Raw genomic sequence first — 141,261 nt, 5'->3', positions numbered from 1 at the left:
GAGATGCATAAATAAATGCATGTTGGTACATTAATTTAAAGAATGTTTGATGATGGCATCTTATGATTCGCCATTTCCAGTTGATCAACTCTGTATCTCAATTGCTCAGGCAGGTCTCTGATGTTACCCCATTTTAGAGATGAGAAGTTGAAAGAGAGGTGGACACATTTAGGAGGTGGTGGCCCAGGAATCAAGTCCGGGTGCGTCTGCCCACGGCTCAAGCCTTTGACCACAATGTGATGTCAACAACCTTCCCCTTTCCCAAAGCTGCTCTTGACTGCATTAAAATTAAGGATTTCTGTTCAAGCAGGGACGTCATGGACAGCATGAGACTGAGTTCAAAGAACTGAGTGATGGTTTAACACTAAAATCTTCCATTGCCCCCTACTTATTGTGTGAGCATGGCTTCTCCAAGCTTACTTCTACACAAATAAAGAACATAATTGATGCTAAACCCATTCTCATTCTAGCATTAAGTAACAGTCATCCACAGGTACATGAACTAATTTTTTTTAAGGTCCCATTCATCTTATTAAGAGATTGATTTCTGCCCGGCAGGTGTGGCTCAGCGGTTCAGCATCAACCTAGGATCCAGGAGATCGAGGTTCGATTCCCAGTCAGGGCACATGCCCAGGTTTCAGGCTCCATCCCCAGCAGGGGACGTGCGGGAGGCAGCTGATCAATGACTCATCACTGGTGTTTCTCTCTCTCTCTCTCCCCCCTCTGCCTTCCTCTCTGAAATCAATTAAAAAAAAAAAAGATTGATTTCCAATGCAATTTTGATTTTGTTTAGTAAGTCTTAATAAAAATTTGTAATACATATATATTGTTTTAATAAATTGCAAATTAATAACTACACTGATAGTTAAATCTAGAGGGAGGTCATTAATTTTCAGAGCAAGATACACAAAAGATACACAAAAGGGAATCAACAGAAGCCTTCCAGGCACGAGGAGCAGTAGGTTGGGACGAAACCCTTCAGAAGGAAATGGGAATGTGGGTTCAACAAGAAAAGGGGATCACAAAATTTTCTCTTGTTCAACAACACGTTCACTTTTTAAAGAATGGTAGGTGCATCAAACTGCTATGGTATTTAGATCTACTGCATATATTTTGAAGTGTTATGTGATGGTCCTTATTTATTTTAGTTGTTTTTTAATCTTCACCCCAGGATATTTTTTCCATTGCTTTTTCAGAGAGAATGGGAGGGAGGGAGGAACATCGATGTGAAAGGGACATTGACTGGTTGCCTCCCACGAGCCCGACTGGGGCCAGGGATAGAACCTGCAACTCAGGTACCTGCCCTTGACTGGGAATCGAGACCCAGACCCTTCGGTGCTCGAGCGGATGCTCTAACCACCAGCCACAATGGACAGGGCTGCTGGCTTTCTTTTAAAATGACCATCGTGCCTGACCACCAAAATGGCCAGCAGTTGAGCATCAACCTAGGATCCAGGAGATCGAGGTTCGATCCCCGGTCAGGGCACATGCCTGGGTTGCGGGCTCCTCGATCCCCAGTCCAGGCGTGCAGGAGGCAGCTGATCAATGGCTCTGTCATCATTCATGTTTCTTTCCCTCACTCTCCCTTCCTCTCTCTGAAATCAAGATTTTTAAAAAAAAAATTCTAAAATGACCATCATAACAATATGTTGGAAAGCATATCCTTTGCATCTATTTAAACTTATATGAAAAAATTAGATGTCAACTTGGACATGCAGAAAGGCTCAGATCTTCAAAATCCTTTTGAGAATATCCCTGACATTTAAAGCCGCTGAGTGTAAGAGGGAAGCGGGCGGCCCGGCAGCGCTGGGCTGGTCTGACGCCTCCGCCTCCTCGTGGATCAGGGTCCTTCCCTGCAGTGAGCTGAGGCTCCTTCCCTTCCTTAGGCCCCGCGCAGGTCATCTCCCCTCGTGAAGTTCCGCCGGGCAGAGCTGCCGCGAATCAGCTTTCCCGGGGTCGCCGTTCACGCCAACGGCAGCGCTTGAGTTTCACAGGGAAGCGGTGCGTCCGGAGGCGCAGGAGGCGCGAGGCGCCCGGAGCTGGACGCTTGGCCTGGTCTTCCCCGGAGCCACGGGGAAGCTCCGGTTGGCATGACTTACTCAATGCGTTTATTTAGCTCACGTTGTGATCAAAAGTTTTAAAATTAGTTGACAAATTTTAAAAAGCAGGAGAATTCACATAAAAATTCAGCCTTCCAGCTGCTCGGGGAAAATAAGAACATCTGGCGGCAGCGGGCCGGCGAGGCAGGAGGACGAGCGGGGCGCCCAGGGCCCGGCGTCCCCACCCGGCGGGGCGCGCTGCCTCCCCGCGGCCGCCCACCGCGTCCGCTCCGCCCGAGGGCCACGGGCCGGGCCGGGCTCCGGGCGTCTGTGCTCCACGGGGGCGGGCGGACCGTGCAGACTGCAGCGCATCCCCGGGCCCCGCGCCCTGCGGATGACCCCGGCTGAGACGCCTGCGGGGGCAGAGGCCCCTCCCGCCCCGCACGCGGCGCTCGCCCCCACCAGCCCCGGGATGCGGGCGAGAGCGGAGGCCACGGCCACGCGGCGGGCTTCCCGGTGCAGCCACGGGGACGTGCCTAGCTCAGGGCGGGGGGGGGGGGCGCTCCACTCGCCTCCCCACGAGCCCCTTCAATGCCCGGACGCGGGCCCCACGGCTGCGCTGCGACGGGCGAACGGACACAGGCCGGGTTCCGGGTTCCGGGCTCGGGCTCCAGGTCCGGCCTTTCTCAAACGGGGCGGCGCGGAACCCCAGGCCAGTTCACAGGCCGCACGCGCCCCGCGCCCTGTTCCCTGCGGGGCCCCGGGCCGGGCGGCGAGCTCGGGGCTGCTTCACGGCCTCGCCCGCCCTCGGGCCGGTTCTCTCGCGAACCCCCGCCCACGGAGGAGGCGCAGCAGGGCCCAGCCCCACGGGACGGGGGAGAGCCCGCGGGGGGACGGACCCCCCGGCCTCCCGGACGTTCGCAGGCGGCTCCAGGAATCGCCCCTAAAGTTCCCACGAACAAACGCCTTCCCGCGGGGGCTGACTTCCACTTGAGGCGCCTTCGCGGAGGCGTGGAGGGAGGACGCAAGGTCAGCCGGGGTCGGAGCCCGCGCCTGGCGCCCTCCCGGACCCGCCTCGAGACACGCAGCCCCGAGACACGCCGCCCGCTGCCGCCTGGACCCCGCGGGACCCCGCGGGACGCCGCCCTGGCGGGCCCTTCCCAGAGCCGCTCCGCACGGCGCGGGCGGCCGGGCGCGGGACTCGGGGCTCCGAGGGGCGGGCGCTCGGGCAGGGTCTCCGCCTAAGCCCCGCCTCGGCCCCGCTCCCCTTCGAGCGTCAACAGACGCCCGGCCTCCGGGGGCGCGTCCGAGACTCCGGCGTCGAGGCGCCCCCGCCCCGCCCCCGCCCCCCGCGGCGCCGGCCGAGTCCCGCCCAGTCCCCCGACCGCACGGCCCGGGACCGTCGTGGTTTCTGCCCCGCGCCCGACCTGCAGCCACGCGACCCCCGAGCCCTGCGAGTCCGCCCGGCCGCGCGGGGCCCCGGGCCCGCCGGGAGGCGCCCAGGTGCCGGGTGGCGGCGCCGTCGCCCCGGGCCGAGCCCGCCGCCCGCCCGTCTACTCGCGACGCCCTCGCCTACGGGGTCTGCGCCGCTGTGCCCGCGCCGGTCCCCCGCGGTGTCGGTGGGTCTCGGGCCGCGACCCGCTGGACGTGGGTCCGTCCGGCGCCCGTGCGTCCGTGCGCCCCGCTCGCCGCCGATTGGGCAGGAACTTTGCTGCAGCGGGGGCGGGGGCGAGCCGGACGGCGGGCGGGGGGCGCGGGCGGGGGGCGGTGGGCGGGGCGGGGCCGGGGCGGGGCGGGGCGCGGCGGGGGCGGGGCCTCGGGCGGGGGCGCGGGCGGCGGCGGCGGCGATTGGCTGGGGCGCCATCCGGGGCCTGCTCGGCGCCGCTCGCTCGCTCGCCCTGAAGGCAGCAACATGGCGGAGGTGAGCGGGCCCGGCGGGAGCGGCGGGCGGCCGGCGTCCCGTCCCCGTCCCCGCCGGCTGGGCGGCCCGGCCTCCCCGCGTCCCCGGGCGGCGGCGGCGGGCGGGGCGGCGCGGGCTCCGGCGGGACTAGGCCGCGGCGGGCGGGCGGGCGGGCGGGCGGCGGCGGCGGGCAGCGAGCCCCGGGCCGGGACGGCGCCGAGTCGGGGCCGCGGCGGACGCGGAGCCCGGGCGCTGCCTCCGGGCGGGCTGCGGGCGGGGCGGGGGCGCGACACCGCGGGCGGCGGGAGCGGGGTCCGGCGGCGGGGTCCCGGCCGCGGGGCGCGGAGGGCGGGATGCGGCGCCGGCGGCGCGGGGTCGGGGGCGCCCTGCGCGCTGCGCCCCGGCCCTCGGCGGCCTGTCCCCGCGCCGGGGCCGCGTCCCCCGGGGCCGGCGGGCGCGAGGCGGGGCGTGCGGCGCGGAGGCCGGGGTCTGGGCGCCTCGGGGCACCGGCGCCCCCGCGCCCGGGACGGAGGCTGTTCGCTCCGGTTTGGGAGACGGCCCGCTGCGCCCGGCCTCGCTCGGCCCGGACGGCGCCCCGGGCGCGGGGCGCAGGTGCCAGGGCCGGACGGGGCGCGGGGCAGCTCGCCGGGCGCCCGGGGCTCGGTGGGCCCCGGGCCGGGCGGGCGCGGCGGGCGGGTCCGCGGCGGCGGCCCCTGACCGCGCGCTTTCTTGTCTCCCCAGGCCGCGTTCGGGAGTTCCAGCCCAGGTGGGTCCCGGGACGGCGCCCCCGCGGAGTCGGTCTGTCGTTTGCCCGGGCGTCCGGGCGCGGCCGGGGCCGTGACCCCCGGGGGCCGCCGCGCAGCAGCCCCGCCGCGCCCGGACCCCCGCCGGGCTCCTGCCTCTGGTTCTGGTCTCGCTTGTTGAGAAAGCGCCGCGTTGCACAGCGGACGGCAGACCCCTGTTCCTTAACCCTCGCGCGTGTTTTTTCCTCCAAGCCAGAAACAGTTAACCCGAAGTCATCTTTCCACAACTTCGGGAATCTCGGGGAGCTGTTAATTTTGGTTTCTTCGCGAAACCGGCTCTGATGTGTCAGGAGGCCGGGCAGCCCGGGCTCCGAGCCCACGGTCTCCGTAGCTGGGAGCCGCCTGCCGTGTCAGGAACGAACTTGGAGAGTTAGGTGAAGCTGCCTTAAAAAAAAAAAGACAGTTTCCAAGTTTGGCACGGAGAAGTGGCAGAGTTTTTGAGGTGAGACAGCCTGAGCGTGTCTTAGCCCTCGGGGCAGGAAGCCCGCGAGGCACCGGTGGCTGCAAGGTGAGGGCCTGCCCACGTGCCGAGCGCGAGGCAGCTTTGTTTCCGCCCGCACCCCCGCCGCTCCTGGCCGCCAGTCCGTCCCCTGGCTGCGGGAGAGGTCCCTCTGAGCCGCTCCCGCCCCGTGCTTCACACCGGAGGACGCTTCGGAGTAGCCGCCGGGTCAGCTAGTCCACAGCAGAGCCTGGATGAGCTCCCAGGGCCCACGTCGCCCCTGCCTCAGAGCGAGGGCCCTTCCTTGCAGATTACTTCTCGTTTTCAGCCCACTTTCGAGGTCTCACTCAGTTACCACTTAGGGTATTGTAAAGTGGCTAGCACCAAGCGCAAGAAATTTGCGGCTCTTTTAAAAATAGCTGTCTACGTCTTTACATTTAAAAGTTGTTTTAAAACCTTTCTCTAATTTTGAGACAAACATTTCTTTGTTATAACTGATTTCAGGAAAAGAATATTTATGTGCATGTTGCCAAACATCTGGATGATAATGGAATTTTTCCATTTTGTATCACTGTCTGCTTTTAAGAAGTTGCAATCTAAATAAAAAGCAAGAAGACACTGTGGTTTTGGTGTTTAAGCAAATTTATAACCTGTTTTCAATCGATTAGTCAATTTTAAAGAGAATTTTAGAGCTAGAAGAGACTCTTGAGGTCATTTGAGCCAACCCTGTGTGTTTTACAAACGAAAAACTGGACGTAGGCCCAGAAGTTTAAATGACTTGCCTCAGGTCCCAGAAAGCCAGGGATAAAGCCAAGAGTAGACCCCGAGGCCCCTCATTTCTGGCTATTATCGAATACCTTCCACTTTAACAGGGAGCCTGCTGCGCCAGCCAAGTGATGTGGGGACCACAGAAGAGGGCAGAACTCTGCCCTCAGAGGTAGAAAGTTACCATCCGTGTCACCCCGACACTTGGCATACTGCAGAGGTTTCCAGGAATTCCTCAGAAAAAGAAAATCTGTAGTGGTGGATGCTCTGCTTTTGAGCTATTTAATAAATATTTTTTTCTTTAAAAATAAAGTTAACTTACATACTTTAATAGGTTTTTAAATGAGCAGGTAATATTTTTCAGCATTAAAAAGGGAATATCATAATGTCAGCCTCCTAAAGAATTAAGTCCAATAGAAGTTATATATATTTTTTGGTGCAAATGATCAGAGTTCTCTGAACTCAGAATCAAAAACATTGAATTATGTCTGTGGTTTTTTCCATAGTGAAAAATCTTAGGTCTAGTTCAGTATTTTGTTAATGATCTCACACTGTCCTTAAGTGTTTGAAATTTCAAAATATTGAGGAGCTTGACTAACGAGAGCAAACTTTTTATGTTGAATATGTATCTTTCCACTTCTCCCTCCATTCATCCCAAGGTTCTGATACTTCGTTCTCTGCTCTGAGAGTCACTGGTCTAATCGAATTAAATTCTGCAGTAAAACAAATGGAGAAATTCCCGTTTTTCATCATTTGATTTTATTCTCTTGGGATTATGGATCTTATTTATTTTTCCACTTGGTTTTCAGAGTATCCTGTTAACTTCATATTTGCCATTAAAATGCATCACAATTATATAAGCAAGTATGAACTGACCAAAGCAACTTGCAATGGGACAAATCTTCCAAAACCTATAGATGTGATTTTCCATATTCCCCTCACATACTGCTAAGAACTTTTTTAGTAATTCAAGAAGAGCATGCACTTCCAGTTTAATGCCTGTCTGATCAATGCTGGGGAGCCTGACATACCATTACCAATGTGAAAAGCGAAAGGCCTTTCAAGACTGAATTGCTGTATGGCTGCTTGCTTCACAGAAACTTGTATTTGTTCAAAAACCAGATTTCTGTTGCATATTCCACCTTTATTTGAGGTTTAGAATTTGGGTAACATTTGTGTTCTCTCCTCCCAAAGTTTTTAGCCTTAGTGTGTAACAGATTTTTTAAAAAAAATATGCTTTTATTGATTTCATAAAGAGGAAGGGGGGGAGAGAGAGAGAGAGAGAAACATCAATGATGAGAGAGTCATTCATTGATTGGCTTCCCCCAAGTGGGGACCGAGCCTGAAACCCGGGCATGTGCTCTGACTGGGAATCGAACCTCGATCCCCTGGATCCTAGATCGATGCTCAACCCCTGACCCACACCGGCCGGACTGTATAACAGATTTTTGTGGGATTTTTCATTCATAATCCCTCCGACATTTTTCTGCTGCTTTTAGGCAGATGTATCACACTAACCTCATAAGCAAGTTGGACTTTCCTATTAGGACATTTTTTGGGACCACTCCACTTAAAAATAACTTTCCTGCTATCGTATGTCTTATTCTCAGGGGCTGCACCCCTGTGAAGGTTGTTGAATTGCGCTGCCTGCTGCTTGTGCTGGTTTAGATATCTTCTCAGGATTCTATGGTCTGACTTCATAAGTTGTAAAGTGTATAGTAAATGCTCTCAATAAAGCTCACATATAAACTTTAAAGGGAACTGGCAGAGGAACACAAATTATTTTCTTTTGTAAATAGCCTTTGAACTTGTAAAGTGACTGGGTCTGTTTCATTGCAGTTGGGTCTCTGTCTTCTGAGGACCATGACTTCGACCCCACCGCGGAGATGCTGGTGCATGACTATGACGACGAGAGAACCCTCGAGGAGGAGGAGGTGATGGGTGAGGGCAAACACTTCAGCTCTGAAATCGAGGACTTGGAAAAGGTAAAGGTGCTGCTTTAGTACCGTAATGCAGACCCTCAGCAGAGGTTTTGAAATTCTTTTGTAAGTTGTTTTGCAACCTGCTGTTTTGATCTACTTTTTACAGAGTGTCATTGGTTTTCTCTTTATTTTGGAGGATAGCCTAATAAGTACATTTTTATTTAATTTTCAGACTTATTTTAAATCTGTTAACCTAATTTTCAAGTTTGCACCAGCGCAGTGAAGGAGGCACCCGATGGTCTCACAGATGGACGGCTGAGCGTAGTCCAGTGTGGCCTAGACTAGTTCTGTCCAGGCCTCACTGTCTCCTGAGGGCAGGCTTGAGTTCAGCTGCAATAGATACAGGGAGAGGTCTTTTCCTTGAAATTACTTATCATCTGGTAGAATAACGAAATTAAAACAGAGAAAGTTTTACTCTATTTTAAAATGTAAGTTAGTAATGTCTCATTTTCTACCCCCCCAGTCATCTTTTAAAAAGTTGGCAGGAGTAAATATAGTTTATATAACTTTTTAAATCCAAAATCAGTATAAATTCAAATGAGCTGGATTTTAAACACATATTTATACCAGCACTACAAAGAGAGGCCTGCCTAGGGGTCATCTTGAAGAAAATGTAGGGCTATACTTGTCTATAAATTAACCTTATTTGCAGATTTCTAATCAGCACAGAATAACAAAACCTTTCAGGAATACTATTAAATATAATAATCTTTTGAGTTTTCATACTCTTTTTTCTTGAGGACGACAAAGCACATTCTTACATAATCTCTCTCTCCTGCTGACTCTGAGGCAGGGGTGGGCTCTTACTCATGTTACTACACAGGGAGACAAGGCAGATAGGTCCTCAGGCTTGGACCCTGGCTCACTCTGCTAGACCTGGAATTTTCTAAATGCATTCATTCATTTGGCACATTAATCCAAAACAGTTGCGGTTAGATTTAGTCATTTAAAAACATGTATATCTCCTATAAAGGGCACACATATTTGGGAATATGGAGATAAGATTGTTAGGAAATACTCAAGAAGAAAAGTCTTACTTATTGCTTCTTTAAGGGGTGATGATAAAATAACTGTTGTTGAGAAAAGATGCCCAAGAGTCTTGAGCTCTGCCTGGCGTTGTTCAGGCAGCTCCCTCGTATCTCTTGAGTGGGTGACCTAGAAAAACTGAGAACGATAATCCAGTGAACATTAGCACTAAGCCAAGGACTGTGGTAGGTCCTGGGATTGCAAAACGAGCAAGTTGACAATGTCCCTGAAATCTGGGAGCTTACAGCGTAGTGTGGGGACAAGTGGGAACCAAGATTGTAACGTGGATGCTAAGCAGTGTGAGCGCCGTAAGCAGCGAGAGCTGGGGAGAGGGAAGGTGTGTGTAGTAGATGTTTAGCCTGGTGTGGAGGGTCATGGAGGCTTCTCAGAACAGACACTTCTCCCGGTAGCTGTTAGGGGCAGGACACTGCTTGCTGTTGGCATGGGGAGAAGTCCCAGGTGTTCCCATAGTTCACCTCCCCTGGCCACGTGCTTGCTATTGAGGGTAGGGAGACCGCAGTCTAGTTGCCACGTGACATAAGGGCGATGTACACGTGCGTGTTATTTGTTCGGTGTCTGTTCTGTCAGTGAGACGGTCAGAATTGAGGTGGCTCAGTGGCTGCCGAGTGTGGAAAGTGTGGAGATGTCTGATCGGGGGAAGCCCTGTTTTTGGATACGTAGGCTCTGTTCTTTCAGTGGTGGTCGTGGCAGCTGCTGTGCTGTTAGTGAGTTTAAAGGAAATTGGGGGAGATACTGAGAAATAATCAAGAGCCAAGAGTTACACACTTGTCTTGTCACATAAGTACCTGGGTCCTACTCTTGTGATTTTCATCTTGTTTCATAAACACTGGTAATTAAATCTTTGCTTTGTAACATCACCTATTACTGAATTTGTAGATTCAGAAAAATTGTGGGCCTTTAAAGACTTCAACTTTCCTGTACTTGGACAGCTTTGCTTTTTGGCATTTTATCACATTCTTGGAAATCAGGATAAAATAATACAGGTCGTCTTTAAGTAAATTCCAGTGAAGGTCTAAGAGCTACATCCCCCTGGATAGACTAACCCTGTCTCACTGGGCAGGGACGGGGCTGTTCCTGAGAGTGGCTGCTTGCCCACCTCCCTTAACTCCTGTCCTTAGTGCAGCATAGCTGTAGATGTGGTCTCTGTTCTTTAATGAAACATGAAAATGAATAAAAAAGAGTGGGAAGAGATACAAATATAAGGAGTAAGGATCACTTCCGGTCCCGGGCGTGTCCTGAGTGTGGTGTGTGCCTGGCTCGCAGGAGGGAAGCATGCCTCTGGAGGACCTGCTGGCCTTCTACGGCTATGAACCTGCGCTTCCAGCCGTGGCGGATTCCAGTGTAAACAGTTCCCCAAGCGAACTCGCAGATGAACTGCCGGACATGACGCTGGACAAGGTAAGTACGATCATCTAAAAGAACAACTCTAGGTCCCTAGCCACTGACTGCTTATCGGCGTTTCCTTACCGTAAAGGTTTTCCTAATTATGAAATGGAAGCTTCTACCACCCACTGCTCACCACTTTGGTGGCTGATGGAAATGCCGTCTGGCTTGATCACACTACTTTAAAGGTCGTGGCTTCATAGTGCTTGGCATGTTTGAGTTCCACAGTTTTCTGTCTTTTCTATGTAGGTGTATTTTGCCTAAACTTAGATTCTGCCCCAACCTCTTTGGATCCTGAGTACCCTTGAATGCATTGGTCAGTAAATCCCCCAGGAGCCTTCAGACCAAGTGGCTCACTCAGGGAGGGTTGGAGAGAAGTTCTATGTGTGGGGCCCCACGGGGAACAGTGGTATGGCAGCCCAGGCCTCGGGGACGCGTCTCTGGCAGGCTGGTTGTGGGGAGGCCTGGTCCCTGCTGAGGAAATTCACACGGCCACTGTCTCTGCTAACAGATCCCTGGGAAGCTTCCCTGGCCTTTCCGATCTCAGGCAGGGAGAGGAATCCACATCTTGGAACCTCTTCCTGTGAGTTATGTTCCCACTTTTCAGTGAAATGTGATATTAATGCACCACAGACCTGGTGACCACCGTCACTCACAACACGGAGTGCCCCTGTGCTCCAGCACAGGGGACTGCACACTGGCACAGAAGTAACCAGACCTGCTTCTCCGACATCATACCTCTAATCAGAGCTGTTCGTTAGTCGGGCTTTCCATGTTACTGGAAGGATGGACTTAATGACACTTTTTGGCTTTTATAGTCCCTCAGTATCTGTCAGGGGCAAAGGAGGTATTGGTTCTAGCCCCCTCCAATGAATACACATATCCAAGGGTCCTCCAGTCCCTTGTGTAAAATGACCTAGTGCATCCTTCCACTCACTGTGAGCCATCTCCAATTGCTTGTAATACCTGGCGCCCTGTCAGTACTGTGTGCATAGTCGTTACGCTGGGTTGTGCAGGGAATACTGACCTGAAGAAAGTCTGCATGCTCAGTACACACCCAGCCACTGGGGGCCTACCTCCTTAGTACACATATCTGCATTCGGTTGAATTGCGGATGCGAACCCTCAGATACTGAGGGCAGACTCCTTATTTTGGCAAAAAGCGAGTTTATTTTTGTTTTAAAGTCACTAAAAATTAGCCTGCAGCTTCAGATAAGCTCTCTGCAAATCCACAAATTAGGTAAATTGTTTGTTGTAAATCTATAAAGTTATTAAATACGATTAAGTTTTAAATGTTATTAAGTATTTACAGGATGTAAATTATAGAATTTCAGATTCTCTCAAAACTAAGGGAGCTTCAAGTAGTTTTTAATTATATTATAGTACCATAATAACGTTTATGAATAATGTTATAAGAAGACATTTTAAAAATTGATGAGATGGGATCATTCTAACTGGCCCTGCATTCCTGTTCTACAGGAGGAAATAGCAAAAGACCTGTTGTCAGGTGATGATGAGGAGACTCAGTCTTCCGCAGATGACCTGACGCCATCAGTGACCTCCCACGAGACTTCTGATTTCTTCCCAAGGCCTCTACGATGTAAGAAACCCAGTCGTTGCTGATCATAGCAGGGTTGCTGCTCTAGCTTGAGTACATTTTATTGCATTTGATAGTTTGTCAAAATAGTCTAAGTTTTTTACTTAGTGGAAATAAAATGCTGTTATAGTCTGAATAAGAATACGACCTTTTTTATTGTGAACAGAGGTCAACTTATATTTTATTTAAAAATTCAAACATTGCTCAGGTGTGCCAGGCTGTTTCTCCCCCAGGATTCGCCTGTTGCTATGATAATCCTAGTTCAGCCATGAAGTTCTGCAGACGTTTTTTGGACTTCTGTTAGAAAGCCCTTACTCTCTTGGTTTTGAAAACTCAGTTGCTCAAAAAGTATTTTTTATTTTTAGTGATTTATCTAATCCTTTCTTTTCAGTTCTTGGTGTTAACCCTTAATATATGTCAGGACTAGTTAGAAGGTCTTTGAACTGAGAAATTTCTTCGATGCAGCTTGCTTGCTTCTCAGGTACTTCTGGTAGAGCTGCTGAGTGGGCAGGTTGAAACCCAGGTGCACAGGTGTGCACAGCCTGACTGACGGCTGGGTTGCAGCTCCTTGTGCGTCCCAGTCTGGTCAGTGGAAGGGGACTCAGGCCTTTGTCTTTCCTGAGGCGACACAGTGGTGTGCCCTGTGCCTCCCCACTGCTGACCAAACACTGAGTGATCACAGGACACTGCACCCCCACCTGGGCTGCTACCTGGGCTTCTTTTGACATGTCAGAGACCTGAGAGCAATACAGGAGGTTTAGTATAGTTGTGCTGACCTCATTTATTCAGCAAATTTTAATAAGTTCCATGTGCCAGCCCCTCTTCCAGGTGCCACAAAAATAGGCAATAAAAACTTTTTTTAAAATTTATTTTTTTTCCTCTAAGCAAATACCACTTGTGATGGAGATAAAGAATCAGAGGTTGAAGATGTTGAGACAGACAGTGGTAACTCACCTGAAGATTTGAGGAAGGTAAGTTGAATTACCATCATAACTTAGTAGACCATTTGGACCAAAGTATTAAAGCAGCTTTTTAAAACATTTAAAAAATAATTTAAGAAATCCTGGCCCTGGCTGGGTGGCTCATTTGGTTGAGTGTCATCCATGCACCAGAAGGTCGAGGATTCGATTCCCGGTCAGGGTGAGTGCGGGAAGCAACCAGTCGATGTTGGTTTCTCACATCGATGTTTCTCTCTCTCCTCCCCTCCTTTCCCCTCTCTTAAATAAATAAAGAAATAAAGAAATAAAGAAGAAATTTTGTTACTACATGATGAAGTTTCTTTTGACCTGTGGTAACTGATTAATGAGTTGGAAATTTTTTCCAGTATTTATTTTTATAATAAGTTGTTTTTACTTCTGAATTTTCTTATAGGAAATAATGATCGGTTTACAGTACCAGGCAGAGATCCCCCCTTACCTCGGAGAGTATGACGACAGTGAGAACGGTAAGGAAGGCGTTTGGTTTTGATGATGAATACTCTCTCAGAATTAGCACAGGACTCGGACTCCGTACCCTTCTCTGGACGGTGCTTCTCGCCAGTGTGCCCCTGGGACACTTGGTTCTTAATAAAATTTTTAAAAATGTTTTTAAACCTTTGCTAATGAAACACACAACTTGGCAGATAATCCCATTGCTGGTGTCCCTCCAGTTGGTCACTTGAACGGGTGAACAGCTGGTCAAGGGAGAGGAAGCATTTGCTACATGCTCAGTGTGCTCACTGCTTCCACGTGCTAAGGGGGTTTTCCTTACAGTGTCTAAGAATGAAGACCATGAAGACCAGTTGCTTTGGCGTCCCGGTGTGGTTTCCGAGAGCAAAGTTAAGGAGTACCTTGTTGAGACTGCACTGAGAACTGGAAATGAGAAAATGGTGGACAGGGTTTCCGCGGGCACGCTCACGAGAGACAACGAACAGGTAGCCCCAGCTTCTGAGTGGCTTACGTCTCATGCAAGTATTTCTTAAATGTCAGCTGAGTATCTGCTTTGCTTTGCTTTGCTTTTTATTTATTTATTTGGACATCTCTTTCGGATAGGTTTTTAAAACTTAGAAAATACTGGTAAAAAAAAAATCTTGAAACCTAGTGATCATCACTCTGTGTTGTTTCATGTCTTTTCTGGTCTTTTTTCTATACATACACCCATATCTTTCTTTAGGTACTCGTCTACATTCTTAATCACTTAAATTTTTTTTTTTTTTAAATATATCTTTATTGATTTCAGAGAGAGGAAAGGAGAGGGGGGGAGAGAGAGATAGATAGAAACATCATGATGAGAGAGTCATTGATCAGCTGCTTCCTGCACGTCCCTGACTGGGGATCGAGCCCGTAACCCGGGCATGTGCCCCGACCGGGAATCGAACCCTGATCGCCTGGATCCTAGGTCGATGCTCAACTGCTGAGCCACGCCCAGCCGGGCTTAATCACTTAAATCTTATCTTAATTTGCCATTGAGGATTCTTTAATCCCTCATTTTTTTCTTTTTTTTTTCTTTTTACATAGTATGTATTTTATTAGTTTGTACTAATACATTCTCATATTACAAAGGCAATTTAGTACAAGAATCTTTCTTTTGATATTTGAACAATCTGAAATAACATACAACTGTACATCAAAAAAAATCCTCATTTGAATAACAAAAAAAGACAAGCTAGACAACAAAAAATGTTCCTTTCTTACAGGTGGACATTGAAGTGGATCTAATTCGTTTTTCTTTTTAAAAGTCTCCAAAGACAAACAGCTGAAAACCTAATTAAAATGAATAAAAAACTTGTTTACTAAATTACTGGTCTCCGGCACCATTTTCTGTTTTCTGCTGTTTTGATGCAGGTTCTTCTTTGTCTGTTTCTTCTCCTGCTCTTTTCACTGGTCCTGATGCCCCGTTTTCATCACGTTCATCATCACTATCAAATTTAGTGTTCTTGCCCTGGACTGTACTTTTCCTTTAGCAGACCCAGTCTGGGCAGCTTTATTTCCCTTTCCTTTTCCTTTAAATCTGCGACCTTTTGACTTCCATTTGTTTAAGGATTCTTGCTGATCTTCGATGATTTTTTTCAATGCTGCTTTTTCCACGTCTCCATCTAGTATTTCCCATGTCACTTCTTTGTTCCTTAATTGTAGGTTACCATTATTTGCATCTTTGGCTTTATCCAGTGCTTCCTTAGCTTTTTCTTTAAACAGAATTATTCCCTCTTTTGCTCCTCTGACAAGGTCTATCCATTTTATTTCACCATGATTTGAGAAAAGAATGTGCAAATCTTCTCTACAGGTCTGATCATCTAGGTCCCCCGAAAATTTCAACAAGCAGCCAATCTTTTCTTCTAGAGATTTCATTTCAGCATTTTCTGCTAGCTTTTGTTTTTCTTCTTGTTCTTTTTTAGCTCGTAATTTACCTTCCACTTTATTTTGCTTTCTTCATTTTTTTCATTTTTTTTTGCAAAGTAATCTTCCTTGAAAAGTATTAGCAGATCTGTATCTTTATACTTTTGTCCAGGGGTCTCCACAAACTTTTTAGCAGATTCAATGCTATCAAACACAGCAAATATGGATCCCTTAAATGCTTTGTGCAATGTTCTTCTCATCTGAATATTTAGTACTTGACCTTTATCTTCTAACCATTCTTTTATGTCATCAAGGGCTGCATCAGTAGGGAAACCTTTAATATAAACAGATCTGTTTTTTACCTCATTTTTATATTCGTCAGTCACTTCAGGTAGAGGTTTGTTTGGAGATCTTCTGATTTTGGTTTTATCTTCACTTACTTCCATGAGTTCTGCCTTTGATTTGCTCAGTGCTTCTACTATTACATTAAAGTCTGTTGTTAGACGATTTAACCTATTGAATTTGTCATTATTTCCAACGGTACCCAGCCTTCATCCAGTTTGATTTGTTCCTTTAAAAATTTGTCTCGTGGCAAATTGAAGTCACCAAAATAATACTCAATTTGATGACATATTTTGGCCTCCAGAGCAGCCAGTTTTTCATCACCATTTTCAGCCATTGTGGCTATCTTTAAGGTCCCGGTCCCACAGAGCCGGGCCACCTCCGCGTCGCCTCTTCTAACGCGCACGCCTAATCCCTCATTTTTTATTTATTTATTTTTAAATATGTCTTTATTGATTTCAGAGAGAGGAGAGGGAGAGAGAGAGAAACATCAATGATGAGAGTGTCATTGGTTGGCTGCCTCCTGCTCCCCCCCAACACTGGGGATCGAGCCCACAACCTGGGCATGTGCCCCAACTGAGAATCGAACCAGATCTCCTGGTTCCTAGGTCGATGCTCAACCTCTGAGCCATGCTGGTTGGGCTGATCCCTCATTCTTGATGGCCATTCCATTCTGTAGTTGCAGCATCACCTACTTAAACATGTCTGTGGGACTTTCAGTTTATTCTTGAACTTCACTCTCCTGGTTGGGTGGGGTGGGGTGGGGTGGCAGGAATATTGCCCATTAAGGGCTTTGTGAATACCCCTTGTTTTGCCCTCTGACATCATGTTGCCCCTCGCCCCCCCCTTTCACTCTGAATTGCCAGGTGGTCCTGACTAACGAGAACCCAGAGGTGGGTGAACTTAGACTTGTTCCCAGGTGACACAGAGACGTCACACTGGCTGAACTTCAGAGTAGTTTTATCAGCTGTCGGGGGGAGTCCCATTGGATTTTTATTCTGATATTCCATTAAAACTATAAATTAATTTTGGAAGAATCAGTACCTTCAAAATATTAACCCTTACACTTCAAGACCGTGATCTGTGACACTCTATTTTACCTTTTTATCATGGGAATGTTTTGTTTGTTTTAACATGACATGCACCTGATTCCTCAATATTTTTAAAATGTGTATGTGTACTCAGTGCTGTTGTAAATGGGCTCTCTGTTACATTTATAATTGTATGTTGATATAGAGGGATGTCAATTATTATTTAATTTTTTCTCAAGCTAGTGAAACTAATGATTTCCAGCTGTTTCTCTTAGGTTTTCTAGTCTTAAATTTGTTACTGAATAATTACACGTCTGTTCCTTCCTTACATCATTGTCTCTCTCACTCTTGTTCTGTCTTAACTGCATTGGCCGTGGCTCTCAGAGACACTGTAGTGGCAGTGACGGAGGCCTGCTTTTCATGGAAAGTAGTGCAGCTAAGGCTTTGCATTAGGAGTAATACCTGCCCTTGGTGTGACATGGGCTGTCTTTGTGACAGATGTAACTGTCTACTCACAGCTACTATAGTTTTTTTACTTATTGTTAGAAATCGGTACTAATTTACCAGTTGCTTTTTCAGCAGCTATTGAGATTGTTTTTTCATGATTGATTATTACTGTAGTGATTATTAACCTATTGATACAGTAATAGCTTTACCAGTATTGAACCATCTTTGCCTTCCTTGAAACTTACTTGGGAAGGTAGAGTATTACTTAACTTGTAATCGATTACTGTTTACTTCTATTTAGTATATTCATAATTTCCAACAGATTTAATAGGAAGAGATTCTAATTTTAAAAAAGAGATCCTTCATGGTGGATGACAGTGACTGAGACCATTATAAACCCTGTTTGCCAAAGTACCCCCACTTCTGGTCCAGACCTGCTGCTCTGCTCTTTCATTAACACTCTCAGAGGCAGGAGGTGGGTGATCAAGAGGACTCTAGTTCTAGCTTTTCCTGGCTAGAAAAAATAGTGTAGAATAGGGGGGGTCCCCCAGTTCAGAAGACGTGGCAGTAAAAGTCAAGAATGATACTGGCAGCTGACTTCTGAGAGGTGGAGTGAGGATGGGCCGGGAACGCGTGGGATACTGCAGTCAGTCTGCAGGTGGCCATGTGGACTCAACGTCTGTGCACACATGCCCCCGAATGTCCTGGAATTAAAAAGCATTTTAGCCAGTACTTGGCAGGACTTTGAAATACACCTGGGTTTTTATTTGCTCATTTTTAATGTTGTTAAGAATGAACTTCTGGTTGTTTTTATTGAGTAGTTTTTCCTCTCTCCAGGCATTGTATGAACTTCTCAAGTGTAACCATGACATGAAGGAGGCGATCGAGAGGTATTGCTGCAACGGAAAGGCATCTCAAGGTAAGAAGCTCTGGATCGGGGGAGCGACGGGCGGTCACGTGGGGTCAGAGTAAGCAAACCACCGTGAGGGACAGAACAGCCCTGTGACACTCTGTAAGGTCTTTGTTCATCTTCGTAGCAAATGTTTCCTTTCTCTTGTCCTCTATTTTTAGACATACCAGAGATTACAGATTAGTTCCTCGTCACCTCCACTTTCTTGAGGAAATAGTCACAGCACAGAGCAGACCCCAGAGATGACAGTACAGCCAGAGTCATTAAAAAGAACTGTTTTATCGCTTCACTGGGAAAACTGTTCTTTCTTTTTCTTTTTTTTGGGGGGGGAAAAAAAAGGAAATGAAAAGAGATAAAAGATTTAAGAGAGAAACATGTATGATGTGTTCCATTGACTTTATTGCAAGAAGTGTTTTTTAGTAATTATGCAATAACAGTCTTCCCAAGGAGGCTTCGGTGGTGTTTTGTGTGTGTCAAGGAAAAGGGTTCACTTTAATGTCAGTGTTTTTGTCACTGCACGAGTGGTTTCCTGCCCGTGGCTTTCATTCAGGATGTGTAGAGTGAAGCTCTGCTTCGTGATAGTATAGTGAGGGCTTGGGAAAGTATGAAAGCTGGGAACAGTACATTAAACTTGTAGGTTGAGGTAGTCTATTGAAATGTTTTCTTGTAAAAGCTGCTGCTGTAAGAATTATTTTAAGTTTCTTAGTTCAAAGTATTTTTCACCTTTCTTGTGGACTCCTGTTAATGGCTTTGGGGACCTGGCCCCCAGTGTCACTGAGGGAACACTTTAGTCCTGCCTGCCGGAGCATCAGGTAGATTGGAGTTCACCACTGTTGGCGTCTGCCGGGTGTTGAGTGGGGTCTAGCCTTCTGAAAGCATGGGCTGTTTCTTCCTTCACGTTTCCAGAGCCTAGCACTCTGAAAACCGACTTTAAGTAAATACATATTTATTGTTTATGGTTTCTAGCTAAAGAACTTATGGTTCTGATGTAAGACCAGAATAAAGCTGCTTTTTCCATAAAGTAAAACTTTATTCTAACTAAAAAAAAAGTAATAATATACATATGTATATGTATATGTTCATTGTTTTAAAAAAAATCAGACCAACAGTGAGTGTAAATTATATAAAAACATTAAATTCTTATCCCACCATGCAGGAAAACCCCCCACCAGTGTTTATATTTTGGTATTCTAGACTTTAGATAAGGTTTATAGTTTGCATACTTTTGGCAATCCTAACTGAAATCTCCAACATATAGAACGTGCGTGTGTGCATGTGTGCGAGAGAGTTGATGGCCTTTAATATGGAAAACATACTGAAAGTGAATTGTGATTCATATGAAAGGGCTTTAAGGCTAGTGCACTTTGTTTAAAATTTCTCCAGAGGGAATGGCCGCGTGGACAGAAGAGGAGTGCCGGAGCTTTGAACACGCGCTCATGCTGTTTGGAAAGGACTTTTATCTCATACAGAAGAACAAGGTAAGTCAGGCAAAGGAGTACAAAGAACTTGCTTAGTAATTACCATGACTATAAGCAACTAACCTTCAGGTCACTCGGGTAGAAACACAAGCCCAGCTTGTGAAGGCTTCCCCGCCGCCAGTTCCAGTCCTGCTCCCCGCGGTCCCCTTGACACGCACAGCCAGCGCCTCTACTCTGAAGGCGGGTTTACTGAAGTTCGGGAAATCCTACTCTTCTACCATTTCCCTGACTTTCATTTCTTTCTAAACTGTTTAGAGCTTCGTGGTCTTAAAAATGTTTCTTTTCAGCAAGAAGTGCAGGTGCTGGAGAGACATTGGTTCCTAAAAGCAACTAAAAATATTCTAAAACAACAGCGCCGGGGAGATGTGGAGCAACAGAAACTTTACTGCTGGTGAGCATGCAGAACGGTGCGGCCACTGTGCAGGACAGAACCAGCCATGGTCTCAACATACAGTCCGTCAGTGGTGTTCACCCCAGGGACGTGAAAACTGTCCGCACAGAGACTTGTGCCGGTTGTTTACAGCAGCTTTGTTCATAATTGCCAAAACCTGGAAGCGACTGAGATGACCGTCAGCAGGTGAAGGATAAGCGGGTGCACCCATACAGTGGACTGCTGCTCAGCCACAGGGAGACATGGAGGCCCGTAAATGCGCGCTGCCAAGTCAGAGCATTCAGTCTGAAAAGGCCGCACGCTGTAGGATTCCAACACTGTAGGAATGATTCTGTAAAAGGCAAAACTGTGGAGATGGTAAAAAGATGAGCGATTCCAGGCGTCAGTGACGCACAGGCAGAGCACGGGATGTCGGGGGCAGTGGGACTGCTCTGTGTGCACTGTAATGGTGCACACCCCGTTGTCCCTTTGTCCAAGCCCACAGACTGTCCCGCACCAGGAGTGACCCAGTGTAAACGATGGACCCTGGGTGTAGGTTCAGCGGTTGTCGTAAGTGCACCTTGGTGGAGGTGTGAGGTGGGGGGCTCTGTGTGTGGGAGCAGGTATGTGGCAGCTCTGCTTTTCAAGTCTGTTGTGAACCTAAAACTGCTCTAAAAAATATATATATTTTTTTCGAGAGAGTATTCTAGTGATTCAGAATAGTTAAGTCTCATTGAAGTTAGCTTTATTGTCATTTCTCTTCGTCATAAAGGGACAAAGGATTCTGAAGTATTTAGACGTGTAGGTCCATATTTTATGCTTTTTTCTTTTTACTAAGAGACTTCATAGCAGTTACTGGTTTACAGAAAAATTGATCAGAAAGTGCACAGCGCTCCCTTACCCCCCTGCCCTGCCCGGACATACACAGCTTCCACGAGCATTAATCTTATATTAATGTGATACGTCTATTACAGTTAATGAACCAGTATTGCTACATTTTGACTAACGGAAGTCCCCAGCTCACACGGGGGTTCACTCTTTGTGCTGTACATTCTAAGGGTTGGACAAAGGTGTAATGACATGTGCCCACCATTACAGTGTCATACGGAGTAGCTCCACTGCCCTGGAGGTCCTGGGCTCCGCCTGTGCGTCCCTCCCACTAACCCCTGGAACCACTCTTTTTACCCCTCTCCAGTCGCTTGCCTTGCCCAGGATGTCTCGTAGTTGGGGTCAGACCGCACGCAGTCTTCTCAGGTTGACGTATTTGACTTAGCTGTGTGCATTCTTGGTTTCTCCATGTCTTTTTGTGGCTTGATAGCTCATTTCTTTTGTTCCACCTGTGGAGGTACCAGCTTGATCTGTCCCCTATTAGAGGACATCTTGTTGCTTTCAGGTTTTGACAGGAGTAAAGGTGCCATAAACATCGGTGTGGAGGTTTTCCTGTGGACGGAAGTTTTCACCCCTTTTGGATAAATGCCGGTGGTTGTGATTACTGGATCATATGGCCGAGAGCTTGTTTGGTTTTGCAAGAACTGCCAAGCTGTCCTCACAGTGCTGCGCTGTTGTGCGTGCGCACTGGTGGGGAAGCAGAGTTGCTGCTCCCACGTTGTCCTCTGCACGTGGCCTTAAGTGTTTTAGATTCTGGCTGTTCTATTAAGTGGGCAGTGGCAGCCTGTGGCTATTACGCGCCACTTCCTGATGGCGTGGGACGTGGAGCCTCTTTCGTGTGCTGCTCTGCATCTGCGCATCGTCTGTGGTGTCTGTTTAGGTCTGAAGCCCATTCTTTAGTGAGGTGTTTTCGTGGTTTTCCCCTTACTGTTGAGTTTTACGGTTTCTTTGTATGTTTTGGATAACAGTGTATTATCAGGTGTGTTTTGGAAATATTTTCTCCCAGTCTGTGGCTTGTCTTTTCATTCCTTTAACAGTTTCTTTGCAGAGTAGACGTTAGTTTTAGTGACGTCCAATCTAATTTCCTTCCCCACATTTTGCTTCTGGTGTCACATCTGAAAAGCCATCGCGCCCGGCTGGGTGTGGCTCAGCGGTTGAGCGTTTACCTGGGATCCAGGCGATCGGGGTTCGATTCCCGGTCAGGGCACATGCCCGGGTTGCGGGCTAGGCAGCCCCATCAGTGACTCTCTCATCATTGATGTTTCTCTCTCTCTCTCCTCCTCCTTTCCTCTCTCTGAAATCAATAAAGATATATTTAAAAAAAATTAAAAAGCCATCACCATCCTGAGGTCATCTAGGTTGCTCCCTGTTGTCTCCTAAGAGGTTTATAGTTTTACATTTTACACTTAGGCCTCTAATCCATTTCAAGTTAATTTTGTGGCAAATGGAAGGCCTGTGTCTAGACTCCTCTTGCGTGTGGGTGTCAGTCCTTCTGGCACCATTTGTCGAAGGGCTGTCCTCCCTTCACCTATTCCCTCCTCTCCACTAACAGTGTCTGTATTCTTGTGGGTTTTACTTCTGGGCTGTCTGTTTTCTTCCATTAATCTGTTTTTTCACCAACACCACACTGTCTTGATCACTGTAGCTTTGTAGTCAGTTCTCCAACTTTGCTGTTCTTCAGTGTTGTGTTGGCTGTTACGTGCTTTTGTCTAAAATTATTTGCTAAATAATGTGCTGGGGCTTTGTTCAGGGTTGCACTAAATCTGCAGGTCACGTTTGGAAGAACTGACATTTTAACGATAATGAGTCTTCCTGTCCGTGAATGTACTTTCTCTCCATTTATTTAGATCTTTGATTTTTTTAATCATAGTTTTGCAGTTATTCTTATGTAGATCTTGAATGTATTTTGTTAAGTTTATACCTATGTATTTTATTTTGGGGGCTGCTAATATAAATGATATTGTGGTTTTAATTTCAAATATCAATTGTTCATTGTTGATATATAGTAAAACAGTTGACTGTTGCATATTAACCTTGTCTCCTGCCACCTTGCTATAATCCTTTATTAGTTCCAGGAGTATTTTAGGTGATTCTTTGGGATTTTCTATATAGACAATCATGTCATCTGTGAACAGAGAAAGTTTCATGTGTTTTTCTCAGTGTATTTTTAATTTATTTTTCTTGTTTTATTGCATTAGCTAGGCCTTCCAGTGTGAGTTGAATAGTTTCATGCTTTGTTGTATGTGTGAAAACTTAATGTTTTCTCAAAGATGAGCTGGTGTGTTTAGTTAATAGATTGATATTTTAAAGACGTCTGGGTTGCCCCCCAAACATTAGTTTTACAGTGACTTAGGAAATTCATTCATTTTATAAATACCTAAGTCCTATCATTTACTAGACATTCTTCTAAGTACTTAGAGATACATTAGTGACTAAGACAGGAAAGGTCCCTGCCCCGAGAAGACTGTTTCCTCTACAAAGTCAGTGATGTTTATTCAAAGGTGAACTTTTTCTTCTGGTTTAAGAAGCTTGTCTGTATGTTATTATCTTGTATTGTGCTCCCTAATCAGGGTAGAGTTACTAAGCTTCATTATTGGGTACCACAGTGGAGAAAGTGTGTATTGGTCATGATAGAGAATTTTGTCAGTATATATGAACTCTTACCTGTAGCCAAATGCAGTTAGAGGAGCCAAGAGCCAAGTGCTTGCTGGAGGGGAAACCATGCTTTAGGTAGAAAATTACCTTAAATCCCAGATGCAGTAGGAGGCTGCTCCGTTCTCCATGGGGACCCAAAACCTCTTTTGGATCATGGAGCCCTTTGACAGTGTGACAAAGCTTCAGTCCTTCCCAGGAAAGTGGATCTGCCTGTAGTTTTAGGGATTAACAGGCTCCAGTGAAGCCCATCACGGCCCGACCCCTCAGGGTTAAGGACCTGCTGCAGTCAGAGTCAGTGAGCATTCAGTGAAGAAAAGTCACGGATGTGGTATGTTAGGGTTTCTCGAAAAGGTGTAAGATAATTTCTAGATGCACATTTATTTTATAAACTAATGCATTCTGGTTTAAGTGAAAAACAAACCGTGGGCTTTTGAAGGTAGCCTCATTGTTAAATAATGTGAATGTAAAGACATTTCACTGAAAAAGTGTTCAGGATTTCATAATTGGGAGGGCAGAAGATGTCCCATGGGTTGAAAAAAAAATAGTTAAGCCCGGCCGGGCGTGGCTCAGCGGTTGAGCCTTGACCTGGGATCCAAGTGATTGGGGTTCGATTCTCGGTCGGGGCACATGCCCGGGTGTGGGCTCGATCAATGACTCTCTCATCATTGATGTTTCTGTCTCTCTCTCTCCCTCTCCTTTCCTCTCTCTGAAATCAATAAAGACATATTTAAAAAAAAAAAAAAAAGTTAATTAAAAATGTATTGGGTCTGCTTTAAAAATCCAACTATTTTGTTAGGTGAAGACTAGAACGGTGGCCGAGTGTGTAGCGTTCTACTACATGTGGAAGAAATCTGAGCGCTACGATTACTTTGCTCAGCAGACGAGATTTGGAAAGAAGCGGTACAACCACCACCCTGGAGTGACGTAAGTGCCGTGGTCCTGACCCGGGACCTCTGTCTTCCCCGGGACGGGCAGTCACAGTACTGGGTGTGTTTTTCAGGGACTATATGGATCGTTTGGTAGATGAAACAGAAGCTCTGGGTGGGACAGTCAGTTCTTCCGTCTTAACCTCCAGCCGACCTGAGCCTGTTCCTGATCCACAGCTGAACATCCTCAGCTCTTTCACTGCAAGCGACTTGACAGGTAAAACGGCCCCGGTGGGTTCTGAGCTCAGGGTGAAGTTGAGTCCTTATTTCCTGACATCGGACCACTTCCTGGAACCGTCTTCTCTTGCTCTTCTTTCAGCTTTGACCGGCAGTGTGGCGAGCGGCTGCAGCCCCGCGGACGTGACGTGCTTGGATGATGGCTTTCCTCCCCTGGGCAGCACACCCCGCGCACAAGTGAACCACGTGCCAGTGGTGACGGAGGAGCTGCTTGCCCTGCCCAGCAGTGGGGAGAGTGACTGTTTTAACTTATTCGAGACTGGGTTTTACCATTCGGAGCTCAACCCCGTGAACCTGTGCAGTGAGGAGTCAGAGAGACCAGCCAAGAGGTTGAAAATGGGCCTTGCTGTTCCCGAGTCCTTCATGAGTGAGGTGTCTGTGAATAACTTGGGTGTGGACTTTGAGAGCCATGCGCATCACATTGCCAGCGCCAAAATGGCTGTGTCTGTGTCTGACTTTGGCAGCCTGGCTGCCGGCGAGGCCAACGGCTTCATCAGCGCCCACGCTCTGCACCAGCATGCCGCCCTCCACTCCGAGTGACCTGGGCACATGGGGCCCATTGCGGCTGCAGTGCCAGTGAACAGGGACACATCAGGTTTGCTTAGTCTTTCACTGGAAGTTTGAACGTTTCACTATGACATCAGTGATGTCAGTATGTATAGAACTATGTCTTGATTTATCAAGAATATTCTCACTTTTCAATCCATAAATGTGGAAATGAACTAGGGTAGCAGAGTTGGGAATGAAGATCGAACTCTGTGGTGCAGCTTTAAGCTCTGCTCATCTCTTCCTCACCTCCCAGTACCTCTTCCCCACACCCTTCTTTTTCTAGTCTCTTCTGTTCTCATGTTCAAAACCTGTAGACAGAGGCCACCAGCTCAAAACCAGCAGATGTTCGGAACTGAATGGAGTGGTTTCTCCGTGTAAATTCCTTTTGCCGTAACGGATGCAGTGGAATAACCGTGTTTACAGGTACCGATCTGATCCCTGCTAAATGTAGCATTTTTTGGTTTTCTAAGTTAAGCAGGGGTAGGTTTCTTTAAACTGCACAAACATGCAAGGACTTTTTAAAAATGGAAACTTCTCTCATGTTATTCAACTAGAGCACTTCTGTTTACAAACAGCAAGTCCATCTTGTGGAGGCCGCACGAGGAGCTGTGCAGACGACGAGGGGATCCTGCTTCCCAATTCTCACTCACCAGGGCACTTTCCACAGAATCGGTCCTTTTACTGTTGGGAGATTTTTATGAAACTTCATTTGTTGGCTACAGATTGGGCGTTTGAAGATGTGGTATCCAGATGGAGTTTGTCTACCACTGTCAAGATCGTGATTGTAAAGCCATACCGGTCATTGGTGGTTTTGTTTATTGCCAGGCAGTGGACCAGCACAGCCCAGTCTGCAGAGCCCGGGGTGGGCATTGCCACTCATGGTTTACACTTGGGACGCCTCTGGTGGTGTTTGTAGCACAGGTCAAAGTGTTAATGTCAAGGAGGGACTTCAATATTTTACAACGGTGCAGGAGAGCCTTGAAGTGTGTTTACACGTTTTGTTTAGCTTGAACAGATGGCGAGGAAAATGTGAGTTACTATCTGAAGTAGAATGGTACGCTACCACTTGAAGTGTATACAGTGTAGACGCTCAGGTGCGTCTCAAGCTCAGTTTTATTTCTGTGGCTGACATCGTGGATGAGAAGCTGTTGTCACAAACCTTGGCCACTGTGCTCCGTAGACAGCGTCTGAGTTACAAGGTGAATTCAAACAACACGTAACAGTATTAGGATGTACTATGCTTTGCTTTTATATTTCAGTTAAGACAGAGTTTTACTTTTTTATTTGCACCGCTTTAATTAGAACGTTCAGTTTCTGTGAGTTGCCTTGCTTCGCAGACAGCTGAAACGTGTGGCTGCGTTGCTGAACCTTGCGAGTCTGCATCACCTCAAGGCAGTGCTGATGCGTAGGTAGATCGTAGTGACCTTAGCCAAGGTGGAGGGGCGGGTATTTATTATACAGACTGTGAACTGCAATGACATCCTTGCTTTGGATGAAGTGTATTCTTGTTTTTCTTTGCAGCATTTTAATGAAGATTGCTTTGAAGTGTTTACACAGTGTAGCACATTTACCATAAAGTTTAGTTTAGCACAGTGGACAGAGTAGGTAAGTTAGTAACTTAAATCTGTCTCTAACTTATGCACCTGAAGCCTGGCATCCTGTGTGCACACAGTGGCTGATGGGGAGCCTGGGCGAGTGCTGCGTCAGGTGCTTTACCTGAGGCGTGAGCTGCTGATCGCTGTGGTGTTGTGCTAAACTGGACCTGAGTTCTGTAAGATCAGTACAACTCCTGTGATTTAGTAAGATACCGGCCATAACCTTCCATTGTCCTAACTTTAATTTCCACTCTGGGCTTCCAGTGGCTGGTCCGTGTGAAGTGATTTGCAGAGGCGACAGCTCCGCCAGGAGCACTTAGTGAGCACGCCCGCTCTCGAGGGGAAGCAGTGATACGGTCAGTGCATCTGTGCATTGCTGGGGTCTTGATACAAGATGGAAACAGTGTTTCTTATCTAAAGTTCTGATTATCAGCAAGTGGAATGGACACTTTAGTTATTTGAATAAAGTTTTTGACCAAAATTCAGAAAATGATATGAGAGAAAATAAATTCCAGCTAGTTTCATAGATGTTTAAACGCCAGCCAGGTTCAGCCTCAGAGAGCGCTGATGGGCTGGCAGCGTTTACTTCTAATTCCTTGTTAAAATGAGGCAATAATTTGCAAGATTTTTGTATATATATGTAAATTTTTCCTACTTTTTAGATCTGATTCAGTATTTTCTGTCTGCCGTGTAGAATACCATTTTGTGCATGCGTGATGTGACACATAAACTGTACCCTATGACTCTCCATGTAAAATAGCTATTTATTGAATTTTCTTTTAAAAGCTGGATTGACTGTTTTCCCCCTCTCCATTTAAGCTTATTAACACAGAGTTTGTTACTGTTTGTTAGAAGAATTGTGCTTGAGAGCACGAGGATAGCTGATCTGCAGTCGAAGAGACAGTAATGCCTTTACTACCACGCATTAAGCACAATTCTTATAACAAACTGTGATAAATTCTCTTTGTTTTTTTCCTTTGCTGCATTATTTTTGTATGAACAAACCAAAAATCCATGGTGAACAGTTGCAGTGTTGGCTGGTGTGTCTGTATGTACAGAGAGTTGGAGAGGACAGCGGGGTGGGGTGTGACTGGTGCTGTGACCATAGCAATATTTACTTGTTAGCCACGGTCCGTCTTCTCACGCTGGCTTCTTAAACGTCCGGATTTCCTCTTGTCATGCTCAGCTGCTGAATTTACTTGAAGGATGTGGAATACTGTTTAAACAGTACTAAAGTGTGTACAATTAGGTCAAAGCATCGTGCAATTGTTTTCCGTTTCATTTGTACAATTGAGGGTCCTAAGTGTTTGAGGACATCAGCTCTAACAGAGCATAGTGACTTTAACTATTGAATTTAACCAAAGTCTCTAGTGCATCTTTCAACTCTGAATGTAAACTAAGGAAGAAACCTGACCACCAAGGAGACTGTTGCCCAGAGTTTCAAAGCACATTGTCTACAAATGGAAAATGAAATAATTTATAAGAATATTGACATTACTATGTTTTTTAAAAAGTTCTTAATTTTTCACGAAAAGGAGGAAACTATTAGTTTTATTGTTAAATGTGGTAGATATTAAAATTCCTCTTAGAAAACCAGTGATTCTAATGGTCCCAGTTTGAAACAAGTACCCTGTATGAGATGAATTAGTGACAATCAGAACAAGTTTTAGTACCAGATGTTCAAGAGGAAGTTGCTGTTGTTGCATTGATTTTAATATTTGTACATAAACACTGATTTTTTTGAGCATTATTTTGTATTTGTTGTACTTTAATACCTGTACAGTTCCAGAAATAAAAATCTGGAAATCTTTTTTTTCTTGGTTCGTGTGAATATTTGCCACAAAGATTTTTATTTAATGAATTTGGTTTTGGACATAGTAGATATTTGGTAGGTAAAAGATAAGTTTTCTGTAAATTCTCTATAATAAATTTCCATTTATAATAAAACTGTAGCCATTCCAAAGTGAGGATTATACTTTCAACTTAATTCAGGAAATATTTATTGAATGTGGTATGTTTTGAACACTGTCCTCAGTAACTGTCTTTTAAGAAGACGTGATCTATGAAGTTCGATCACATGCTATTATTTGACAATATGTTTATGGTAGTTTTCTTCACAGTTTAGTAGACTAGAGATATCTTCCCTAAGCTTTCATCTTTTCCAGCTGACGATCTTTCAGCCTAATTTCACAAGTGTGCCCCAGCCTTCACTTGCTCTGACCAGAGCTTGCTCCATTCTTGGCTTCGGTCGGATGGCACACAGTGTCCGGATCCTGTGTGAGGACAGGAGAGAGGAAATGAAAACAGAACCCTGACTCCGCAGCTCTGGTTACGTATCTAAAACTACATTCCTTCATTCACAGACACCAAAGAGCCCTGATGAAGGCAGCCAAGTGCCACGTGAGAGCTACATGGTGTTCCAGGCTTTTAGGGGAAGGAGCAGAGTAGTGACTTCTAGGTCTTGTCCATTTGGGCCGTAATTTCCATCAGTGGTACCTTTCTGAGCCTGCTGCGTCTGTAACTTATAGGCCTCATGGCTTTTATAAGTGGGACATTTTCATTATATACACTTCTATTTAAAATTTTTAAAAAAATGTTTTTAATGCCCTAGCCAGTTTGGCTCAGTGGTTAGAGTGTTGACCTGTGGATTGAAGGGTCCCGGGTTTGACTCTGGTCAAGGGCACCTACCTTGGTTGCAGGCTTGATCCCCGGCCCCGGTCAGGGCGAGTGCGGGAGGCAACTGATTGATGTTTCTCACATCAGTGTTTCTCTTTCTTCCCCCTTCCACTCTTTCTGAAAAGCAAGGGAAAAAATATCCTCTGTTGAGGATTTAAAAAAACACTTACTGATTTCAGAGAGAGGAAGGGGGGGAGAAACATCAATGAGGAGAGAATCACCCATCGGCCGCCTCCTGCATGTCCCCTGCTGGGGACCGAACCCGCCCAAAACCCAGGCATGTGCCTTGACCGGGAATCGAACAGTGACCAGGTTCATGGGTCGACGCTCAACCAGTGAGCCACGCCGGCCAGGCTATACCCACTCTTAATTTCAGCTAGTCCCTGGGACAGCACTGCTTACCATCTCCCATCCAGGTTGGTGACCCCCAACCCTCACCCTGTTTGTGTGTGTGTGGCGGGGGTGTTCTGATGAGACTGCCAGGGCACTGAATTCAGGTCCTAGACCAGGAACATGTACGTTTTTCTAGGTTTAAGACACTAGCTAGCACCCACTGTAGAGAAACGCTGTACTCTGCTGTGTTTATTGATTTGAGAGAGAGAAACCTTGATTTGCTGCTCCACTTATTTCTGCATTCGATGTTGATTCTGGCACGTGCCCTGACGGGGGAATCACACCGCAGCCTTGCAGCCTTGGGTATCAGGACAATGCTCTACCGCCTGAACCACCTGGCCAGGGTTGCACCTTGGTGTTAATGAGCCTGTTTTCAGAGGGAAAGCCAGTGCCGCCTCAAGTTGTTCACAGGTGTAGAATTCCTAACAGCACGTCATCAGCCTGTAGGAAGTGAAGTCAGCCATTTATAAATCTAAAAAATTATTTTAGTAAGAAAAAAAATGGTTCTACTTTAAAAAATGTTTTATTTAAAAAAATACCATGTACTTTCAACAATAAAGGTAAAAAATCACAGACCTTTACTCCATGTTCCCAGTGCAGACCAAGTCCTGGTCCTGGGCAAGTGTTTTGCACCCACCACGAGCATCATCTCAGCGGGAACCGTACTTTATTCTTTGAATCTCCCAGGACTTTTCACATAAGTAGATATTCACTAAATATTTGATGACATATATACTCTTAAGCTGATGGTGACTTTCCCCAACTTAAAAAGTTTAGCCCTGGCCACTGTGGCTCGGGCTGAGCATCGTCCTGTGAACCGGAGGTTGGGGGTTCGATTCCCGGGAGGGCACACGCCGGGTTGCAGCTCAATCCCCAGTCGGGGGTGTGCAGAGGCAGCCGATGGGTGTTGTGCCCTCCCATGGCTGTTTCTCTCTTCTCCCGTCCTCTCTCAAAATCAATAAACTATGTTTAAATAAGTGTAAAACTTTTAAGACAAAAGAACAAAGAATTAACATTTACCGTATTTGATCTCTGTAATGTGCACTTTTCTCAACTATTTTAAAGTCATTGGCATTTAACACTTTTCTCCCAAGCGCTCAGCCCTCTCAGTTTGTCCGCAGGGGGTTCTGTGTATTTTTAACCCTCACCCCAGGGCATTTTTCCATTGATTTTTGAGAGAGAGAAACATCGATGTGAGAGACCCATGGATGGGTTGCCTCCGACAGGCGCCCCAACCAGGGCTGGGGATGGAGCCTGCAACCGAGGTGCGTGCCCTTGGCTGGAATGGAGCCCGGACCCGTCAGTCTGCAGGCCAACGCTAACCCGAGCACACCTCCAGGGCAGCGTCCGTGTTTACGTACAGTTCTGGGTAACAGGTCTCCTTGATCAAGTCTGTCTGCTTTTTTACAAGATGAGTCCCCCCTGATGTAATAAGATCTCAGTGGCACAGAGACTGAGTGATGAGGAGCTCACGGCCGTGCTTGCGTGTGCGCGTGCACGTGTGTGCATGTGCGTGTGCGCGGGCCACAGCATTTATCCAGGATGGGAGGAGGAATCAGAATTTTGAGCAGAGCCAGGCCAAGACCTGAGTCCCTTCTGAAAGACTCGCTCCTAGATGAAGGGGGCAGGAGGCTATTAAAATTGCAATAAATTGCCCTGGCCGGTGTGGCTCAGTTGGCGGAGCATCATCTCATGCATCCAAAGGTGACGGTTTGATTCCCAGTCAGGGCACATGCCCCGGTTTTGGGCTTGATCCCCAGTAGGGGGTGTGCAGGAGGCAGGTGATCGATGTTTCTCTCCTTTCCTGTACAAAATCAATAAAAATATATTTTAAAAAATCAAAATAACATTGCAGTAAATTGAGAGAAGCTACTGGTGTAGCAGTGAAGGTGGTTAGCACCTGGCTCTACAGGTTCCCTGGAAGGGTTTGGGGGCCCAGTAAATAACACTGCTTCCTTACCTAAGTTTGGAGCTGAGAGTTGGATGCAGGAGTCAGGTCGATGGAGATCAAAGGAATTATTACTAATACAAGTCTGGAGGAGGTGGCTTCAGAGCTGTGGCCAGATTGGCTCACCCCCCATCAGCCGCTGGGCTGCCCCCAGGCTGCTCCTCGCGGGGGGGGGGGGGGGGGGGGGGGGGGGGGGGCGCGGCCCAGGAGGCCACAGAACGGGAGCTCCAGGGGCCGGGGGTCTAGTTCTCCAGAGATAACCGAGAAAGTCACCTTCCTCCAGTGGGAGGAGAGGGGCAGGAGCATTAGTGACGGGAGCCTTGCAGGTGGGGACACGAGGAATGCGGCCAGGTGCTGGCCCACCACCACCGTCTTTTAACATAGTCCCACACCAGACAACCTCACATGCTTTTTAAACTCCGTGTGTGTGTAAATTTCAAGTAAATAGTGTAATGACTCCCCCATTTCTCCGTTAGCCATATAACACAATCTATAAATCACACACACACACCAATTAATTCAAGGTCACACAAAAATATGTTTGGTTTATTCTATAAAAGTAAAGTTTTTACAGAAGTTCTTACACATCAACAGTAAAAGAAGTGCTGTTGACTTGGCTGAAATTTTATAAACCACCGCAGACACACATTAAACAAAAACACTGAAATTATAAGTTCAGGTGGCAGGTTTTAATTTAATAAGCTACTGTGCAGGGAAACGAAATAAAATTGGAATTGTATTGCAAATTTGAAACTGTAATGAAGCAAATAGTTTTTATCATGGAATTGAAACATAAAGTATCAATAGAAATAAAAAATCCCCACCCTGATTAGATCTCAAAGCCCGAGTTGTACAGGTGGGACTCAGAGAAATGGTGAACAGAAGCACTAACGTTAACAACAGTCGAGCAGAAAACCCAGTTCCTCGTTCAGTCAGCTGACAATTGTGTAGTAGTTTGAAAAAAGCTCCTCTCCTTGTTCAATGTCCCTGAGCGCGACGAGAACCACACATCGGAGTGGGCTGAAAGCAAGAAAAGCCGAGACAGACGCACGTCACAGGTCCTGACTCACAGCTGGGGTGTGAGTGTAGCCGACCCGGGCTGCGGGGCGTCACCTCACTCAGTCCCTGCCACCTGCTCAGCCAACTGTGACGAACACAAAATCTAAGCTATAATTTTTCACAAAAAACACCCCAAAACAAAAAACTTACCCCAAATCCTGTAGAGCTTTATGTTTTTTGACAACATACTGTTTTAAGCACAGCTCATATGAGACAAGCTGGGAAAGGCTCTATGGGAGGACTGACCTGTGCTGGTCGCAGCCGTAGGCAGTGTTTGGAAGGTACTGCTTCAGCTCCACAGGGAAGACTGCAGGCACGTCCCACTCCTGATAGCAGACGTTAGCTGGTCTGTCTAGGAGCGAGCACGTCGCTTTTAGAAACAGAGTCGTTTTACAAGGTCACGGGAAAGAGCGCTGAGTTATGAACTGGATGTATGGATTTCTAAATTACCAGAACATGCTCAAATTAATAATCACTGTTATGTTCCAGGCACTGCTCTCTCTCTCTATATATATATGTATGTAATATATACATATTATATATACATATGTTTTTTAATTTACTTTTTGAAGATCAGGAAACAGGCTCAGGAGGTTAAATGTTACGTAGAAGAGTCAGGCCTCAAGTTAATGTCTCCCCAACGCCAAAGCCTATGCTAAATGTAGCCAGATGGCCAAACTTAGACTTATGGGAAAGTCACACCCCAGAGAAGGTAAACGACTCACAAACTTAGCAGCAGAAAGGGGACACCAGCCTAGTGGTTAATCCACGAGGCTATACTCAGGGACAGACAAAATCATCTCTATATCAACTATCAAAAAATGATGATGATAATGATGAAAAGGGCAGCTTTCCAGTGCCTATGTTTACTGCCAAACCAAACCAAAACAGTACATGAAAGAACTCCAGTTAACATATATCACTGTTTCCCCCAGTTCTCTCTGATATCTGCCTCAAAGAGTTAGTCTGTGTGAGGGCTTCGAACAGCTGAGACGTTCAACTCCTCCCAGTCGCATGGCTCAGGAAGAGAACTGCCACTGCCGCTCGCTCGCTCTCAGCCCCATGGTGCCGACTCACCATTGGAACAATTGTTGACATACTGTCCTACAGCCAGCGGATTCTGCATCTCTGATGTCAGCCACGTGCTATCACTCATTTTTAAAGGGCCAAGCCGATCCCTTCCGCTGCAAGATCTGAAACGGGAGAAGCATTAGCCAAGGGATTGTTCCTCTGGATCTTAAAATTCAAAAACACAAAATCAACCCAACCCTACAACCCCAAAAGTGCAATTTTTCTTTAAAGAAGAAAACACCTTAGTCTAATCAACAAGGCAACTAAGGTTAGTGGTCACGGTCACTGTGGTGTGGCTTATCTCCTAGAATTCAATTTGAACATGGGCACCAACCTACCTGTACACGAGTTTCGAGATTCCCTTGTCATTTCCATCAATGAGTATGCCATCCAAGCATCTGAAAATAAACGGGTTTCCAATAGACTGGAAAAAGATTGGCTCATATTTCTGATACACTGTACCTATCATACGACAAGAAAGAGATATTACAGCCACATGTAAAAGTCACTAACATCATGATAAGGCCTTTTCTCCGGAGCATAAACATAACATGTAAGAATGTTTTAATTTCTCAACCTTTTCTCTAATATTTTACCTCCAAGTTAGACCATCACATTCTCTCTGGCCGTTTTCCCCTTTAAAGAGTGCCCAAGAGCAGACCGAGCAGAATCAACATGTCCACACAGCCAAAAAATAAAATAGGACTTGGTTAATAAAAATGTGAACACATTTCAGGCTCAGTTTTACCAAGTCGTGGGGTTTGTTGTTTTTTAATTGATTTGAGAGAGGCACATGGATTTGTTGTTTCACTTATTTGTGTATTCATCGGTTGAGTCCAGTACGTACCCTGACTGGGGGTCAAACCTGCAATGGTGGCTTATTGTGGTGATGTTCTCACCAACAGCTACCCTGTGAAGGCTGTTTTTTGGGTGTTTTTTTTTGTCTTTTACGTAAAGTGTGGTTTGACACCTATCACAGCATCTTTCAAGGAATGTATTTTGTTAATGACCAATTAAATAATGTAGACACGTGTGGCCATTCAGGTGGTTCCTCCTTTCACTGGCAGAGGAACGGAGAAAGTCATGCATACCAGGTGCTGCTTATGTCCCAGGCACGTCAATCTACTACATTTATTTTAGTGTTGATTTGTTTCTGGTTGGTTCTGTTTAATCCTTAGAGTTAATTGTGTAGGAAGACACCGAGACCCTCTTGTTTAGGGATGTGGCTTAGCAAGTCATCGGAGGACTTCAGGGAAAGATTAGGCCTATCTGATTTAAACTCCACTTTGTTTTCCACTTTGCCGAATAACGTAACGTCAGTTTAACTGATGACATATTCTACCGAGCATTTGAATTGATCTTTTGCAAAGAAGCTGCTTGCTTCCCAAGTGTAGAGACACCAGGAAGGTCTTTATTCAGTGATGTACGGGCCTATGCCCTACCTTTCACGCTTTAACCCAGATCTTGTTTACCTTTAGTTATCAATTATCTAGGCCAAACTGACTTATTCTCTAGTACTTTCTATTACTAAGTCTGATCAAAGCCGGCCATCCCATACCCTTAAATTTACACATCGACTAGAAAAATTTCCTTAAAAGAAAAATGCATTTATCCCAACAAATAACACGGATACTTTCTGACACATGAGATAATTTCCAACAGTTAATTTCCAAATCAGGATTTAAAAATCTGTGGAGATCTGAGTTTCCGATTCAGCTCCTTACTCTAAAGGTTATGGGGCTAGGCCTTTTTTTTTTGAACTTGTATTTATCAGTATGTAGGAATCTCCTGGCAGAGTGAACTGAGCCATTACCAGGATACATGGCCACGACCGCGCCTCTGGGCGCCCGTCCTTGGGTAATGAAGACGCCTCTCCCGGCGGAAACCAACGAGCTGGGCGCTCGGGCGACGCTGAAACCCAGAGTCTTACAGAGAATTTCTTCTGGTTTAAAGCTGCTTGGCCGCCGGCGTCTGTCCTGGAGGTGCGCCCGTGGGTGCTGAGCCGACAGGAGGTCCTGGTATTTCGCCTGCACAGCGTCTGTAAGCACAGTCAGGACACGCGCCTGCTTCCCGAGGTCGTTCATGAACAGCGCCCGGAAGGCGTCCAGCAGCGCCCCCCGGACGGCCTCGTCGGGGGCGACCTTGTCCCGCAGCGCCCCCGGGACGCGCCGGAGGGTCCTGGACACGGGAAAGGCCATCACCGCGCGCCGGGAGGGCCGTGCCCACGCGCCCGAGGGCGGGAGCCAAGCGCTTCCGAAACAGTAACTGGGGTACAGCCGCCTTCCAACAGCGCCCACCAGGGGTACGAGGCGCCCAATCCTGCCCAGGGCCGGGCCTCCCGCAAATCATCTCGCTTCTGCGCACCAGGGAACAGGCTGGGGCCCTGCCCGGGGCGCACCCACTGCCCCCCCCCCAGGCTCCTCCGGGCGGGTCCCCAGGCCGGGCGACCTCGGGCCCCCGCCCCGCCCGGGAGCGCCCCGCGTCCCGCTCCAGCGGCGCCTTCTGCGCGCCGGGCGACCGGCGGCCGGGACCCCCGCCCTCAGCTCCGCGCCTCCGGGGCCGCGCCGCCCCCCCGCGCCCCCTCCCCCGGGCACCCCCTCTTCTGGGCCGGCTCCGTCCTCTACGGCGCACACGCCCGTCTTCAGGTCCTTCTGCTCGTTCCCCGGCGTCAGCCGCTCCGAGCCCTCCCCGCGCCCCGCCCCGGAGACCAGCGGGGCGGTCCCGCGTTTCCAAGGGGTCCGAGCGCCTGGGGCGGAGGGGGGCGCCCCCGCGGGTGCGCGCGCCCCCTCTCAGGTTCTGCGCGGGCGGACACCGCGGCCCCCCGCGGCGCGCAAAAGGGGCACCTACGGACCCCAAAAGGGGCACCTACAAGGACCCCAAAAGGAGCACCTACACCGCCCGCAAAAGGGGCACCTACGGACCCCAAAAGGGGCACCTACAAGGGCCCCAAAAGGAGCACCTACACCGCCCGCAAAAGGGGCACCTACGGACCCCAAAAGGGGCACCTACACCGCCCGCAAAAGGGGCACCTACGGACCCCAAAAGGGGCGCCTACACCGCCCGCGGGCAAACCCACCCAGCCCGCGGGGCAGCGCGGGGAACGACGGGAAATAGGCCTCAGGCCCCGCCCACCTAGAGCTGCACAGCCGGTCAGGCCCTGGACCCTCGGACTCCGGCCGTCTCAGCCGCGGCCCCGCCCACCTCGGGCCCCGCCCGCCCCAGGCTCCGCCCACAACAAGTCTTGGGCAGCAACGCTCCGGCCGCCGGAAGCTCCGCCTCCTGAGCTCCGCCCACCTCGGGCCCCGCCCACCACCAGCCCCCGAGCCTCCGACCCCGGCCGCCGGAAGCTCCGCCTCCCCGGGGCTCCGCCCACCCGGCCCCAGTCTCAGGCCTCGCGCCCGCGGCGGCGCCTCCGCGCTGAGGGAAGACGCCCCGGTGCCGCGGGCCCGGCCCCTCACCTGGGGTTGTGGGTTAGGTTCAGCGCGACCCAAGGTACGAAGCGGTACCGGTACCGGCGCCACCACTGCCCCAGGCCCCGCAGCAGGCGGCCCGGCATGGCGGCCCCGCGGCGCCCGGACGAGGGCCCGCCCCGGCGGGGGAGGAGCGCGAGTCCCGCCCCCGGCCGCGCGCCCCGGCCGCGCGGGGTCCTGGTGCCCGGCGGCTGTGGCCGGCCGCCCGGCGGGGCGCGGAGCGGGGCCCGAGCCCCGTCCTCCCCGCTCGCTCGTGGCGCCCGCAGCACGGGGGCCGTCCAGCGCTCAGCCGTCGTCGGCCGCACGGCGCCGGGGGCCCCGCGCCTCGGCCCACGCGGGGCGGTCCCCCCTGGGCCCCGAGGCGGACGCGGGCGCCTCGGCCCGTCCCCGCGGCCCGGAGGGAGCGGAGGGGGAACGGCGCCGCGGTCCCGTCAGGGACGTCGCGCCCGGGGCCGCCGCGCGCTCGCCGGGGCCCTGCCGGGGTGGCCGCGGGCAGCGCCTCCTCCCGTGACGCGACCCTGAGGGGCTTGCCCTCGCTCGCGCCTTTCCGGGGCGCAGCGGCGCCACCCACGGCGGCCGCGAGGCGGGAGCGGGGCGCGGGGACGGCGGGGCGGGGGGTGCGAGTGTGCGGGGTCCCCGAGCGTTCCGGGAGGACGGGGCGCCGCCGGGGAGCTGGCGGGACCCGCGTGGACGGGAGCGGGGCGGCGTTTGCGCCGCTTGAGAGAAATGTCGACGAGCTGGTTCCCTGAGGGTCGGGGCGCGGACGGGAGCCCGGCTGGGGGGAGCGGGGAGCGCGGAGCGGCAGGGGCCGCCCGGGGCCGGCGGAGCGGCGACCTGAGAGGCGGCCGGGGCGGCGGCGCCTCGGCGTCCCGGGGGCGCGTGGGGAGGGAGCGGGGCGCCCGGGAGGCGCGGGCGAGCTGCGGGACGGCCCGGGAGGGAGAAGGTGGGGGCGGGGCGCCCGGGACGCGCGTCCCCGCGGAGCCGCTCGGAGCCCCCGCGGAGGGCCGTGCTCCGCAGCGGCCGGGCGAGTGGACCTGCCGGCAGGGAGGGCGGGCCCCGCGGCTCCGGCTGCGGAGACCTCCGGGGAGGATGCTCCCCGGGGCAGTTTCGGGGAGCGGTGGGGGCTGGAGAAGAGGAGGTCAGATGGACACGGCCGCTCGGGGAAAGCGGCGTTGTGGGGAAGGAACTGCTGACCCGGAGGGTGAGCGCGGGGGACCTGCCGGGCGAGCGGGGGCCCTTCCGCCGCCCGAGAGGGACGGGGCCACGGACAGTGTGTGGCCCGACGCGCGGCGTCCAGGGCGCGGCGGAACCCTGGCGTCGCTGGGCTCTGAGTTCCTCATAGGAACTCAGCGCTTTCACTTCGTCCGAGGAGAAGTGACTTTGCAGCTGTAACCTGGAGGGCAGGCTTCGTGTAAAGACGGTAGTTTCAGTCCCTCCCCCTCGTTCCTGCAGCGGGGGACTGTGCGCGCGCGCCTGTGTTCGCGCGTGTGTGCGTGCGTGCACATGTATGTGCATGCGCGCATGTGTGTGTACGCGTGTGTGTGGGTGCACATGTGTGTGCATGCGCGCGTGTGTGCGCGTGTGCGCCTGCGCAGGGGATGGCAGCTAGCGTGGGGCCGACCTTTGCACGGCTCTCTCTGGGTCTTGAAGAAGGGTGGGTACCCGGCAGGCCGTTTGGATGCCTACACTGTCTGATACGGGTAGGATAACCGGCAAGTAGTATTCACTGGTAACTGGGTACAGCTTCAAAAGATTACAGTTGAGTTGAAGAATTTAATATTCTCTAAACTTAATACAATTTAGAGAATTGAATATCAGTTCCCATAGTTTCAGTGTCAGTTACTGGAGTTGAGGAGAGAGGTGGGCGGGATAGACAGCAGGAGCCAGCGGTCCTGAGTGCAGCCTAGGACCCAGGGTCAGAACTGTTTACCTAACAGTACTAAGATGTTATCTATCTATTCCCATTCTCTTCCCAGGGTACAGTGAGGTTTTCTAGGGGTAACATGATGTGTGGTAAGACAGACTGAATACAGAAGCAGAGATGAGAATCTCGCTGTTTTTTATTAATCCTCAAATGAAACAGATTTGTAAAAAATAAAAATCCCATTTTTCTCACTGTTGGGATTTAGCTACTTTTTATAAAGACATGATATCCATATTAACATTAAAAGACTTTTAAATGGTTATTTTAATGAATCAATATTTAAAATTTTACCTGTTTTAATATGACACAGTAAATACCAGTAGATATACCTATAACCAGTGGGTGGGTGGGTGGTCACCCGGGAGCAGGGAGGTCTTAAGAGCAGGAGACAGAGAGTAGGTATCATGTACCTTGATTCAGCCTCTCCTGGGTTGTGACTGTGTCAGAAGATGGAGCAGGAATGTCCTGTTTGATGATGAGCATCAGGTCTGGCTTTGAGCTTGGAAAAGTGAGATTCTCAGTACTGCCCTGAGGATTTTCATTGCCTAAGAGGAGCACTGAGGTAACTGCTTTGTTCCTGAGGAGGGGTGGGGTCAAGTCTGATTCTCAGGTTCTTGGCAAAGTTAATTGATTAAGATCATTCTTTAAATAAAGAAGTTTTGCTCTGCTGCCCCCTCCTGGATCTGCCTGAGTAATTCTTCCCTGGTGGTCAGTTAGTGCTGGCGGAATCCCACTGAAATCCTGCAGCTCATCTGCAAGGGAAAACCCCCCAAATGAACAGAAAAGGAAATCAAGGTAAAATGCAGAAAGAAATTAAGCCAAACCAAAATATATGCAGAAATAATTTCCCAACTTTTTATTTTGAAAATTTCTAACCTAGAGAAAAATAGTGAACAACCATGTATCTTTTATGTGTGTGTGTATTTTTAACTTTCCATTTCTAAAAATGACACTTTTCTAATCCCAATACCATGATCACATCTTTGAAAATGGACATTAGTTAAATATAATGAATATACATGTATTTTTAATCCTCACCTGAGGATATTTTTTCAGAGAGAGTGGAAGGGGGAGAGGGAGAGAGAGAAACGATTTGAGAGACACATATGAACTGGTTGCCTCCCACACACGTCCTGACCTGGGGCAGGGATCAAATCTGCAACCCAGGTATGTGCCCTTGAGTGGAATCCAACCCATGACCCTCTGGTGCTCAGGCAGACACTAACCATTGAGCCACACTGGCCAGGGTATAACAGTCTCTTTTAAGTTGATGGCTCCTTAAGTTCAAACACATTCTAAAATCACTACAACTTTTACTCAACCTCTCCATGTTCATGTTTTTGTCCATATATATTTTACCTCGTTGGTGTGTGTCTCCCTTATTGTAATTACATATGATCTTTCCACTTTTTCCTTTTAACTGTCTTTATAGTTGTTGATCTAGTGCTTTTCTAAGTATTTGCCTTTGTCAGTGAAAATTTTTTCTTTCCTGTATTTTCTTACTCATGTTTTTTATCTTTTCTTCTTAAAGAAGTCCCTTTAACATTTCTTGTAATACTGCTTTAGTGGTGTTGAACTCCTTTAGCTTTTCTTGTCAGGGAAACTCCTTTGATTCCAAATGATAGCCCTGCTGGGTGCAGTAATTTTGGTGGTAGGTCTTTGCTTTTCATCACTTTGAATATATCAAGACAGTCCCTCCTGACCTGAAATGTTTCTGTTGAGAAATCAGCTGACAGTCTTAGGGAGCTCCTTTGTAGGTAACTAACTGCTTTTCTCTCACTACTTTTATGAGTCTCTTTGTCTTTATCACTTAGCATTTTAATTATGACGTGCCTTGGGTGGGCCTCTTTGGGTACATCTTGTTTGGGACTCTCTCTGCTTCCTGGACTTGTAAGTCTGTTTCCTTTGCCAGGTAGGGGAAGTTTTCAGTCATTATTTCTTCAAGTAAGTTTTCAGTCCCTTTTTCTCTCTCTTCTTCTGGTTCCCTTATGTTGTGGACGGAGTTCTTTAGTCACAGGCAGAACCTACTGTAAAATAAAACTCAGAGTCAACCATACCACTGTGACAGCTGTTAGAATGCTACAGGTACACAACTGGCTACGTGACCATTATATTTGAGTGGTGAGCAAATGTGCAAAATACTGCCGTCATTGGGAAAATAGTGACTAACAGAAACTCAGGAAAATTGCCACGTAGACACAAAATGGCTGTGAACCCAGTTATTCAGTGATGTTTCTCATCTCACAGGGTTGGACCAGCTCCTTTCTGATTTTGATCATGTGAGAAACTACTGCTGAGCAGAAATACTAGGATGAAGTGGAAACAGCAACCACAAGGTAGGATCTGAGACTGAAACTGCGCTACCGCAGCCGAGTGAGCCGTGAGCAGCAGAACTGCAGCTGGAGTGAAATTTGTTTGCTCGTCTACAGATGGAGTCTAGTCACTGTGCTCCAGTGTGTGCCTGACACATTGGTGAATACGTCTTCATTGTCCTTCCACAAGTTTAACTTAGGGGGACAGATTTTATGCTTTTTAAAAATGTCATATTACATCAAGAGTTATGTGAATAGAATCAACTGAATTTTACCTGCTGCCTGGGAACTATGGGATATTTATGTGGACGAATGTAACGCAGACGGTCAGGGAGAAAGAACTCAGGAATGAATGGTTGTGGACTGAACGAGACTGAAGGAACAGGGCAGCTAAAAGCAGCATGATCTTGGTTTGGCTCGTGTTGCTCTAAGGGACACACCTGGGCAGCTGGCACAACCCGAGTGGGGCCTCTGGGCAGAGGGGAGATAGTTCTTCATTGTGTCCTCACAACCCCTTCGTAAGTGTGAAATTATTTCAAAATAAGTGAAAGTAACAACCTTTGTTTAAAAACTTTTATTTACTATAAAGACAAAACACCAAAATAGGTACAAATACTATAAAATTGGTTCAATGGGGTAAAAATTTTAATTAAAATATCTTGATATATTTAAAATAACAAAGGATACATTTAAGCCAAATTTTCTTAACCCAGAGATTTTTTTGTAACATTTGCTTACACAGTAAGGTGCTAAGAGAAGTTAGCCCTTAAGCCCTGGAAGTCTTAGGGATCATAGTCACACAGCAAGTACAATTTCATTGTGAAAGTGAGCTTTGGTAGAAGAATCTATAGGACCCTGAGGTAGCAGAAACTGGAATAAACAGCAGTAGGCGTCATTCACAACTCGAGTACCGAACATTAGGGCACAAAACAAGCACACAATACAATCTTCAGTCCAGCTTTGACCCAAAGAAAATAAGAATATTACATCACATTTGCATTGAAAACAAAACAAAACAAAACACCACAATTACCAGCAAGCTGAGGGAACTGCAGACAAACTCAAACAGTGGGTCTCGACAAATAGCGGCTGTCTGAGTCTGCACTGTGTGGGCACGGTGATCTAGAGTAATACTGATTCGCTGAGGTTCCTCAGTGTACAGTTTACATGGCTGTCAGACGCGGACTAATCTGACCAGTGATCTTCCAGTAATTAAATGGCAAGAGTGCATCCTTTAAAGCCTGCACACGACTCGAAACAATCTCATTAGAACTGTGAAAATTCCAAGTAGTCAAAAAAAGAGAGGAAATAAAAAAGAAAGTCAAGTACAACACATTTAGAGCTACCAAACTTCACATTTCAGCACTATTTTTAACTCTTCAAATATTGCCAATCTTCCAAAACAAAGGAATGTAAAATTTCACGGAAACACGTTCACATTTAAAAACTGCCTTTTAAAAATTATATGCAATACATCCCTGTAAACTTGTAAGTTATTTTACTTCCAATTTGTGTTGTACATTTAAAATGTACTCTGTATAGCTTATTTAGTTTATCCTGAGTCTTTGAGAAGAACCAATTCTATTTCATCCTGCAACGGTTCAGCTGGCTTCTGAAGAGTTAAAACTTGACATCTCAAAAGTTGTGTAAAATACTCAGTCAGTACTTGATTTAGAGACTCACAAAAGAGGAGGAAAGAGCTGCCATTTTCCTTCCGGATTCCACATGTCCGAATTCAACTGAGACGAAAACCATTAGGTAATTGTGTAAAATCCAGTGAATTAGTGTGTAAATGAAATTCAGTTTCACTTTTCTATGAGCACATTTTCCAAGTTCCAGGGAAACTTATAGTTTAGAAACACCATTACTCATGGGTGGCTGAGTAAGGAGGTTAGTTTTCCCCTCGTTCCCACCAGGGCCTCTGTGGAGAGAAGGAAAACAGCAGCTCGGTGCTCGCGCCAGCATGACATCTGTCAGAGTGAGGCGCAAGCAGTGAGGCTTCCTACAGACACAACCAACACGCCACAGAAACGCAAATGGATCTCAAGGTAATGCTGATCTTGGCTGCGGCTGTCTCACAGAATAGTGGTTTTTCACTGAATTTACATTGATTTTGCCCAAGAAGAGCAGTGATGGGCTCCATGAAGGTAGTAGTAAAACCCATTTTTAAAAACAAACAGAATTCTGTATTAAAAAACTCTTGCCACAGCAAGATAGTCAATAAACACTAGTTCACATCTAGTTCTACTTTTTTCTGGTTTGAAAAGATCACCTTTCCCTGAATATTAAACAAAAATGAAGGTGAAATGAAAATACAGAACCATAATTTCCAAAACGAAATGAATGGGCCAACAGTAAAATGCACAGTGAACCACAACTGCCCAGCTTTTAAAAAATAAAGGTCAACTGTGGGTCATAAAGAAGTCATCAACTTTAAAAAACATTTATTTACTGCTACTCATAGCCTATTCTGACCTAAAGGAGGCAGATACTGATTTGTAGAGCCAGTGACGAAAAACTGAGTGGAATGCAGAACCCCTGCTGCGGTCAGGACATGAAATGGAAGAAGAGTTGAAACAGTGAAACAGATCCTGAGCCCCTCAGCTGCTAATGTTGCTGAAAAAGTGCTCCAAAGCAATAACAAGAAAACTTTGCTCCTGTTAACTAGTCATGCAAACTTCACTGCTCCTGCTCACCTCGGGCAGGTCCCTGAAAGGCACGGTGTGCAGTCCTGCACAGGTGTGGCTCTGCAGACTCAGCTTAGGTACAGACCATGATTTGTCAATCACATACTTAGGTAAGGTTCCCCACCGGGCTCGTTCATAGCTGTTCAGTGGCGGGAAGGCCAGTGGATTATCAACGTGGTTCCCACTACAGTTTTTCTCTTATTGAACATCCTGTCTCCGCTAGAGTTTGTCTGCATAGCTGGCTACCACGTCGTGCGGAAGACGGGATGCTTCAGTAGCTCTCTCGACGGAGGTCTGTCCTGAGGTTGAAGTTCTAAACAGCGAAGAGCCACGTCCCGTAACCCGGGAGACAGGTGGGAAGGGATCGATGGAGCAGTTGTTGCACTTGCGATCTGTGGAAGAAACACCAGGCTGAAGCTTTTCACACAGGACTCCTGACAACACAGGTGCCGTGTGCAGAGTTCTTGACCTCTGCACATGAGCTCTGTGCAGGTGGGACCGACACTAACAGGATGTGAGGCAGAAACTCGCCACTGGATGGGAGGATTCCTCTAAGAACCCTTCAAACTTCAGGCTTTTAGAATTTGATCAAATGCACCCTGATCACGTGGATCCACTCTGTCCCTTACTATCCAAATGAACTAGGCCCCAAGTGCATCCACCAATCAGAGAGGTGAAGTGCTCACGCAGTGAACTCGCATCCCTCACTCATACTCTAGGATGCTCTGTCCCCACTGCCTTTGCACAGTTTCTACTGTCTCAGCACAGAGAGCATTTACAGAGGAAGCTAAACCCTGTGGGTCACTTCAGAACATTGGAGGCACACCGCCCTGGTTTCATCAGGTAGCTGAGGAGGTTCTCTAGGTGCTGGGGGGCAGGAAGAGGCTGTGTGACGGGAGGGGGGTCAGTTTGTGCTGGGGCCTTTACTCAGGCCTAGAGCCCATTCTGCTTGTCCTTATGACAGTCCCGTGAAGTAGGTGCTGTTATTACACCCAGTTGATAACAGGGGCAGATAGATGAGTGATTTTCTAGTCTCGTGGCTGCTACAGGATGGAGCCAGGCTTGGAAACTGAGTCTATACGACTCCAAAGCCCAAGCTTTCACCAAGCTCATGTCTGTCTCAAAGCTAAACATCTGAACCGCTGTACTGATCTCTGGTGGAAATGAAGAGAGCGGATTCAAGTTGTCAGAAAGGTAGACAGGATTTGGAAACTGACTTGTGTGAGTTTTTAATCTTTTAAATTGATTTCAGAGAGCGGGGAAGGGAAGGAGGGCATCGATTTGTTGCTCCACTTATTTACGCATTCATTGCTTGCTTTTTTATGTGCTCTGACTGGGGATCGAACCTGCAACCTTGGAGCACTGGGACGATACTCTAACTGAGCTACCCGGCCAAGGCAAAGGTTTTTTTGTGTTTTTTTTTAAACATATCTTTATTGATTTCAGAGAGAGGAAAGGAGGGGGAGAGAGAGAGAGAAACATCAATGATGAGAGTCATTGATCGGCTGCCCAGCCTGCAACCTGGGCATGTGCCCTGACCAGGAATCGAACCCCGATCTCCTGGATCTTAGGTCGATGCTCAACCGCTGAGCCATGCCCGGCCGGGCAAGGTATTTTTAAAATATAGTAAACTGGAGTTTAAAAACAAAATGTGTGGACTGTGTACAATATATGAAAAGCTTCAAGTTTTTAAATGTGAAAGTTTGACAGGGATATTTATTGTACATATTTCAGCCAGGAGCAATGGTCCTAATAATTCAGTGTCCACAGCAATGTTAACAGGACATAACTGCAGGGAGGAGCGAGGCCTGACTGTCCATGTGCCAACACTGGCCATACCACAGAGTGCCCTGAAGATGTGACACAGTTACTTCAGTAAAGACACACCTTCTTGTGAGACTGAAAGCTGAGGAGAGCCCATGAATGAATGCTTCCTGCCAACTTTAGCAGAAAGAAACAGTTTCATCTCATCGTTACCTTAAATATCAGAGCGAGATGATTGGAGTGCTTCTCTGCATTCCAGGGTGGCTTAGCACAGGCCATCTCTATGATGGCACAGCCCACGCTCCACACGTCGCAGCTCCTCCCATACTGCTGGCCTCTCAGGACCTATGAGAAGACAGGTTTCATTAAAGAAAAAGAAAACCACTCCGTAGGTACAGAGTCTAGTTTCCTACTTCAGAGCAAAACAAAGGTAGAAGCAGCATCTTCGCGGACTTCCAATGTCTCATTCATTAACAAGCTCAACCTCCTATGTGGCACAACAACATTTGGGAGAATTGTGAGATTCTGAAGAATCCCATGGAGTCACAGTGCTTAGTAAACTGTGGGCAAGGGGGTGGCCAAGAATCACGTGCGTGAACGTGGGGAGTTCTGACCACAGTAGCAGAGCCGAGGTCAGAACCGCGCAGCTCCACCTGCTGTTTCCCTACGCTAACCTCCCTTTCCACAGAACAACGTGAAAACTTCCTAACGTGCGCACTTCAGGGTTACTACAAAACAACCGTTATAACTTGCCCAAGTCTTTGTTAGGAATAGCCTTTAAGCAACTCTATTAAAACCAATCACTTAAAGTTTTGTTAAGACAAAGATGGAAAGGTAGGGAGTAAGGGTCTGAAATCAAGCATGTCATTAAACCTGTTTTTAAGGCCATGGGCTTCTGACTGGTAAGCTCAAACTGGATAACACTGCATAGAGAACCCCCAAATATGTTCCTCCATCACCCTCACAGCCGCATCTCACCTCGGGTGCCATGAACGCAATGGTCCCCAGTAACTGTCCCTGAAACTCTCCAGCACCAGTTCCTTTTGATGCCAACCTGGCGGCAGCTCCAAAATCAGCAATTCTCAGCCTCTGACCTGTGCTGTCAATGAGCAGGTTGGCACCTGGGACAAAAACAGCAAGCAATCATGCAGGTTAACCACCAAAGAGCAGACTCCACACTCAGTAAAACACTACAAATGAGACAGGACAATGGCAGGAGAGAGAGATGGGCTTGGGGTCAGAGGTCCAGAGGTTACTGCCCCTCGATTTGCTTTGCTATTGCTGCAGGCACACAGGTCTCTACGGTGTAATATAAAAAAACTCTAAAGCCCCAGCTCAGAGGGAACGTCTGACAGAGCATCAGGCACAAGGAGACGAAGGCAGAGATGTAGTGAGACTCTAAAGTGTTGAACCTTTACTAGAATGATCCCAACAAAAATATTTCTTCAAAGTTCACATTTTAGTGTAATTTACATTTAAGACAAAGTTCTGTTGAAGCATTATAACCTGGACCAATTCAAACTACCATAATTACAGCTTAATAAAAAGTTAATGGAATTAAATTACTTGAATTCATGATGTCAAATACGAATCCATTATGTCAAATACTAGATACAGACATTCATGTCAGAAAAATCAAAGTTGCCATTAATCGAACTGCAAGAGATGGGAAAAGATTTTTCTTAAAAGTTTATAATATCGCAATTATTCTGAATAGAACCAGGAACAGGAACTTTCACGGAGGCAGTATAAAATCAGGACAGTGAACTGAAGACCTGGATCCTATACCTGGTCTACCGTCTTGGCAATAAGAGTGCAGAAAAGTCACAGCCCCTCTGAGGAGTAAGATCATGTGACCCCAAAGTCCCTTCACTTATAGTGACTGGAGTGACTCGGGAGAAACAACTTTCTAGTTGATTTCACATAGAAACTATCAGAAAAGGTTCAAGTTTTAAAATTACATTTGTTTTCTACTTATTGCTAATGAGTAATAATGAAGAATCCCCCACCTTTGACATCCCTGTGGATGATCTGGTTTTCATGGAGATACGAGAGGCCGCGGAGTAATTGCTCAGTGTAGTTGATAACCACGGACTCCTTGAAGGCTCCGTATTTACTGAGCAAATGTGCCACAGATCCCCCTATGAGACAAACATAAAACAATAGTTGCTAGAAACTTATGCCAGAATTAAAATTATTGATTACACTTGGTTTCATAAGGTTGCACACTATGAGCCACATTCACATCTGAAATGTCCATTTATGCTCTGCACCACAAGTGAAACTGACTTAAAGACATATGTTTAAATAATCTCGAACCTGTTATTTAGGAGACATTTTCATGGAACCCTCATGAACTCGTTTTCTGAAAGGTCAAGATTCCAGAAATCTTTAAAATTTAACCATTTTGGCTGGGACAGTTTCTGAAATGTGTAATTCACCTCTGTCTTTTTGACCAAGATATACAATGTGCCTTTCGTCATCACTTAAGTAAACAGTGCTAACAGGCTATTTAGCAGAAGGTAGAGAGAACAGGAGGAGCCAGAAGACCCTAAGTTAGGCTTGATATCCTACTACGTATTAGCTATGTTTTGGGGCAAGTCACAGACTCAGTGAGCCTCATTTGAAAGTATTTATAATCATCAACCTAAGTATAACAATTAACCCAACTATAACCAATGTCAGAGAAGGCACTAAAAGAACTGATCTGTAGAGGTGAAGGTGGAGACCCTGGGCTCACCTCCTCACATGGTGAAAACCACAACTACACACAGAGCTACTGCTGCTGAGAATGACCTGAAGACCAGGTGAACAGGATTTCTACACCCCAAGACATAAAAATGAAACACTGACACAAGTAGGAGGGGCAGAAACATGGTCCGATTAGGACCCAGACCCCAAGTTTGCTGATCCACAAGTGGGAGTGTTATCACAGCCCTTTTGGTAGTCCTGAGGGGAACTGCACCAGGAGGATGAGCCCCCCTCTACCCCCTATTATGGGAAACACAGCCAGTTAGCCTGAGGGTGTGCCCACAGCAGTCACGGCCCAACTACAACAGGAGGGTGCACTCAACCCACCCAGGGGATACCCTGACTGGTGACCAAAGGGGATTGTGTACCAGGCCCCACCAGACACCCTCTACATAGACCACTCTTATAAAACTGGGAGGTGCAGCTGATCTACCTAATACAGAGAAACACAGAGAGATAGGTAAAATGAGACAAAGGGATGTCTTCCAAATGAAAAAACAGCAAAACCCCAGAAAGAGAGCTAAATGAAACAGATAAGCAATCTACCAGATAATGAATTCAAAGCAGTGGTTATAAAGACGCTCAATGAACTCGGGAGAATGGATGAGCCAATCAGAACTGAAATGAAATGAAAAGTACACTGGAGGGAACCAGCAGATTAGATGATGCAGAAGAGTGAATCGGGTTATCTGGAGGATGAGGCAATGGAAATCACTCCATTGGAACAGCAAAAGGAAAAAATAAATTTTAATGAGGATAGTTAAGGGACTTTTGGGACAACATCAAATATTCTAGCATTCACATCTTAGCAGACCCAGAAAAAGAAAGGGACAGAAAATCTGTTTGAAGAAATAATAAAAACTTCCCCAACCTGATAAAGGAAAAAGACATCTAAGTCCAGGAAGCACAGAAAGTCCCAAATAAGATGAACCCAAAGAGACCAAAAGTTAGCCCTGGTCAGTGTGGCTCAGTTGGTTGAGCATCATCCATGCACCAAGAGGTCACCGGTTCAATTCCTGGTCAGGGTACATGCCGGGGTTGTGGGCTTGATCCCCAGTAGGGGCGTGCAGGAGGCAACCGATCGATGTTTCTATCTCGCCTTCCCTTCCTCTCTCTCTAAAGTGAAACTATATTTCAAAAATATGCAAAAAGTTAAAGAAACCATAACATTTCTAGAAGAAAACACAGGTGTAAACTCTCTGACATCAGTCTTAGCAATATTTTTTTTAGATATGTCTCCTCAGGAAAGGGCAACAAAAGGAAAAATAAACAAATGGGACTACATGAAAAAAAGTTTATGCACAGTAAAGGAAACCATCAACAAAATGAAAAGAAAACCTAATGAATGGGAGAAGATATTTACAAGTGAATATCTGATAAGGGTTAATAAGATCCAAAACATATAAAGAACTCATACAACTCAAAACAAAACACAAACCAAACAGTCCTATTAAGAAATGGGCAGAGAAGCTGAATACACATTTTTTCAAAGAAAATATACAGACGGTCAACAGACATATGTAAAGGTGCCCAAAAACCACTAATCATCAGGGAAATGCAAATCAAAACCCCAATGAGATACCACTTCACACCTCTCAGAATGGCTGCCATCAATACATCAACAACAAGTGCTGGCGAGGGTGTGGATAAAAGGGGACCCTTGTGTGCTGTTGGTGGGACTGCAGACTGGTGCAGCCGCAGGGAAAACAGTATGGAAGTTCCTCAAAAAAATAAAACTGCATATGATCCAGCAATTCTACTCCTAGGTATTTATCTGAAGAAAACACTAATTTGAAAAGACATGCACCCGTGTTCATTGCAGCTTTATTTACAATACCTAAGATATGGAAGCAACCTAGGTGTCCAGTGACAGATATATGTGGTATATGTACAAAATGGAATATTACTCAGCAGTAAAAAAGAATAAAATACTGTTATCTTTGACAACATGGATGGACCTGAAGGGTAAATGCTGAGTGAAATAGGAAAAACAAGTACCATATGGTTTCACTTACACATGGAATCTAAAGAACAAAATAAATGAACAAAACAGAAATAGACTCATAGACACAGAAAACAAACTGATGGTTGTCAGAGGAGAGGGACGTGGGAGGATGTCAGGAAAAGGTGAAGGGAAATAAGAATTCTAAACTTCCAATTAATAAAATAAGTCAGAGGGATGTAACAGGTAGGACGGGGACAGTAGTCGGCGACATCGTAACGGCTTTGTACTGGGACAGATACTATACAGTGTGGTGGTTGCATTGTCAGGCACATATGTGGAATCCCTGTGTTGTGCACCTGTAACGTACTGTATGTCACCTGCACTTCAATTAAAAAGAACTGATTAGTAAACAGATATACACTCTTCAAATACAAAGGTCTAAGAAGTTAAACCAAGCACTTAACTATTTATTACATCCTATCATTTATTTTACTGTGTATGCTGGATGATACAGAATAAAATGCTGTTGTGGGAGGGAGGCTGCAAGGGGTGTTTTGGAGGCAAGATCATCCCCAGCGTAAAGAAGGCCCACAGAGCCGACATCGAGAGAATGATTCCTTCTTTTATTGTGTACAGTGCTGGTTCTATAGACTATAGCAAGCAGTGCGCCAGTGTCGCATGCGCAGTTGCGTCGTGCTGAATCATCACTACATAAGGCACCAGCATGCGCACGTGCAGGAGGGTCAGGGGCGTGGACGAGACACCGAGACCTACCCTTACCCGACACACCTGACGAACGCAGCCTTTACTTGTTGAAGTAGATGACATGGTTTAACTTGACGCTTCAGGCTGGTTTACCTACCATAAGCTATTCAAGTGTATCTTAATCGATTTTAGTTTCATACTGTCATGTTAAATCATCTCTCAAAACTGTCCAGTTGAAGGCCACCTGGAAAAATGTGGATCTCATACCTTGCAGGTTTAAAAAAAATCATTCCTATAAAACAGTGCTGCACAACCATTTTAGGAGAAACACTGAGAAAGTTTAAAAGGCAGAGGTAAAGAATGTTTTGAGTTTAAATGAAAGACAACACAAGTACTGATCGTTCATCCTACCACATACGGGGTGATTCACTTTCAGAAAGTCAAACTACTTGATATAACTGTTCATTAAAATGTTTTTCCTAAACATCCAGCAGAAAGTTAAACCCAGGTACGATTTTCGTGGTTTAGAGTGCACACACCTGCCATCCACTCGATGAAGAGGTTGTAATTGCTCTTCTCACAGGTGGCCCCCAGCATCCTGATGATGTTGGGGTGGTTCAGGTGGCTCATCATCCTGATCTCCTCCCTCAGCGCCTCCACCACCTCCTCCTGCTCCGACGACGTGTTTCTGACGTACGTCACCTGTGTCAGTAAACGCATTTACAGAGTTTCCATTTGGATGAGCTAATATGATGCAAGTGGACAAATTAGCTTCTACGTTATATTAACAGCAGGTGGCATTTATGCTAACGGGCACAGGGTAGATACTTCACCCAGCGACGCTCTTAGATAACAAGAATCTAGCGTTAGAAGCAGTGAAATATCAGGAAAATGACCAAAAAAGGGACATGGCCAGTCCTCCAGAACTGTCTGAAGACAGAGTAAAAAGTGAGAAAAGCCCAATTCTCACTTGGAGAACATGATTTAAAAGCGAAAGCTCTAAAACTTTCATTTCTTGATCCATACGCTCATGCTAGACAGTGAACCACAGCGACCCCGGGATGACCTTGCACCGTAACCCTGCTGAGAAGTGTGAAACCACAGCCCTGAGCATGACAAGCGCAACCTCAGTGCAGCCCACAGAAGCCCACCTGAGGCCACGTCCAGCAATTGGGCTTCGACTTTTAACAGAACCCACGGTGCATGGCAACACCGACTCTGAAGTTTAGGTTTCTGAAAACTTAGGCATATACACACAAGGACATCCTTTATTTGCTCGAGCTGCATCGCACAGCTTTAATCGTTTCTATCCTCACCAGACACTTGCCTGTTTAACAGCCATTAGGGTCCCAGTTCCCACGTCCTGAGCCTGGTAACAGGAAGAGAAAGCCCCGAGGCCGATCTGCTGCCCCTTCAGCCAGTCCGTGTCCTCTCTGTAGGGCAGTTTCGCTTTGGTGTGTCCTGGCAGAGTCTCCGGTGTCTGCAGGGTAAAGGAAAGTAGCTTTTACTGTTACATTAGAAGAGGAAGAGTCTGTGAAATGAGCCTGGCAAATATCACTCGTGTTCAGTCTGGCTTCCCGGACCACCGATAACCTGGACCCCTGGTGGACAGGGTTGGTGACCAGTGTCAAAGGCAGACTGGTCACCATGGACAAGATCAACCAGAAACGTCTCTGAAACAGACAGGAGCTTCCTTTCCAACAACAATATAGACACTGTATGATTCTACATGGAAAACCCGCTTCTAGTGATGAGCTCAGGCTACAGGAGCAGGTGCGCTACGCTGACTGGGTGGCCCAGGGCACGCCTGCCCCGCCCAGCACCACTTACGTCCTGCTGGATGATGACGACGTCCTCTCCCTTCTCCACCTGCAGCTGGGGCACCGTGGGGAGGGCGTCCTGAGATGCGGACAGCGCCATGGCGATGGCTAACGCCTCCTCCTCCTCCGCCTCCATCTTTTCCTTGCACTTCTGATTGTGACTCACGTCCTCTTTGTAGGTGTCATCACTTTGATCCTTCTCAGGAGAGAGGACAGCAACTTCCGACTGAAACGTCACGGTGGCATCGCTCGAGGGCATGGAGGCCTCCAGAAGGTCCTCGATGCTGGAGGTGAGCTCGGTGCTGACATCCAGCCTGCACTTGTCGTCCACGGGGGTGAACACCGTCTCGTCGCTAGGGATCACAGCGCCGCCGCTTTGGCTGCCGCCACCAAAGCTGTCGCCACCTTCGGATGCACTGCTCAGGTTGAGCATCGTGCCAGTTGCAGAGGTGTCTCCCTGTCCACCCGTGTGGCCTGGGGAGGGGCGGGATGGCTTTGGCCTGTGTATATGACTGGAGGGCAGGGGCCTGGCCTGGGTGAAGATTGGGGAGAGCTTGTCTGAGTCTTTGCTTTCGGGACAGTTTCTCTGGAACTGCAGGGAAAACTTGCGCTGAGTCTGGGGCGAAGCAGAGGGTGCTTTGCAGGGAACGAGGCCCTGAGGTCTGTGCTTGGAGGTGTCTGCTCCAGGGCCAGCGGGGACAGGTGGGGTGGAGGAGGCCGGGGACACCAGCTGGGAGTGAGGGGACACGGGAGAGGTCAAACACTGACTGTGGGGCCTGCCTTTCGTCTGAACCGCTGGCTTTGGCCGCTCCATCGTCGCTGAGCTAGGAAGTCCGACGGAGATGCTGGCCAGCCTGTCGGAAATGTCCTCGGAGCTGGCACTCAGCCCCGTGGCCCGCAGCCCTCTTCCAGTTTTCTCTGCATGGTCTGTGCACTGAGGGGGGCTGTCCTCTGGGGTTTCTGGATGGCTCTTAGGGACAGAAACCTGCAGAAAGCTGTCCTGCCAGCTGTCCAGGGTGTCCCCTAGGCCCAGCTGGATGGCCTCGGCGATGTCCACCTCCTCTGCGATGGCCAGCAAACGGCGTCGCATCCTGGCAAAGTGGGCAGAGCTGGAGACACTGAGCATTTCTAACAGCTTTGAAAACACGTGGGGAACGGCGGTGACCATCCGCGCAGAGCTCAGATAGATCCTCCGGGAGAGCTTGCCGACCATTGAGTGGGGATTATCAATGGACTGCAACGCAAAGGCCAGGAGGGACAGCAGCTTCTTATACCTGCAAAGAGACCCCGTTCCATCATACAGTTACTGTAAATGCATGCGAACAAAAAGATGATGGTGACAATTACAGCTCGTAGGTCACAAAAATGATCAAGGTCTGTAAGCTTTTCAGTGAGTAGCCTAGACCTCAGGCCTTTATGTCAGTCAAGTATTAGTAGTTTCTGAGTCTCATGAATCTAAAGCGTGTCCTCCTTGGGGGCTGGGTGTGGAAGGGCAGGTAGGCTGGAGGAGGGAAGTAACACACTCACAGAGGAAAATTACCTGACTTCCACAGGCTCGGCTGGTGGAACCTCGGTGCTGACAATGTGGGGGTAAAACTCAGCAGGAAACTCCAGCAGCAGCCTGTCGATGAGACAGAGGCGGCCCAGGAGCTCCTGCCAGTTGTTAGATTCCGCTTGGTTTCCAAGAATGCAATTTAAGACGTAATCAACACCACCAATACCAATGGATCCTGAGAAAGGAAAATAGAAATAACTGAAACAGTGGTATAAAAATCTGAAATAAAACGTGGTCAAATGGCATAAGGCCAACAAAAGTGCTCTGAGTTGTATCAGTTTAAGAATTTCTCTTAGATTCATATTCTACTTCTAATGTTAGCTGATTCAAGTTACAAAATACTTAGAGATCCTGTAACTGCCCTATCAGAGGTTATGAGATAGACAGTCTGCTAAGGAAAGTGATAAAACATGTCGATTTTAGGTAAGAAGTTGTTACCAGCTTTAAGGATTTCTCTGCCAACTGCCAGCTCCCCCGCCTGGCCCTTGCACAGCTCCAACAGGGTCGACACAGACAGCTGGCTTGTGCGGCTGGAAATGAGAGGAAGTGGCTCAGACCTGGGTCTTGGGTGAAATGTTCATTAGAGGGGGGCAGCAGGTGATGCCTCGGGAAAGGGGGAGACACCCCTAGGAGCATCTGCTTCTCTACCACTGAGACTGCATTAACAGTGTCTCTAAGAATGGTGTTCATATTGGGTCTAATTTCACACCCTTTACCTCACCCTCTAGGTACACACAGGATCCTCACTACTGGCTCTCAGACAGCGAGTGCCGACTTCAACATCCAACCAGGTCAGACAAAAGGCTTATTTTCATTATGACATCTTGTTAAAATAAAAAACTTCATATTCTCTTATATAGCCAGAGTGAGTTCCAAATATCCAAATCTCTCTACAGTATTTCTTATGATATTCATTCAAGCAACCAGGTAAACAACCTGATTTAAAATTTTAGAAAGCAGACAACCCCATAAAGGCCACAGACTTCTCAGAACAATGCCTGTTTTGTGTTGAATACCTGACTTTCCTACACATTTCACCAACTGTCCACTTGCCTGACGTTTTCAGACTGCAGACTTGGCCTTGTTTGCAGGTGTAGTCGCTGTCCTATATAACTCACTCTCTGAAGTGAAGGTATACCTTATAGGCATGTACACAGCTAGTGTTCTCATCAGCTGGTCTTCAGACAAGAAAGTCACTTTACAACAAAGGGGACCCACCAGGGTGCAGCTCTGGGCACGCCACGACCCCTCCTTCCTGACGAGCCTCGAATGTGCATCAGACACTCACTGGGTCTGTCCTGGTTATTAGAGGGTCTCAGTCTCACCTGTTGGCATCCGCACACTTGACCAGGATGGTGTCCACCACCGGCCGGAGGAGCCTCTGCAGTTTGATTCTTTCCGCCAGGCTGTGGCAGGGAGTGTACACCAGCATGGCCCGCAGCGTTTTCTGGGGGACAAAACAGGAGGTCAGCATAACTACATTTAAAAACATCAGACAACAAGCTCATCTGAGACAATCTGAGAAACAAAATAATGAAGAACAGATTATAACCCATAAATATGAATCCAAGAGACAAATAAGTGAGTAAATAAATATGTAGATGGGGTAGAAAGGAACCCTGAACTATTTATGCCATTTTTTTAAAGTCTGAATTAATTACAAAATGAAATGTAAAAAAAGTTACTTTAAGATGAGAACAGGAGCCAACCTCATAGAGCCCTGTGGCCAGAGCAGGAGTAATGGAGCAATGAGACAGACAACGAGGGAACTAGACTCAGGATGTAATGGGCAACTGGGGACATCTGCATGTGGACTTTACCACAGTACTGTCATAATGCTACGTGTCTCAAGTCTGCTGACTGTGCTGTGGTTTTATGGAAGAGCATCTTCCTGAAGAGAGACAGTCCCAGCTACTGAGGGGAGTGTCACGATGCCAGCGGGAACACTCAGATGGCTCAGCAGACAGTTACATATGGGGAGAGTCCAGGCAGGAGCCACTCCTGCCCCACGAAGATGGACATTACTCGACGGTGGGGGATTGGAAAAGAGCACAATTCCTGCACTCCAGCAACTCACAGCTACTCGGGACACCACCTGAACCTGAGAATAGCCAGCCAGGCAGTGGACTGAGCAGTCAGGTAGGCCTGGAGGTCTGTGCTGGAAAGAGTGGGGAGAGGTCAAAAGTTGGGCCAAGAACACTGGTCTTTATTCTACGGAATGCTGGTCTTTATAATATTCTACAGTAGCTGGTCCTCCCAGATGCCACGAGAAACAGACCTGGTGAGATAATCTGGGAAAGGATGCCCCTCCCCGGGTCGTACAGAGACTCTTGCTGTCTATGGCTCATCAGAGGTGACTGGGAGCCTGTCCATGAAGAGACCAAAGCACCCTCATGTGACTCAGTGCTCCCCAGTTCTAAGGGGACTCAGACTCTCTCTTCAGGGACTTTCATCACCCTGCCAACCTGCGCTAAGCATGCTTCAGGAAATGCTGCCCAGCAAGAGACCGCGTACCACATCGGAGCCGGGGACGGCCAAGTTGTGTTTCAGGGGTACGGGGCTAGTCTGTACTCAGTGTTCCTATATCACGGCCAGAGGCTTCTACCTCAAACCTAGAGGCAGCACTTTCATCATTTCACAGGTGAGAAAGCTGAAGTCCAGGAGACTACAGTCACTGCCGGCACACAGGAGACCCAGAACTTGATCAAGGTCTCTATAATCTTGACCGTGTCCACACTGCCCAGGCCAGTCCAGGCAACTAGCCAATTATTCAAGTGTCTTGTTTTGATGCTAAATTATGAGGTCACCCAATTCTGACTCACGTTCATAACCTCATGGTGTGTTCCTCAAAAAGAAGATTCATTAGGCCCGGCTCGTTCAGGATGGGCCAGAAAAAGATTGCACATGGAGGCAGAGAAAATAATGAATTTTAAAACCAAACTAAGGAAGAATTATTCTAAAGCATTGGTTCTAAACTGGGGGCCATCCTGACCCTCAAGACATTCAGCAATGCCTGGACACATTCCTAGTTGTCATAACTGGGGAAGGAGAAGGAGGTTGGGGAAGGGGAGAGGGTGCTACTGGGACCTGGCAAGTGGAGGCCTGGGATGCGGCTAAACATCCTACATTGTACAGGACAGCTCCTGCTTCCTGCAAGTAACTGTCTGGCTCCACAGTACTGAGGCCAAAACACCCTGTTCTCAACCCTGTTGTGTACTCGGGATGGAAAAATAAAATCAGCTTCCAAAACTGCACACAGCCTCTTCGCCTTTCCCTCCCACTCACCAAAGATAACTTCTAATGGGTTCAGCTAGAACAACTCTGTAGTAACCTGCCTTGGAGCCCTCTTTTGTGAGAACAGGCCTGAATTTATGTACAACAGTGTTCACTAAAGACCAGTTCTCCTCCATGCCTATTAATATCAAATTAGAAAGAATCAGAGTGACTGATCACTGTGGTTTCATCCACGATGTACCATTACCTTGGCCATGGTGAGGTAAGGAAAACAAAGAAGCAGGAACACAAGACATGGCTATTCCAGAGGAGAGAGCAAACAGCATGAGAGAGACTGAACAGTCTAAAATAAGCAGAATCCAAACAAAGAGATTAAATGGAAAATGTAGTTTCCCAGGATTATGGAATAGAAACAAAATTTGGGTTTTCCAGAGTTATATTAGGTGAAGTTTTACTGGATCTTAAACATGGTATCTATAAATGATCGACACTGCCCACCCCTGATGCATGGTGATGAGTGAAGCTACTTACTAAAGCAGCAACGTACACTTTGTAGACAGGGTCGGCACAGACCATAGACAGCACGCTGCAGCAGGCGCCCACCACGTCCCCGGGCGCGCCGGGCGGGGAGGGTGCACTGGCGGCCCCCGGGCTGCTCCGGCCCCCGCCCGCGCCCCCCGAGTGTCCGGTGCTCTCCCCGTGGGCCAGCAGCAGCGCCCCGCTGACATCGTGGGAGAGACGCCGGAGAGCCATCTCCCGGATGTTCCAGTTTCTGGAAAACAAGCAGCCGACGAGCTCCATCCCGAACACCTGCAGTCAACACACAGCAGCCTCGGTGTGAAGAAACCAAGCGGGCCTAAGGCATCCCGAATTAGGCATGGATTCTATTACTAAGGAATTGGGCACTGCCTAAACCTTCACTGGACTACACAGTTTCAAATGTGTCCAGCACCTAAAAATCACAAGAAGGGCCCTGGCTGGGTGGCTCAGTGGGTTGGAGTGTCGCCCATGCACCAATGGTTGCAGGTTCGATTCCTGGTCAGGGCACATACCCAGGTTGTGGGTTCGATCCCGTCAGAGTGCGTACGGGAGGCAACTGATAGAGAAACGTCTTTCTCCCTTAGTCTCTCTAAAATCAATTTTAAAAAGTCATAAGAAGGAATTTCACACTCAAGTTTAACTGGTAATTATCAAGGGTCCTGAACGTCACCAGCTTAGGTAAGTGAAGAGTGAACTCTGGTGCACAGCTGGGTGTGTGTGTACACTCATGCCCACACTCCTCTGCTTCACCACAGAACAGAACACCCCAGGGATGAGCCCCAACCCAGTGTTCGTGTTGTGGGAGTTTACAGAGAAAAACTGAAGCAAGGCCAGGAAGAGCCACGTCGGGAAGGGCACGGCGGGAGGCCATGGCATTTCTTCCACAGGTGACAGTGGTAAGCAGACAGCGTTTACTTGATTTCTGTCTTGTACGCAAAGGTTAAAAAACTACACAAAACGGGGGCACTGTAACTAACGAGTGGAAAAACCAAGATGGAAGGAAAAGTTTTTGTGTTCAGATCAGCTGAGGGTGAGAAACGGAGAACTCACCTGAATCCAGGGCTCAGCCAGGTCTCTGTAGGCAGGAGGCACCTGCTGAGCTCCATAGTGAGTGAGGCTGAAGCTGCTCTCCTGGCTCCTGCGTTGTGATGGGGTTGGCTGGGCCGCCCGCAGGGAGGTGGGAGAGTCCACAGGGCTGGACAGCTCGTGACTGAGTGAAAAACCAACAACTTGCTAAAGGTAACTGGCAGGTCTGATTAGCACTGAGAACACTAGTTTTCTATCTAATACATCCACTCACTGAAAACACCTACCTGTAGAAGTCATGGGACCTCCACTTGGACCTGCAGAGGGGACATATCAGAGGTTCTCTGTTTCTTCTACATTCTTCTGCCCCTGGAAAACCAAACCAAACTGTATCACACGTTGTCTGTGTGACCACTGTTCACAATGGCGAGGGCAGGGTCAACACACGGGGGACCTCGGGGAATACTGTGACCTAACGTTTCCCCGAAAGCAGGCAAATGCAGCAGGTGATTCTCACAGTCACCCCCTTTGCAAAGGCCATCTTACTAGTTATCACGTGGGCTTTGTTACTGTGTCAAACCGTCTGCCCTCAATGATCTGGCTCCGTTCTTCCAAACCTCGCCGCTGTCTCTGTGACGCCTGCCCAGGCTGCCCTGCCCCACCCTGCGCCTTCTAGATCACAATTACCTTTCGACTCTCTGCACTCCCTCCGTCTCTTCCTAAAAGCCATTTAAAAGTCCTAAATAATATACAGTTGACCCTTGAACCACACGGGTTTGGGGTGCTAACACCCCCTACCACAGCAGAAAATCTGTGTAACTTCTGACTCCCCTGAACACTTAGCGACTGGTAGTGACTGCTGACTGAGCCTCATGGCGCCACAGCCCGTCAGTCAGCACACAGTTCATGGTGCGTGCGGGACCCACTGTGCGCTCAGTCATGTTGGCTAGAGGAGTGCGCAAACGCGCTCACAGGATTCCCTGGAAGACACCCGGGGCGAGGGGCCTGCGCAGCTCAACCATGTGTTACTCAAGGTCACTGGCTATCGTGTGCTGGGCCCGGGGCCACCTACAGATGGACATGCAGTGGTGGTGCAGCTTGTTCCTGCAGCCGTCCTCGCACACGGTCAGGCTCTCCTCATCCAGCATGCCCAGCAGGCAGATGGGGCACATCTGCTCTTCTTCATCCTTGACGCTGCAGGGGACAGGGACAGGTGTCAGGTCAGCACAGCGAGGGGACAAGGACAAGCATCAGGTCAGCACGGAGAGGGGACAGAGACAGGTGTCAGGTCAGCACGGCGAGGGGACAGGGACAGGCATCAGGTCAGCGCAGCAAGGGGGCCGGGACGACAGTGGACAGCACAGTGAGGGGATGGGACCAAGTTAATGCCACAGCTAAATCGCTTCAGAATATGAAACAAGGGACATTCTTGTTGAGGAGCATCTTGTATGTAACTACTTGAGAAATATTTATGTCTCCTACTAATCTATAGTAATTCTACATCAGACTCACACCACTGTGTATCTGCACGTTGTGGGTGTGAGTTCACCTTTCCTGGCTATGAATACAATTCATGTAGAAACTACAACTTTAGAGAGATGAGCATCCTGAAATTCTGCTCTGGCCCCTTCTGAATAAACAAACTGCTGTAAGATGTGACTATGGCCCGCATGCCCACCAGGCCGGGCTGCGAGGGCGCAGGGACCTCTGGCCCAGTGAGCCCACGTCCAAGTGTGAAGGCCCTTCCACACGCCTCTGTGGGGCGTATAAACGGGTCCAACTTTCCTTGAAACAAGTACATTTACTAGATCAACAAATGCAAACGTTTTATTATTTATTTATTTTAGTCTTTCATTATTAGGTCAACTGAACCATTTTCATGTTTGTTGGCCCTTTAAATTCTTTTGTGAACAGTCTTTTCATCTTTGCCCATTTGTGTGCTGGAACCCTAGGTTCCAGTGTGCAGGTTTTATTTTTTTGATAATTATTTTTAAAGTATATTCAGTTTGTCCCAATTCTTTTTATTGCTTCTTATATACCATGAAGGTTAACACAATGCAATCAGACACCCAGATAAGTTTCCTTTTTTAAAGTCTGAGATGACAGGGAACATGAATGCACTCACCCACACAGTACTGTCTGTCTGTCAGGACCACACCCTCTGTGGTTCCCCCCGACACACTAATGCAAACGACCTAGTAACCCCCCAGCTGCGGCCAGCAGCATCTAGGAGGCACTGTTGTTTACCTTGGAGAGAATGCTTTGACTTTAACTCTGGCTCCCTGGTTGTAAGCATTTGTTATTTTTTCCAAAATAAAAAGCTACAGAAATGTCCATCAAAGGGGATAGGCTCTAGGATGAGTCTGGGCAGGAAGCATGAGAAATGAAGCTTATTTTTCATCCCACTTAGGAAAGACAGGGGTAGGAGAGAGCCTTGAACTAGAAGTCAAGACACTTGGTGTGGTCCTGCCTCTGCTCAGACGAGCCGCGGGATCTCTTTGGCCTCACTTATCATTGACCCATGTAAACTAGAAAATCTCTACTGTCCCCAAACTCATAAAACTCTGATTCTAAGATCAACTCATTTAATCAGAAATAAGAAAATAAAAACATTTACTTTCTCCATAGATGACAAAACCTCTGGCTACACAGCACCACTTCCTTCCTTCCTGAATCTGAGGTAGTCACAGCACTTGCAAGGGTGATGGGTGGAGGCGGGACCTCCTCCACTGAGGCCAGGGCTCCACACACCAGGTGCCCGGGGAACCTACGGGAGGTGCCCTCCTAAGAGAGCCAGCGCTCCTTTCCACATCAATACCAATAAAGAAACCAGTAAAGGAAACCAAAGCAGCAGCCCCGGAGAAGAAAGTAGATTTGCAGGTGTCTCCTGAGGATACTGGAGACCCACACTGCGGAGGCAGTGGCGAGCCGCTGCACGACCTCTGGCTCTTTTTTTGCTGCTTTTCATTTTAGCATGACAACCCTGTGATGAGCCGGCGCGGGAAGATGAGGCTCCCTGGTCAGAAAGCACTCACACCGTCACTGGGGGGAGCAGAGGCCAAGATGGACAGTGCTGCTGCCAATGGTGGGACTGGTCCGAGGCACGTCTGGTAGCAAATGGGCACACATGGCACATGGACCGGCCCGTGGCACACGAGAAGGGAAAGTGGGAACTGGACAGGTGGGCTGGGCTGTTTGCAGGAGCCAAGTGGGGCTCTGAGGACAGGACAGGTGGCTGCCCCTCACCCACAGGGTCCCCAGGAGTCAGAGCCGACTCACTAGCACAGAACACACAGAGTGACCTCGGGTCATGCATTCGCTCTTATTGGCAACTACACAGTGGAAAAACTGAGGCGCGCTGCAGACTTTACGTACAACTGACCAACAGCTGCTGTCTCTTTAACTGTAACTGCTACTTGCCTAGAGGAGCAAGAGCAGTTTATGTTCTCAAGTGAGGCCTAGAATGAGGGTCCTGAGGTTCCCATGGAAGAGGTAGTGATGTCAGAGCTAGACATTCACACAGCCTCAGCCTCATTACCTGCAACAGTGGTCAACCTACCTAAGAGGCTGTGTACAGACAGGTGAGCCACATCCGTAGATGGTTGACCCCAAGTAATGACTAATAGCAGCCACTTGTAGTTTATACCTGCCACACTTCCCTTGTGAAATGCACATTTATCACATTCTGATAGGAAGGAGCCGTTTCTCAACACTAGTTTTCAGGACAGAATGTCCCTATAGATATATGTGTGTGTGTGTGTGTGTCTTTATACATACACATGCACACACACACTCGTATGACCTTTAATAACTTTTACCCTTGATTTTGACTCAAAAGCCAAGATGCAATAGATAAATCATTTTAGAGTAACTTAACAAGTAGATATAAAAAATTACCCCTTAAGTTAAAAAGTACCACTGGGTTAACGCTTTAATGCCTTGAAAAGTACCAACCTGTTTTCTGAGCTAGACGTGGAAGCACTAGTTGATGACAACGTATGAGAGTTGGACATGCGGGAGACGAATTTCTGGATGGTGCTACGAGATGGAGCCTTGATCCGAGAGCTACGGCGACTGTGATATTTCTGGAACAAACTCTCAACCTAACATTGAAAAGAGACAGTAACAATGACACTTGTGGTGTGATATACACACACACAGTCCTAGAGGCTGAATTGTCTGTCCTTTGTTTTAAAGATTTCCACAAAGCGGCTTCAGAGATTCAGAGCTAAGCATACTCATAGCTTACTCAGGACGACATTACTACAGCCGGTCAGTGCTGTCTTGTTTTTCAGACTAGAAACGAATTCATCAGTGGCCACAAGAGAACTATCTACACCCCCAAACCTTCCAAATGACCCCTGTATACTTAAACTGAGAATTCATAGGAAATGTTTAGAAATATACCATAAAAATTTGTTGACAATTTTACTGTAAAGCGTTTAAAGTTACCTCGAAGTTCTTCAAAGTCTTTCTCCACAGCATTGGGTCTGAAGGCTCCAGCTGGAACACCCGCAGCATAACGAACAGCAGGTGGATGCAAAACGCCCCGCGCCCACAGCTGCAGTTCTAGAGGGAGAGCAACACGGGTCACGGGGCTCTGCGAGAACTCCCCAGTCACTTAAAAAAATATTCCAAGTTTATTCCACTCAAGTTTCTATTAGTTAATACACAAGAAAAGTCTACAGCTATCTCCAAAACATCTCTTACTTTGGTGAGTTTATTAAATAGATCCAATTTGTATTCTAAAGCATATTAAGTCATAGTAAAAACCTTTATAAATACATTAAAAATATTAGCCTAAGCTATACTTTAAAGTCAGTCTAGTTGACTGAATTTCAGAATGCTACAGAGCAGGAACCTGAGCTAATGGCAGGCGCAGTGAAAGACGTGGTGACAGACCTGTGGCCCGATGAACACGCGGTACTTGTTGTCCGGGCTGTCCCCTCCGATCAGGAAGGAGTTGGGGCCGATCTGCTGCAGCAGGTACAGCCGGGCCCGCATCACCTTGTTCACCCGGCGACTAGTCTCCTCGGGGCTGTACGGGGAGAAGCCGTCGGGGGACGGGGCTCTCCGAGGGGGCGTGGTCCTTCCACTCTGAAACTGCGCAACACGGTTTCATCAGGAAAATGGCTGGCTTCTCGAAAGAAACAATTATCCCCAAAAGGTCCCATCAGCCAGCCACATGGCATTTCACCGTCTGAAAAGGTGCCTTAGTATTTAACATAATGGGATGATAGACTTTCAAATGCTCTTGTCCCAAATACGCATCACGAGTAAACGTCTAAATCTCAGCCCCCCCATAACCAGTGGTATGCCCTGGCCAAGAGACACCTGCATGTAATATTACAAATTATAAATATCCGAGTGCTTTGAAGAGAACCATGTAAACCAAAGTAAAAAGCATAAAAAATTCACCTCAAAATGAATTATTTCTATTGACTTTGAACACCCAATTCCTGGCTCCACTCCAGGTCTGCTCTTCTGCAGCTGGTAATGTACAAACCACTAGTGGCCAGTGACTTCCCAGACTGAGTCGTCTCCCTGGAGGCTGGCGGGTACTCTCCTAGTGAGGGTGACACATGTCCCTCCACTGCGTCCCCTAGGACGTGGTCTTCCTATCAGTGCCTCGTGGAAATTCTAGTTCTTTGTGATGCCTGACTGAATAGTTAAAGATCAGAGATGCTGCTGTACCGTCTCAGTGGTGATACAGAGTTCTGGTAAAATACATGAAAATCTTGCCTCACATGGACACGCAGCTGGAAAAGGTACTTTAATAGCCTTTCAAATAACTATGAACATTCCTCTTTGATGCTACACCAGAGAAGTGGTTTCTCAAAGGAGACTGTGATGTGGAACCTGAAACCCCGTCAACAAACTCCCTGCTGTTCTGTTCACGTCCAGGTGGAGTCGCTCACACCCTGAACGGGCCCTTTACCCAAGAGAGGTTCTGTGTCACTACGAGCTGGGCATTTGGAAAACACTGGCTCCCTGACCAGCAGGTCCTCCCAGGGCTCACGCATCTCACCGTGCAGGGTGTAAAAACAGAACCCCATTCGACACCATCACCATCTCAGATAGTGTCTAACTGGGGAAGCTGTAAAGCCGACGGGTGGAATGAGGTTTCCAAAATTCTCATGTTTGCTTGGTCTCAAATTTTACCTGGTGAAAAAAACATTTCCACTGGTTCTTTGAAGTGAGTCTCACTCACTTCACCAGAAGGACAATGCCTGTCAAGTACTAAAGTGAGGGCAATGGTCTCTGTTGGCACAGCTCTGATTCTGGCATTGCACCAGCAGCTCCACCCACCGCTGTGAACATCAATGCAGCCAAAGAGGCAAATGACCAATAGACCCCACAGAAAGGGACTCAGGAACTGCCCTGTCCCCAACCCTGGTCTGCAGACCCCACTCTGAGAATCGCTGCGCTCAGGTGGCTGCCGATCTCCTCTGTGCTATAAATGAGCCTGAGGATTACAGAAACTTCACAGGTCGGCTCCAACATGAACTTACAGGCACCGGGGACGCTCTCTTCCTCCTCACTCCCGGAGACTCAGGCCTCACCGTGCGCCCAGACGGGGAGCCAGGGGATGGACTGCGGCCTTTGGGAGCTGGAGACGCCGGGCTCGCCTGGGCCTCTCCTTGCGCCTCAGCTGCCAAGTTACTGATTTCAGATCCGTCTCCTTTAACAGGGATTGGCTTTACCACCTGAATGAAATTCCAATATTTTGATTACATCAGGAGGGATCTGATGTAACTTACATAAAACAAAAACAAAACCAGACCCCCGCAAGCAGACTACAACCTTCTTGGGGATGAAGGGAAATCTGTGTGGGTAAGATGAGCTCCCTCTTCGCCTGTCCTGTACAGATAAACAACTTAGGGATTTGCTGGGGAAGGGACAGTGAGAAAAAACAAAATTTGGTTGTAGGGAGCTCGATGTTCCTAGTTCATATGTAACAAAGGATCCATAGTTGGCTTCCCTCTTTTCTAAGACAAGTCCTTGATGTGTCCGTCTTCACCCCCTGACGTGACTGCTAAAGTGATGAGGGCTGTTTCCCAGCTACGTACTTTGTGTGAGGAAGAAACAGGAGACGTGGAAACTTCTCTGGAAAGGGAAAGACTCGTAGTAACGTGGCAGGTGAGAGCCAGTATACAAGGGACAGGCAGCTGGAATCTGAATTGTGGTAACGTGGCAGGTGAAGGCCGGTACATAAGGAACAGGCAGCTGGATTCTGAATTGGCTCCGTGGGTGAGAGCGGTGGGTGGAATGTGCAGGACAGACCGTGGCCCCCAGGGAGGAGTGTCGGAACCTCTGCTAAGACGGCTGAGAGGTCAGGCAGTGCTCGATACGTAGAACTTTCTGAGACGACAGGAATGTTTTCTAACCACACGGTCCAGTCCCAGGAGCCACTGGCCACATGGGCCATCAAGCATTTGAAATGTGGCTACTGTGACTGAGGAACGACATTCTCACTTTTACTCCTGTTTAAACGTAAACAGGCACATGGGATGAATCCAGGGCTAATCATTTGGTGGGGCTGTAGGTCGGGTTTCAAATATCAAATGAATCGTTTGCTCAGTAACTTTTATGATTCTAGCCACTTCCTCTGGTCCTCTCACACACACACATCGACAAATCTTAAATGGCCATCTCTGTTTATAAAGAAACAAACCCGTGGTGCGATCTGACCCCGGTCACTGGAGCCACTGAGACCCACTCCTTCCTCTGAGACTGAGGAAGCACATTTCGTAGATTTGAATGAAAGGCATGGCGTGTTTTATTGTGCGCGGCTTCACTGTGCTCCATGGATGTTATGCTTTTTACAAACTGAAGGTTAGACCCTTGCCCGCAGAAAGGTGATGGCTGCCTTATCAGGATGGTGTGGAGCCGACCCGCCACATCTCCAAGGCCCACCTGTACTAAAAGGGAAAAACCGCGCCCACCCTTCCTACCTGAGGATCTGGGTGTTGTCCCCAAACCCTGGGCATCTTTTAAATTTATCTCAAACCCATGAGTGTACTTAATTTTTTCTGATTTCCTGAAAGATTTATGGAATTAAGATCCTTGGATCCTACCCTAGAGATAAAACATCAAAATAAAATTTGAAAAACTGCTTTTTAAAGTTTAAAGCCCAGTGTAATTCACTAAAGGATTTCAGATGCTGACAGCAGGGGGCAGTGTTGCCTCAAACATTCCAGCCCCTCAGTTCCCAGCCCACCAGGCAGGGTAAGCTGCTCAGTGAGCACAGGCCTGGCCTCTGTCCCCAGTGGTACAAGATCACACCAATCACACCTGTGCACCTGAACTGACGAGTCACCAAGCTCCCAGGAGGACCCACAGATGCCCCTTCCTCCCAGGCCCCCTCACCACGGGCAGGTCCCACTCACCACAGGGCCCCTGCGGCTCCTCCGCTCCAGCCACTCGTGCCTCCAGGCTGGCATGCAGGTGGCCTTCAGCTTCTCCCGGATCATCCGCTCCTCCGGCCGGTCCTCCATCTTGTGTAGCCCCCGGAGGGTGTCCCTGCTGTCCATCTCCCGGCTGCAATGGGTGGCGACAGACGGTTCACAGATGAGAACACATAAGGCAATATGGGTCTAGTTTATACTGTCCATGGACATGCAACTAAAAAGGCAACGGCTAAAACCCCGGGCGTTTTCAGCAGGTGTGAGAATATCACTGTGGACCACATACCACTCCCTGTGGGATTTACAACGTGGCCAGTGCTGAGTGCTGCCTGGTAACATGAGTTAAATGCCTCTAAACAGGAGGTTCCATTTAGAAGGTGCAGCTGCTACTAACACCAGTACAGACATGCTCACAGGTAGTTTACATGGGTCCTGAAAACTGAGTGTGGCGTCCACACACACGGTTTCTAACGGCAGCACGGACACGCTCCATATATAGACGGATACTCAGGAGGTATTTACGGTTTTTTATCCCCGAATTTCCAGTAATTCAGGTGAATACAGATAGAGTCTGTGGAAATGTTTATTTTCTGAAATAAATTAAACATTTAATAAGCTAGGTGACACCTAAGCATCTTCTATGGCCCCATAATGTTTTGTTCAGATCCTGAACGATTACACTGTGCTCTCAGAATGGTGACCTTGACAGCATTTGGGTGTGCCATGCACTGCGCACAGGACCTGCACACGGCTTTTACAACCTGGGTCTTACGGAAACAATCACAGCAACTGCGCTCTGGAGAAGTAATGGTTTTAAACACTGAGCGAGCTTCAGTAACTATTTTGGAAGCTCTAGGAAGCTACAGAACAGCGATTCTTCTACCCGATAGGAAAAGGAAATACTCAGGGAAATACCAGAGACGAGAACCAGCCCACCAAGTCACACTCGGACTCCTCTAGGAATTTTCCAGCTACTCTAAGTATAAAGCAGCGGTATCTTCAGAGAGCCAGCAAACGCACCGACTAAAAGTAGACCTGCCCTGGGAAGGAAGGAAGGAAGGGCAGCTGCTTTCACTGGGGGGGGGGGACCCTCGATAGGCAGCTCCAGAAACGCGGAGCAGGGACACCTGAAACCCACACCGAGTATTCCCACCACACAGGTATAAACCCCCAGGGAAGGAGGCAACAGGAGGGGAGAGGGGACTAAGGAAGGGGGGAGAAAGACTGATTCCCTTAGGAGTGCTGGGCGGCTTTTCCTGCTGATTATATCACAAAATGGGGTGCTGGGAGTGGGTAGGAAGGCGAGAAAAGGAGGGGGCAGAGAGGGCGACGTCTGCCCCCAAACTCATCCTGCTGGTTGACACCCAAGGAAACTCAGACTTACAGGCATCCAAACTTAGGGGCTGAGGGTGCACCCAGAAGTCACGCGACTCGTCTGGAAAGCAGTTTCCTCCAGGAATGGTGCAGGTGGGCAGGTCCTCAGAAGGCCAGGAGTGTGTCCCCAGGGAGCCTGGAGCCTGGCCTCCCTGACTCCCTGACGGGCTCTCCCTCCTGGGAGCCTCTCGCCCAGACCTGCCTCACAGGGCGAATCCTTTCAGGTCTGCTCTGCATTTTCCGAACCTGTCCTCCTGGCACCCACCCAACACTCAGAGGATGCTCCTGGTCTAAACTACCTTCCCAGGGGACAGAGGACGGGCCTCACAGTCAGCAGGACTGGCTTTGTCCCCAACACTTGTTGAAAACAATACCACCTTTTGAACGGACTTCTGATGATTAGTAGGGACAAGCACACTCGCAGCTCCACTTCTGCTCACACCTGAGATTACTTCTTTAGAATAAATGCCCTGAAATGGAACTGCTGGGTCAAAATGTACACTTTTTAGTACAGTAACTAAGACTTCTGATACTAATGGCAAATTATCTTCAAGAAGACATCCATTCTCGACCCCCCAGTCAAGTTGCCGACCTGGCTGGTCCGACTAGCAGACTCCTGAGGGTTTCTTTACCCCGAGTCTCACTCTTTTCCCATCAGGCCTTGGGGAGCCCCAAGGCTCACCTCCCCCAGCAAAACCCTGGGTAGTTCCCCTGGACTCAGACTAAAATCCAAGATGTTTAACACGGCCCGTGACGCCCTGCGCCGTCTGGTCTACTCACTGCCTAGACTCCCCCTCCTGCTTGGGGCTGTGCACAGGCCGCCTCTCACTGGCCGTTTCTCACCTGGCGGATTCTCACCTGTCTGATGTCCAACACTAGCTTCTCTTCAACCGAGGCAGCCTGAATCAAGAGCCCCTAGCTCCTGTCTCCGCAGTTCCTTGACAGCGCTCACTGCCACCTTCAAGCCCTTCCCCCAACAGGTAGGCCAGGAGCAGGTGCCAGTGACTCAGGTACCACTACAGACCCAACATCTAAGTGTCTGGCTTATAACAGGCATTAAAATGTGTATTAAATAAGTGACTACTCATTAACATCTCTGGCAGCTCTATGGACCTTCCTAGGATTAAAATTTAATGACTAATATTATTTAATCTTTTTATAGACCCAAATTTAATTAAGACTAAATGTGCAGCTAAAACGTTGTTCAGAACAGCTTTCACTAGTCCTCAGTTATATACAGATATAAACCCAAGTGTTCCTTCTAATATCTTTGTAAGTAATAATTACATATAGTTAATTCTAAAGTGTGTGTTTTTCACATTTCACTATCTCTGAAATTGAAATGCCTCTAACAATAAATTTTGTTGTAATTTAAAGGGCTGGGTTTACCTCCTTTGTTTGTAGTATATAAAATAATGGTGCAGCTTCAACCAACGGGAGCTTAGATTCAATGAAATAGACAGTAAATTCTTTTTCATCTGCCAGGAAAAAATCCCCCTTTCCAGTTTCATTTGTCTCTGAGTCAGAAACCAAACTGGGAACGGAAACTTTTTCTTACACTTCTATTTTGTTATTATCTTAACAGTCTTCATAGATCAGATGTACACAGGGTTTTATTTTACCAGTTATGTGTGTGTGCAGGCATGGACACAGCGGCGACTGGTCATCTTACCCACTTACTATAACACCTACAGCAGGAAACTCCTTTGAAAACACACCAACTAATCCAAACAGAGCTGCAAAATCAGCAGCAGATCCGAGGGCCTCTTGCCATCCTGGTTAGACATGAGTGTTTGGGAGTTACTTCTGCCCTATTATCCAGAGCCATTCCTGCAATTTTAATCAAAATAATAGCTTGTATAGCCGACTTTTTAGCAAAATAAACATATATTTTTTGAAATACTTTGAAGGCTTAAAAAAATAAACAAAAACTTAGCCAGATAAATATGAGAAGTTTAAGCACTGTTACGGATTATGCTTTCTTTTCCTTTCCTGTTTGTTTAGAAAACATGGTGTTTCTGGTGGTTTTGGGTTTGTAAACATTCAGCAGAATAAACCTGTGACTGACCCAAAACTCCAAAGGACCTTCCTTTCCCGGGGTTAGGTTTCCAGTTCTTGCCTCTTTCCAAATGGACAGTTTACCTGCTAAACCAAGAAGCTCCGAAGGCAACCACAGAGGCTGATAGTCCCTTATGGGACAAGGCACCAACCAACAGTCCCATGAGGGTCGCCCAGCCATGTCTCCTGATGGGGGTTTACTATCCCACTAGGTAATGAAATGACAGAGAGGTTATTACATGCCCAAGGGGTCAAGTCAGGTGTGAAAAAACAGGATTTAAACTCAGACATGAAGGGCTCCACAGTCTCCTGTGTCCTACAGGGCAGAAGGAAAATCAGTATTTCTAGGTGCTTAAAATTCGGTGACCTACATCTGAGGCCAAAACACGCATCTCAGTCAGTACTGATATCTTCCCAGTCAGATTCCTCCGGAGATAACACTGCCCTTGGCAGCTGCTGTGAGTGGGAAGGACCAGATAAAATCGTCAGTAAGGCAACCCTTCCCTCTCCACGGAGGGCTACATTTACAACACACTGAACTTACACAGAAACTGAGGATTTTATTCCAGGCCGTGCTTAGTAACATCGGACCCTGAGAGCTGCAGGCAGCCTGGTTCCTATTTACTTAGAGAAACTAGGAACTAACTCCACCCCAAACACAGCAGCAAACGTCTGGCCTTCTGCACAGCTGAGCTCTGTTCACCTCTTAATACGGGACGCCCAGGGTACAGTCAGTTTTATACCAGTGTGTTGAATATCAGAAATCTTTATGGGGGGTGATTTTGAGTATTGTGTGTAAACCTCCCTAGTTCCCTAGTTAGTCCTTTGAGGGGACAGAATTCCACCCTTAGAAAGCCCACGTCCTGGTGAACCACATAAAAAGTTAAATACTACAGAGGTAAAAAACCAGAGACAATAATATAACTTACCATCAACGACTAGAAGCAGTTTAATACCATCTTAGTGACTCATTTGTAAATTATTCTAAATTGTCATGTACATACTAAAAATCAATCTATCTGACAGCATGGATTAGTTTCTATTAAAGTATCATCCCACTTGAGTTTGAAGATTAAAGTCCTTCTCTAGCAAAAACTGCAGGATTTGAAATGTAGAAGAATGGTATAGAAACACGGGTTCACACGCAGTGAGCCAGCATCACGCCGAGACTGTACTGATGGACAGTCACACAGCGAAGGCTCACTCCTTAGCCGCTGGGCCGCCCAGACGAGTCCAAGGCCCCTGCGGGCAGGGCCTTCCCCGCGCTCACACCGGCAGCGCGAACAGACCAAGAGGTGCCGAGGGCTTGAGGAACCATCACTGGCTCGGGGCGGAGCGGCGGCTGTCATTGTAATCAAGGAGGCCTGGGAAATACCGGCACACGCGACGACATGCGGCCATTTAACCCGTGGCTGGTCCGTCCCTTTGGGACATATAAAGAATTTCAAAGAAAACAGGAAGAATACTGAAGCGTTTTTCCTGCTTCTAAATCAGCAACCTGTAAAGGGTGGCTCAGCAATCACTGTGCCGTTGCAACAGGAAGTTCACAGCTGGCGGAGGGTCACGGCCCTTTCCAACGCTCACGGGCGGCGACTCCACAAGGAGAGGACTCTTTCTAGTTAGTTACTGCTGACCTAGTGAGTGAGTGAACTACATGCCTCGAAGTCTCCCTCCAGAGGAGACAGTGACTCAAAACAAAACGGTATTTACTGTACCGTCCACACTACACGTTCTCACATGTGGGCGGGATGGTGTGAGTGTATTTAAAGCAACCGATAGTCCACAGAGACTGATGTTCTACTGCTGATTATAACTCAGTGAGCTACACATTCAGACACCAGCCCTACCAGTGTGGCTCAGAGGTTGAGCGTTGACCTACAAACCAGGAGGTCACTGGTTCGAGTCCCGGTCAGGGCACAAGCCAGGGCTGTGGGCTCGGTCCCCAGCCGGGGGCGTGCAGGGGGCAGCCGATCAATGACTCTCATCATTGATGTTTCTATCTCTCTCCCTCTCCCTCCCTCTAAAATCAATAAAAACATATCTTAAAAAAAAAATTCAGACACCATTGATATATTTTAAAAATGTACATAAATTATTGGTAACTACCAACCAGGACATAATATGGAGACTGGGACAGACATGAACTGAAGAAAGGAAGAAGATTCTAGGCTGTTTTCTCTTATGAATCTTATTTTTGTTTAATTCTCCTCAAGACTGTTTTACGATTAAAAAATTTATGATTAAAATATTTCTTGATCACAAATATTCAGAGGAGTAATGAATTGGATAGACCTGCCTTGCAGGAAAAGTAAACAGCCAGCTCAGGCACGCTTGGCTGATGAAACCCCTCAACAGTAGAACTGGGGTGCTCTATACAAACCCTTCTGGTTGTGCTGATGGATGAACACAAAAACCAACCAATTTACCTAAGAATGAAACTGATCACAGGCACTTGATCAAGCCTTGAGACGCATAAGACAGCAGTCAGATGTGTGGACAGGTGTGTGAGCGACTGGTCAGGAAGGTGGTAACACCTGCCGGGAGGAGGTGACTCAGGAGACAACTCAAATGTGCGGGGAAACGGGAGGGAAGGGAGCGATGCAGAGACGACCATTCACACTGATGCAAACTTTAAAGAAAATCATGAGAATCAAGTTAGGTGACTAAGGAAATGAAAATCCTAGAAGATGAACAATTTGCAATGAGAAAATACCCTTTTTTAAACAGAAGAAAACAAACCAGAGAAGGCACATGACCCTCAGGACAGATGTAAAGGAGCACAAATCAGACGCAGCGAAACCCACATGCTGTCAGGTCTGTAACGACTCGGCTCAGGTTCAGTGAAACTCACTGACTGGTCACGAGTTAGAGCTGTGACTCGGTGGGAATATCTGTGTGGACCAGTAGAAACTGTAAAAGTGGTCAGACCTGGGCAGAAATGAATGCTGGGATTCTGTATGAGGCATAATGTCACAGAACATATGACAATCTTAGCGACAGAAAGACACTGACAAAGCCGACGGGCTGAAACGTCCCCGGCCGCCCCTGGGATGCCGACCACCTGAACTCGTGTCTTCAGAGACACGTCTTCCTCACGAGAGCAACCGCCTCTGTAACGCGTCCGAAACACGGCCACGCCCCCACGTGCCTCGCAGGGAGACAGACTCAGTCCTGGGTTCTCACCCACGAACGTGGAGGACCCAGCAGGTTTAATGAGCCGCTTCTGAGAGCCAGTGTTTGCCCAGGGAGCTTGGGACCCATCCGGCCCTTTCCGACCAACACCCACGGAGGCTTCACACGCGTCAACCCTGTGGGCTGGTATTCTTTCGACATTCGGCGCTAAAACTCCATTGTTCACCCCTTCCGTTGCTGGGTCTTTGAAACTGGACAAGAACCTTTGGAAACAACAGGACGCGAGCAGTCTCTTCCTTCACCGCTGAGCACAAATCAGACATGAGAAGGAAAAAGGGTGCTTTTTTATAGTATTTGTCTAAATGTGTGTTTCCTCCCAAGAATCCCTCTCGGTGCTACTTGACTAACCCAGGGGTGGGGATGTCTAAGAAGCGACTGGTGCACAAATGTAGGGGCTTCCACCATGTCCAAGGGGTGGATCAGAACTCCCTCTGCCCCCCCATGAGCAGAGCAACGTGTCTTCCCTCCACCCACCGGCGCTGGGACACAGTCCCCGGTCAGAGAGATGGAGGCTCCTTCACCAGAAAGCTCCCGAGTCAGTGCTGCATGCAGGCTCTCCATCCCCTGCCTCTCACTGTAACAGAAGGACTTCAATATGTCACAAGTAGCTTCAGGGATGGAGTGAGCCTTCATCTCAGTTTTATGGGGGGGGGGGCGCGCTGGTAAGACCCACGGAGGAGGTGGCACCTGGGTAACTAAAGGAAAGAGCAGGACTGGCAGGCATGGAGCTGATGACAGCGGAAAGGACATTTTCTAGACAAAAGAAACAGCTCTGGTGGAAATAATGTTCTATAAAATATGAAACGGCTTATGGTTCTGCTGTTTAAGACTCAGTAGATGAAATAAAGTGGCTTAAAAACCTAGTGCATCAATATTCTCTATGAGGGAAAAATCGGCCCACAGCATCCTCACACCAACTCGGCACACAAGTCCTTGTCAGCAGGACACCTCGGGTCGGCATCCTGGGCCGAGATGGTTAGAAACCCGCACTGGACCACCTCTGACTCAAATTAGTCAATATGTGCAAGAAAAAAAACCTAGAGAAGACACCAACACCGGCTGTCATAACGTCCCAATATAAGACTTCTCAGCAATCCCAAAACTTAACGCATCTTTAGTGCAACTAAGGCTCTGAGAACTCAGACTACGGGGGAAAGACTGACAACCAGCTGGAGAGATGAATAAAAATTACCTGGTACAAGCCCATCCTAAGAAAAGTGAGCATCAGAAACTCCACCTTGGCCTGGCCCAACCCAACCATAAGCAGAGGCCCTGGTTTGCCACTAAGACCTGTCCCTGGCCAAGTCCACTTGCTCTGCCAAGGACTTAGGTCTGGGGTGAAGACGGTGAAGACATCAGCCAAAAAACACACACAAAAAACCCTGCCAGGAGGCAGGTCACAGCAGGGCAGCAAAATCACATGGCCAAAGGGGACAGTGCTGTCCAGTGATGGCTACAGGGCCTTTGGGGAACTATAGTCTCCAGCACATGCGAGGCCATGCGGGGACTCAGAAAGTACCGGGGGCTGTCAGGGGCACGGCCGGGGCCACAGCCACCCAAGCCAGTGAAGTCTGGGTGGGTCGTATGCACAACAAAACCAAGGGGCTTCTCATTCAAGAAACAAAACAACGTGAAGGACACGTCCCAGCACAGGGCAGATGAAGCAAGAAGTCAACCGGACCACAAGAAGCAAGGACGGCGACAGGACACGAGCTGTGGACCCAGCCTGCCCACACCCAAACCCAAGCCTGACACCACCACGTGGCTTCGGCCTGAGTCAGCCTCTGTGCCTCAGTCTCCTCCTGCAAATCCGGGGTAATAACACCTACCATACAGAGTGGTTGTCAGGATTGACCAAGTTTATATAAATATATATATTGTTGTTATTTACTTCAGGGCTTTGATACAAAATATCCCTTAGTGAGCCGTAGTGACTCTGTCTACCTTGCAAATGTAGATCAACCTACTACTACACAGTAGATCTCCTCTTAAAACCCACTCTCTACTTGCACAGTCTAATAAACAGTGGAAAAAGCTGGAAACAGTGGATGCTTAGCCCTGAATTAAGGCAAACCACCACACATGTGCCAACAAACTACAAATCATGGCCACGTAAAATTCTCCAATAAAACCTGGTGAGTTTGCCAGTGGTCATGTCCTCAGCTTTTCACTAGGAGATGCTATCTCCTCATTAAAAACCACCAAAAAGTGCCACGCATATTACGTGAAGCAGGTATGTGGATTTGTGACGCAGAAATCTCCCCAAATGACCTGTGGCCCAGTTGTGACGAACAATCTCTGTTTCATCCCCTGGGGACCGAGATGTCCCAGCAGATCTTGACCAATGTCATGTGTTCTCAATCCCCTGCAGTTCTTCCTGGGAATAATTTCTTCCCAGCCACGGCCCACCTTCTACTCACCGAGCTCAGCGTACCCCTGGGCAGGTCAGAACGGGAAGGCCTGAGGCTTGCAAGGTGCTGGGTCCTGCTTACGTTTCGATGTTTGCACATGGTCTGGAGGCTCACACTCCCTGAGCATGCCAGCCGCCTGGTGACCCTCAGGAAGGGGCTCAGGAGTGAACCCAACTTCTCTGTCTCTGTGTGGCATTAACTACAGCAACCCCGGAGAACCTCAGGATTCAGAGTGAAACCACATCCTAGGAATGGGCCGGGAACAAGGGAAAAGCCCTCCTGAGGGAGGCGGCGCCTCCCCTTCAGGAGGTAGCTGAGGATGGCCTCGCCCACTCACCTCCCGAGGGACCCCGTCCCGCCTCCCTGAGTAACCCTCCCTCCTCTCAGCAGGATTCTGCAGTGCTCACTGATAGTAACCTCTTTCACTGGAGTAGAACCAAATAATTGCCTTTATTTTAAAACAGCAGGTTTTGACGTATGACTTAGCCTGGTATATGCCTCAAAAGACACCCTTCATATTAAAAAAAAAAAATTAGCCCGGCCGGCGTGGCTCAGTGGTTGAGCCCTGACCTGGGATCCAGGAGATCGCGGTTCGATTCCTAGTCAGGGCACATGCAGGGTTGTGGGCTCGATCCCCAGCAGGGGGCGTGCAGGGGGCAGCCGATCAATGACTCTCATCATCAATGTTTCTCTCTCCCTTCCTCTCTCTGAGATCAACAAAGATATACTTAAAAAAAAAAAAAAAAAAGACACCCTTCACAACCACGTCCTAATTCTAATGAGCTCAGTTTAAAAGAGGAATATGACTGGGAACAGGGCAAGTGGCTGCACCTTAACATGTCAACGATGCCACTGTGTTATTTCGGTTTTAAGACACGACAGCCACTGTCGTGAGCAGGCACCTGACTATTCTCTGCACCTGGAAAACCCTGACTCAGCTCGTTACCTTCTAGCTGTACTACCCGCCACGCTCCTAAGCTGAAAAGTGGAGACAGAGCTGACGATCAGTAAAACACGAGTCTAGCCCTGGCCGTGGCTCAGTGGGCGGGAGCATCATCTGTGCCCCAGAAGGGGTTCAGGTCTGATTCCCGGTCAGGGCGCACACCTAGGCTGCAGGTTCAGTCCCTGGTCGGGGTGCATTCGGAAGGCAGCCGATCGATGTTTCTCTCCCCCCCCCAATCAATAAAAACATATCCTTGGGTGAGGATTTAAAACATAAGATGTGAACTTACCTAGTATACAGAAGCAGCAAAACATAAAAAACAAAGCACGTCTACAGTTTTCCCGAGGCCTCTCCCGTGGTCTGGTCCCTTAGTCCCTATGTCCTCACTCGGTCCAGGGTCAGCCCCTCCTGGGAGAAGCTGTCGCAGCTGCTGCCTCCAGTCCCTGCCAACAGCCATGGCCCCTCTAACTCAGTGGGGGGGGATCTTCCCCCATCCCCACCGGCAGGGAGCACTCTGTTATCAAGGCCTCATGACCTGTCCCCACACCTGGCGGGAGATCCCCGAGGGCAGCAATGGGCCTTGACCGCCTGTCCCTGCCCTGGCGGAGAGCGTGGCAGAGGGAGGTCTCAGGACATGGGGGGTCTTTCCCCTGGGCCTGCCTCTCGTCTCCCCCTCTAACGGTCCTGCTCTGAGGTGCCTGCACTTACACACTGTGGGCTGCGAGGAAGCTCCACACCAGGAGGGTCTCAGAGATGTAGATGAGCTTCCTGGAGGCCCTGTGTAACCCAGCACCCCCCCCCCCAGTTCTGGGGAAACTGCAGAGAGAGAGAGGAGCTGGGGCACCGCGTAGAGACTCTGTCTCCAGGAAAACATGGTCCAGTGAGAGATTGTCACTAAGAACCAGGAGCCCAGATGCCTATATTTCAGTAAAAAACAAACTTTCCCGTAACTTCGGAACTTGTCTGTGTCTCTAGTTCTGTGAATGCTTGTTGCTTTTCCTGTGGTTAGTGGGAAAGTGCTGAAGAAAACCCTAAAAGATTTTGTGCCTGAGAGGGGAGAGGCAGAAGCCACAAGAGGACTTCCTGTTGTGACCGAGAACGGGTGTGTCCGGGGCGGCCAGTGAGTGGGTGTGTCCGGGGCGGCCAGTGAATAGGTGTGTCCGGGGCGGCCAGTGAGTGGGTGTGTCCGGGGCGGCCAGTGAGTGGGTGTGTCTGGGCGGGAGGGGCTGGAACCCACACCCAGGCCCCGCAGACCTGGACTCACGGCTGGCAGGATGCATTTGAAACCAGAGCACAAGCTGAAACAGAGCACCTGTTCTAGGATGTCGATTTTATTCAAGCTTTGGGAGTGGGGTGCAATGACAGACCCACGATGAAGACAAAATATGACTAAAATATAAATTCACATGAATTAAGGTAAACCATGAGGCCAGAGACATGAATCAACTTTGTTGACTGTTCGAAGGGTCCTCTCTTCAACAGAAGTGTGCTGAGTGGGTGGCCTGCGTGCTCACCAATACACTAAGGCAGCTGCTCTCAACACTTCCCATCACAACCTCATGCTCACATACACAGATGTGACAAACCTCCAAGAACTGTGTAGGGACCTAATGTGTCAATGGCACAACAACTAGCCACACACAGGTACCAAGTGACCCTGTTCCTGAGGCAGAGACAAGATACATTGTAACTGCAAAGTATCAGCCGTCACCTCTACCACCTTCCATCAAGTAAGCACATGGTTGTGCAAGATAATTAGTAACGTTTACAGGGATACTTCTAAACAGGGCCTAAAGTACTTTTCTAAAATCATTTTAAAACTTTGATATTTTATTATTACCATGAAAGTACTCATAGATCGATCACCTGCCCAGGTGGGTCACCACACCTGTGCCCTCAGCATCAAAGCCTGACTGGCCAGCAGTCGGGTGCACCTGCTGACCAAGTGAGAATGGAGCCAGGCCAGCATTTCTACAACTGACAATTAGGACGATGGTGGAGAAAAGCAGGAGCCCTTGGAAAGCGCAGACGGAGAGCCACCTCTGAGCACGAGGGGCTGGGAAGGCTGGCTCTAGGAGGAGTGTTCCTGTCATCCTAAGACAGGTCCTTAGACACGAGCGTCCAGCCAGCAGGCCCCACACACTGGGCTCTGAGCTCGCGGGCCACCGGCAGCCTCTGTTACAGCGAGATCTCCATCAGAGCAGGATTTCCGCCTGTCATCGCTGGTACTCGGTGCCTGGCACACAGCCAACTCTTCATCAATTTGTTGAATGAATGAATGTTTTGTTACAGCATGAGCTACAGTCATCAGCACACAGAGAAAACAGCTATCTAGTATTTAGTAACCATGGAAACGCAACCACAGCCAGGCTTCCCGGGCTCCCTCCCGCAAGCCCCCTCCAGAGGAGGGCAGGGCTTCAGGAGAGCAAACTCCGGTCTCCATCCTGCAGCCTGTGGGCACCTGCCCATCTTCTTGCCTTAAAACAAAAGCAACCTAACCAACCCCAAACGCTTCCCTTGGCTTCCCCTCTCCAGCCTCAAGGGGCACCTGTTACCAGGTAAGGAGCACTAGGCTCCGACACCAGCACCCACAAAACCCAGCACCCATGAAAACTGCTGTTGTGGAGACCGTCTGCGCCTGGCATTCCAGCCCAAGGACACTGCTGGTGACGGTCTTCTCCTTGGACAGCCTCCCGGCCTCTCAGGGGCCCCCTGTCCAGAGTGGCTTAGGCTTCCCTGTGCTCTTCCAGGAAACCCCGGCAGCCCTCAGAGGGAGGAGCCTGGAACCACCCTCAGCCTGCCCAGGGGCGCGGAGAGGTTCGAGGAATTAAACTGCAGCAGGCCCCGTTCACTCACTCCTCAGCCCCAGCAGCCGAGGGGGACTCTGAGGAGGCGTCACCAAGAGGAACCTACAACCCACAGCCGCCCTCCCATCCTGAGACAAAAGATAAAGCTGAGCAGGTCATATGCTCCAGTGATTTTCTAAACACTGTATGTAAATAAAATACACGTAATAACATCAATTTCTGGAGTCTGACACTGAATTGCTCTGGATTTTTTGGGGGGGCGGCACTAACTCACACTTTATCAAAAACATCCTCAAAGCACCACAGCGCTGCTTTCCCTCATCACCTGCACCATCTGCGACCCGGCAGGACCGTCCACGGGCAGTGTGCGTGACACTGTCCTCGCGGCACAGCCCCCGTGACCCTGTCAATCCCAGAACTTACAGCCACCCTCAGTTTTCTGCCAGAGTTTCCCTGAAACCAGCTGCTGGTGACCACGACTGGCTAGAAAACAAGGAGCTGGACTGTTGCGGCCTCTGGCTCCGGGGTGGGGCACCCCCACAGCGTCAGGAACCACACGGAGCAGAGAGACTTCAGTTTTACCTGAGTGACCTTTCTGCATGAAACTCGAAGATAATCTCCGTGCCTGCTGGGAGGCACAGGCCAGGGAGGTTCCTGAGCGCTCACAGCCACCAGGCCCTTCCAGTTACCAGAGAAGATGCCTGCGGCACAGACGTGGTGGGCGGGCGCCCGTTTCCCTGTATTACTGATGAGAAGACCAGTAAGAGAGTGAATGAGCTGTAGGTCCCAAGGCCCAAGCACGCTGAGCGCCAGCCTCGGATTTTAGTATCTTCACTCAGTAAGCAGGCGCAACCAGCAATGAAAACACCAACTAAAAGAATGCTCAAGCCTGAATCGAGCTTTAACTTAAAGCCGGGACATGAAAGGGAGCATCACAGCCAGTTTGGGTGTAAAGAAATAAATTTCCAAATACCTGTAGTTCCTGGGAGGTCGCATTGGGACACAGGTGAGAGCTGGGACACGGGTGTGATGGGGAGGCACCGGGGGGCCGGGTTCCACTCGGCCTCCGTACACTTCACCTGGCTGGGGGGCCCCCTCTTCAGGAGCTGCTCCCACAGCTGTGAAATGGGAACACTGCCCGCGTCACCGGGCAGGGCCGGTAGTCTGTACCGGGCGGCGGATCCCACACGTCCACACGCGCTTTCTGTGCATCTCCCCCCTGCTGGGCTGCGCGTCAGGAAAGTCACCTGGATCCGCAGCCTGGAGCCTGTCCCCTCTGGCCCCGTGAACACAGTGATGTCCAGGTTATCTGTGTTCACAACCGGCTTTATTTTATAGCAACTTCCCGTAACAATGAGAAAGTTAAAGTGTTTCACATGCTTCTAGTATATTCTGAAAAACCTATAAACATGATTTAAAAAGTCACCACTAAGAAGTTCCCACTAAAAGCCAAGACAAGGGATGAACAACAATCACGACATCCCTGCTGTGATGTCACTCAAACCCATCTCACAACTTAAAAAATCACACAAATGTGCATAAAAGACAATCCGGAAGGTTAAGAGCACAGTCTGAGTCGAGCTGTCGGGTCCACATCAAGCTTCTCTGCCAGGAGCTGTCAGGCTCCGGCCTCTCCGCGTCTGTAAAACAGGACAAAGCAGCTCTTCCCTCACTAGGGCACAAGGCTTGCAGGAGCCGAGTGTAAGGAGTGGACCCCGCAGCCGCTCAGGGTTCACTGTCCCTGCTGCTCCCAGATGGAGAGGTCTGCTGGGCACAGGCTCAGCCGCCCGGGAGGCCCAAAGAGTTAGAAACTCTGTCTTTGGCCAACATAAAACGTGGCCCACATGGTCCACCTCACACAAAATGATACATTGGGGGCAGAAAGTCAGCCCAGGAATAAAGTGAGGGTTAGGGAATCCAACGTCAAAGCAGACTTGACTGCAAATGCAAACCCTGCTGATGCTCAATAAATGATTTATAGATGAGATTTGTATCTAAGAAAGAGCTGAGAAACAGGGAAGTGGGGGGGCACTGGCACTATGGGAACCTCACTCCTCGGGGCTCAATGAATGCCCCCCACCAGCAACACCCAGCCAGCACGCCCACTGGGAGTGAGAAGACAGCCCGTGAGCTGGAGGGGTGTGTGTGTGTGTGTGTGTGTGTGTGTGTGTGTAAATGTGTGTGAGTGGGTGGGAATATGTGTGTGTGGGGGGGTGAGTGTGTGGGGGAGTGTGGGGGAGTGTGTGGGCGTGTGGGGGGAGTGGGTGTGAGTGGGAGTGTGAGAGTGTGGGGGGGAGTGTGTATGAGTGGAAGTGTGTGGGCGTGTGGGGGGAGTGGGTGTGAGTGGGAGTGTGTGTGTGGGGGGAGTGTGTGCACATGCGTTGGGAATGGTAAGAAAAACAATTTCACTTGCTCCCTGTACGGCCAACCATTTGCTCTCCTTAGATAAGAAAGTTCTACTAATTTGTTTTTAGTAATTAAAATCTGAGGCATTTAGCATCTGGGGGTTGAGAAGAAAGCTCCACATGACACACTGAGATTCTGAGCACATTTCTTTGGCAAGTTGCTCATTTAGAGATAAGCTGACTTCAGACACTAATGGTTTTGTATCTTATCACCAAGACTTGGCCCAGGAAGTGAGAGGGAGAAAGCACAAAGTTCCTGAGCATCAGCCTTTCTTCTTTGAAGCCAAACCGCCTTTCTGGACCTGTGCCCCCAACGGGCGGCTCTGCTCTCATGTCTGCATATTTATTCAGCATGCTCCTGGCAGGCCCTCCTGCAGCGCAGGGAGTGTCCAGTGTCCACTCAGAAAACCGCCGGATAATTCCAGTTTGCATGGTGCAAATGACAGGCTAGCTGCCTCATTTATTGGTGACGAAATCGACAGCCAGTTTTCACAGTCACAGCAGGCTGGAAAAACGTGCTTGGGCAACCAAGACTCAAAAGGACGTTGCTCTGTTTCTTATCAGCCTCGCCTGGAAACCATAAGCACGTTGTCAGTGCTCCCAGGTATCTGAGTAACTGACCCCAGCAATCAGATCCCCGCAATCGGGTTGAGCGCCTGGTGGTGGGGAGAGGGAGGGGCGAGTCTCCTCCACCAGAACCTGAGAAGGCTGCAGATCCTGCTGGGTGCTGTGTGCTCAGCAAGGAATGACAAGCAGCTTCAGTCCTGAGTACAAAGAACAGTGATGTGCTAGAGAGTTTCGTGTGAATGTGCTTCCGGTTGGTGTAATCCCATGATTAAGACAGTTAAAAAGTCCTATTCCAAATCTGTTTGAAAGTCAAAAGTTTCTAGAACTTGAGCCCCAAATTATTAAGAGTAAAAAGAAAAAAAAAAGACTGATAGTGAAATTCATAGCTTCATGCTGTCCAGTAATCACCAACCCTGTCCAAATTATGTGAAAAGAACCCCCAAATAGAATTAAATCTGAGGTTTCACAATTAGGAAACAATATAACCGAGTGTCATGAAACAAAGTATCCTATGTATACATTGTATGTAGAAGATATAACAATGTATAACAAAGTAAAGAAGTCTATATTCATGTGTATTTATGAAAAGGCCTTTATAAACCATAGGAAGTCAAAGACTGCTTTGCTCATTAGAGGTTATCCCTGGGGAATGGCCCTTCCTTACACAATTAAAGTTGAGGGAGGAAAGGCACTTTTTAATGGTAAATTAGATTAAAATTATTTTCAAAACTGTTCTCTAAGTATATCTACTGAACTCAAACATGCCAACTACTTTGCCCTAATTTATTTTCTCCACTTTGCAAAATACTTTTCTCCCAGCAGTTATATCTTTTTTTAAAAATAAAAGTTTCTCTTTTAATGTCAGTTAACAGATATTATTTCTCTTTTCTGAGCCTTCATGGCTTTTCATTTGCATTTCTGTATAGTTGGTACCCAGGTTTAAAATTCCAGGAGTTTAGAAGTTTAAAAAACAAATTGTTTCAATAACTACAACTAAATTTAGCCACAAAAAATACTTTTCAAATTAAATTTTTGGAAAGTTGCTTGAGCTTGAAGGGAACCAAGAAATGCCAACCTCTTCTTTTCCCAGGTGAGAAAACAAGACCCAGGAGATGGCGTCAGAGCCTCACGAAGCGACAAGACCCTAGTCTGTGCTCTACCCCACATCACATAACTCTGAAAGGTACAGTTTCCATGGTTCTAGTAGCAATTTCAAAATAACAGGGAAATGAACTGCTCTCAAGGTGACACATCACCTGCCCAAACCGCCTTTGGGACCTAATGGTAACAGTAAGGTAGCCGAGCCTCCTGACCTCATCAGCACCTGCTCAATCACAGGTGTGAGGGGTGGTCAGCGGTGTGAGGGGTGCGACTCCACGGCTGCCTGCAGTGATGTCAGTGAGAGCTAATGTTACTGAGGGCCTCATCATCTCATCTAATCACCACCACTCGCCCCATTTCCTAGATGGGAAAGTTGAGGTTCGGAGAAGCAAGTGCCTTCCCTGGAGTCCAACAGCAGGAAGTGCTGGCAGGTCTGACTCCTGGCGCCCAGGCTCATCATCGCAGCCTGTGCTATCTTGAAGGAGCCACGTGCAGTTCAGAGCCGCGTGCAGGACCAAGGGCTGGAACGAGAGGCTGGACCTCGTCCCGACCAAGTGTGGTTGCGAGGCTGTGAGCCTCACACGCTGGGGCGGCTGGAGTGTACCGGCTGTGGCTCCCAGCCCCAAGGCCCAGACCTTCCTGCAGCAGCTCTGAGGCAACCCCTTCTCCGGGCCTCCTGACCCACTTCCTAGCGCACTGTGGTTACCTGACAGGCAACAAAGGCTTTTATTCTGAGCTCAGCACAGAGATCTGGGGAACGGCCAGTGGGAGCGCTGAGGCGGCGGAAAGTCCTGCGTGCTCTCTGACCGGAACTGGGGTCAGGTCCCCAGCTGGGTTCCCGGCCAGTCTGCACCCTGCTCTCCACCTGAGGGAGCTTCCAAAACTTCCCCCACCTCACCTGCCCTTCTCCGGGTCACAGGGCCGGCCTCGCGGCCTCCCGGCGCTCTCTCCCCGCCCCTCACCCGAGGCCACGAAACCAGCCCGCAGGTCCCTTTCACCTGCTTCCTCCTCGGCACCGTCAGGCCCCGGCGGACGAGCTTCCCGGGAAACACTCCCTCCCCCCCGCCCCGCCCCGCCCTGTCTCCAGGTGAACTGCTGCCTGGCCATCTTCACGGGCTTCCTCTGGGCAGCCAGCCCTCCCTCGGCGTGTCCTCGGAGGCCGGACTCTGCCCGCCCGCAGTGAGGGCGGCTCTGCCCATCAGCACACACCCTGGCATGGACTCTCTGCCAGAGACCAGATGAAGAGCTCAGAGACGACCTCCCGAAGCGCTTGTTTTCCTACAGCCGATCAGCCAACTCCTGGGACTCTGCCCATGGGAACCGACATGCCCAGGCCATGGTCAAGCTCGGTGCCTGAAGCACTCAGCACTCTGTCCTCTGGGCTGATGGCCCTGGATTGTCCTTGATGACAGCCAGACATTGTTTGGCACCAAAACATTGTCCTGAGACCGCACTTCTGAAATTTTAACACCGATGAACAGGGAAACCTGGTCAGCTCACAATGATGTCTACTTCACAGGGACTCTGTAAACCCTGTCAGTCAGTCAGACACAACGCCGTGGGCAAAGGCGGGCAGAGCTAGAAAGGCTACAGGTGGCGAAAGGAACCAGAGCGGAGAGCACTCGGGCCTGACTTCTGCAAACAGCACATTTTCTTCTGCAAACAGAAGAGGGGTGACTCCTCACTGCAGAGGGGGTCAGACCACCTGAAAACATCTCACAGCCTCACAGTGGAGGCAAAATGAGTCTTCTAGAGAGAAACCGCACTCAGCGCTCTGAGGAAAGGCAGGGTGAGCAGGCGGAAGAGAAACTCGAACCGAGTGGGGGGGGGCGTGTGCCTGGGGGAGAGTGGGCGTCTAGGGCGGGTGCTCTGGAGGGGCAGGGCCATCACAGGGCGTCTGACCTACGGGGAGTGTGGGCTTCACGAGGATGGGAAAGGACTCAGGAACAGAGCGTGTCTCAGGCCTCACTGCCCAGCCCTCCCTCCAATAGCAGCAGAGAAAGAAGACAGAGCAGGAGCCGGTCACAGGAGGCTCTGCAGAAACTGGACACTGCGACGGTGGCCTGACCCCGGCTGGCAACTGTGGGGGCCCCAGGCCAGAGAGAAGGGGAGAAAGCTGAGGGGATGCTGGGAGGCCGTGGCAGGAGGACGGCTGTGCACCTGGCCACCGGATCCAGGAGGCTGTGGTGGCCGCAGTGCCTGGTGGCCGACCTCCTGGAGACTGTCCCGAGGTAGCTGCACGCAGGGCTGTCACTGAGGCCCAGACACTCCGGGCGTCAATAAGACCAGTCAGCAGAGGGACAGCCAATGTTCCCTTGTGCAGCCTTTCTCCAGGCAGTGGCTTTAACCTTTCCAGTGTGGTTACTTAGGGATTTAGGCCCATGGTGGGGGAAAAAATAAAATCTGAAAGAAATGTATTCGGAAACTTCCAAATATTTGAAAATTTTATATGTGATAAAGGGGCTACTTCTAATCAATAAACAGTTAAACAGCGCTGGGACACATAGCCAGTCATTTGGATGAAATAAGTTAGAGCCCAGTGTCACCCTGAAACACCAGATGGACCAAAGGTTAAAGTATTTTTTAAAAACCTACAAAAATACTATCAGGAAAACCCGATGAGTTTTTTATAACTTTGCAGCAAGAGCTACTCCGCACAGCGTTGCCCATTCATCAGGTGCTGATTTAAGAAACACACCGATACTCAGTCCTCACACCCGAGGGCACCTTCACCTCACAGCCAAGGACGCCTGACCTTCCCAGTCACTCCCGAGAACATGAGGCAGACTGGAGCTCGGTCTCCGTGCCCTTCACCTTCTAAGAGGACCTCGTCTGAGACCTAACACTGAGAAAGTGAAAGAAAATACCATCACTCAAATCCCTACGTCACAACACAAAGGTGGAGAAAACCGACTGCAATAAGCGTCAGAGCTTGGATTCTAACCTACCAAGGACACGAAAATCAGTAAGAAGGAATGAACAAGCCTCTCCTGCGTGGGAAAGGAAAGGCATAATGTGTCTGAAATTGTCAGCAACAAGCTGCTCAGTGATGCTGAATCACTGAGAAACATGAGGACAAGACCACCCTCCACCCACCAGCTGGCACAGGTGGACAATGGACCACGTCCGCTGTGGGCAGGAGGTGGGCCCAGGCCTCCCCTGCGCTGGCGGCAAACGGCAACCAGCTCAGAGCTCATCAGGGCAAGTGGCTAGATGACCACATCCTTTCACCCAGCAGCTCTACTTCTGTATATTCATTTTACAGAACTAAACACACAAATACATGAAAACGTATACACAATGGTAGCCCCTGAGGCTTCACAGAACAACCAAAAACCAAACAACATAAGTGTCTAAAAACAGGAAACTGGTCCATGAGATGTCCACACGATGGACTACCATGCAGGCATGAGGAAAGACGCTCTATACCCATGAGTGAAACAACCAGAAAAGACAAGAAACCAGCAGGTCTATAGCAGTCTACACGGCACAATCCTTTCCGTTAGGTGAGAAAGACACACATTTTTGAAATAACTGTTGCTTTCAGAGGGACTGACTGATCATTTTATTAAAGACAATTCTATAAATTCTGAATCCCACACACGCCATAAGGACTTTTATAACTGCACGGAGGTACAGTGTCCCAGAATAACTGAAACGTATTTCCAAAATTCAAAATAAATTTGGATTAAACACTACAGCTTTTTCAGAGATATTAATACCTACATTAATGTCACATCCTTAAAAACCTAAGGTTCAATAAAAGTAATTTGATTTATTGCCCAAGAAGAATTTAAGAAAACCAACAGAAATCCAGAAAATAAATAACAGATGTAGCCAATTATTTTGGAGAAGGGAAAAAAAATAACTGTGAAATGTCTGTTTCAAAACATTTATCATTGTAGAGCATGAAGACATTACAATGCTTTCACAAGTAGCATCTTATTAAACCAGAAACCCCTGTAATCAGAAAACGTGGTCAGTGTTACAAAGCTGAAATTTACCGCCTGACTCCTCAGTCTGACCAGGAGATAAACCAGTATATTGGTGGTGGTTAGTTATTAAGTATTTTAAAGAAACTGCAACGTATAAAATGGCCAACAAATGAAGCAAAAACAAACATTTTCCCACATAAACAATCCATAAGACATTTCTGATGAGCGGCGACCAACTTGATGGAATTCTACAGAAAACGCATTAATTCAGTGTTGTCACAGCTACAGGACTAACTTTCAGGTGATCTAGCCATTTACTTCGTTAAGGATCCAAACACTTTCTACAGCTCCCCTGGTAGGAAACGCTCCGAGCACTGCAAGCTTTCTAACTTCAGCCCCGAGCGGAAACAGGACAACCCTGCGAGAATGAGCCACCGTTTAAAAAATCACATATAAACTGATCACATTCATCTTACAAATAGGGAAACAGATGCCCAGGAGGCACTGCTGGACAGTGCCGTGATGCAATAAACGTATAATCCAGACGCCATGCAGGTGTGCGAGGTACGCGTCCCGACACCAGGTGGCCCCCGACAGCAGCGAGTAGCGTCTCGCTCTCCCGCCCTGGCCGGCTCTCGGGAACCTTGCTCACCGGCCGCCCTTCTCACTGGCTGCTTTTAACTGCAGCCTCTCAGGGCCACCACCCGGCAAGGCTGTGAGAATGCCTTAAATAAGTGTCGCGAGTTCCGAGCAAAAGCCCTTGGACTCTTCTGAGTGTAAAATCAGAACTTCAAAGCGCAGGTTTAGTTACTGCCTCTGGCGGCTCAGAGCTTTCTCCCTCGCTTCTTAGCACTGAAGCAGCTCCAGATAAGGGTGCTGCAGGCTCAGTTACCACAGCAAACCTGAAACGTGTCCTGTTACGTGGGCTCTTGGCTCTCCTGGGTTCTTGAAATCTCTTGTAGCACTTGCCCAGCAAATCTTTTCTTTAATGCAAAGGTGAACTTCTACTCGTCCGAGCAGGATTATTGTCAATAACAAATTAATGAATTTTGGGTGAAGTGCAGTTATTAGGACAAGAATTCTAAATGTGGCATCTTAAGTTTCCATAACATTGAGAACTCGAAAGAGGGAATCATTATATTAATGCAGAACACAATTTTGTGCATATTTACTTATGTATATGCGCGCACACACAGACACACACACTCAGCTCCCTAGGAAGTGCAGAATTACACACAGACAGCAAAGGCCTCTTTTCTCTGTAGGTCACCACGCAGTGTGGCTATTTCCTCCATGCCACGTCAGCTGTCACCCTCACTGGAGGCACCTGGCATGCCTAACAGATGCTTCCCAGTGGATCTACCACGGGCAGCGATCTGGAAGAGCCAACTGCCTAGGCTTTTGCCAGATGACCTCGTCTCGGCTAGGCCCTCACTGTGTCTAGACAAAGGGGAAGAACAGGTCACCTGCTAGGTTGAACTTGCCACATTACTAGCACCCTCACCTGCTTATTCAGCAGCATGTGCTGAGTGTCTACTCTGTGCCAGGCATCCTGCTAGATGCTGGGTCTCCATCCAGCCACAGGCCCTGCCCACTCAGGACTAAGTCTTCTGGGAAAGGCATGAGATAACATGTAAAATCACATCAGTGAGCTAAGATCTGAACAATGACAAGCTGACTGGGGAGTGTTCCTGGCAGAGGGTGCTGGCACATACAAAGGCCCTGTGGCAGGCGGTGTTGTGCTGAGTTTGAGGAAATCAAAGAGAGCAATTCTGCGGGAGTAGGGACGAGTGTGGCTGGAGACGGAGGCAGGCAGGGGCCAGACCACATGGGGACTCCATGGACATGTTACAGATTCTCTGGTCTTTATCCAAATGGAAAGCATTTGGAAGTTTTAAAATTATTAAATTTATTAATTTTTAAAAATTAAATTTATTTTTTAGAGGAAAACTTATAATCAGATTTACATTTTTAAATAAACATTTTGGCCACATAACATGGAGAACAGACTGGAAGGGAGAAAGCAGGGACAGGGAGCAAGTTAGCAGGTGATACATGAGTCCACATGAGGCACCAGGGAAGCAGCCTCAAACGAGGGGCTACATCCAAGGAGTTCTCAAGATAATGCCTAGGTCCTGGTTCTGCTATTTCATGAGCAAGGAGCATGTTAGTGGGACAGGTACAGAGAAAACCCTGGTTTCAGATACCTGAGTACAAATGTGTCCTGTGAACAGTGAGGTCTGGAGTTTAGGAAAGGTCATGGCTCGAAAAATAAACTCTGCAATCCTTTGTGAATGGCCAATAATTGATCTACAGACATTAATAGGACTGGCAAGGGCATGCGGGGGGGGGGAGGGGTCAAAGAAGACAGAAGCCCTGGGACCCCCCAGGATCTGATATTGATGTTCAAGAGGAGGATGGGGGGGCCATCGAGGAGAATCATCAGGGTTCACAAAATCAGAAGGACCTGCCCATCAGCCCAAACAACCAGACACCTTCAAATACCAGAACCTCAATCTCCTCACTATTTGCCAGTTTGAGTATGGCTCCAGTTACTTTGTAACTACACTTAGTTACTAAACTAATTAACTTTTACATTATATAAAATTAGTCAATATTATCAACTCAGCTGTTAAACACCAACTACTGCTACTAAGTATCAAGCAATGTACCAAAGCTCCTAAGAAACAGTTCTTGCCTTCAGGCCTGCCTTAAGCTAGATCTTGATTAACATCACAACACAGTAAACTTTTGTAATCATCTGATACACTAATTTTAAAACTACCTTGAGAAAAAATAATTCACCCTAACATTCATGGGCAACTAGTACTATTCATGGGTCCCAGACGCTAGACTGGGTGGTGTGAAGAATCAGACAAAGTTCCTTGTCTGTTAACGACGGACAGTTGTGACTCAGAGTGCTTGCTGTTGGACCAGTTTGCAGATTATTTGATAATATATCAGTTAAATGATTATTTGGGCACGAAAGAAAGGTAATGACCACATCTTGTAGTCTGGGGTAAAGCCTCCACCCACCGCCCAGCACCCACCTCCCTTGCTGCACACTCATCACAATGCCTACACGTGATAACCCAGGTTAACACACTAACCACTGCACTGTGCAAGCTTCAGGGACCTCCAGGCTCCAAGAGGTCTGACGTTCTCATTAATTGATAATTAATAATTTCCAGGTGACTGTACTTTCAGGAAAGTGAGTTTGCTAGGTCTTAAGAACTTAGCAGTTCCTGACACTCTCCCACGTCTCAATCTATTAAACCGAACTGATCAGACTGGTATTCCACAGGCCTCAATCACCCAGCAGAGCTCTCCATTCCAAGCATACCTGAACCAACTGGGATCCCCGCAGAGTAAATGAAGACGGGATATCTCCCTGGTTATCTTATGCCCTGGAGCGTATTTTACATGTCCTCATGCTGTTTTCTTAACCTTGCTGTTTCTAATAAGACTGAATTTTACAACCGGCATTGGCAGATGCCAAGTTTCTTGCTCCCCATGTCCCCGCTTTTATTTCTTCCTTCAAGAAAGAAAGAAAAAAATCACACCTGAGTTTGCAGTTTCATGTATATTCCTGTTGATTTAGGCACAAGAACAGTCTGGAAATAATCTGTACCGAAGCTCCTTTCCCCACCATGGGGGGAAAGGAAAGACTCTACTATGTCTGTCCTAAGAAAAAGGAAAGAGGCTGGAGGCAAAGGGCAAACACAGCTGACCAAGCAACAAGCAGAGAGGGGAACAAAGCTACCACCTCAGCTGCAAACCCGGGAGGACGCCTGGTCCCTCAGACGTTAGAGGGGTGCGGTAGGTGGCTACAGGTGGGACTCAGAGCACTCGTGTTTAATCTGGGGTTCCCTGCATCACCGCACTTAACGTGGTCTTGGGACACATGCTCGTCCCCCAACCCACCAACAGAACCGGCCGTGCACCCGCAGGCTCTCCTCTCTCACGCAGAGCAGACGGTGCCTTGCAGAGGCTGAGCGCTGGGAGGACGTCTGAGTGGCAGGGCCAGGGCCAGCCACACTGAACAGTTCTCTCCACGCGCGGAGGTTAAGGTGAGGGAGGAATGTGAACTTCTTCCACTCATGACCTAACACAGCACACGTCAAGAAATCCACGGAGCAGGGGCGCTCGCGTTCCCCACGCCCGCGGGGTGATCCGAGCGGCTTACCCGTATCGCACGGACGAGGCCGCGGAACAGAAGCCGTGCGTGACCTCCGATCGAGAGGTGCTGGCAACGGCACTGCAGAGAGCCTGTGTTCACTACAGAGCAGCCGCCTCCCTAAAAACCACCAGTTTATTGATTTGAAAGAGAAACGGAGGCAGCAGAGAAGGGAGGAGAGAGGCGGTCTGTGCAGTCAGGTGGGCCCGAGTGTGGATCCCATCTGTCTTCTGGTTGTGGGCTTTAGCATCGCCAATGAGTTTCTGCCCCAAAACCGAACTTATGACGCCCTGGCGGGTGGCAGTGACCACCCGTGGAGGGCAGGGCGGTGACTGCAGGAGCCGCCTGCTGCCAGCCTGTTCCTGGCCATTGCTCTCCTGTTTAAAAACGTCCTTGAAGCACTCCTGAGACAGCCTGGGTTTACCCCCTGCGTGTCCTCCCTCTGGTCTACCACCGGTCCCCACGTTCAGCAGCGCTAGCCCTGACTGCGGGTCAGAGGAGGTCGGGCTGAGGCCAGCAGGGAGCCCGAGGAGGGACTGGTCCCCCTGACACCACAGAGTGTCCGTTCCAGGGAGAGGCGCGGGCCTGCAGCTCCGAGCAGCACCTGCGCACGGTCACTTTCCAACGCCACGCCTTCCTACCACGTCTCCTCGGAGAAATGCCTCTTACCCAGAGAAGTGGGTTACAAAAGGCAGTGCTGTGCTGTCTAGCCCCGAGCGCCCGTGAAGGCCCGCTGCCCTCGGGGAGCCGTCCCTGTGAACGCCTGGCCACCCCAGCACTGCGTCTGGAATGCTCACAGCCGGCAAGCGCCGATCACCGTGGGCCTCGGCAAGCTGCACCGGCTCTCCTGCTCCTGCTGAAGGCAGAGGACACTCCTCTTTTTTCCTGTTTTGCAATCTTCAAGTGGACAGGTCAGCAACTGTCTCTAAATCACGCAACGTGGGCTTGAGGTTCGAGACAAGACGGGAGAGTATCTCCGGACAGGGCTGCTTCCTGCTTTTTGTCTCTAACAAAATGGAGTTATTATGGTGTATTGGAAATCGCAGATCAAGGAATGCTGGTTAACCAGTCACCCTTGCCAAAATCAGATAGGAAAAGAAAACAGAAGTTGGCAACGACTCTAGCGCTCATATTTCTCTTTCGGAATTATATTTAATAAGGCTAATCTTTGAAGAGTGTGTTAATTCTCTTACCTGATTTAAAATAGAACTCGGAGACAATTCACAGCTACAAAACTTACAAATTCATGCCTGACTAACATATGTAACTACCTCTATTGTTTTATAAAATCACCAACTTAAGTTTTTAAAAATTTATTTTTAGGTCATAATGTTCCTATACCCCCTCTAGTAAAAAAAAAAAAAAAAAATTGCTACATTGTATTTTTAGCCCAGCAGCTTCTAACAGGAAGTGAAAGCCTAGTGCTAGATGAGGTATAAAGGCAGCCTATGAAACAGCTTCGGTTTTAAACAAAAACCAACATTAACAAGCACAGACACCTTGTTCTTTCGTGGGGCCAGCAAACTGATAGGGTGTGTGTGGTTTTTTTTAAGTTACAAAAATAGGAGGGGGTAATTATATCTACCAAACTCACAATAGCCTGTTCAATGGAGAGCAACACTGTAATTTTTCTTCAAAGACAGTACATTGGAAGAAAAAGCCCCTGATTCTGTAATACAAGGAAAAATTCCAAACCCTTGGGCGCCACTCACAGGCACAAGGCTTTCACTGATTCCAGTTGTGACCCTGAAGAAGAGGGACAGACCTGAAATCTTCTCTTTATAATGAGTATTATTTATGTAACTTATGCTCCACAAATGTATTTTCTACACTTTCAATTTCCACATCCAAAGATTAAAAACTGAAGGAAATTCTGAAATAAAATATCACAGGATTTTCTTTAGACAGAAGGGGTCCCCAGACCCATGCTACTACTGCAACATAAAAATAGTTCAAAATCTGTTAGATTTTCCTCTGGAAAGTATGAATGTAACTATTGTCAAGAAAATTAAAATGTAGAGTTCAACTGAGATTTTACTGAACAGCTTACAATGGAAGTGTTTATACCAACAGATTCAAATGAACTTCAACCCTATTGACAAGGAAATGGGGGGGTCGCGGAAATCACTGTATTTCAAAAGCTGGAGAATGACCCTTTGACATAAGAGCTTCAGGCACGACACCCAGGTGGGCGCACGAGCACTCAGGCCGGTGAGACCCGTTTTTAAAGACCACGGTGCTGCTTGGCCCAGGGTCGCACCCACGGCGGCGACGCGCCCTAGAGGGGACCTGGGCGCACCCCCTCCGTCCGGCTGGACCCACGTTCGTTACGCGGCCCTGCAGCCACCGCCGACGCCGAATGACCGACCGTATCCAAAAAGGGGGTCTCGCGAGAACAGGTAGAGTGAGTGTGCCAGGCCTGGGGCTCCCCATTTTCATCTGGAGCCTCTTTGCGGGAACAGCTGCTCTCAAAGCACCCTCTCGGGAGGCTTCGCCCGGGGCAGGAAGGCCGGGGCGCGCCACGGGCGAGACCGCGGCACGAGTGCCCACGGACGACCCCGGTCACGCGTGTCCCTTGCTCCCGGCGTAGCCGTGGCTCGGTGCGGTCATATTTTTTAGGATTTTTTTTTGGGGGGGGCAACCTCCAAGTAACATACTGTGACTTTAGACAAATAATCAAGTTCAGAACAAGTGCCAACCGCTCAGCACATCTGCCGACACCGAGGCCGGCGCCGCGCAGCCCCCGGGACCGTGGGCACGAGGTCGGACGGCAGGGGCGGCGGTGACCGACTCCGCTCGGCAGCTGTCAGGCGCCCGGCGCGCGGGGCGCCGCTGCCACCCGAAAGGCTCCTCTCCCGCGGGGACCTGCAGTCGCCTGACCTGCGCCCCGCAAGCCCCGCTGCACGAGCGCCCTGTCCCCGCACCGGCCGTCCCGGCGGCTGCTCGGAGCGGGGTCCCGAACCTCGCCGGGACGCAGAGAGGCCGGCACGGGGGGCCCGCGCCGAGCGCAAACTGCCACGAAGTCGCCGCGGTGCAGCGCGTCCCCCGCCCGGAACCGGGCCGGTCCCGCGGCCGTGACAGGCTCCCGACCGCCCCCGAGGCCCGGCCCGCACCTGCCCGCGCTCGCCCCGCAGGCCCGCGGCCTCGCCGGTTCCCCCGCGCCCCGGGACGGCGCCGGGTGGGGGTCCCCGCGGCCCCCGCGCGCGCCTGTCACTCGGCCGCGAACAATCCCAGACGCGGTCCCGCGGGCGCAAGACGCGCGGTCCGAGCGCCCACTGCCCGCCCGCCCGCCCGTCCCGCCCCGTCCGCCCGCGGCTCACCCGGCGGCTGCAGGAGGCTCGGTCCCCGCGGCGCTCGGGGGGCCGCTGCTGCCCGGCTCGGGGGCGGGGGCGCGGCTCGCGGCTCCGGGGGGCGGCGGCTCGGGCACCGGCTGCGCAGCGCTGCCGCCCGCGGGCTCGGGCGACGGGGACCGGGACGGGGAGCGGGGCGGGGACGGCGGCGCGGGCGGCGCGTCCAGCTCCACGCTCCGCACTTTGCGCAGCTGCCGCCGCCGCCAGTCCGCGCGCTCGCGGCCCCCGCCCGCCTGCAGGGACCCCCCGCCCGCCTCCGCGCCCGCGAGTCCCGACGACGACGCGCGAGTCCCCGCCGCCGCCGCCATTTTCTGTCGCGGCCGCGTCCGCGGGGCGGAGGGAGGGGCGGGGGCGGGGCGCGCGGGGCGGGGCGCTAGGCCGCCTGCGCAGTGCGGGAGCGCGGCCCGCGGGCCTGGGCGCGCGCGAGGGCGGGGCTCCGGGCGGGGGCGGGGCTCCGGGGGGAGGGGCCGCGGGGGCGGGACGCGCGCGGGGAGCGGGGTTGGAAGCGCTCGGACCCTGGGGTCGGGGCGGGGCTCCGGGGGGAAAGAGCTGCGGGTGGAGGGCCGCGCGCGGGGGCGGGGACAGAGCTGGGGCGACACCGGGGCCGAGAGCCGGGACTCGGGGCGGCGGCAGCGGGCCCAGGCGGAGGGGGCGCCGTGCGCGCTGCCCCAGGTGGTCCCGCCGCCCCTGCGACAGGAGGCGCCCCGGCGGGACGGCCGCTCGGATCGCGGGGCGCGGCGCGTGCTGGGGACGCCGGCACCGTGTCCCATTTGCCGACTCCCCTGGGCGTTGGGCACTCGGCACGGACCACCCCACCCCCACCCCGACCCCGCCGGACGCGACTCAACGTCCCGCAGACGCGCTGCCCCGGACCAAAGAAACACAGGGTTTAAAAAGTTGCTGAGTCTTCTGCCCCCTCTTTTGCTACAAATAAAACTTCACGGCGTCCTGGGACCTACAGCTCCCAAACCGAAATCACGAATTTCGGACCGGACCCCGCGCCGGGCTGGAGAGACACCTGCTCCAGGTGTGCGCGGCCCCGGGTCACAGGGTAGCCCGCAGCGCGTGAGGGGAGGGGCGACGGCGAGCCTGGGGGTGCGCGGGGCCTGGGGCCTGGTCCGCCCCGCACCCCCCGACGCCGGGCCCGCGCCCCGCCCCACACTGCGGGCCGGCCCTCCAGCCCGGGGCGCGGCCACGAGGTGCCGGCGGTGAAAACGCGCGTTCACAGGTTAATGGTTTTCGACCTTTCATGGCGCATGGGGCCGCTGCTTCGCGTTCCCGTGTCCCCCTGTCCCCCCAGCAGCCGTGCTGGCGACGGGAAACCTCCCGCCCACCACCGGGTGCGTCCCCAGACTTACTCGGAAGCGCGGAGACGGCGGGGCGGGTCCCTCCTGAGCGAGGGGACCGCCCTGTCCTGTGCTCTTGGTGCGTTCAGACCAGAGTCACAACTGTCCACGGAATCACCCCGACTTCTTGGAACGAGATCAAGGGACAGTTCCTCTCCCGAACTGTGACTGTTAGTCCAGGAGGACGGGGACACCCAGGGGTTTTCATAACCGGCCCGATTTCATTTCAGCTTCGTGCTCTGAGTGCCCTACAACATCTGCCAGAAGATACTTCCACCGGGACAGATTTTGAAAGTTTGGGTAAATCCGTGAAGTGCACGTGCAGTCTGTGCTCACACGCGTTCCTGGTGGCAGCCGTGTGCCCGGCTCTTCCCAATGGCCCACCGAACCCTAAACTGAAAACGATACCTTCCTCTTTCCGGTTTAAATCGGAAAAAGACACCAAAAAAAACACCCTACATTTGCTCACCCGTGCTCAGGCACCTGTAACTGAGAAAGGAAGTGAATGCCTTTAGCCTTAAAAACATTCTGAAGTTTGGCCAGAATAGCAAAGCAGAAGGGATTCCAGCAAAACATTTCCTTTTGCCCTTCCTTTGTCCCTAGCGATGAAAAGGGGGGGAGTGGACAGGGGTTCCAAATGCCACCTAACCCCCCAGCCGGGTCCTCTGACCTCCGCGGCCACCTCCGCGGATGACAAAGCTCAGTGCTGGTCTCTTGCCTGGGGTTTGGTGCTTTTGAGCCATTTTCTCCTTAATCTTTTATGTAAATATTTGGGTTGTCATTACGCATCTATACACTGAGAAACCCTTTTTCTGTTAAGAGAAAAAAAGAACCTCAGGACCTGCTTGACTGAGGGCAACGTTGATACAATCTTAGGGAATGTAACCGAATGTAACCGAATGTAACCCGCGGGGCTGCCAGCGGTTGGCTCAAAGTGGGGAGACCCCAGCTCTGGTTTTGGAGCTGCTGGCTCCTGCCTTATATTCCTTCACAAAGGCAAACGTCAGACTGCCTTCGTTTGATTTCTTTAATGACGCAAAGGAAACCGAATTGCCAAGGAAGAAGCAATGTGACGTCAGGAGCAGCAGGCTCGGGGTCTCAACAATAATTATTTTCCAGCGGAGAAAAACCTTGGCTCAGCGGCAGCATTTACACCCCCGGAATCAGCATCTCTCCCAGAGCCGTGTGCTACACACTAACCAGCCTGCCAGCGCTCTTACCTGTTGGGTGGGATGACTCAGGAGCCTGTTCTAAAGTGGTTTCTGGATTTTTCCCTGAGGGATTAACTCCATGTACCCACGGTGGTAGCCAGCTAGGAAACACAACCCTGATCAGCTGCCTTCCCTGCCTCACTTCCCCCATCTCTGCAGCATCTCCTTCGCCTCCCACATCAACTCTTTGCACAGGAATCCCGTCACAAGGCCTGCTTTTAGAAACCCCGAGGAGAACGAGACTGGCAGTAAAATAAAGTTGAAATTACGTTAACCACATGGTGCTTAGTACGTGCTCTCCAAATATTAGCTCTTCCCCAGGCTGAAAATAATTCATGGCTGGAATAAACTCGGCAGTAATCACAGGTCAAGTAACCACATGAGGAATTGAAATTACGCATTTAAAACTCAGCTGTCCTAAATATACAAATCACTCCCAATGACTTTTTAAAACTTTTATTATTTTAAAGAATTTTATTACAATAAATAAAAACTTTACATATGGAGGCTTAAAGCAAATCTCCAATATCTCCAAAGAAACCAAGCTAGAATGTAGTCTAATGGGATGTGCAGACCTGCAGGGTCCCTCTGTCTGCCAGCAGCTATAGACCTCTAACAGATTTAAGGTCTCTGCCCCCCCTTATTGATTTTGATTTTATGTTAGTAACTGTCAGTTTTCTTTTATTTCATTTTTACTTTAGATGCCTATGTTGACCCCTTGTTTTACGTCAGCCTCAGACAGTGCTGTAGCCAGGATCTCACTTTTATTACCGTTTTAATAACAAATTGCAATGTTGGAGCCACTGGGAACCCTCAGGAGCTTGCTGTTGCAGAGCTGCTTGAAAAGATAACCTTTCTGACAGTTTTCTTTAAAAATAGCCTTTTGTGGCATAGAGGGGATAAATGGTGATGGGAAAATAAAATAAACATTTTTTTTAAAAATAGCCCTTAGTGATGTCTTTATGGCGAGATTATAAATGACATTTCTTACCTTGTTGTGTTTCAATAGCGAACAGATTCCTATCAGACAGTTCTCAGGACTGGGGATGTTTTGGAAAAGCCAAGTGATCATTTTCTGAAGAAATGGCACGATTTAGTCAGAAAAGCACCAAGCTGAGCGTAGGGAGTCCTCGGTTGGTCCCACCATGGTCTGTGTGGCGTCGGATGAATCATTCAGTCACTTCCCCTTCCTGGGTCTCAGTGTCTCCATTTTCAAAGAAAGGAGCCTGAACTAGATGACATTTAACATCCATGTTAGCGACAAAATTTTATGGAAGTCTGACACCAGTTCAAATTATGTAGCCATTATTTGCTGGTCCTGCCTCAACATTTCAAGGGCTGTGAGGCGATGGGAACAGAGGTCTCTGGTCTGTTTTCTTGCTGTTGTCTTGGGGTGGGTGTTGGATGGGGGAACTTTCACTTTTACTTCCATGTTGTTTTTTACATCTTAAAACAGGCATGTTTCTTTTCTAAAATAATAAATTATAGGTAACAAACCTGTCAATGTAAGCAATACATAAAATATAAAATAATAGATCTTTCAAACACGTGTGTCTTGCTACCAGTGATTTTGTCCTGGCTCAGATTTAGTTAGACTCATAACTTAACCTTTTGAAAATAAAAGTGTTTTTATAACAAGTCCACCAACTTACAAACATTATGAAGTTTACATTTCGGGCGGGGTAAGAGAGTGACATTAAATGCTAGCATATCAGATTCTCTTTTGGCAACATTACATTTTATAACATTTTACTTATGGTCCCCAAACTTCAGTTGCAAAACTTTGAGCCGTGCAGCCTTTGCACCTGGATCTGAAATTACAGCTTTGAGGAGCCCGATCCCTACAGTGCGTTCGGTGCACACTTTTCCGTGCGTCCAGTAATTAAAGTGTTTTTGCTAAGTTGAAAAAAAACCCAAAAAACTAAACTGAAAAAGAAACACAGCCGAGAAGGGGAAGCGGCCCCGATGCTTGCCCTTGGTGCAGCATCTCTGCATTCCTGCGGGTCCCCCTCCAACTGAGCTGGGAAGAAACATTGTTTCCAAGATGAAGTGAAAGCGGGGCGGGCGGCTCGGGGCAGGAAGTCCCTGCAGGGAGCCCGCCGCTTACTGGCAGCCGCGGAGGGCGGGGCCTCTGCCGCCTCCCGGGGAGCAGGGCTGCGCCCCCCAGCTCTGCAGACCGTGGAGCCGCTCACAGCCCATCCGGGAGGCCGAGGGCGACCAAGAGCAGCTGTCCTTTGAGAAGTGTTGCAAGCGGGGGGATGCTCGAGGCTCCCTTCTTTAGTGCTAAAGGGTTAGGGTGAAACGGGTGGGCGTTGTGTTTCTGCTCACTGACGTGTACCAAAATACTGGAATGCAGCTTACCTTAAGGTAAGGAAACCCTGGATTTGGCCGAGTACCACCACGGAAGGAAACTTTTCATCTTTTTTAAAATCACTTCTGATATCTCAGAGGATCTCAAAGTTCTGTTTTAAAGACTCATCTCCTCTAGAAATCAGATACTGGCTGGGCAGGGTCTTCTAGGAGAGGCCCCCCCCCCCCCAACAACAAGCTGCACAGGAAATAATCCCTCCTCTTCTTTGGTCTGATGTACTCGACGCCTGAACAGTCCAGCAGCCACCTGCGGCCACCCGGAGAGACATCCTGCTCAAGACAACAGGTCAGCGAGACAAGAACCTGTGTCCTTGCTTATTTCACTGAGCGGCTGGCCCTGCCCACGCAATGACCCTAGTCCAGAATTTTCATTTTGACATAACATGTCCCTATTTTTAGAGTTGTTTTTTCTTGGGTGTTCTGATCTGTAGCCAAAAGCACCCCGATTAGGGAAGTTTAATTCAGCGGTTTTGTTTCACAGATAAAGAAACAGAGACTCCGAGTAACTTGCTCAACACCCACCGCGATTAAGTGACAGACCTACAACTCAAATGCTGGTGTCCACATTCTCTCTGCCAGGCCTTAGAGAACATTCCAGCAGGAATCGAAGGGAACACGACCAGAGAGAGGCCCTGCAGGGAGAGAATCCGGGGCACTCGGGGAGAAGAGGGCCTCTGCTGGGACGTGCAGACCAAGAGGACAGGATGCAGCCAGCTGCGAGCGACTCTCCTGCCTGGTTGCTGACCTCTTAGCCCACCCCTGCATCCCCAGAAAGCCAATCAAAAATAAACACTGACCATGTCCCTGTCCTAGATACATAAAAATAACATTACTGTACATGACCAAAAGTGAACCAGATTCTCTGAATTTTTTTCCAGCTTCCAAAAATAGTCAGGACTTTCTGCCAAAGAGAGCGGGGCTCGGATTCCCATGAAGAACACATCAGTCCGTGGCATTTGCTCCAGTGTAGAAATAATTAGATGCACACTGAAGAGTGGAAGCTCAGCGCTCTCTCACCCCGCCAGCTTGACTCCTGAAAGGAAAGAGTCGTGGCCCCCACTACGTAGTGAAGAAAGCGCTGCCCTGGGAACCAGGAAAACTGGGTTCTGGTCTGTAGGACACTTGCCATTCTTTTCCGTCACCCGGGATCTGACCTTTATTTTTTTTACATGTTTGAGGAATCTCTCGTCTTAAGACAGAGAATCCCTCTTTCACTGTATAAACTTAAAAGGCCAGATACTTATTTTCCCAGCCTCCCTTGCAGCTAGAATTTGGGTATGTGGCTTACGCTCCACTGTGATGGCTGATTTGATGTCCACTTACTGGGCCTCAGGTTAAACAATATCCTGGGCGTGTCTGTGGGAGCATGTTTGTGAGGGTGTTTCTGGATGATATTAATATTTGAGTCAGTGGGCTGGGCCCAGCAGATCCCTGTCTTTCGTGGGGGTAGGCCTTATCCAACCCCACAAAGGGGCAGAGTAAGAGGAACTTTATCTTTCTGCCCGACCTTTGGATGTCTTCCTCCTGTCCTTGGGCGGAGACCGAGGCTACATCGCCAGCTGTCCTGGGCCTCCAGCTGGCCAGCTGCAGACCTGGGACCCCTCGATCTCCATAACTGTGTGAGCCAATTCCTTACAACCGAGCTTCTTATAATCAATCTTGTTCCTTGTCATATAATTCCTGATAATAAGTCACGATAAACCATCCTGATGGCTCCACTTCTCTGAGGAACCCAGACTCCAGGGCTCAAAGCTGGATGGAGGAGCCAAAGCTGTGATGTGGCCGGTACAGGCTCCTCTCGAAGGACTCTGACTTAATTCGTCTGCAGTTCACTATTAATATACCTCTTACTGTGACAGAGACTGCGAGAAAAATGCCCCAGGACCAACCATCAGAGGTGTCTTGACCCAAATGGACTGGGTTTGGGTTCCAGACGAGCACAGAACCAATTGTTGCTGCCACTCAGGGCTGCTCCTCTCCGGACTGGCCTTGAAAATACGGGGTGGGCAAGAGCGGGCTTACGGTCCTGAGTCCATGAAACAGAGCTTATTTCTGTATTTTTATTTATTAATTATTGTATTGTTTTTCGTATGAACACCTGTAAACCTACTGTTGCCCTGCCCTGTACATAGAAAAGTAAGGGTTAAGCAATGCTTCAGAAAGTTACTAAAGTGATTAGAAAAACAAAGTGAGAATTTTGAAATCCTAACTTACAAAATTTATTACTTCTTATTAACCCTTAAACGTCTCTCATAAAAATCATACGTTTGTTGTAATCATTAGCATCTTCTGGAGGAGACACAATAAAACAAAAAGAGATGTAGCCAGTGTTACACGTGACACGGAATAAATGGGAACCAGAATTGGGAACCAGGAGGTGGACTGATGGTGGTTGTGTATAAGTGAACCGTTTAAAACCCCCATGGATACAATGTATTTATTCATATGTAAGTGAACTGTTTAAAACCCCCATGGGTACGATGTATCCATAGGTGTGGATGCACATTCTTTCTGGACTGACAATCATGAACAATGGTTTAGTTTTCATTTAATGTTCAGTTTAAAGGTGTTCAGTTGAGCATTCTCACCATTTACTAATGACAGTTTCCTTTTAATAGAAACAGTGCTATCTGGGCAGTAAGGATATAGCCCATTTAAATTTTCTTCTATATTCTTCCTAATATTAAAAAACCTAATCACGCTATGTTAAAATTCAATATCATTACCCATTCTATTATTCAAAACATTGGGGAGGGCAGGGAGCCTTCAGAGTACGTTAGAGCTGGTGGAAAAACATTATGTGAGGGATTCTCTAGGAACCCAGACAGGTTTTTCCCCATTAGCATATTTATTCCACTGCCCACTCATGACCTGGAGATTTTAGTCTGGTCAACAATGGTATTCTAGTTTTTTAAAAAATTCTAAAATTTAAAAAAGCACATCAAGATCGACCAGAATAAGGTGTTGAATGCTAACAAGTCACCGGGTGGCCGCATCTTCCGTGGAGCTACAGGAAACCCGCCACCCAGAGCTCCATGAGGCTCCTGCAGATCTGCGGGGTGGGACGCCCTGCTCAGAGCCACGGGGACTTCGGTAGTCCTTTGCTCCTCAAAGTACTGTTTTGTGTTTTCCACTGTCCAGCCCCAGGGACCTTGACTGACAGGCCGGCCCTCTGTGCTGGGCTGATTCAGCATCGGCACCCGGGGCAGCCTCAGCGCAGACGGCGAGGACACAGAGGGGCAATGTCTGTGGAGCCGGCGGCCTCCCCGCTCCACGAAGAAGAAATGCCCCCATTGTCTCCCGAAGCAAGATCGCCGGATTCCCCAGAAACAAGCGGTTGTCCGTTGACTGTTATAAATAGACTCTAATATACAACCAGCTGTCTGAGAGTTTATAATGTTGACCAGAGGCACAGTGGGAACAGGACGGGACATTTCCACACAGCAGGACGGCTCCCTGCAGTGAGCGAGGCCGCGGACGGGAGCCCCGATGTACCACTTGCAGTGTGCCCTTGACGTGCGTTACCGAGCGTGTAGTAACCGCGCGCTTTCATCGGCTTCCCATTCCCGCCACGTCCCCGTGACAGACCGGCCGGAGCGAGCACAGGCACGCAAGAGGAAACGCTGGAGGAGTCAGTCCTCGCACCCCGAGGAGGCAGGGCTCGGAGAAGTCGCCTCGCAGGTCACCAGCCTCTGTGTCGTCACATCGCGTGTCGCCAGCCTCTGTGGTCGTCACATCGCGTGTCGCCAGCCTCTGCGGTCGTCACATCGCGTGTCGCCAGCCTCTGTGGTCGTCACATCGCGTGTCGCCAGCCTCTGCGGTCGTCACATCACTCCGTGACAGCACAGTGACACCTGAAATAGAAAGTCCCTGGACTGGAAGTCAAATGCCCTCGGTGGATATTTCCTCCAGCGTGATTGCTGATCAATGATCTTTTTGGTGTTTACTTCTCTGGGACTTTAGAAGATGTTTATTTATTTGCTAATAAAACGTATACATGTTCCTTTCTACTGATACGTGTGAGACACACAATAACAACAACTGAAAAGAGTTTAGAAAAGCAGGGACGGAGTTCTGGCGTTTTCTTCCTGCCCCGGTGACTTACGTTTGGAGGCCGCGGCTCTCACGCGACACATCTTTCCGAGAACGAGGCGCGATGATTGTAATTGGCATTTAGACGCATGTGCAAACTCCAGTGCTTTACATGTATTAACTGGCTTTATCTTGGTATCAGCTTTATGCAAGGGGGGTAATTATTACCTGCACTTCACAAACGGTGACACCGAGGCACAGAGGGTCACCTGACTCGTCCCGGCCACACGATCACAAAGCCAGAGGGACGGATGCGCAGCTGGGCTCAAGCTAAGCGGGAAGCTGAGGTCCTGGCCAGTTGTCACACAAATCCGTGGGGAACAGGGCCGCCTGTGCATTCGCCGCCACACACCTGGTGGTGCCTGTGTCTCCCCAGGCGTAACTTGCTCCCAACGCTTGTGTCTCCCACTGGAATGAAAACTCCTGGAGCCTGAGGACTGAAGAACTTTTGTGCTTGTGTCGCCGCAGCCCCGAGCGCAGTGCCCGGTGTCTACGAGGCACACAGCAGGCACGTGTCGAGTGAATGGCTGGTGAAAGAAAGAAGATTTTAAGCGTGTGTGGATGGATGGATTTACCCTAAAATACTAGACATCCACTGGCATTCGAATGTCCTTGAAGTAAGGACAGGAAGCTATCCTTCCAACAGAGACCTTCTCAGGCTTTCTTCCTAATGGGATGTTGCTCTGTTGCTAAACCAACACAGAAAAAACAGCCCGTTGGTGCGGCCCAGGCCCCTCGGGCAGGATCGCTGTCCTGCAGGAGCCTCCAAGCCTGTGGTTCTGGAGAGAGAAAAGGTGAGCTAGGAAGACAGCATTGTTTATGGAAAAGTACATCTTTCAGGAGCCTCATCTGTATTTTCTCTCCTAAAAAGAACAAAACAAAAAGAGAGCCTGCCCGCATGCCCTGGAGCAAACAGGTTTATTTCTTATAAGCTTGGCCTGGACGCCGGCAGGAAATCCCAGGATGGAAGAAGAAGTGAATGAGGGGCTCTCCTTCTGTGACATGGACCCAGCTGCCCAGGCCTCAGTCCAGTGCGTCCAGCATGCGGCCACCCTGCCGTCAGCAACGCGCTTTGTCACCGCACAAGCTGCCCAGCGTTCACCCGGGAACCAGGAGTCTGTGTATTTCCCATCTCACGTTTCGCGTGGCACAGACCACCCCAGGGTGTGTCCGCCAAGCCGGGGAAAGTCACTTCCGGCACCTGAAGCTGTAAAAGCTCCAGGGAACTTCGACCCAGACACGCGCTGATAAACTGTTTCTTCCACACCCCTTACTTCTGTCCGAAGCTTAAGGTGCAAAAAGCTCAGATAGGAACAGTGGCTGTGGAGTTGTGTCAGCAAAGCGGACGGTGACCTTGTGATGGGCTCCAGCTGAATACTATGTAACTGGTTTAATATATTATAAATACAGGGTGTCCTAAAAGATGTATACACACTGTAACAGCTGATTTCTATAACATTTTGAAAATGAGATGTATTTTAATAAACACTGCCTTTATAATTACTCAAAGTGTGTATACATTTTTGGGGGAGAGGCTGTATATAATTTTGTCTATTTTACATTGCTTTGTATTTTTTCAAATGAAAGATGATTTTATAGAAGTTGAATTCAGACTTTCTTTGTTACAATTATATGTAATATAATTATATAGCAACATTAACAATATATACATATTACATATAATATGTATTTTGATTGAGGGTGATTACTGTTGCTCTTTAGAGCTTTCTTGCAACAATCAAACACAATTACCACGCTGGACAACTTAACAGCTCATCAAGCCCAGTGTTTCTCTCTGGGCCTGTTTGTATTTTCCCTTCTCAGGACAGCAGCCGCCAGGGTGTTGACAAACCTTCACTGAACTGAATCACTACTGAACTACTTAGAAAGGTGGCATTTCCCAAAGGCATTACTAGCTCTAAAGGGCAGAGAGGGAGCAGGGTCCTGCCACTTACCTGCACCAGCCAGGCAGCATTCACTCACCTGAGAGCATCTCAGAGGCAGGTTCTCAAAGCTCTCGCTTCCAGGCGCATGGAGCCAACTGAAGATTGTGATAAAAAGGAGATTCCGACTCAGGAGCCCCGGGGGGGGGGGGCTGAGAACCCACAGTCCAGTGAGCTCTCAGGTAGCGATGTGGGAGCCCCCAGGCAGGACAGTGAGCCAGGACAACCCCGTGTCCCAGGGGGTGGGGCTTAAGGCCCAAGGGGGACAGAGGTGTGGCCTGGGCCCGCACGAGGCAGGGACCCCAAACTGAGACACCGTCATGAAGTTGGGACACCGTGACAGGAGGGTTCGAAAACCTCTGCCAGGGGAACTGGTCTTTTCCCGGGCTCTGAGTAGAAGGGGAGATTGTGGGGGGGCCTTTGACCCCCAGCTGGGCATGAAGTGGAGCCGATTTAACACCCCTAAAGGATGTGAGATCCCAGAGTGAAACCCCTGGCTCCCCGGGAAAGCAGAAGCGAACATGAGACCTCCCATGGGATGTTCCCCCAGCCCAGGTGGCCGACGGGCACCAGAAGACCAGAGAGAAAACGTGTGAACAAAAGAGATTTTCAAACAAGGAGAGTCTATCATTCAAAAGACCTTGGCAAAGGAGCCGCTGAAGGTTGCAAAGGGAGTTGAACTCAGAATTTCTTTCAGCTCCAAATAAAATGACAACCCATTTAAAATGAGGGGAAGTTAAAACAGACGTTTCTTCACAGGAGAGAAACAGATGACCAGGGCATGACCAAGGTGCTCAGCATCATCAGCCAGGAGAGAGATGCGAACCCCAACCACTGCGAAGCACCCTTTACACCACCAGGGCGGCGATGACCTTAAGATCTGATCACAGTAAGTGTTGGTGCCGGCGGGGAGCAGTCGGAGCCCTCATACGTTTAGAGCAGAAACGCGAAATAACGCAACCGTTTCGGAAGATAGTTTGGCAGTTCCTCAAAATTTGAAACGCGGCGTTATCACGCGCCCCTGAAATTCCACTCTTGGATAAACGCCTGTGAGAATTCAGGGTTATGAAAATCATTGCACATGAGCGTTCGCAGCAGCATTACTCACAATCGCTGAAGGGACAGCCCAACGCCCGTCACCCGGGGATGGGTAAGTAAAAGGTGTTGTATCTCACAGCGAAATACTATGAGTACAACACTGCCTTTTCCACATTCTCACGGGGTGAATAGTGACCAGATAGCTACATGTCCTGGAAAGGGGCTCAACTGTTGGCTTTCCTGGAGGGGGAAGGACAACATTCAGCAAAACAGGTGTTTTATCTCCCACCAGAGGCCTGCAGGGCCAGCCAGTCTCCTGAGAGGCTGGATGGGCAGGGGATTTTCCCGTGGCCACTGCGCATGGAGTGATGGCCGTTTTCACCAGCACCGTGGCCGGTTTACGGAAAAGACCCGCGTGGGATGGGTTCTCAGGTGGCAGTTTCACTGTGGGGCCCGAGTTACAAAGCCCCCTGGGTTTCACTGAGAGACAAGGGAGGACATCTGCAGACGCAGGCCAGCTGGGGATGCTGGGCACTGAGACGCACAAGGCTGGTTCCTAACCGACCGGCCGGGAGGGTGATACACGCCAGGCGTCCCCGCGTGAAAGGAGCTGCCGCATCCCAGGTGACCCTGATGAACACGCGTTCCTGCAACAGGCCCACGTGCGTCGTGGCTGAGGGTAGACCCTGAGCTTCTAGGGGGCGACTCGGTAACTGCCGCCACCCTCCAGGAGCAGAACTGGTTAAGGCACTTAGAACCCAAAACACAACAGCGACATTAACTTCAGGGAAAACGGTTGTTTTTCATGGATTAACTGTGAACTGTGGTCATAATAATGTCAACACTGAATTCTTAGATAACCCAAATTACAATTTAACTCTGCCGGCAGGACAGGGTATGAGTGATGAAATTTTGATGAGTGCTGGTCCATTAGGTAGAATAATTGGTTGAATAATTAGAAAAACTGGGTGAGCATAAAATCTGGAAATATAGCAAATGTATGTAATAAGTGCTTTTTGTCTTTTGTTATGATAAATCGTGTGCTCCTGGTGCTGTTTTCTGTCTCTTAACCGCACGTCTCCATCCAGCTCTGCACGTGCCCCTGGGAGGCCTGGCTGCAGGTGATTTGTGGCCCTGGTTTTCCATTGAACGAACCTGTGCCTGCGGCATAACCCACAGGAATCATCAGGGGGTCCAATCTGTAAAAAATAAAGAAAACACTCGATTGTATTTATGTCCCATACCTAACGGCCGGCCTCTAGCTCTGCCCCCACTCATGAGAGAACCTTTAGTTTTGCTATTTCCTCTGTATACTTTTGGGGGTAAAGAAGATAATTAAGGGAAACGTACTTAATGTCCTTTCGCTAATCACTTCGCTTAATGACGCGGTTGCTTTTCTTCGGCTCGATTCGTTGGTTGTGCTAGACCTGTAAAGTTTCAAGGGCCCATCGATCACTCTTCTGTCTTCAGGGAGCCTCTGGCCCTTCCTTATGTTAAATGCGCCTTCAGCGCCTTCAGGGCCTAAGGAGCTGTGAACCAGGAGGGGAAGGGGGCCCCTGGGCTGCTGGCGAGCCAGATAGATGCCTCTGGATTACATTTTACTGAGAAATATCCTTTTGAACTAGTGTTTTTGTCAGTAAAGCTGTAATTTACGGCTGCAAATGGGATTGAAGTAGATTGGATTTTCCGTTTTCTGACTCGATCCTGCCCATATCCTCAGCCCCCCCCAGCCCCCCAGAGCGCGCGCTCCCCAACACTGGCACAGCAGCCGGAGAGACGGTTCTGGAGCCATGCGACCTCTTTGGAGCTGTTCGTGTTTCACGCGTGTATAGAGCCCTCCTAGTCGCTGGTCAAGCCCAGGAAGGAAGAGCCCAGACTGTGTGGGGAAGTAAGTCAATCGGAAAGGAATTCAGTTGCTTGGGAGTGAGAAGGTGCTGGTATCACCCAGGCCCGGGCTCTTCATTCCCAGGCCTGCATTTCAGGCAGCGGTTCCCCGAAGAGAAACTCGGCGCAGCCCTGGGTTCCCGCTTTCATGGTCTCGAGCACCCGACGTGGCAAACGCAGCGGAGATTCCCGTGTAAACACCACAGGCTCCCTTGTCGACTTGTTTTTGCTTGTTTGGTTTTACAGAGATTAGTTAGTAAGCCGCTGTGTTTCTAGTGACTAACTGAGAGTGAACAAGGCTGTCGCGGGGAGGCTGGCGGCGAGGAAGGCCGTGGCTGTTTCCGTGGTTCCCTCAGCAGCGGGGGCACCTGCCTGACGCGGTCGCGACTGGGGTGAGCAGTTATGACGACAGTGAGCACTGAGCGTCCCGGCGAGGAACGGCTCCGAGTCAGAAACGGCCTCTTGCCCTGGGGCTCCAGACGCGCAATCTGATTTCCTGCGTCTCCTTTTTCGTATCTGGAGATGATAATGCCTGTCCCTCGGGGGTGCTGTAAGGAGCTGGTGAGATGAACCTGAAGACCGTGTCCAGCGGCGCTTGGCAGGGAGGGAGGGCACCACTGAAGCCAGCGCCTGCGCAGGCCGCGGCCGTAACCATCAGCCTGCTTGAAGAGCAGGGCGCAGATTCCGAGGAACCCCTGGCCTAGGATATGCGTCAAAAAGTGCAGTTTGGACTAAAGACAACTCACCGCCGCAGTCACAGGCTGGGGAACGATCAGCGGCCCCAGCCAGCCTGTTACTTAACAGGTTGCCGGATGCAATACACACGAGCTCAGCAGTAGGAAGATTGTGCCTGAAATCTGCTCTCTCGTAATCAGCCGCACGCAGTTTGAGAACCCACCGTCCGATCCTCAGGAGGAGCCCCGGGGGCTGTGGCTGACCGGGGAGCGTAGAGGGCGCCTCTGTTTTTGGCGACGGATGGATCACATGTGTCCCGATTCTGGACGCAGATGCCTCCTGAAGCTGGCACCGCGGGGCCACCAGACGTAACAGATTCTAAACATTTCTGGCAAGAAATCTTCTGCCAGGGTTTTTTTCAAATTTAGGCAATTAGTCATTTTACAGCAGGTGAAACTATTAGCTCCCAACCTCGGGTTATCCTGGGATTTGCAAAGTAAGAGGAGGCTGTGTGAGGGCTGGGTGACGAAGCGACGGGCCTGCCGCCGAGGGGATTCGGGCCGGAGCACCCCTGCTTCATTGGCGGCATTCGGAAGCCAGTCGAATTGGTGTCAGACCCCTGAAATGGTCAATACGAAGGTATCCTCAGTTGTTTTTTTAAAATATGTTTTTATTGATGTCAGAGAGAGGAGGGGAGCGGGAGAAAGATCAGCGCTGAGAGTCCCCCGTCGGATGCCTGCCGCACCTGCCCCGCGGAGCCTCCCCTCCGCACCGCCAGGCCGATCGATCTCCGTCGGCCACGGCAGTTCTCTCGATTGTGATGTCAATAGGCTTCATTCTCGAGCAGTTTCAGGTCTGCAGCAGCGTCGGGCGGAAGGACAGAGCTCTCCCGCTTAGCCTTGCCCCCCGCCCCCCGCCTGCCACCAGCACCCCCAGCGAGCGGCGGGGCTGCCACACGGCGACAGTTTTATAATAACAGGTGTGGTGTCAATGCCATGTTTTGCTGCTGCTTTTCTTGATTCTCTCTTTTCTGAGATTTTTATTTTTGCCCGTGTCAGTTTTGCTCACCGCGACGCAGTCCACAGACCTACGCTGAGCGGGTTCTACAGGTCCCAGCACAGACGAGGCCGTGACCGTGAACACGCCCTGAGTGGTGAGTTATCCTGTTGTTCCTTTTTTTTGGTAACTCTTCTGTAAATTTATTTTTAAATTAAATTTACTGGGTGACACTGGTTAACAGGCTCAGACAGGCTTCAGTGCTACAGTTCTGCATATTGCTGTGTGCCCACCCCCAAGTCGTACCTTCTCCTCTCACCATGTTTTAGCCCCTCCGCCCCTTCCCTCTGGCAGCCACCGCACCGCTGTTGGCAGCCACGGGTTTCGGTTTTATATCCCACATAGGAGTGCAATCACGTGGTTCTCAGCTTTTTCTGCCTGACCTAGTTCACTTGGCATAACGTTCTCGTGGCTGATGTTTAACCAGTTGTTTCCGTAAAACACGCAGGACCTTTGAGAGTAAGGCAGGTAGGAGCCCTCAGGTGCTCAGCCCTCGGAGGTCAGACGCACCTGCGCCTTGGCCGAGGGCTGTGCTCAGACCAGGACCAGTCGCAGCGGCCTGTTGCGGGCACAGAGGTGACCCTGACAAGCACAGGTACGTTCTAACCACCCTGGAAGTTACTCCTGAGACGGGAAGGACACAGCTCTCTGCGAGCGAGCAGCAGCGACCCACGCCTCCTGTGACCGTGACCAAGGACAGAGTCCTCTCCTGGACAGTCACTGTTGCCAGCCGCCCTCCCCCCACCAGCAGGGTTGTGTCATTCAGACAGGATTTCCTGTGTGCTCCCCGAGCATTCGCGACTCTTTTCTATTTTTTTGCTGGTTCTAAAGTTCCCCACTTAGGGCCTTTCAGCCTCTTGCCCTATGTGTCTGAGCCCGAGCCCCGTGGCGCAGGCTGGGCCTTGCAGACAGGCACCTCCTCCAGGTCAGGGTGCGGGTGGGACCACAGCCAGGGCCTCGCGGGCTGTGTGCTCCGGAGAAGGGGCAGGTGCCCGGCGGAGCCTCTGCCCTCTCCCTTGGGCCCACATTCCCTCCAGTCCCTGTTTTCCACTCCTGGGCTTTTAAGCTGCCTCAGTGCCACCCACGGGCCTGCTCTCCTTGCAGTCGCCCTGGGTGTCTCTCCAGCTGCCCCACAGGCCATCCCAAAGCCCCCCCCTCGCTGTTCCCAGGGTCTCTTCTAACTGGAAACCTCTGGCGCGACCCCTTAGTAAATCACTGTTTGAAGCACTGGGTGCACTGATTTCCACGACTGTAGAAAAATGGGTGAAAGCTGGGTTGAGTCGAAATGCAAAACTATCCAAAGCAAAACAGGAAACAAATGTTTGCTCAGCCTCTGGTTTCCTGCCGAGGCTCCGTGTGCAGCGTGAGGTAAGGAGAGTTCACGCTCAGCCTGGGACAGAGCGGAGGCCGGGGGTGTTGGGGGGCGCGGACCCCAGACCCAGGGCTGTGCGGCCAAGTCCCGGTGGCTGCGGGAGGCGGCGGGAGGCGGCTGCGAGGCCTGGCTCTGCCCTGAAGGAGGGCTCTGCAGGCTGTGGTCCCGGCTGCCAGGAAAGAAGACAGCTCCAAGGGCCCCTGAGCATCGCTTCCGCCCACGGGCTCCAGCCCCTGACGTTATTCTTAGGCCTGCTGGCTTCAAAGGTTTCCTCTTCTCCACTGGTGGGGGCAGAGCGCGGATTCAGACCAGCTCAGCCCCTCTCGCTGCGGATCCCGGCCCCGAGAGAGCAGGGCCGCCGTGTTCTGTCGCGATCTGTTCTCTGTCTTTTCAGCGCCTCCCAATGATTTTTAATATTAAGGACACGGATTTATGGGAGGAGTCGCTGAGCTCTCAGAGGGATTTGCAGCCTCCTAATTGGCACATTCCTTTCTCCGGCAGGGGCCTGTCAGGGATCCTCGGAGCCAGGGCCTGACCCTGTGATGAGTGAAGGAAGCCAGGTTGGTAAACATGCCCGTCGATGGCCAAAAGGCAAGCAAGGCGGCTCTGCATGGGAGCCGCTAGCACCTGATCAACACAGCTCCACGGGACAGAAACAGGGAGCCTGTGTAACCCAAGAGGAGCTTAATCTGAGCACACGGCCGCAGAGGCCGCCGGCACCCCGGGCTGGGACCTGAGGGCCCTGGGCCGGGAGAGGCGAACCCTCCGGGGGGGAGCAGGGCTTCCTAGCCTCACGGTGTCTGACCTCATGCCCCGAACTCTGCTGCTTTCTGTTTAGCTCTCACCCAGGCATTTCCCCTGCTTCCCAGGGAGCGTGGGAGGGAGGGAGGGAGACATCGATGGAGGGAGACGCGTCGACTGGTTGCCTCGAGCCTGCACCCGAGGTACGTGCCCTTGGCCAGAGCCGAGTGCGGCCGACACCCTGACCACTGAGCCACCGGCCGGGGCGCGAACCCGCTTCTTCAGTGCCTCCGTGTCTCCTGACCCAACAGCCACCGGCCTGTTTGCTCTCCAGCAGCAGCAGCGGCCCCGTGTGCGTCCTCTTTACGTCCAGACAGCTCAACATTTTTAAAAAAATAATATTAAGCCCTCAAGTCCTCCCGTAAAGATATGGGGCCGCCCAGAGGGCTGAACGCAGAGCTGGGGATCGGGCGCCCCCACCCCTCAGCCCAGCTGCCCCCTCCCCGTGGTCCGACTCAGGGTTTCCTTCCGCCGCCTTAAAAGGCTGCCGGTCGTGTGCGTGGACGGATTCCCGCGGGAAGGGTGAGCCGGAGACGCCCCGGCTGCCCGCGGCCCCGGGTTACCGACACTTCTGCCCATCGCAGCCCCTGGTTTGACCTCCTAGAAACCGTGAGCCACACTCTGAATATTCCGAGTGTTCTCCGTGTGCCGTCAGGCTATTCTGTTTTTCGAGAACCAGGTGAACAGCCGCGTGTGGGGTGGGGAGGGTGGGATGAGGAGAGTTATTTCTACGCACTTTGCAAAGGGACCCTGGCGGGAAACCGCCAGCCGGGCCACACGTGGGGTCCTGCCCTGGGAAGGCCTTTGACTGTCTCACGGATGGTCTGGGGAGCAGGCGCGTTACTGTACCTGCTGAGCGGCAGTATTGACAGTGAACTGAAAAGCTGTGTAATAGCTTAAAAAGTGTTTTTTAAACGCCTCCCTTAATTTCCTCCGGAGCCTTTTCCCCTGCTGCCTTCAGGTGTCATTTTAAACGTGTTCCAGTGTCAGGCTTCTCCCGGGAGAGCGGCGATTGGCTTTTTCTTTCCCTGGAGCTGCCCCCTGCGGACTGTCCTCTCCCCGGATTCCTATGCAAATGTCCCGGCCCCGCTGGGAAAGGTTAAAAGGAGCTGAAAAGCCTACGGTGGCCTTTCCGAGACGCCCCACACTTGGCAGGGTGAGGTGCTCGTGGCAGGTGCTGGATTCTATAAACGGACAATTTATAAACAGAGCTGACAACTGGGCAAACAGAGCGGGGGGAGGCTGGCATTCCAGGCCCGGCCGATTCCCATCGGGCGCCCAGCCGGGGTTATTGATGGCTGCTGCTCCGAGAGAAAGCCCGCGGCGGCCGCAGGAAGGCTGGACCTCAACTCCCGCCGATCGGCCGCGAGATACCGTAACTAGGTCAGCGCAAATTAGCTTCTGCAGGCCGGGGCCTCCTGGGTGAGCGCCGTGTCGCGAGTCCTCCCCTCGCTCCTCGGCGGGGCTGAACCTCGCCCTCGCCCCCCTGCAGGGCCTGAGAGGTCAGGCAGGACCGGGAGGAGCCCGGGCAGTGGGAAGGGATCAGAGCCGGCTGAGGCAAGTCCTGCGGGAAGCCAGGGGCAGCATTGTAGGCTGAGTGTCCCCGGGGAGAAAGGGGGGAGTCTGTGCCCTGAGAGTGGGGGAGCACCAGGAACACGCACCCAACGCGTCTCCTTTCTTCTCTGCTCTGTCAGGCTGCCGCCCTCGGGGCCCTTCCTCAGCCCCTCGGCAAGGGTCCCGCGTGCTTCTGACCCGCACGTCCAGTTTCCACTGCTTTGTTTATTTTCTGGACAAGCGTCCCCCCTGTGGAAAAGCCTAACGCTGGCTCCCGGACCGAGAACGTGACGGGTCCGGAGGATACGCCTGAGGCCCTGCCTGGTGCCAGCTTAGAGCTCAGGGCTGCCAAGCGGCCCTACCTGTTTGTTGGAGCCTTGGGGGTGGTTTCCCCGGGAGACAGTTGTCTGGCTTTTCTCCCAACCACACCCTATTGTTTCTCTCCCCAGAGGACCTGACGGCACAGACCTCCGCCTTCCTCGCAGGCAGTGAAAGCGACAAGGCCCGAGGACCAGGGTGCTGAGTCGGGTGCCGGCCTGGGCTGCTGCAGAGTCCAGCCTCGCGCTCGGAGGGGACCCAGAACGGGGCTGTTCGGTGCCACACAATGGCGGGCGCCCCAGTCGGAGCCGGATGGAGACGCCGAGGTGGTGGAGCCTTTTGTTAGTGGGCAGTTGTGTCCGGCGTGGAAACTCCTGAGCCTCACCTCTGGGAACCTCAGCTTCATCCACTGTGGTGAGCTCGGGGCAGACAGAGGCAGGTCTCACTGAGCATCTGCTATCCCCCGGGCTGGCCTGGGTGCAGGATGTCAGGGGCCTGTGGGCACAGCCCTGCCCCGGAAGATCACCGTGCGTCAGAGACACACACTCGTGACAAGAGCCACGGGGCCTGAAACCCACAGGCAGCGGGGAGGCCCCAGGAGGGCCCAGGGAGGGTGGGGCTGGGCCTGGCGGGGGATCCCAGGGAGCTGGTCTGGGGGTGCCGGGTAAGAGTCCCAGTGGGAGGTGGTCCCTGAACGAGGGAGGGAAGGCGGGAGGACCACAGGGGCCGGAGGCCAGGCAGGCAGTGTGTCGGGAGGTAGAGCAGAGAGAGTGACAGTCCCCGTCCGAGGACCTCACTAGTCCGGTCTTTGGTGACCGAGGCTCCAGTCTGCAGGGGTCCGTGGATGGGCGGTGAGTTCTGCCAGGCCCCTGGGCACAGACAGAGCCCCCGTCCTGGTGCCCCTCTTCCCAGCCCCGCTGGACACCTCACCAGCCAGGGCCACACCCGCTCTGTTCCCAGAGTCCCCACAAGCACAGGGACAAAGCGAAACAGGCAGATTCACCGTCTTCAAGTCCAGGGCTTGCCGGGCATTCGCTCCCTCTCGGATTCCTGTCAGTGTCTCCCTCATGGGTTCCCACGAGCGTGTGGCTGGTTGACGTGAGGCCGTGAGGGGCGTCAGATGATGCTTATTGTGAGAGGCCCTGGAAGGTGGCTGTCGGCTCCGGGAGCCTCTGCTCCATGTGACAGTGAAGGCAGAGCTGGGGCGGGGGGGGGTGGGTGCCAGGGCAGGAGGGCTCACCTGCTAATCCCCCCGGAGGACGGAGCGTGGAACCCTCTTTCCCGGCACTGTCCCTCGTTCTCTGACACTCCCTGTGGCCTGCAGACACCCAGCGCGGGCATCACCCAGAAGCTGGTTACAAACCCAGGATGTGAGGCTCTGCCCGGACCTGCTGGGTCAGCGGATGCCTGTTGGACAAGATCCCAGGGATTCGGACTCGGCAGGGTTTGAGAATCACCGCTTTCTGCTCGGCTGGATGGAGGGTCACTTGGGCTCTGAAAACACTCCCTGGTGCACTGCCCACCCCGGGCAGAGTCAGTCAGGATCCTCAGGGTGGAGCCTGGCATGGCAGGGCCGTTAAACAGTTTCCAGATGGTTCTCTGCGCAGCCGAGTTGACAGCCCCTGGCCTGAGGTCTGAGTTAGGCACCCTGTTTCCAAGGCACCAAATTCCCCTCGTGTCATAAAACAAAACACCAACCTTTCAGCCACAGACCCGGTCGGTGAAAACAGTGCTGATCGATGGCGTGTTCGGGGCCTGGCCGGGAGGCTCGGCCCAGAGCAGATGCAGCCACTGGGTTCGCGCCACAGGGTCAGGGCGGCCGCTTTGAAGCTCCATCGTTCGCTTCCACCCTCTGGCTCTGGGGGGCTCGACACAGCCCAGGAGACCAGTGACCTTGGCCCTGACCTTGATAACAAAGAGATGGCACCCAGGCCCGTGTCCCGGGGCCACACTCCCGGTTCCCTGTCCGCTGACTGCAGAATTCAGAGCGTTAACTTCCACACAAATGCTCATTCTCAGGAAACGCAAAAGGACTTGAAAGCGGTTTTCCGCCCATCCTCAGGCCGGGGTAGGCGTCAGATTTTAAGAACCATCATGGTGATTTCAAAGCACTGCTGCTTCCAACGAAGGCACAGGCCTGTCGGCCGCCGGCCCGGGAGGGTCCTCGGCGGCCCTCGCGGCAGCTCCTCCGGGGACACCAGACCCCTTCCACTCTCCGTGCAGCTTCGTGGGGAGGATCAGAGGGCTGGAGGCACCGCCGCTGTCCGTGAGGAATTTGTAATTTGCGCCTTGCTGTGCCCGGTCGCTCCCGGGCACCCTCGCTCGGGTGCTTGAAGTTTATGCCCCTGTCCAGACACGTTGCTTCTTGGGCTATTAATTATGTAATTAAAAGTCCAAACCTTCTCATTTTCAACGATAATAAAATGTTTATAGGCAGGTTGCTTGTGAGCCTATTTTACTCTTTGTCTTTCCATTGGCTTCCATTTTACTGCCTTTTATGAAGGGCTGGCTGCCCGGCCCAGCCCCGGCAATGGTGGCTGTTGTTTTGTTAGACGAGGCGACACCAAGGCTCTTCCTGAGCCCCCTGCTCCGCTGTGGCCGAGTCTGAGGACGGGCTCCGGGGAGGCGGCCGGCGGGGGCTCGGGGCCCTGGCTGATCGAGAAATGCCCGACTGGGCAGAGGATCCAGGGGCCGGGGCCGTGAGAGGGCCGGGGGGCCACCAGGATGGGAGAAAGGGAAGAGGGAATTGGGAACATACCGCAAATTAGCTAGAGACGTGTCCCCCTCCGACCAGGACCCTGGGATCGCGTCGGCGTCAGGTGGACTCGCAGGTGGACACTCACCTGGTCAGGGCGGAACCCGCTGAGCCGGGGCTGGGCCTCTCCCCAGCTCATCACCAAACGCAGCCCAGCTAAAGACGTCGGGCAAAACCGTGCGTCCTGAACGCGTGTTCATTCTAATCTTCATGAAATAAAATGATTTCTGTTTTTGAGAAGTGATAGGGTGCCTGTCACAAAAGGCAGCACTTGGGAACTCACAGAATAAATAAATGGTCTCTTGATAAAACTCTATTTGCCTGAAAGTTATATAGGTTATATTTTTACGTTGCTTTTAGATTTATTTAAAAAATAAAGTGTATTTTTCCATTACAAAAGTCACATGGTAAATACAGACCAATAAAAAGAAAAAAAATTCATGCCGGGTCTCAAAGGCCACGTCGGTTAATATTTTTGTGTATTTTCTTGCAGTTTTCTACCAAGAGGTTTGTTTGTGTTTCTGTTTTTGGGCAGGGGGCTGGGCAGGAGGAATGTGGGATATAACATCCATGGTTATTTTCAAATTTAATCCAATTAACATCAATTTGGCTGGGAGGCTCCTGCGGCCCCTGGGAGTCCCTGGGGAGCCTCTGGCGTGTTGGAAACACCTGTTGCGAGGCTGGGCTCCGGCGTCAGCAGGAGCAGAGCGGCTGCCTGCTGGTGAGGTGGGACGCGGGCATTCGATGCGCAGTCCGCGGAGCTCGGGCCGCTGCGGACTCGAGCCGGGGTCACAGCCTCCGGGTCTTCCAGGTAAGCCGGTCGTGGACATTGCAGCAAGGGGGCAGCCCCAGGAAGGCGAGGGGGCCTGGACTCCCACACAGCACCTCGGCGTGAAAGGAGCCGATTCCATAGAAAGAAACAGCGAAATGGTTAAAAGCGTGAGCTCGGTGGGTTTGATCCCTGGTTGGGGCGTATTTGGAGGCAGCCGATCGATGTCCCCCCCCTCCCCGAGAAGTGACTTTGGCTGCAGCTGGGCATCGGGGCTGGGAGATGAGAAACGGGGCACCGGTCTCAGCACAGCTCCGAGCCCCTTTCTCCCAGCAGCACGGGGCTCCCGCCGGCGTGTCCAGCCTGGCGGGTCAGCCACGGCCCACCCAGCGCCTGCTCCTCGGGGAGCGTGTTTTGGGAGAGCCCCGAACAACCAGGCCGAAGCCAGACGGGAGCCAAACACAGGGAACAGCAGTAGCTGCGGGAAAGTCACGTCCTACCGACAGTGGGGTCAGCTACCCAGGTTCCTCTGGAGGCCGGACGCCTGACGCCCACAAACACAGGGGCGCCCAGAGGCCACCCCCGTAAAGCGAGTGTGGCAGTAAAGCGAGTCCTAGTGGTTCTGCGGGCGGACGGTCTTGCCTTCAGTTTGTAAAAATTTGCAGTGGCTGTGAAGCACTGGAGGTTGGCCGGAGTCGTCGGTTCTGACGGGACAGCCCGGGCCAGTCTGGCTCTGTGGTTGGAGCGTCGGCCCCGGACTGCAGGGTCCCAGGTCCGATCCTGGTCCAGGGCACCCACCCCCGCGGCCGGCTCGGTGCCCCAGGCACACGCGAGGCAACCGGCCCGTGTCTCCCTTTCCCTCCCGCCCTCCTCTCCTCTCTCTGGGGAGCAATGGAAAAAATAGTCTCGGGTGATGATTAAGAGAAAAATTCTAGTGGGATAAAAGGCGCCCGATGTTTGCAGGTGAGCGGCCAGCCGCGGGGACACAGGCCACAGCCGGACGAAGCCAGCCGACCGGGACACGGCCGCGACGTCCTGTCCGCAGGGCGTGAGCTTGCTTTGTGGATCTGCTGGCCGCGCCGAGAACGCAGCTGGGCCGGCTCTTAAGCAGCTTCACCATCAGCGCGTCTTCCCTCTGTTTTAAATTTAATCGGCTGCACCTAGTGTCTGACCCTGACGACCAGCGGAGCCGCGTTGGAACGTGCGCCGTGGACACAGGCGGAGCCGAGTGGCATCAGAAGGGGGGGCGCGGGCCCGGCCCGGCCGCTGCGCTCAGGCCGCCCACGCGGAGCAGGGCCGCACCCGGGCCTTCAGAAACGTGGCCTCCAAGCGTAGCCGGCGGCCCGAGAGCATGGCGCCCCCATGACAGGTGAAAAACAGCAGGTCGCGGAAGGACTTGGGAACAAGCCCAAAGGAAAACGGAGAGACTCGAAATTAATAAAGGAGAAGACTAACTGTGACCATCCAGGTGGCGGGACTGGGTGTGGTGTCGGTTTTCCCCTTTGCGTTTTTCTGCATATTCTACGACGGGCAACGTTTAATTTATTTTCATAATTTATTTTCGTAACAGTTTTTTGTTTTTTTTTAAAATGTATCTTTATTGATTTGAGAGAGAGGAAAGGAGAGGGAGAGAGAGAGAAACATCAATGATGAGAGAGTCACTGATCGAGCCCACAACCCGGGCCTGTGCCCTGACCGGGAATCGAACCCCGATCGCCTGGATCCTAGGTCGACGCTCAACCGCTGAGCCACAGCTGGCCGGGCTCGTAACACTTTTTTAAAAAAGAAGAAAAAACAGGAAAAAAGTGAGCTGATTGAATGTAGTCTAACCCTCAAGCGAACACCCCACAGCAAAGGAGAAAGCACTTTTCAGTAGGAAAGAGGCCGGTGCCAGGCGGGAGAGGAGCCGAGGTGGGAGCGGGTCAGGTGCCCGCGGGGCCTTCTCTGCGGAGCTCCCGCGTGTTCCTCCCGACCGGCCCGGCCCCCCAGAGCTGGCTTCCTTCGCTCTCCGGCGGGCGAGCCCCTGGCGAAGCTGCCGCCTGGCATTGCCTCCGGGAGCAGCACGTCTCGGGTGCTGACCGACCGTGCGCGCTCTTCGCCCGCGCCCTGGGCCGCCGTCCGAGCTGGTTTTAGGAGACGCGGCCGTTGACTTCGCCGGCCTCTCCAGCCCCCGCGGGCGGCCAGGACGCCACGTCTGACTCTGCCATGATCTGAACCTTCGCATTGCAGCCTGAACTGGCCTCCGGACGTGACAACTGCTCCACGTTAGCCTGTGGCCTGGTTCCCCCTCTTCTGCCCAGAACGCCTCTTATCCAGCTGGTTCAGACCTCGGCTCGGGGACGCTGACCCCACGGTGTCCGCGCTGCGAGGTTGCCCCGGACGCCGATCTCCAGAAGAGACGTGCGCGTCTCCGGTCCGGGCACGCCCGCCACGCCCGGGGAGGCTGGCCTTTGGGTAACGCTGGGTTTGCAAACAAGCCCATGTGTTGCAGACACGGGCGACTTTGAGCCGGGGCTCAGAGGGCTGGGTTAGGCTCCCAGGCTCGTTCCTGAGCCAAGATTTAAAAAAAAAAATCAGGTTTACAAAGCAGCCGATAAAGGGGCTGCAATTATTTTGGTGAAATAATTTCTTAAAAATAATAGATTCTGTGCTCTAGGCATAAAAGTAACAAATCTTTGCTCCAAATATGATTTTCAAAAGATGGGATGGCCGCCCGTGGTTGGCCCGGACGGCGAGCCCTCCACAGACTGACCGGCGGTGGGCGAGGGGCCCACACCGCTGGCAGCCCCGGGCTGGGTCCCTCGTCAGAGGGCAGTTTTAATGCCGGGGCTTTTCTTCCTGGACTGGAATCTGCCTCAACTCCAAGGATTTCATGTTGTTCCCATTCTGAGCTCCTCAGAAAGTGCATTTTCTCTTGGGCCGTGGGGAGGGAAGACGGCGAACGTCTCAGCTGGCCCGTCTGCTGCGTCTCGACTCCCCGGGGTGACCGGACTGTCCGCCTGCCTGAGGAGCCTCCCAGGGACGGGATGGGCTCGTCCGGCTCTTCCAGCTCAGGGGTGCGGCCGGGCTGGTGAGACGGGCGCTTTGTTTCAACAACATTCCTCTTTCCTAGTCAGGAGGTCGTCTGCTCAGCTTTTTTCCCATCGGAGACTTGGAGGCGATTTGCCGCAGACGGATCTGGGCGCTGGGGAGACGGGAGACGCCTCTCGGAGGGAGGAGCCCACTCCGGCCGTGCTGGGGGCGCCGACGAGGTCAAGCCTGGTGGACGCCTTCACTCGCGGGGCTGTTATCCGGGGGGCCAAAGGCAACATTCAAAGGACCACGCGTCGCGGCAGAGCTGCGGCTGGGGCCTCCCCCCGGGCGCGAGGGGCCGCGAGAGGTGGGGGGAGCGGGCGCCCCTCGGACGCCCCTCGGCTCTCCCATTCCACGAGGCTCTCTCCTGAAAACCACCCTTCTGCCCCATTTCCTCCCACGGGTGTCCCCACCCTAGGGATCCGGGGCCTCCTTCCTCCCTTCTGTCCCTTCCTTCCACGCGTTGATGGCACCTCGTTTCTACTTGTTTAGAACAGAAGCACCCTATTTCCTTTACACGCCTTTAGTTCTGAATCTCAGAATGTGCCCCCCACCCCCACGGCCGGGAAGGGCACGTGCCGGGGCCAGGGAGCACCCACAGTGGGGCGGCCTTGGGGAAGGCCTCCCGTCGGACCCCCTGCAAACTCCCGCGTTCGCTCCCGTTGGGACGGGGCAGAGCCGCCCACAGGGCACCGTTCTTACAACTGTCCGGTGTCTTGTCTTTGCCTTTGCCAATACCTCCGAGTACTTGGTCACTTAGGCCCTGAGGACACCCGTCTTCCCGGTACCAGTGCAGCTCCTGTTCGCCTCTGAATAGGCGGCTTTGTCGGTTCTGGCTCAGAGGAGAGCACCGGCCACCGAGCGGAGCCCTGGACATGGGTGCAAAGGAGGCGCCTTGCAGGTGTCTCTCTTCTTTACGGGAAAAGCAGAGACGTGATAGAAGCAGGGATGTGGAAGAGAGGGGGCGAGGGGATGTTGCTTCCCAAATATAAAACGTAGAGTAACCATCGTGGGCGCAGAGGGAGGCGACTCCGTCCGCAGAGAAAGCGGGCGGTGAAACCAGGTCGTGTGCTTACAGGCGGGAGGGGCCTCCGAGGGGGACAGTGCGCCGTTTCAGAAATCAAGGTGCTTCCCTTGGGTGCTGGGTTCAAAGCAACCTCGTGCCCTAACGGAGCTGCGGCCACCTCGTTGCTTCAACAGGTGCCCGCGGTCCCATCCCGCTTGCCCGCCGATCTGACGCGCGGGCCCAGGGCAGTTCTCGCCCTTGAGTGAGCGTCAGGGTCGCCGTGGGGCTTATTAACCGTGCGGCCTCCAGGGCCCACATGGGACAGTGGGCTCAGCAGGGCTGGGAGGGCCCAGGAGCCGTGTGCCTCATCCGTCCTCTGCGTGGCTCAGACACAGGGTCGAGGGGTGAGCCACGGGAACGACGACTCGACGGTGCCTGTGACGGGAAGAAGTGTGCGAAGAATGACTGGGAAAGGCTGGGATGGCAGGCGTTAGCCCACAGGAAGACCAGTCCATCCAGCGGACTAAAGAAAGATCGTGAGCCCCTTATAATTCTACTCAGCAAATGTCAGGTGAGTGCCCAAGTGTTATTGAAGCACTTTTTTTTTTTTTAAAAATTATAGTTGGCTGGTTGCTTCCTGGGAATTTCTAGACTCACGACGATTTTGAAAACTCTCTCACAGCTCTGGCCTTCAGACTTCGGATCGAGGCTTTGGAACGAATGGACTCAGAGGCCCCCTCCCCATCTCACGTCAGGGAACATGGACTCGTTTCCCCCACGAACCTGAGCTGGGCCCCCGTCCAGGTCGACAGCTGGCCCGGCCCTCGGGCCTCGTGAGAGGAGAAGGGAAAGCGCCTGCTGACTACAGAGCAGGGGGTGTAACTGGCGCCCCAGCAGGTGGACTGCGAGGGGCAGGAACGCGGAGGAAGAAGCGTGTTTGTGACTTAACGGGAAACAGGGACAGTTATCGGGTCTGTCAAACGCTCGCTTCACAGACGGGGCTGGAGCTTAGAACTGGGGGAACTTCAGCATCTTCATGTGTGAAGAACCTTCAAAATCCACACTGTGCTTTTTGTCCCACCCACACGAACTTTGTAAATGAGGCTCTGTGGTGTGCATGCGTGTGTGTGCGTGTGTGTGTGTCTGCACATGTTTGCATGTGTGTGCACATGCGTGTATCCAAATGAAAGAAAACCAAGTATTACTTTACCATCTCGTTTTCTTAATTGTTTATTTTACACCATCCTTGGACCTTCTGAAATCTCTTGGTCGCTGGGGCGACGGTAACCGTCCCTGAACTCGGTGGGTTGTATGTAGAGTTGTACTGACCGGCACACGTGTCCCCCTAAAACACGGCTCCCAGCTATGCAGACCATCCGGGGGAGCCACGGAATTAGCGTCAAGCCTCAGACACTGGGTTTTATTTCCAAAACCTCACTCCTTCCTGACACAAGTGCGTTTTGGAAAAGGGTTTGGTGATATTTTGCCCCGGGGCCTGTTTAGGACGTAGGTACCCTAGAGCAAGACAACCCCAAAGAAACAAAGAGAAAGAATAAAAAAAGACAGAAACGTCTCTACACCCCCGGCTTCTTTCAAGCCCCCGGGACAGGCCAGGAAGGAGCCTTTGAGTGAACTGCGTCTCTCTCCCGACAAGGCCCCTGACTCCGAGGGGGGGCTCCCAGCGCGAGGCTGGGGGGGGGCAGTTACCAGTTGCTGAGGCTCTCGGCAAATCTGACCCGGGGCTGACGGCGTGGCCTGTCCCACAGCCCTTGGCCGGGTTATTTCCGACACCGAGCAGACAGTGCACCGAGGGTGGACTGGGCAACTGCGTGATTTTGCCTAATCCAGGAGTTAACGTTGAATCTGTGGCCTGAGGGCAGAGCAGACGTGGGACGAGTGGGGACCCTCCACCTCCCGGGGGCCCCTTCCTTTAAAGTCCACAGGGATCGGCCAGCTTTGCCTCTCCACCCTCAAAAGCAAGGGCCGTTGCCAATTTGCTAAGTGTTTTCTGATAAATTCCTCGCTTTGTTTTCGCCAGCTAGGCTCAAACCACGAAGAAGGTGGATAACCTTACGTTTCAAGAAGGTGTGACGTGGGGAAAATTGGATCCTCTCCTGCAACGTCGCACTGGCCCAAGGAGCCCCTGTGAAACTCCTGGAGCAGGGAGCACAGTCGGGGCTTCACACACACTAGCGACCGCGATCTCGCTGGTGGATTTCCATCTTCCGATCGCTGACAAAGGGAATGGCATTGTCTCGATTTTTTTAAATTAACCTGGACTTTCTTCTGAGCCGCGGAGCTGGGGATGGGGTCGCCTTCCCCGAGAACTGGAGAGCTTAGGTTTTGCCGACAGAGAAATAGGATGGCTGTGTTTGAAGACAAATAATCGAATACAGTTGTGTTTAACGCTCCCGGGGAGGGGCCTTGCCCAGCGCTCCACTGTCAGGTATGTTGAGCGTCCCAATAAGGCCAGAAGGAGGCTGGAAGAGGCCTGTCGGTTACGGCTCTGACCTCTCCCCAAAGGGCGGGAGCAGCGAGAGCTCAGAACCGCTCGCGGCTGGGAAAGGGATCGTGCCCGCTCCTGGTCGCAGTCGAGGCTCCTTTGCGTCTTTGGTTTGGAACCACCAGGGCAGGTCTCAGGGACGGGGGCAGAGGGCTCGCCACTCGCACCCACACGGTGGAAACCTCAGGGGCGGCTCCTCGGCCGGTTTCGGAGCCGCCGGCGGGTCTCGGCCTCCTTCCCACAGCGAGACCCGCTCCAGCCCGGCGGGCAGCTGCCAAGCGCCTCCCGCTTGATTCCAGTTCTTGAGGCCGGTCCAGGCGCCGTTCCTACTCTCTCCCCATTTGACACCCATTTCTTATAGTTGCTCAGTTTAGGAGCAAGAAGGGGGAAGCCTTCTGCCCGGGGCCTTTGGGGACAGGGAAGGGAAAGCCACTCGAGCTGGTTCGAGTAAATGGGTTGAGGGTGTTACTTTCAGAATACAAATCAGCTTCACCAAGTCCAGATGTGACCGGCCTCAGACACTGCTCACGGGCAGTGAGCCCCAGAGCAGCCCGGCTCGGCGGTGCCGACAGGGACGTCACCCGCAGACCCGCAGGGCCCTCGGCGTGAGCTCCGCGCGCTGGGCTTGACTCCTCAGTTCTAGCACTTTCCACGGACAGTCCCTCCCTGTCCTCACTCTCAATTCCTGAGACACAAACATGATGAGTTTCTTTTTTTTAACATCCTCACCAGAGGATCTGCTTACTGATTTTTAGAGAGAGAGGAAAGGGGAGGAGAGGGAGAAATATCGATGTGAGGGAGGAACGTCGGTTGGCGCCCGGGGACTGACCCTGCAGGACGACCCTCCCGCTAACCGAGCCACCGGCCAGGGCTTGGCTGGTTCACGTACCGATTCCAGAGCACGTGCCGGCTGCCGAGGAGACGAACAAGTGACCCGATAGGTAAGGACACTCTGCTGTGATGGGGATGGAACGTGAATTATTCAGATCACGGCCCAGACTGTGGTCAGTGAAGTCAACACCGGATCACGAGCTTAGAAGCCCGGGGTCTGCTTCTGACTGAGTCTCTCCCCGGGTGTAAGGTCTTAACGTCTGCAAAAGTGAAATCGAAATGGGTTTTCCCGAGGGCTCCTCTTGCCCGGCACTCTGTAAATCTTGGTTTCGCAATCTGTCAGTGACATGTTTCAATTCCCAAACTCATCCCGCAGGTTTCACCCAGACGGACTCCATACAGTGGGTCAGGAACCTGTGTCTCGCCAGCAATGTGCCCGCACAGCCCACGGTGGGGGGCTTTCCTCAGGGAGTCGCCCTGATGCCTGAGTTTCTGTTTACAGCTGACGTAGAAGACGCAGGAGGGGGAGGCCTGTCCGAAGTAAACCCGGGGCCCCTGGACGAGGCGCAGTTCACCGGGAGAGGCGGGGGGGCCCTATCAGAGTGCCTGCTATTTTGTTAATAAACACGGAGATGATTAATATTTATACCGTGCTAAATTCTAAGACCTCGTTAACATATTATTACTCATGTCATTTTTAAATAAGATTCATTGAAACCAACTCAGCCACATCTTATGTATATGGATGTGACTTTGCACATAGAAATCGGTCAGGATCTTGTTTTACTAAAATAGCATTACAGTTGGGCAGCTTACTGGTCCGTATTCTGAATTCTCTACTTCTGTAATGGCACAGAATAGAGAAACACTGAATTATGGAAGGTTTAAAGCAGGAAAATTTCATATGTTTGATTGTCAGTGGAACACTTGAGTCTTGAGAGGGGCCTCCTGAGGGTGGTGGGAGCCACATGGGTGCCACGTGGGTGAGGGTCTGTGTTGCCGTCTCCCCGTGTTGGGTACAGAGGTTGGAGAAGGTGGTGTTTCTTCCAGTGGGACAGCTGGAGGGGGAAGAGCCGGGGTGGGGAAGAGCTCGGGCCCTGGGAAGGGCCAGCCTCCTGTCCCCCCATCTGGCGTCTTCTGCATCTTCCTGCCTCCCCCCCTGGTCTCCGCTAGGTTCCTGCAGAAGGAGACCTGGAGGCCAGGTTTCAAATGCAAAAGTTGGAAGGTGACCCCGGGAAACACTGGAGGGGTCAGTGAAGGGAAGGTGACCGGTGAAGGGTGAGCTGTCACTCATGTGGGCAACCAGAGGGTCCGTCCACTGAGGAGCCAACTCTGGGAGCCAGTGCAGACCGGGCGCCGCAGGGCCAGCCCCTCCATGGGGCCGTGGACACGGCCGACCACAGCCGTAGGCGGGAATGACGCCTTTGAACTCTACTCGCAGAAGGTCGGCGTGAAGGACGATTTCCTGTCGGGAGTGGCCTGTAATGCTGGTGTTTATTAGTTAGGGCACATTGTGTGCAGTGCTCCTGCTTCATGGGCCAAGTGAAAAGAAAGTCTCCGGAGCGGAAACCAGTTAATAGTTAATTCGATCGCGTCCACTGTCACCACGGAGAGCGCAGGTGACGCTGACCAGCAGCTTCCAAATGCTGGTGGTCGGGGGCTTGGCCAAGGCGACAAGCACCTGAGTTGCTCCTGAGTTCCACCTGCTCTACCGAGTCACAGCAACACCCAAAGGACTCGGGAGAGTCTGCGCCGAGGCGGATGGCCGGCAGTTCTCTTAGCCCTGGACGCTCCCTCCTGCCCCTGCGAGGTTTCCTGCTCCAGGCTGTCCCCCTACAGCTCCCCTCACAGACCCGCAGAGACCGTAAATACCGACGGGACCGGGGAAGCGGAGCTTCTCCCTCAAAGAGAAAATCAGTGAGCTCCGCAGAGGCGCGAGACTCGCCGAGGGAAGGCTGCCTGGGTGCCCGCCGCGGAGCCCGGTTCGCACAAGGCCCGGCCGCGTGGTGAGGCTCCGGGTAACCCGACCTGTTTTCGGCCGCCTGCTGCCACTCACTGCAAAGGTTACTATCTCTCCTTTATTGTGGCCACAAAAGCTCCCCGCAGAACCTGAAACCCTGCTGGGAAGTCGCCTCCCACACAAAGCGCAGAGGCCGGGCGCGCAGGGTTCAGTTCTTTCCGAGCTCCGATAAAGGAGTTTTTGTCTGCCCTGCGAGGCTCCAGGCAGGGAGGCCCCGCGAATCCAGGTTAGCTTGGCGTGGAGCGTCTCAGGGAGGAGGTGCCCCGCGGACGGTGCCACACAGGTGCCTTGCCGTCGGCTCGCGGGAGGGCAGTGAGTGGCAGCCCTGGCACGTCCCCGCGGGAAGGGTCGGGAGAGAGAAGGGGAAAGAGGGAGAGACAGAGACAGAGAGACAGAGACACAGAAAGACAGACAGACAGACACCCAGAGAGGAACAGGGGGACAGAGAGGTTTGCACCAGATGAGGTGTCTGTTTTCGGATCCGGCAGCTTTCCCGAAGGCGGTGTGACAACCTTAGTTCCCCTGTTTGCTTTCACCACGCTCTGCTTAAGGTTTGAAAACTATGATCATGGCGTGAGGGTGCTGGGAGGCTCCTATTTTTATCCCTCTGCCAGCATCACCGCCGTGGGCGCTCAGAACCGACCCCCTACCGCCCGCGGCCCTGGCCCGCCGCCCGCCAGCCGCCCCCGAGGCTGGGCCCTGGGCGAGGGGCGCGTTTCGCCGCCTCAGAAACGCGTGAGCGAAACCTGCGCTCAGAGCAGCTCCCTAACGGACACGGAAGCGCGAGCCAAACGTGTGCTCTGCGGATCACGGGGGCCAGGAAGGGGGGGGCCCTGCTGCGGACGCCTCCTCCTCCGGCCGCTCGGCCGCTTCCTCACAAGAAGTTTGCTTTCCTGGGGCGGCGCCTCGCGGGAGGACCGCGTCTCCCCTGGGACAGGTGTGGCCGGGCTCTGGCTCCCGGGCCGGGCGCCGTGCTCCCTGGATTTCCAGGAAGGCTTCTAAGAGGGAGGGCGGGCACCTTGCCCTGGTCCTGCCAGCCTGCCCGCTGCCGGGAAGCGGGTGGGAGGCGAGAGCTCCAACCAGCCACCCCGGCCTCAGGGGTGACCTTGAAGGGGCAGCCTGGGCGGAGGGAGCCGGGCGGGGGGGCAGTGCCACCCCGGAGACCTGCTGAGCTGTCAGCCAGCCTGACCCGCCTCCCACGGTTCTTCTTCTTTTTAAGGAGAAAAAATGCTTTTGTGTGTTTGGGTCGTTATTTTGGGGGGTTCTCTGTCACGAGCAGACAGATGCCAGTTCTGATACGTGAACCTGAGGTTCAACATCGCCCGAGGCCTGAGTCGGCGGGTTTACAGGCTCAGAGGACGGGGCGGCCGGCAGTGCCCCGGCGGAATCGTCAGGTTTCCCAGTCATCTCTGGCTTACGCCTTGGCGTAGAAACGCCCGCCTCGTTGGCTGTGTGGTCATTATAAGGCCTCTGTGGCCCTGCTGGCTGGGCTCGGCTGCCTACTGGACCGGAGGGCCCCTCGAATGTAAATGTGTATGAGTTTGTCCCCTCATTTATTCACTCCGGAAACCTTTGTTCAGGGTGTTATGTGTGAGGCGCAGCTTTAGATGCCGGCGAGGGTCCTGGGGGGGGTACATAGAGGAAAACGAGGGGAAGGCTCTGGCTTCAGGTGCACAGGCCAGGGAAAGAGAGAGGTTCTCAAGGTGCAGCCCTGGGGGTCCTACAAATGCAAACCATTGGCCTCACCTGCTGAATGGGAAGCTCCGGGTGGGGCCCAGCGGCCTGGGTTTCAGCGGCGCTTCCAGGTGAAGCGGGTGCCTGCTGGGGTTTGAGCACCACTGAGGTGGGAGATGAACAGATGAGTGAGGCCTGGGTTTGTAGGAGGGACCAGCAGGTGTACAAATAACTGGAATTCACCGCAGATAGGACGAAGCTCTGAGGGAGGGTTAGGATCCTACTGAGTTCGACTTTGCTGCCAGGTTTTATTTATTTTTTATTATTTTTTATTTTTATATCTTTATTGATTTCAGAGAGAGGAAGGGAGAGGGGGAGAGAGAGACATCAATGATGAGAGTCATTGGTCGGCTGCCTCCTGCTCGCCCCCCACTGGGGATGGAGCCTGCACCCCGGGCCTGTGCCCTGACCGGGAATCAAACCGTGATCTCCTGGATCCCACGTCGATGCTCAACCGCTGAGCCACGCCGGGCGGGCTGCTACCAGGTTTTCTGATTTTTCAAGAGAAGCTGGGAATCCAGATTTTAGTGGGAAATCTCCCAACTTTATGTGTACATGGAGCCAAAAAAAAAAAAAAAATTTAAAAATCAACAGGCAAGGCAGGTGCCAGTCTGTGTGCCCTGCTGAGGACAAAGGGGCTTTCAGTGGTCGGCCCAGGATGCACAGGGTTCATTTACCTGGAGAGGCTGCGACGCTGGTTGGGACAGGAGGAGGCTGGCTCCCTGCCCTAGTTCATGGGGCTGCACACGAGGTACAGTCCCCCCTTGTCCTCAGGGGACACGATCCAAGGCCCCCCTCGTCCTCAGGGGACACGATCCAAGGCCCCAGTGGGCGCCTGAACCGCAGATAGTGCTGAACCCTATGTGTGCCGTCTTTTCCTACACACGCACGCCTGTGATAAAGCTTTTTACAAATTAGGCACCATAAGGGACTGAGAACAGCAACGATAAATGGAGCAGTTCTAACACTATTCTGCAGCAGAGGTTATGTGGCTGTCGTCTCGCTCAGCAAACTGGCACAAACTGATTCTCCTTCACAATTTCACAGAGACGCGCTCTTACCAGAGAGCTCGGCAACCCCAGCACACGAGTTTTCTCTGGCGTGGAGGAAGTTCAGCTTTTCACTTAAAGGAGACACTTCACAGCTTCTCTGTGGCAAAAGCCAATATCCGGCGTCCCTGCCCACGGGCTCTGGGGACGGACACGATGCAGTGAAGAGCCGTTACCTGAGCACAAGCAGAGACACCTGGCCGGCCGGCCGCGCGGGACTCAGGGCGGAGCGTAAGCGGCGCGGACACGTGGTTCAGGTTCCCGCCCGGGGGGACGGGTGGGGATTCCCGAGACTTCACCTCGCTGCTCAGAATGGCCGGCAAGGAAAACCTATCAATTGTTTGTTTCCGGAATTTTTCATTTAATGTTTTCGGACCACGGTGACTGACACCCCGGAATGCGAACCCGGGATGAGTGGAACTACTGGACCCCAAGGTGAGTGATTCACCTGCAGAAACGAGGCGTCTCTCAGGCTCCCATCGCCGGAGCGTCAGGTCGCACGGGGGCAGGGCTGGTGTCCCCCGAGGGCTCCGACTCGGGGTCCAGCAGCCCCGACATCCCTTGGCTTGTGGGTGCAGCGCTCCGACCCCCCGCCTGCACGTGGCTCCCTTCCACGGGGGACGCCAGCCTAGCCGGAGCAGGGCCCACCCTCCTCCAGCGAGCTCGTCTCAACCAGTTACACCTGCAGCCCACCCGCTTCCCAAGCAAGGCCACAGGCTGAGACTCCGAGGTTGAGGGCTTTTGGGGGGACCCAGTTTAACCCATACATTCACCTTTAGGTAGCATAATTCAATCAAGTCTTTGTTTTCATTATAAACAGAGGCGAATGCGTTCATTTTTGTTGCTGTTCCTTTCTGTGGGAATACTGAGGGTGTGATACCCTCGCCGAAGGTTACGGGCAATGTGTAGATACCTGGGGTCTTTAAAATCCACCGAAATATCAACAGACCAGGACACGGAGCCGGTGGCGAGGTCCAGGCCTTGTGCTGAGCACAACACGAAAGGCAGCTCATTTAAAAGATACTTGAGACACGTGACTTTTGAGAACTTAGATGAAGAGACGCGACTTTGATAGAAATTCAAATATTCTGTTTGGCTTAATTAAGGGGAGGCGAAGGGCCCAGTGGCTTTTAAGGGCCCCCAGAACTAATCCAATTTTTGTCTAGGATCTGGCTGGCCACTGGTATATGGTAAATTTCACGTAGGGGATAAATCAAGATAAATTTAGGTGCAGCAGGCAGACGTTGCTTCTCTGCGTAATTTGTATACAAAAACGAATGGGAATGTCACCCTCAAAGGTCAGAGGATAGACCAACGGGCTCTGGGAAGGTCTTCGTTCCTTAGGAGCCAGAAAAGAAGTACATTTCTAACTTTACCTTACTTTTAAGACACAGTTTTAATTGCATATTTCTAGGGTTTTACATAATTTCCCTTGTCTTGTGTGTGTGTGTGTGACCCGTGCGTTTTGTAGTCGAATCCAGAGCCGAGCAGCTTGGGCCTCGTGCCTGAGCTGACGGAGGGTTTACTGCCGTCGGCTGCCCCAGGGATTTCTATTTCTCTCTTAATTGCACTAAATCTGAAGACCTGTACTTCTTGGCACTATCCACACTTCCATTTCTCCATTTTCGAGTGTTTTTGTATAAAATAACGTAGGCAAAATGAAATAAAAAAGGATACGTTTCAAACATTTTTTTTTTTTTTTAAGCAAAATAATTGATTTTCAAAGGAAGCCCAACATGTGAAAACAGGGGGCCTGCTCTGGTTGAACCAAGAAGGTTTGAAAAGGTACCTCCTGGGGGCTCTACCTGGGCACCCTTGGTGCATCCTTTGAAAATCAGTCCAATAAAATATACAATTCATTTCAGAAATAAATGCTGAAACCCTATAAAATGCTGCTGACTGTTGGTTGGGGAGAGCGGCATGGCAGGTTAACTTGAAATGTTGATTTCTCCGTTCACTCATTCAGTAACTATTTGCCGAGTGTCCCAGGTACTGTGAAACCTCAGGTAGGTAAAATATAAATTAGGCGTCCACATAGGGCAGGTGTTGCTAGTTGCCTTCTGGGGTAGCCTCCAAGGTGGCCCCCAACAATCCCGTCTCCTGGGGTTCATGCCTTCGTGTAGCCCCTGCTGCCGGGAGCCAGTGCTCTGGGTGGCTGGTAAGGTGCAGCCAGGTGACAGAATCTCACTTTAAGAGCCTGTGACTGCCACCTTGGGCCTGGCCTCTCTGTCTGTCCCTCTGTCTGTCTGTCTGTCCCTCTGTCTGTCTCCCTCATCACTTTCTCTGGGGAAAGCCAGCCATGTCGTGAGCGGCCTCGTGGGGCGGCCCACACGGTGAGAACGTGAACTTTCCAGCCGGCGGCAGCAGGACCGAGGCCCGTCACGGCCGTGCGAGCGCTCGAGCGGGTCCCGGCCCCTCGGGGGCTGCAGCTGGGCCAGCAGCCGGCTGGGTCTCCATGGGACAGCCCGAGCCAGCCGCCCGGTTAGCTGCCCTGGACTCTTCTCCCTCCTAAGCTGCGCGACAATGTGTGCTTATGGCTCTGAGCTGGACGTTTTGGGGGGTAATTGGTTACCTAGCGATAACTAATAAACCTCCTCGAAATCTCTCCTTCCCTTCAATCCTTTCGAAGTAGCAATGTACTCAGAATAAAAACCAAACCAAACAGGGGGACCCCAAAAGAAAGGCGGGGCTCCAACGACAGCGTCGGGACACCTTGACCCTGGCCAGTAGAACAAAACAAGACAGAGCCAAACAGATGAAAACACCTTTCAGTTGTGTTTCGGACCCATACTTAAAAACCCCGCAAAAACCCCACGAACACCCTCCTTCTCCTGGGAGCCTACTCGGTGGGGAAATCTCCAGACACGATTTCAACAGCGACCCTCCCCTGTCCCCGCCCGAGCAACCAGACAGCTGGCCTTGGCCAAGAATAAGTGGAACTTGAGTTTCAAAACCTTCCACCCAATAATATTTCAAATCTGTGGCCTTGAGGACAGAGAAGCCACCGAATGCAGCAAACGACAGGGTTGAGGCTCCTCTCGCCTCTCCTGGGCAGGGCGCGGGTGCGGGTGCGGGGCCCGGACCGGGGGCCCTCCTTGCCCTCCTTGGGACCGGCCGCCCAGCGCCTGGGTCCTGTCTGCCGGGACGTGGTCCCCGCGTCAAACAGGACAGGAAAGGCTTTGCTTGGTTTCTGTTTCAGCATTGCCGCACCCTAAACGGGACATCTTAAAATTAAAAACATCGAAAATTAACACCTCAAGCCATGCTGTTCATAATGTGAAAATGAAAAAAAATAATTTAATCCTGGGTTTAAAAATTTTAATAAAAATTTGTCTTGCTGAGGAAGCTCCTTTCTCCGTGATGTTCTTCCTGCCCGCCCCGCTTCCCCCCCACCTTATCGCTGTCATTTGACACCATAACTAATCTTTCGAGATCAACCAAATCTGTTAAAATCTATTAAAATCAACTTCCGGTAACTGTTAAAATTGTTTTGTCACGTCAGGAGTTTAAAAAATGACAGGAGTTCAGTTATTTTGATATTCCAGTTTTGGAGGGATTAGGAAATAATCTGTAGAACAAAAGAAAAAACTACACAAGAGGCCGTAAAAATGAAATTAATTTCCCGCTGTGTTGTAATCATAAGAGAAATGGAACGTCCCTCCTCCAGAAGTTATTGTCAGATGTCCAAACGATATTCTTGGAATAGAATAAATTTAGCAAAGTAATTGAACTTCTAATCAATTCTTTGTCTTTTCCCCAACATGTGACTATCTGCTGATATATATATTTTTATCTTTATTGTTGAAAGTATTACAGATGCCCCCCTTTTTTCCTCCATTGACCCCCTCCACCCAGCATCCACCCCCATATTTTTAATAGAGGAGGTATTCAAATTTTTGGAGCAAGATTATACTAAAAATGTGATCAAACTTCTATGAACAAATACATAAGAATGAAGGAATTGAAATGGGATACGTACCAGGACATTTGAAACCTAATCTGACTTGAAACAAGGTCGAAAAAGGCCGTCAAGAATAGCTGTTTCTCTAGTAAGCGTTTTCTAGAAGAAGACTTGGTGCAGAGTGGCCTTGGCTTTCTATCTCCTGTTGGCGAATTAGACTGCTTAAAACTCCTGTTTTAAATGTGAACGATTGGATTAGGAGGGCGAGGGTCTGATGGGCGTTTCCAGGACTGTATTTAAGAAAAACATAAACAGCACAGCCAGGGCCTCTGCCAGTGTCCCGTGTCTTACGTGGTCTGTTCATAAATTTCCCTTTTTCATCTGACAGACGAACATGCTGTAAATATTTGTAACAGCATTTTTTTTTTTTTTAAAACAAGGCCAAAAAAAAGATTAAAGATTAAAAAGGTTTTTGAGAACCATTAACAGATCAAGTGGATTCGTATAACTCATCAGTAGTCTTGTGTATTTTGGTAGCCGCAGCACCAGCTTTCATTTGTAACACAGTTGGTGGCACTGGGAAAAAGATTCTGTGACTGTTGAAGTGAATTACATTATAAATGCAGAGAAGATAAAATATTTAAGAACATTTTCTAAAAAAAAGAAAGAAACTAGGTAGAAAAATAAATTATTGTCTTACTTTGAAATGGGAAGATGAACCCTTGATACAACTGTCTTTTTATCACTTGGGCGAATCACAGGACATCCCACATCAACCAGTTAGTCCAAAACCCAAATGCAGGGTCATGTAATGCTTGGAGGTAATTCTCCTGGCCCAGCACAAATGTTTGTAGCCTAGAGCATGTCCAGGTTGTGATGTTAGAAGCAGTGATAGGACATGACAAAGCTATTTTTCAAGTGTAGCTATAAGACAAGATTTTACCTCTGCACCGTAACTCCTGTGGCTGTTTCCACTGGAAAGGAAGCCGGGACTTAGACGGTTGGGTTTTGGTGTCGATCCTGAACAGAATCTTGGCTTTACTACATTTCAGTTTTGTGACCATAGGTGGGTTAACGTCTCTGAGACACAGTTTCTCATCCGTAAAATGGGTATAATGATAATTTCTCATGAGATTTGTGTGAGGATTGAGTGAGAAAACATGTAAACTGTCTGCTCGACAGAGGAGGCTTCTTCGTTGTCCTTTCTGTTACAGGATTTTAAACGTCTAAAGCTAAGAATTCTCACACTCGTCCATGAAAAGAGCTCGCTCCGGATTTTCTGGGTGTTTCTTCTCTCCTGACCTGTCATATCCTTCCCTGGTTGTCCCTTTTCAGCCTCACCCCCGATCCTGTTCAACCTTAGTGCTATTTAAACCTCCCATCGCCCATCTTGGTGTCCCACCCACCTGACTTTTCTTTTTTTAATTTATTTTTATTGATTTCAGAGAGAGGAAAGGAGAGGGAGAGAGAGAGAGAAACATCAATGATGAGAGAGTCATTGACCGGCTGCCTCCTGCACGCCCCTGACTGGGGATCAAGCCCACAACCCAGGCAAGTGCCCTGACCAGGAATCAAACTGCAACCCCCTGGATCCTAGGTCGATGCTCCACCACTGAGCCACACCGGCTGGGCCCCCCTGACTTTTTTCCCTTCCCTGAAACCCAGTCACCTCTCTACACTTAGCACTTTCCACTCTCTAGAAACAACTCAGGAGTGCGTATTACTGGTAAAAACACTGGAGCATCAGAAATACTTTTCAAGGAAAAAATCCACTTAGATTCAGCATCTGTCATATATGTACATTCAACAAATGCGCTTGTAAGTGTCCAAGACAAAGACGTTCCTGGGCTAGTTGGCGCAACTGATGGAGCTCAGGAGGAGAGACACCTGTTGGGCTCTTGCGACTCTCGTTGGGCCCGTTTACTTCTCAGGATCTCAGTTTCTTTATCTCTAAAACGAAGCAGCTGGAGCAATTACTCCCGAGGTCCCTTCCAGCTTTGGAAACAGCCTAAGAGTTGGCATCTTTATAAAACGGATGCTCTTCCGGTGCTGACTCGCCCACGAGCGCGGTCGACCGCAGCAGCTTCATTCAGTTTCCCCCAGCTCTTCTCACGAGAGCAGAGACGAAGCAGAGGGTGGGCCCTGCAGGCCCCGAGAGGAGCACTTTCTGCCAGACAGATGATCACCTCTCAGCTTAGGACGGATTACGATCTGAGGCCACACTGACACCTGCCCGGCTCCAGGTGGGCTCTCCTGCCGTCCCCCCACCACAGGGCTGTAACCGCCATGCGACTGAGTTTGTGGGATGGCTGGGTGGGCTAAAGGCCAAGCTTCACCCTAACAAGGATGGATCTATAGGTCTGAGCTGGGACTGACCCCAAGTATGTCTAATCCGATGGGGGCGTCATCTCACGGGTGGGGTGGGGGTGGGGGTGTCGGCGCAGGGATGTCAGACACAAACGTGTGGAAAACATCCCCGTGTATCCACTTCCCAACTTGATTTGTTTTTGGAGTACGGTCCCGTGTCCCGTCCCCCGGTGGTGGTGGACTGAAGAGCCGGACAGAGGCCCCTGTGTTAAGACAGTGATGTGAAGTCTTACTGTGCTTTGAGGGCTTGGGCAAGGCTAGTGGGAGATCTCCAGGGAAGATGGTGGGTGTTATTAACATGGAAATATGTATGAGGATTCCTAAATGAAGGCTTTATAGGATGGAGTGGGCGGCTAATAGACCCTGGCTGGCCGGGGGTGGGCAGGGTGTGGGAGCGGCGGGGGTGGGAGAAAGGCTAGGGAAGAAAGCCCTCCTTTGGACTCGGGGACTCCGTGGGCCTGGTCAAGGGGCCAGAGTGAAAGCTGGGGGCCGGGAGGGGTTTGGGGGGAGACGGAGGAGCATGGGGAAATGTTAGAGAACCTAAAAGATGGGAGCTAGAGGACCGGGGCATGGACGGGCCCTGGCCCTGGGGGTAGAAAACACTGGGAGTTATTTTTAAAAAGAAATGGAAAAAATTAATTCCTGAAGGCAAGGACCACGCTGGGGAGGAGGGGGAGCCCGGTGGAGTTGAAGGAAACTGGCCTCTAGGAGTCTCGGGAGCGGCCTGGGCTCTGAACCGGGGCCAAGCCGTTCGGTGTCACGGTCGGGGTGGCTCCGGTGCCTCCAGGCTCAGCCTTTGCAGCGAAGGCCCCAGCTGCCCGTCTGCCTGAGACTCTGCAGCCAGCCCCGTTTTACAAAGAAACTGGAACCGAGGGCTCTAGTCAGAGCCTCATGGCTCCGGGCGTCTCAGCTCTGCCCAGGGGCTGCTCTGCCTGCAACCGACTGGCCTTGGCCTTATTTCCTTCGGCTAAACCTCCGCCGCGGGTCCTGGGAGCTGCCTCTTTTTTTTTTTTTAATTATAATCACATTGCTTTCATTTAGTTGCACACCAGCTGCTGTGCTGACACACGCCCGTCTTGTGTGATGACCTAGCCCTCGGTTATTAGGCAACGTTACTCCCATTGTGTGGATTAGAGTACTGAGGCTTAGCGTGTTCTTAATTTTTTGTTCTGTTTTGCTGGCCCCAGACCATGGATCAGGGCCAGGGCTTGGCCCAGGCAGTTATAACTGGAGCCCCGCCGTGGACCCACTGTGCGCACTGCTTCGCCTTCAGTCCCCGTCCTGGCGGTCCCGCCGTCCTGACTGTACCGGGGAGGCGTCCTCGGTGCTCCACGCCCCGTCCTGCTGTTGGACAACCTCAGCCGCCTGCCTTCACTTTATCTAACGACGTCTTGCTCAGCGGCCTGCTGCTTTCTGGGTCTGGGCCGGTCCCCGTTTACTGGCCCTGCTGCCGACGGAGAGCCCCCCTGTGGCCCTGGTCCCAGCAGGGCCGTGACCGCACACGGTCCTCTCCCGACCTCGCTCACGGTGGGCCGAGCGGTGCGGGCGCAGGCGCTGCCGGCAGAAGCGGGGAGGTCGGCCGGTAAGATGCGCGGGAAGCGACGCCCTCAGGGGCCCATGTGGACGTGGTTTGCAGGCTCGAGGCGTGGACGTGAGAGGAAGGAATCTGGCCCCGGGAGCTCAGGGCCTGAGGCTGGTCTCTGACGTCCTGGTGGTTGGAGCTGAGGCTCTCTCTCCACCCCTCTGTCCACCATGGTCACCAGCCGGGCTCCTAAGACTGTCTCAGCTTCGTCCCTGGATGGTCTGGGGTGACACCGGCATCCAGTTTTATAAAATAGTGGTACCGGGTGCGAACCACTCGCGCTGTGTGGTTCTTGGGCTGAGGGCATCGGCCGTGAACAGGGGCAAAGCTGGTGGCCTGAGAAAGGAAGAAATCCCTAATGTTGCCTCACTGTGGAGCCTGGGTGTTGCGAATCTGATTAAGGGGGCACTTGGGTTCCTTAACTTGTCCAGGAGGAAGCCCACCGCGTCCTGGAAGGTGCTGTGGTCCAGGGGCTTAGAGAGGACCTGGACCTCGGAGGCTGCTCTAGGGGACGGGGGTGCTCGGCCTCGAGGTTATCGAGGGAAAAGTGCTCGACAGGCAGGCGGGGAGTCCTGGATTCTCCCCGGACGTGGTCCCTGGCTGCCCGGAAGCCTTGGGCTGTTTCCACAGAACTGCCCACTGCTTTAAACTCTAAGTCAGTCACAACTGCACAGGCAGATCTGCCAGGCGCGAGAGCCTGGCACAGCCGTGAAAGGCCAGGGAAAAGCACAGGTCGTGATCTAAAACGTGGTGGCCGGCAGGGTGGCAGTGATGACCCAGATTCGATGCAAAAGCAAAAGGAAGCCCAAGATGTTTCAGACACGATTTCAGACTCACGAAGTCAAGGGCTTTCTCTGCAGAAAGGTGGCTGTGATGTTTACTTGGTTTGGCTGGGATTTTATAAAATTTTTGGTTCCTGCCCGGCCGGGCGTGGCTCAGCGGTTGAGTGTCGACCTAGGATCCAGGCGATTGGGGTTCGATTCCCGGTCAGGGCACATGCCCGGGTTGTGGGCTCGATCCCCAGTCGGGGGCGTGCAGGAGGCAGTCGATCAATGACTCTCATCATTGATGTTTCTCTCTCTCCCTTTCCTTTCCTCTCTCTGAAATCAATAAAGACATATTAAAAAAATTTTTTTTGGTTCCTGTTACTTAGCTTTTATTCCTGACCCTGTAGACTTCAGAGGGTCAACTTTAGGTCAAGTGATATATATTTTTATCAGATTTGAGACACACCAGGTTTATATGACTAGAAAAGTGAATGTCGGGTCTTCAGGTCAGACCAGGGGTCTCGCCCATCTGTCCGAGCTCTGGCTGTGAAGGTGGGAATATGCACCCCCTCCTCTGCGGGGCCTCGGGTGTGAGTGAACGGCCAGAGCTGGGGACTCGTGACCACCGAGTAAAGGCCGACGCCTGTGGAGCCCGCACGGCGGCCAGGTCTGTGTTCAGTTCTCATCGGTCCCTCCCTGCGCCTCCAGGATGTCGGTACTGTTCTTGTCACTGCCCCTGTTTTAGAGGCGGGGGCTGAGGTTCAGAGCGGTTAGTGACCTTCTTAAGGTCATGCAGCTGGTAAGTGCTGGAACTGAGATTCTGATCCCAGACCCACACACATAATCACTGCTCCTGTATTATCTCCCCACTTCGTAAAATGGGTCCTGCGAGGGCGGCCCTCTAGGAGCCTGTTTCCTCGGGGGGTTCCTTCGTCAGCGCT

The 141,261-nt window shown here is 50.8% G+C and overlaps 3 protein-coding genes, 2 long non-coding RNA genes and 1 pseudogene across 21 annotated transcripts; 3 read left to right on the top strand and 3 right to left on the bottom strand.

Moving 5' to 3' along the window:
• The first annotated feature begins 3,888 nt into the window (after window positions 1–3,888).
• On the top strand, window positions 3,889–28,507 carry MIER3 (MIER family member 3). Of its 4 annotated transcripts, XM_081132671.1 has the most exons (14): window positions 3,889–3,960; window positions 4,681–4,705; window positions 7,786–7,931; window positions 10,239–10,373; window positions 10,870–10,941; window positions 11,837–11,957; window positions 12,840–12,925; window positions 13,326–13,398; window positions 13,706–13,866; window positions 17,926–18,007; window positions 19,382–19,476; window positions 24,186–24,313; window positions 24,390–24,532; window positions 24,635–28,507. In XM_081132671.1, the coding sequence occupies exons 1-14, from the start codon at window positions 3,952–3,954 to the stop codon at window positions 25,090–25,092; spliced, it is 1,734 nt and encodes a 577-aa protein (XP_080988797.1). In that variant the 5' UTR covers window positions 3,889–3,951; the 3' UTR covers window positions 25,093–28,507. The 4 variants fall into 4 exon arrangements, with proteins under 4 accessions (XP_080988797.1, XP_080988798.1, XP_080988800.1 ...); XM_081132672.1 differs by lacking the exon at window positions 10,870–10,941; XM_081132674.1 differs by lacking the exons at window positions 3,889–3,960; window positions 4,681–4,705 and adding an exon at window positions 5,054–5,116.
• On the bottom strand, window positions 14,730–16,011 carry LOC308554982 (lupus La protein homolog pseudogene; annotated as a pseudogene). The gene has a single exon. The product of its transcript is annotated as a lupus La protein homolog pseudogene (transcript).
• A 3,731-nt stretch (window positions 28,508–32,238) lies between the features above and the next one.
• SETD9 (SET domain containing 9) lies at window positions 32,239–37,443 on the bottom strand. 11 transcript variants are annotated; one of them, XM_081132659.1, is made up of 6 exons: window positions 37,302–37,443; window positions 35,657–35,881; window positions 34,182–34,305; window positions 33,850–33,965; window positions 33,019–33,124; window positions 32,239–32,733 (listed from the first exon to the last, which is right to left on the bottom strand). In XM_081132659.1, the coding sequence occupies exons 2-6, from the start codon at window positions 35,664–35,666 to the stop codon at window positions 32,646–32,648; spliced, it is 444 nt and encodes a 147-aa protein (XP_080988785.1). In that variant the 5' UTR covers window positions 35,667–35,881; window positions 37,302–37,443; the 3' UTR covers window positions 32,239–32,645. The 11 variants fall into 11 exon arrangements, with proteins under 11 accessions (XP_080988785.1, XP_080988790.1, XP_080988787.1 ...); XM_081132664.1 differs by having other exon boundaries at window positions 32,239–32,857; window positions 35,774–36,021; window positions 37,302–37,442; XM_081132661.1 differs by having other exon boundaries at window positions 32,239–32,857; window positions 35,657–36,021; window positions 37,302–37,431.
• Window positions 37,195–41,823, top strand: LOC308554980. Its single transcript, XR_013998465.1, has 2 exons — window positions 37,195–37,335; window positions 41,485–41,823. It is a non-coding gene; the product is annotated as an uncharacterized lncRNA (long non-coding RNA).
• Window positions 41,509–97,708, bottom strand: MAP3K1 (mitogen-activated protein kinase kinase kinase 1; the record flags this gene model as incomplete). Of its 3 annotated transcripts, none has more annotated exons than XM_081132655.1 (20): window positions 41,509–44,628; window positions 46,214–46,345; window positions 46,979–47,121; window positions 48,010–48,141; window positions 51,941–52,103; window positions 52,729–52,881; window positions 53,232–54,495; window positions 54,762–54,951; window positions 55,215–55,306; window positions 56,102–56,223; window positions 58,542–58,820; window positions 59,601–59,760; window positions 59,864–59,945; window positions 60,649–60,770; window positions 63,531–63,679; window positions 64,029–64,145; window positions 64,479–64,679; window positions 66,089–66,283; window positions 67,967–68,117; window positions 96,275–96,612. In XM_081132655.1, 20 exons carry the CDS (start codon window positions 96,610–96,612, stop codon window positions 44,479–44,481), a joined length of 4,335 nt encoding a protein of 1,444 aa, XP_080988781.1. In that variant the 3' UTR covers window positions 41,509–44,478. The 3 variants fall into 3 exon arrangements, with proteins under 3 accessions (XP_080988781.1, XP_080988783.1, XP_080988782.1); XM_081132657.1 differs by lacking the exon at window positions 96,275–96,612 and adding an exon at window positions 97,663–97,708 and having other exon boundaries at window positions 41,511–44,628; XM_081132656.1 differs by lacking the exon at window positions 96,275–96,612 and adding an exon at window positions 97,549–97,579 and having other exon boundaries at window positions 41,511–44,628.
• On the top strand, window positions 55,498–85,396 carry LOC308554979. Its single transcript, XR_013998464.1, has 3 exons — window positions 55,498–55,567; window positions 59,306–59,446; window positions 84,832–85,396. It is a non-coding gene; the product is annotated as an uncharacterized lncRNA (long non-coding RNA).
• Window positions 97,709–141,261: the final 43,553 nt, after the last annotated feature.

Source organism: Miniopterus schreibersii (assembly GCF_964146895.1).
Source record: "Miniopterus schreibersii genome assembly, chromosome: 3".
Classification (NCBI taxonomy): Eukaryota; Metazoa; Chordata; class Mammalia; order Chiroptera; family Miniopteridae; genus Miniopterus; species Miniopterus schreibersii.
The sequence above is the reverse complement of the archived record's forward strand: the minus strand, read 5'-3'. Positions and strand labels throughout refer to the sequence as shown.

Coding starts and splice junctions, on each gene's coding strand:
- MIER3 (XM_081132671.1), top strand. Junction 7,932..10,238: donor AAATCGAGGACTTGGAAAAG/GTAAAGGTGCTG, acceptor CCTGGCTCGCAG/GAGGGAAGCATGCCTCTGGA. Junction 24,314..24,389: donor AACCACCACCCTGGAGTGAC/GTAAGTGCCGTG, acceptor TGTGTTTTTCAG/GGACTATATGGATCGTTTGG.
- SETD9 (XM_081132658.1), bottom strand. CDS start 37,399: ATGCCGGGCCGCCTGCTGCGGGGCCTGGGGCAGTGGTGGCGCCGGTAC. Junction 34,306..35,656: donor GGTCGTGGCCATGTATCCTG/GTAATGGCTCAG, acceptor GTCGTATGATAG/GTACAGTGTATCAGAAATAT. Junction 33,966..34,181: donor ATCTCGAAACTCGTGTACAG/GTAGGTTGGTGC, acceptor CTCCCGTTTCAG/ATCTTGCAGCGGAAGGGATC.